Source organism: Hydractinia symbiolongicarpus, chromosome 15, assembly GCF_029227915.1.
Source record: "Hydractinia symbiolongicarpus strain clone_291-10 chromosome 15, HSymV2.1, whole genome shotgun sequence".
Classification (NCBI taxonomy): domain Eukaryota; kingdom Metazoa; phylum Cnidaria; class Hydrozoa; order Anthoathecata; family Hydractiniidae; genus Hydractinia; species Hydractinia symbiolongicarpus.
The window spans coordinates 2,153,745-2,297,923 of record NC_079889.1 but is presented as its reverse complement, the minus strand read 5'-3'; the positions used below and the strand labels follow the sequence as shown (position 1 = coordinate 2,297,923).

At 33.9% G+C, this 144,179-nt stretch overlaps 8 protein-coding genes and 1 long non-coding RNA gene across 18 annotated transcripts; 3 read left to right on the top strand and 6 right to left on the bottom strand.

Moving 5' to 3' along the window:
* The first annotated feature begins 2,827 nt into the window (after positions 1 to 2,827).
* LOC130628961 (nuclear factor NF-kappa-B p105 subunit-like) lies at positions 2,828 to 8,090 on the top strand. The gene is made up of 11 exons (XM_057442028.1): positions 2,828 to 3,110; positions 3,484 to 3,518; positions 4,110 to 4,214; positions 4,420 to 4,571; positions 4,721 to 4,947; positions 5,034 to 5,192; positions 5,672 to 5,773; positions 5,938 to 5,982; positions 6,322 to 6,383; positions 6,476 to 6,617; positions 7,012 to 8,090. The coding sequence occupies exons 1-11, from the start codon at positions 3,065 to 3,067 to the stop codon at positions 7,512 to 7,514; spliced, it is 1,578 nt and encodes a 525-aa protein (XP_057298011.1). The 5' UTR covers positions 2,828 to 3,064; the 3' UTR covers positions 7,515 to 8,090.
* Positions 8,091 to 8,509: 419 nt separating this feature from the next.
* LOC130628960 (nephrocystin-3-like) lies at positions 8,510 to 26,630 on the bottom strand. 3 transcript variants are annotated; one of them, XM_057442026.1, is made up of 17 exons: positions 26,029 to 26,629; positions 19,235 to 19,531; positions 19,026 to 19,156; positions 17,715 to 17,804; positions 17,368 to 17,438; positions 16,395 to 16,475; positions 16,074 to 16,122; positions 15,526 to 15,597; positions 13,854 to 14,954; positions 12,503 to 13,344; positions 11,770 to 11,889; positions 11,261 to 11,312; positions 10,895 to 10,963; positions 10,239 to 10,270; positions 10,003 to 10,096; positions 9,381 to 9,506; positions 8,510 to 8,683 (listed from the first exon to the last, which is right to left on the bottom strand). In XM_057442026.1, exons 1-17 carry the CDS (start codon positions 26,507 to 26,509, stop codon positions 8,600 to 8,602), a joined length of 3,792 nt encoding a protein of 1,263 aa, XP_057298009.1. In that variant the 5' UTR covers positions 26,510 to 26,629; the 3' UTR covers positions 8,510 to 8,599. The 3 variants fall into 3 exon arrangements, 2 of the variants coding, with proteins under 2 accessions (XP_057298009.1, XP_057298010.1); XM_057442027.1 differs by lacking the exon at positions 26,029 to 26,629 and adding an exon at positions 20,275 to 20,411 and having other exon boundaries at positions 8,512 to 8,683; XR_008981884.1 differs by lacking the exons at positions 8,510 to 8,683; positions 10,239 to 10,270 and having other exon boundaries at positions 26,029 to 26,630.
* Positions 26,631 to 33,037: 6,407 nt separating this feature from the next.
* On the top strand, positions 33,038 to 37,653 carry LOC130628988 (uncharacterized). Of its 2 annotated transcripts, none has more exons than XM_057442066.1 (2): positions 33,038 to 33,212; positions 35,737 to 37,653. In XM_057442066.1, exon 2 carries the CDS (start codon positions 35,809 to 35,811, stop codon positions 37,054 to 37,056), a length of 1,248 nt encoding a protein of 415 aa, XP_057298049.1. In that variant the 5' UTR covers positions 33,038 to 33,212; positions 35,737 to 35,808; the 3' UTR covers positions 37,057 to 37,653. The 2 variants fall into 2 exon arrangements, with proteins under 2 accessions (XP_057298049.1, XP_057298050.1); XM_057442067.1 differs by lacking the exon at positions 33,038 to 33,212 and adding an exon at positions 33,299 to 34,009.
* A 12,432-nt stretch (positions 37,654 to 50,085) lies between these two features.
* On the top strand, positions 50,086 to 86,694 carry LOC130629221 (transmembrane 9 superfamily member 2-like). Of its 6 annotated transcripts, XR_008981923.1 has the most exons (23): positions 50,086 to 50,314; positions 51,456 to 51,523; positions 51,625 to 51,682; positions 51,765 to 51,803; positions 65,112 to 65,239; positions 69,367 to 69,499; positions 75,043 to 75,170; positions 75,321 to 75,453; positions 76,293 to 76,372; positions 77,668 to 77,779; positions 78,937 to 79,057; positions 79,799 to 79,860; positions 80,217 to 80,274; positions 80,464 to 80,521; positions 80,605 to 80,706; positions 81,650 to 81,707; positions 81,785 to 81,832; positions 82,002 to 82,055; positions 83,421 to 83,493; positions 83,907 to 84,004; positions 85,325 to 85,436; positions 86,119 to 86,201; positions 86,410 to 86,444. XR_008981923.1 is itself a non-coding variant. In XM_057442360.1 (22 exons), exons 1-22 carry the CDS (start codon positions 50,180 to 50,182, stop codon positions 86,468 to 86,470), a joined length of 1,929 nt encoding a protein of 642 aa, XP_057298343.1. In that variant the 5' UTR covers positions 50,088 to 50,179; the 3' UTR covers positions 86,471 to 86,694. The 6 variants fall into 6 exon arrangements, 5 of the variants coding, with proteins under 5 accessions (XP_057298343.1, XP_057298345.1, XP_057298341.1 ...); XM_057442360.1 differs by lacking the exon at positions 83,421 to 83,493 and having other exon boundaries at positions 50,088 to 50,314; positions 86,410 to 86,694; XM_057442362.1 differs by lacking the exon at positions 86,410 to 86,444 and having other exon boundaries at positions 50,088 to 50,314; positions 86,030 to 86,174.
* A 4,305-nt stretch (positions 86,695 to 90,999) lies between these two features.
* On the bottom strand, positions 91,000 to 92,574 carry LOC130628620 (tigger transposable element-derived protein 4-like). The gene has a single exon (XM_057441602.1). It carries the CDS (start codon positions 92,572 to 92,574, stop codon positions 91,000 to 91,002), a length of 1,575 nt encoding a protein of 524 aa, XP_057297585.1.
* Positions 92,575 to 99,603: 7,029 nt separating this feature from the next.
* On the bottom strand, positions 99,604 to 110,277 carry LOC130628957 (zinc metalloproteinase nas-36-like). 2 transcript variants are annotated; one of them, XM_057442024.1, is made up of 10 exons: positions 110,195 to 110,277; positions 109,669 to 109,693; positions 109,157 to 109,342; positions 108,825 to 109,001; positions 108,433 to 108,553; positions 108,175 to 108,262; positions 101,065 to 101,152; positions 100,861 to 100,951; positions 100,061 to 100,520; positions 99,604 to 99,973 (listed from the first exon to the last, which is right to left on the bottom strand). In XM_057442024.1, exons 2-10 carry the CDS (start codon positions 109,679 to 109,681, stop codon positions 99,749 to 99,751), a joined length of 1,449 nt encoding a protein of 482 aa, XP_057298007.1. In that variant the 5' UTR covers positions 109,682 to 109,693; positions 110,195 to 110,277; the 3' UTR covers positions 99,604 to 99,748. The 2 variants fall into 2 exon arrangements, with proteins under 2 accessions (XP_057298007.1, XP_057298006.1); XM_057442023.1 differs by lacking the exons at positions 99,604 to 99,973; positions 100,061 to 100,520; positions 100,861 to 100,951; positions 101,065 to 101,152 and adding exons at positions 106,556 to 106,925; positions 107,013 to 107,472; positions 107,808 to 107,898; positions 108,014 to 108,101.
* Positions 103,105 to 104,656, bottom strand: LOC130628958 (uncharacterized). The gene is made up of 3 exons (XR_008981883.1): positions 104,405 to 104,656; positions 103,969 to 104,087; positions 103,105 to 103,751 (listed from the first exon to the last, which is right to left on the bottom strand). It is a non-coding gene; the product is annotated as an uncharacterized LOC130628958 (long non-coding RNA).
* Positions 110,278 to 116,600: 6,323 nt separating the features above from the next.
* Positions 116,601 to 118,217, bottom strand: LOC130629239 (uncharacterized). The gene is made up of 2 exons (XM_057442376.1): positions 117,870 to 118,217; positions 116,601 to 117,510 (listed from the first exon to the last, which is right to left on the bottom strand). The coding sequence occupies exons 1-2, from the start codon at positions 117,881 to 117,883 to the stop codon at positions 117,030 to 117,032; spliced, it is 495 nt and encodes a 164-aa protein (XP_057298359.1). The 5' UTR covers positions 117,884 to 118,217; the 3' UTR covers positions 116,601 to 117,029.
* Positions 118,218 to 118,483: 266 nt separating this feature from the next.
* Positions 118,484 to 119,096, bottom strand: LOC130629041 (meprin A subunit beta-like). The gene is made up of 2 exons (XM_057442135.1): positions 118,901 to 119,096; positions 118,484 to 118,630 (listed from the first exon to the last, which is right to left on the bottom strand). Exons 1-2 carry the CDS (start codon positions 119,043 to 119,045, stop codon positions 118,506 to 118,508), a joined length of 270 nt encoding a protein of 89 aa, XP_057298118.1. The 5' UTR covers positions 119,046 to 119,096; the 3' UTR covers positions 118,484 to 118,505.
* Between the last annotated feature and the right edge of the window lie 25,083 nt (positions 119,097 to 144,179).

Sequence of the window (144,179 nt, the reverse complement as noted above, 5' to 3'; positions counted from 1 at the left end):
AAAATGTAGCTAAATTTTCTAAGTGAATTTTAAAGTTTTATTTGAGCCATGTGGATAAACTTAAAAGATTTTTTCAATTTGTAAAGGAAGCGTATTTTTTTCTACTCGTGATGACTGTGGTAAGTGTGATCATGTTTACAAAACTTCCATGATGGCACATGGCATATAAAAAGAAAACAAAAGAGATGCGGAACAAAGATTGATTAAAAGAGACAGATTATATTTGAATTATCTCGTTATTTTGCATGTTTGGATTTTTAATTTTTGAAGTTATAATACGGGAGATGTAGCTACAGAAACATGATTATTTTGTTTTATATGTTTAAAGGCTTTCGCAGTCTCTAGTGTTTGGGGTTCACTGGTTAAATCATCCCTACCTTTTAAAAACACGTCAAAATACTCTCTAGGCGTGCTATCTTATGCATGTCAAAAACAATAGTGGCATGTACGGAAAGTACAACTTACTCCAGACCTAGTGAAAAGTTTGCTTGCGCAAAATTTTAAATTAGCAAAGAACAAATCAGCGAAACTGGACATGGAAAAGCCAATGTTGCCAAGAAAACGCTGTTGACGAAAGTACTCAATCCTACAGTACATACAAGGCCACAAAGAAACATCACAAAATACCAAGGCTTATCCAGATAAGCAGCAGATCACTACAGAATCGTATACTTTGATGCAATCGACACCATAGTCATGGCTATCAAAGATCGTTTTAAGCAACCAAGCTACTATTTCTTTTCAAATATCGAACAGTTTTTTTTGACATCCATCAATTCAGATGATCCCTATGAATAAGAAATGGAAGCTCTAGAAAAGTACTTGGATGACCTTGACATTCCTACATTAGCTGCTACAATTCAATTTCTACGCTTCTTCTTTGGGAATAAAAAAGTTGCTCATTTTGAGGAGATAAGAGGAAAAATCACGTCAAGTGCACCAAACGCAATCTTTTCGGTAACATTATCAAGTTAATGAAATTAGTCCTTGTTGGGGCAGCGACAAGTGCAACCCCTGAACAATCATTTTTTCTTGCACGCAGATTGAAAAAGTGGCTCCAAGCAACAATGACCAAAAGTGTTTTGATTCTTTGGCTGTGTTTTCTTTCCGTAAAGAACTTACGGATATAATATCCTTGGTAATCAAGCTAACGAATTCATTCCCTCAAAACCACGATGGAAAAACATTTTTGGTAAATTTTTAGTGAATTCGGTTTGTAAATTAAGTTATCTCTCTATATACTATTTGTTGTCTATAGTTTTTTTTGTAAAATTTATAAGACATTTGTAAAAAGTTAATAAGAAGATGGTTTTAAGGTCAACAAATGTTCCTTAAAAGTTTTTTAAAGTTGAAAAAATCAGAGTGTTTTTAGCGAATCTTGAGCTGTGAACTTCCCTAACATTTTCTGGCTCCTTAGTACCAATCATGGTGCCGCCCCAGGTTGACTCTAAAATAGCAGTTTCTCTATTTAACATGGCCCTTCCACTTTTTGTAGCGGACCCAGATTGAAAAAACTAGAAAGCAATTAAAGTGTGTCCGTACCTTTCTTGGGAACGAGATTTACTCATTAAAAAAGATGCTCTGTTAGTTTTCAAAGCCCGAATCACATTGCTCCTGATCACATGCTAAAAATTCCTTTTGTTAAAAAACTGTCACAATCACCAAACAAGGGGAGGAGCTTCTAAAACAGGTTCACACTTTTGTCACAAAGCAAAATGGGTAGGCTGTTGCAACAATTTTGTTTGCATGGAATTTTAATTAAAAGTTAGAAATTTACTTTTTCTATTCCATGTGCTAGATTTGTATTTTGTGCTGTTTTTTTAATTTTTTATTTTTTTACATATGTGGAGGCTTTGTTTCATCGAAAATCATACTAAAATCATTTATATATAGGAAAATCAACACGCTTGATCTCTCCCACCTTGTACTAAGTCACACTTTATTTCATAGACACTACTGTTCAATTGACAAGAAAATTTTTATTTACAGCCAATGTATCTGCTATTTTCTGTAATGTACAATTTAATGATGTCATAATTACAGGTTGACTTTCAGACATTGTTAACTGATACATTTTTCTTTTATATACAATTTAATGATGTCATAATCAATATCAGGTTAATAAAGATAGAATGTGATAAAAAATACTCTTGTGTGTGCAAAATACCAGAGTTGCTTTTTAAAAATTTATTTTTTAGTGCTTTTACAAATATATCTTTGAATCTTTCAAGCGCCTACTTTGTTGTTGCCAACAAGCTACATATAATACCACCGTTCCTTTTGAGTTTAATTTAAGTTGAATGTGCATATCTTTGAAGCATAGAATTTGTTTATTTAAGTAAAGTTAAAGTTTATTTAAGTAACTCAAAATATAAAGTTATAGTAGAATACTATTGTACCTTAAGTATCTGAAATGGATAGAATATGGTGATGTTAAAACACTTTCAATGAATACACCAGACTCTCATTTATAATGACTGTTTCGATAATATTTTAAAGTTATTGTATATTATATATACTTTTTTTTTATATTTTGAGGTGAGTACTTGAGATAAATGAATTAAACAAATTATTTTAAATTTTTTTTTCAATAGCAATTTCAGTTTTCGTGTATAGTATTACATGCATGTTGTTACATTCCATTACTTTGTTTTTAATTTGTAATAACATTATTTTTGTCCTGGATTTACTGACACTAGCATCACTGATATGAATGAAAGATTAACTGATATCAAACAACCACAGGCTTTAATGAGATTGTTCTCTTTCACTTTCCCTTTTCCCTTACTATTAAGAAAGTTAATTGTGTTATAGTATGTAGTACTACTACTGTGTTGAATCTCAGTATAAAAATATATCACATGGCTTTGTTGTGATGGGTTTTTTTTGTTTTCCCTTTGTATTTTTTAATGGTTTTTTGATAATATATAAATTGAGGTAGTCTGTTTCGATTGTACTTATGATTCTGTGTACATGGACATCGTGTTGATCTACTATAAAGAAGTAATTTTTGGATTTTCTAGACTATACGACAAAGTATTTTTAGATATAAAAAATATTAAAGATGGATAATGTTCCGTTTTTTTTGACGCAACCACTTCATCAAACTGGTGAGTTTGTTATGTATGGTAGCATCTAAAACGTCTGCCACCTTTCTATCAACGGTGATTGGTAGTGGTTCTGTGAAAAACATGTAATATTTTTTAACCGCATTGTTAGCTACTATTCAAAATTTCAACACCGAAGTATTCCGTGTAAATATTGGAATATAGTCGGTGGCTCGTGAATAAATCCATGGGTTCGCCCGTACCGCATTTCTTGCGTCTCGCTACCTGAGGTACCATTTTGCACAGAGACTATTTTTACAGTGGCACAGATTTTCTATTCACCTGAGATTTGATCCCTAATTATTAAAATACTAACACTTGTTATTATTTATCTTTTAACTTCCAATCTTATGTATGTATTTTTTTGTTTATTTAGAACCTTTCTTGGTTATTGAGCGGCAGCCGAAAAAGGTAATAAATCAATAAATTTGAAGCTTTCCAATTTTAAACATCAATTTTATCCCTTGTATGTACCAAATGTCAGTTCTGTTTTGCTTAGAGATGTTTCTAATAGAGATATCTATAGAGATATTTCTTATAGAGATTTTTCTTATAAAGATGTTTATGGAGATATTTCTTATAGAGATGTTTCTAATAGAGATATTTATAGAGATATTTCTTATAGAGATTTTTTTTATAAAGATGTTTATGGAGATATTTCTTATAGAGACTTTTCTTATACAGATGTACCGTATAGAGAAGTTTGTTTTTTATAGAAATGTTTCAATAGAGATGTTTCTTATGGAGAAGGTTTTTATGGAGATATTTCTTATGGAGAAGGTTTTTATAGGGGTGTTTCTTAAAGACATAAACAACATGGAAAGTTTGGCTAATTTTTTTTTTCGTGATTTTTTTTTGTGGTTTATAAAAGAAATCGAAAGTGATTTCGTTTAATTATCTAAACAAAGCAACGTGGATATTTAAGTGTCGTGTGATAAATTTGTGAATTAAAAAATATTAAGAAAGATTGAAAAGCTTTATAAGCCTTTCTTTCTGTTTCAGAGGGGCTATAGATTTCGTTACAGTTCTGAGGGACAAACACATGGTGGTATTCCAGGTGAACCAGACAAAAGTAACGATAACCGAAAAGTTTATCCTTCACTCAGGGTAAGTATATCATGACGAAATCACTTTAATCAGCTACCGGTTAAAATCTTGAATATGACTTGGTTGCTATGCCCGGAAATCATTTTATATTCTTTTTTTTGTCCAAAGTTTTCATGTACAAAATTGTATAATTTACCTGAATTTGCGATAGTAAAACCCAAAAAATTTTGGGAAATTTTTTACGCGAAATTTTATATTGTTCTAGTTACACGGTCATAATGGTCAAGCTAAAGTCGTTGTTACCCTGGTTACTGCTGAAGACAACCAGCCTCACTTGCATGCACATTCTTTAATTGTCAATAAGGTGATGACAAAAGGGTTTCATGTCTACGAAATGAATGGCGAGTCGTCTTTAGAGTAAGTATAACATTGTATAGCGCGGCTGTTTAAGTTTCTTTATGACACTCCTGGTGTACCTTTATTATTTTAGCAGCGCAAAAATTTGTTTATAAAAGCGTTTTGTTGCTACAAAAAAATAAATTATCCTTTTGTTTCATTATCTTTAGACTTAAAAGTATTGCTATCCAACACGTGGTAAAAGAAAATTTGCTGAGCACGTTAATGGACCGCATTTTGCAGACCAGATTTGTCGAGACATTCGGCTGGAACAGCGGACTTAATGTGAACGGTACTCGTGAAGAAATGTTTGATGTATCGCATTATGTGCAGTCTTTAATGGACCGACATGACGATACAGTCTTTTACGACAGAGCGACAGCGCAAGCCATAGCTGGTAAGAGTAAATTTTTTTCTTTGTTTTTTGTCTTTTTTAATTTTAGAAGTTCTATCTTGACTTACTGCTTTTTTGTATTTTTTCAGGTGTTGAGTTGGAAAATCTAAGAAAAAAAGCCAATGATTTGGCAAAGAAGATGCAGATGAATCAATGTCGATTATGCTTTCAAGCATTTCTACCGGATTCTCACGGCAAATTTACTCGTATCCTGAACCCGGTGTACAGCGATATTATCTATGATGGAAGTATGGATTTGAAAATTTCTTATACCCTTTTTACAGATTTTTAATAAACAAATCAAGTTGCTAAAAGTCTAGATGTCAAATTGGGTCAAAAATTATTCCACTTGCGTAGCAACAAAATGCACGCCTCATATCCATCCCTGAACACTTTTCCTCCGCTCAGCATGGCGTTGTGCTGGAAAGGTCTCGATGCCTCGTGAGGGTCGCGATGTATCGTGAGGTTCGCCATGTATCGTGAGGGTCGTGATGTATCGTGAGGGTCGCGGTATATCGTGAGAGTCGCGATGTATCGTGAGGTTAGCGATGCATCTTGAATTTCGCCATGTATCGTGAGGGTCGCGATGTATGGGGGCGTGGATACGAAAGAAAATCGCTACAAAATATTTAAAACTCTTCAACTCATGCTGTTGAAGATACCATTTTGTGTTTACTTTGCTTCTTTAACCAAACAAAAAATGTAGTTGCTGTGCTCTTGTTTTTAGAAACGAAACAGGGCGCCATGTTGAAAATAATTCGCCTGAGTAAGGTATCGTGCAGCGTAAAAGGTGATGAAGAAGTATGGCTGCTAGCTGATAAGCTGAACCGTAAGAACTGCTTTCACTTTCGTTTTCCAGGAGTCAGCTTATAAATGTCTGCACTAGAGTGAACGCAAGCACTTAAATGATGGCGCGTGTTTTTCTGTGTGTAAGGAACATAAACGTCTGTACGTGTTTTGTGTGTTTTGACTGTTTTGCTGTGTTTGTTATAGCTGACGATATCGAAGTTCGATTTTTTGAAAAAGAAACCAAGCTATGTAAGTGGACGAAAATTTATTTTCTCAAAGTGTTTTATAATACGATACAAGTTTTTTTTTTTGTAAATAAAGAGTATTTTAATCTATTTTAATCTTTTAATTATTGTAATCTGTTTAACAAGCGTGTTGTAAGCTTTGAGTTTAGTCTCGATCAATGCTTAACTATACACTTCAGTCTGAGCCTGAAATATTTCAGTTCACTTAATGCAACTGCTCGGGATTATTTTTTTTTTGTTTATCTTGGAAGACATTTACAAAAGCTATGCTTATTAAAAAACATTTGCGAAGTATTTTTTGCAATATAAGGTGTAAAATATTGACGTTTTTGTTTGTTTTTAGCAACGTCTATGGTACCTTGGGAAGACACAGGAAAGTTCAACAAGACAGATATTTACAAACAGGTAAGCTTGGTGAAAAGAAGGAGAGAGGAAAAAAACTAAAATAATTGTGGATTGCAGAAGTTTATTTATTTTAAATGTTTCGTTTATCTCAGGTGTGTTTAATCTTTAAAACACCTATGTACCACGATCAAAATATCCGGCAGCCGGCAAATGTATTTATCCAACTTCGACGGAAGACGGACACGAGCTGTTGTTCAGAACCGATGGAGTTCAAATACACGCCTATTCAATATGGTATGCGTATTACTATTGATCATCCTATGAAGTTACCGAGAGTAGAATCGGAAATCCTAATTTGCTCAGAGAGGACACAAGCGCTAAAGTTGAGTTTCGTCTTTAGAAAACCAGTTAGTTAATTCTTACTGTGCTAAATCAAAGGATTGAAAAGCGTTGTGAGCCAGCGCCTAAAAGAAATTAACGCTCGCCTTTATTGAGTGAAAAATGTTTTTACCATAAGGGACCGATTTTACGGCTCATTTCTCGTTCAACTAAGCTTACTAGTGTTTGTTAGCGCTTGCGCACTTACGCTATAGCGGAAATGCACTCCAATGTAAACAAACCTTTAGGGTGTTATTTGATATTATAGTGAATTTTAAGGGATTATGTACACGATGATTAAAATGTTTAGATCGGTATGGTATTGGTGAAAAAAGGAAGAAGGAGATTCCAATGCATGAATTTTCATCGTTGTCGTTACCTAAAAAAAGATTCAGTGAGATGAGCACTCCACCTATCAGCGAATTACCGCAAGATGAACTTCTCGCAAACGCGGAAAACTACAACGCCCCTTTTATGATGAGTAACGACCCGTACTCCACTTTGAATTTGGGCGCTTTCGTCAAGCAGGAGGAGAGTACGGAGAGCATGAATACAGAATCTGAATTACAACAGCAGCAATTACTCTCGGTGTTGCTCTCCGCCCAACAACTCCCACATAACGACCTGCAGCACCTTCTCAACAGCGAAATAAACATTCCAATTTCAAGCCAAGCGGCTGGAACATCTGCTGTGGCTAGCACCATGGAGCTACCGAGTTTAACCTCGTTCTCGAATGCGACCTTACCGCAGTTTACAAACTCTGATTTAAATAAATATTTCAGCATTCCGGATGATATGGGCGGAAAAAGTTAGACCTGTGTTGACATTTAATATAAAAGAGGGGGGGGTGTGGCAACCAGGTCGAGATTTTTTAAACTGATGTACATATTTTATTATTTACTTTGGTTGACTCAGCAACAATTTTTATATCTGTAATGGATTTACTGCTACAGAGTGATTTTTCTCTTACAAGACAATATACTTTTGTGACCTTAGACTGCCCAAACATTTACTTCATCTGGCAAATTTTCATTTTTATTTTTCTGGCTGTAATGAAAACTCTCCCTGATATCCAGATTTCGCCCAACTTAAAAGAAGTAAACAAAATCTTCAAAGCAAGCATTGTGACTTAAAATTCCCTCACTGTGTTGCCCTGTGACGTTTTCTCGCAATATTTAAATCCCCTTTAATTTTTCCTGACTTTTTGGTGCAATTTTATAAATTCCCCGATGTGTTTACATCTCGGCTGTCCCGACTAGTTTTAAGATTGTTTTGATTAGCGTATTTTAAAGAGAAGAACTATTTATTTGGTTACGTTTTATATGAAAACAAGTTTTTTATTTTCTTCGTGTTTTATGTCAGCTAATGTACGGGCGAATAAAAATGTTACCAAACATTAAAAGAATTCGCTGGCATTATTACTCACTCAACACTGAAATACTTTTTGGTTATGCGGTTACTACCTCGATCACCATTAAACACTACTCCAAGAGATTTTCTCTGAGGAGAATTACCGACATTTATCTCCCAATTTGTACTGTTATCAACTGAATTTAATTATTTTCATGCCAATTAACTTCCCACAATTGACTGGTTAAATTCGCGAAAATTGATTCTGTTTATTATTAAATGACCACGCTTAACATCTGCATATATAGAGATTCTATGTATCTGTTGCACTTGCCCAATGATAGGTGCAATTCAAACGCGGTTGTCCCTTACCCAGTGGGACATGACACGATGTGTGGTAACATTTGGACCATTAGCTTAGAGAAAAAGGTCAGAGCGGGAAAGGGAAAGTAGCTAGATCACACATACTAGTTTTAACATTATTAATTTTTTTCCAGCTCCGAATTCAATTTATAAAAATATGTACAATTTACAAAAGATAAAGAGAGTTACGAAAGACTATTTAAATGTTCTTCAGTTCTTGAAGAATCCAATGATAATTGATACAAGCGTGCAGCCATTCGTAAATCTTGCTAAAATAAAAGAAGATAAAATGTTGGTTTATTCAGAGTCGAAATTCGCACGGATCGCGAATTTCGTTAACATTATTATTATTATTGAAATTATTTAGCCAGGATAGCGTCTTCTCCTATTGGTACAGCTTTCCAAAAGGTTCCTGCGAAGGGGGTCCTAGTGCATTTAAAACTCCCATTTCAGCTACAAAAGTCGTGCAAGCACATCAATCGCTCAACTACACAACCGGCTAAGATATCAATCCTATTCTCATGCTGACCGATAATCAAAAAGGACAGATTCACACTTTTATACTCTCTGGCATGAATCGGACGAGGTTTGAGCCCAAGACCTCCCGCACTGGAAACGAACGCTCTACCACAAGGCTACCAGTCGGTGACTGATGACTGATTCGTTAAAATTAAAGGGGAACTCCTGTGAAAATCACTCTTTTCTGTTTCGTTTTGTACGTGTTGAGAAAAACATAAGAAAGAAGACGACTTTGAAAATTATTTGAAATTGAAGATGTTTCCACATGCGGTACAGGTATAAATAAAGATTTTTAACGATTGTAAAAGGTTTATTTTGATTTATTTATTGTCTTACCAAAAAAACAATTTTTTTAAATATATTTTTTCCCTGGAGTGCCCATAAACTCAAAGGATGTCAAAATATTAGCTGAAATGATTTTTTTTAACACAATTTCCACAAACATACCTGTTCGTAGTAAAGTTTAGCCATGTTGCTCAGTACTTCAGATATGTGATCATCCTGCGCACCAAATTCTTGCACATAAATGATCATCGAACGATGGTATAGCTCAACAGCTTCTTTATAACGTTGCTACGCATGATAATAAATAAAATTGCAAAGTTTGTTTTTATGTACAATACAACAAATTACTACAACACTGGTCGTTTTCCTTGACTTAAAAGGATCCCACGAAATTTAGTTTCGTGAAAATAAACATTAGAAACATTCCGGAATATCAAACGAACAAGAGAAAGTGTTCTACTTCATATATAGTTCGTTACTGCAATTTGTAGACTAAGGAAAGTTGTTGTTCCAGGATACGTCCCATTTATTGTAATCTTCCTTATGACCGTGCACTCTTTTTAACCCTAAATATATGGTGTGGCTTATTCTGCCCCCCTCCTGGTTTGTTGTTTCTTCAGGCAGACAAATTTCTTTTCGTTCCACACGTCGAAATCTTAGATACTGGCTATTACTTAAAACTATCCTTAAGAAAAATATATTGGACAAGTTTAATGATAAGAAAAGCAGTTACTATCGGTAAAATATAATGCCGTCAGGAACAACCACCAATGAATTCGCTTACCCGTTTACTAAGATGAACTGCTAAAACGTTGATGGCGTTGGCCACAGAAGGACTTCTTTCACCATGCACGTGTTCTTCAACTTGAATAATTTTCCTGAATTAAAGTTTTATTATCAATTTGCGCTCCCTTTTGATATTTAAAAGTTAATCCATTTTATTTACTTATTTAAAAATTGAATTTTTTAAAACGAATGGAACGGAAACAAATGAACGAACGAATAAAGGCAATCACTAACCTGTACAAGTTTTCAATATGATCAAATTTTTTCTGAAAATATATATATATATATATAAAAATGTGTAAGATGGGTATTGTAGAGGGAATGAATCGCCATCGATCGAGGCATGGTCGAATGTAAGTGGAAAGTAATTTTCATAAAAACGCCATCGATCGATTTGATCACATTCGTTTAAGTGGAATCTCCCTAAAGTGTCCGCTTGTTAGGATCTTACTTAAAAGCTGGTAAAGAGGTTTACCGTGAAGGAGATGCTGACAGAAAGTCCTATGTAATTAAAAAGATTTTAGAAAAGGCCGCTGTAAGTTTTTCCTTGTTTATTTGAAAATACTTTTATTTCTAAAAGTTATGTTCGGGTGCATACTAATTTTGTTTCCATATAATTAATGCTACTGAAATTACTGAATTTTAAACATATTTCGAAAAAATGTAGCTGTCGCAAAATAACCCATCTAAGAATAAGTAAATAAACCGAAAAATGTCAGCTAATTTCCACTTTATGGACGTAAATTTCAGCTAAATGATTACGTAGGAAATAAAACCCTACTTTTTGTCGTTTCGCTGTTTCTACTTTAGGGACGTTCCAAGTCAGTAAATTCAAGTGTAAAGGATATGGGGTAAACAGGAAATGCTTATATAACATTCTAATATCTTACCTTCTTTCGATATATACGCACCAGACCTTTTAACGCTGATTGCACCTGCGAACTGCCTGGATCATAATTCTATGACATTAAAAACAAATACATAAAACTATAAGACGGACGGACGGACGGACGGACGGACGGACGGACGGACGGACGGACGGACGGACGGACGGACGGACGGACGGACGGACGGACAGACAGACAGACAGACAGACAGACAGACAGACAGACAGACAGACAGACAGACAGACAGACAGACAGACAGACAGACAGACAGACAGACAGACAGACAGACAGACAGACAGACAGACAGACAGACAGACAGACAGACAGACAGACAGACAGACAGACAGACAGACAGACAGACAGACATACCTGCAACAGTATAGCAAGCGCTTGATCAAGAAGGTGTTCAGCCTTGTCATCTCTAAAAAATAAAATGCAGTTTTTAATCACTACAGAATCACCAATACAACATAAAACGAAAACATGCTTTACTATCATACAACATGGTAAAAAGACAAAAATCAGCATTAAATAGAAATAAATGTCTATTTGTAAGGCTCTGTTAATATTCTTGTTACGCAGTCCCAGAGTTTTGTACTTTTGTGGAGAACAGTTCCTAACACTGTTTTCAATGACCAAGGGATAAAGTGTCGCACGTAAAAGTTTAGCAGTACAATAACTGAGACACCCCTCCCCAAATTGGGACAGTTTTTATCTCGTCCCAATTTTAAAATATTTAGTAATGTTTTGGACCGACAATACCTGTGTTTAAATGTGACAATTTTAAGTTAACATTGAGAAAGAAATTTTGATTTCCATGATATAGACCACAAACATCTTGACGTTATTATTTAATTAGATCCACAAACAAATCTTACTCATTCATCGTTTGGTATACGAAGCTTAGTTTACACATCTGGTCAGCAACCACCGGGTGCTTGTCACCCAAAATGTTGACAAATAGTTGGAGAGCTTGCAACAGTGCGTCGGCCGCATCACTAGAAAGAAGAAACATTATTTTGAGTCAATTTTATATTGTGACTTCGAATGATTGGCGGTAATGTAGAGAATGGTTAAATGATCGAGAGTAAAAAGTTGGCAGAAAATTTAGTCACCTTCTACCGACTATCTTACTGACTTTTTGTTTATTATCGGCTTTTTGTTGATATCCGACTTTTTACCGGGTGCCACTCTTTCTTTAGAGTCAAATTGGAGGTGATTTGAGGACTTCTGATGAGAACTTTTAGCCTTTTTTGTGAGAAGACGACGGTATTTTTATAGAAAAAAAGAAAGTTGTTCAAAAAACCGAATTTTGGAGAGAGATTAAAATAGGCGTGGTAAACTAGTAAAATATCGAATAAATTCGGGAGTGCATTATTTAACACACTACGCGTTGCACATCATTTTGGCTAGAAGATTTTAACCAAGATTACTTCAAAGCGGCTGCAATTCTCCACACAGCCTTTTCCTTCTCTCTCTTTACATTGTCCTGATGACTTCTATGGCAACAAGAGCTTTTAGGTGTTTTATACCCCTTCCCAAATTAACCATAGACCGATGACATTTATACTGAACTCTACGAAAACAACGTAATAATTTACAGGAACTTACCTATATTGACGCAAGTTGAAATGAACCAATCCAATGTCAGTAAGAAAGCCCGCTAGTTCTTGATTGGACCATCTCTCACTTTTTAAATCAGCTATAATCCCTCGACATTCGTTGACTACATTTTCAAACGTAAGAATCACATTATTGTTCATGTAATTTTGCCGTGCCACATAGGCTTGTTTTTTGCACTTGTCAGCATCTTCATTTTTCTCCTGTAGTGCATACAACACAGCTAAAGATTCAAACACTTTGGCATAGGAAGCTTGATCATCTTCCCCGTTCTGCTCTTTTATTTCGAGCAGTTGCTTAAAATAATTCTCCGCAGTCTGAAACTTCTTCCATTGTGTGAATAAACGCCCAAGAAAAAAGAAAGAACGCCCGATATGTGCACTATCTGCTTCCAAGTGTGCTTCTTTCAGTTCTAGCGCCCTCTCAAAGCAGACGTGGGCCGATTTGTATTGAGAGGCTTCTTGCATAAAATCTCCTAAGATATCATAATATAATGGTAACGATTCATTAAAGTCTGATTCCATCTCAGACAGTTCCTCCTTGTATATCTCATACGCTATGTTAATGTCATGACCTAAGTGTTTCCAGTAACTCATAATCCGATTAGACTGGCCCTTTTCAACAAACCAAACCAACGCCCGAATTGAGCGAATGCATGCCATTAGTTTGTCCTTATTATCTGTTTTAGTGAGTTGCCATGGTAATTCGACAATTGTGCGATTTGAAAACGATCTGTCTTCTGCAAAAAATTTAATAATTCGATATTGCATCTCAGTTAAAAATTCATTCGATTTGTCAAACTCTTTTAAACATACGTCCACCGCATCTTTTACCTAAACAGGAAAATTAGTCGTAGCATTTAGTTGTAGAATTTGGTCTCACTATAAGTAAGGATGTTTGACACACAACCATTACTTTAAAAATTACAAAAAGTAAAAAAAAATTTTTTTTTGATATATATGCGTAAAAATTAAAGGTTACTACAGTTTGTTTCGAAATTATTGTTTCATACACCCGATCCGTATAAACTCTCATAGACCTTTTTTCTGACAGTATACTTTTGGCATTTTACTGGCCGTTTATTCGAGCATAGGAAAGTAGTCAGCATTTCCGTTAAGGGAAGCGAGATGCAAGGAGATTATAAAGTATAAAGAAGCATCTCAGGATGTTAGAAGGGCAAAACGTAACATTGTAAAAATTTAAAATTAAAATAGTCTAGGACCTAAAAATTATCTAAAATTAAGTTTCAAGCCAACCCGTCAAGACAACATGCACAATATCTCAAACAAACAAACTGATAGCAAGCAAAAGTAACAATACCTCACAAATTCTTCTTTCTTACCTGTGATCGGGAAATTTGCACTAATCCACACACAGTGACTAACAAGCGACAAAACGTCAGGTCATGCAGTAATAATGACAGATCGTAGCTCGTACTTGATGTAAGATACTTTAACTCCATCATGCTCAATCCGTTGTACGACGCAGATACCATCACAAGTACTTCCATGACTAACTCCTTATTATACTTTTTCTGCAATAACTTTATGCCGAAGACATACATGTCCACGATGGAATCACACATTAAACACTTTTGCATCACCTTCTTAAACTTCTCATTTGGGACCAGTCTTGTGGCAAATGTTAGCGCCAAATGCATATACAAATGATTTAAGAGGTTTGTAGCAGCCTTCTTTAAAAGTTCACTGTTTGTCGATAAAAATGAAATAACTTCCTCAATTTCATTTAAATGGTCAGTAGAAGAAAAATGAGACACAAAGAAACCGAGTATATCCTTGATATGAATAGTTAAGTGAAGTCTTGGCCATGACAGCCACTGTCGCGGATGATCCTCACTTGATACAGATATAACCACTCGGAGAGGTACAGGAAGTGGATCTAACAGCCACTTCAAGTGTTCTACACCATTATTCAATAGATCTGCACCATCAATGACCACAATAACACCATTAGCATGTTTACTGCAAGCTCTGTCCAACCATAGTTGAAAATTCTTCTCTAGCATCTGAGATTCTAATAGTGCCGGGACCTGATCGAGCAGAAGGTAGGAGAAGCGACGTATCAATTGGACAGTGTCTAAACTGTTAGAACATCCATACGATGCGATGTGATATAGTATGCAAGAATTCTGCAGTGATTCTTGCAGATGCACAACCCAATGTGCAAGCAGAGAGGACTTCCCGCTGCCAGCATCTCCAGCTAGAAGCAAAGGTTGCAGTGGACCATCCTGTGTAATGTAGTTGTTAAGGAAAGCAATTTCTTGTTGCATGTGCTCGTTCAAAGCACACATGTTTCGAACGCTTTCTTGCAGTACACTCTGTTCATCCACATGCAACATATCCAGCTTTGGTGTGAGTCTGAAAATTTCCTCTTCAGATTTTTCTTTCTCTACATTCTCCCTATGTTGTTGTTTCTCCAAAAACTTAAAAAAAAGAAAAAAAACATAAGAATAACTAGAGTCCTAAATTTATGACAAATTATTACAGTCTGGCAGAAAGGTAAGTATGTTAAGGCTACATTAAAGGAGTATAAAAGTATAAAAAACTTTCAAGAACCATCTTTATGTGCAAAATGCTATAAAAAATCTGAGATGAATATCCTCCTTTGGGTGGCGACAGGTTAGGACTTTTATTCTGAAAAAGTCTGTACATACTAAAATCTTTCTCATGCAATTGACTTTCATGGATTTAAGCAGCAATTTGCAGTTTTGTCAATCAAATGTGACAAAATGTCAGTCAATGTGACTAAACTTCAGCATTGCAAAGCAGTGCAGTATAACAAGAATCACATATTAAACATAACATCCGCACTATTTCTTATTACACAACCAGAAATATTTAAAGCAATCTTTTAAACAAACAACTATATTCTCTAGCTACAGAAAATATTTTTAAAGCTTTTCTGAAAGGCTTTCTGCAAGTCACATGAATCTAGGCATAACTTATTAAAAATCAAGCAATTGAGAGGTTTAACAGCTAGTCTTGTGTACTTACAGAATTGCAAATTTCAAGCACTTTTGCTAGTGCAGACACATGAAGCTCCTCAGAGTTGCTGACAAAGTGAATCTAAATTGCAGAAAGTTGAAAAATTACTTAAAAAATATTGATAAAAAAAAGTTATGACCTGAGCACATTATTGAGCCTGATTCCACAAGTTTCAAACTTTTATCAAAACTGAAAGCAATCCCATATTGGACAACAACATTTGAACGAACTCTGGAATTCTATCGTCCTTAACTTTTATAGAAATACTTTTGAAAAAGTGAATCTCCGATAAAAATTGACAAGCATATCATGTGTACATACAGAGCTTTTTTGCAGTTTTTGTATCAGTATATCCCAGCCTATTCCAAAATGTCATATGCTTATAACAAACATGTAGTCTTCTATGACAAAAAAGTCAATTTTCCTTAGTATTAGCATTGGCATTGCTTAAAAATTATTACTTATTTCCCTCTATTTCATTAACACAGGTTGGAAAGACAATAATTTGGCATTTAATCAAAACCTCTGCTATTAAAAGATAAAAATAATCAACCAACCCTTTTGTGATGACACTCTTCAAATGTTGAAAGTAAACCTCTGTTGCTTCTAAACAAAGAAAATAATTTATTAATTTCAGTTTTTGTGATAAAAAAATACATATTATGCAACTAAAGTTTATGAATGTTGTTGCATTCTACAAAATGAAAAGTGAACGGTTTCAGTACAATAACATGGGTTTTCCCTTTTAAGTATTAACAAAAACAGATTCACAAAAGCTGTGTTGGTTAAAAAAAGAACACGTGACCTTACAAAACAAATTTAATGATATCAATTTCCTGAGAAGTGAAGGTTAGAAAAAGCCAAAACAGAAGACTTACCGTGATATCTGTTCTGGTGTAACAACAATAACAATTTTACGAGAATGTACTGCTTCTGTTAAAACATCATTTAAATGCTGACTAAAATTAAAAAAATGGCCTGGATATATAAAAAACTACTACATACTGGACGGTTTAAATGACATCTAAATACTCCTTAACAACAGGTTTCACTTTGGACAATAAACTTTAAAACAACAAACATATAGAGTTGCTAACCTGGGCACTTTTTCTAAATATACAGCAAACTATTCAAAACATAAACCTTATTTAACCTGAAATTTTTAGATATGCTAAAAATTGATTTTTTTGAATTTTTTAAATACCTTATGCCAGGAAATTAACAAGACACAAAATTAAAAGCAAATTGTGAAATTTAATTAAACACCAATTATGCCATCCATTAAAGTTTAGTAAGATATTTTTCTAATATGCAATCTCAATACAAAGCACTACTTCTTTTTTTTCTTCTTGTCTAAAGATACACATGGAGCTTTTTCTTCTGTCTGATTAGCTGAAATTTAATTTTCTCACCCAATATGGTTTAACCTAATGTGAATTAAACTTAATGTATTTTCTCAACCAAAGTCTTTTGCATTATATACCTTTGTTTTCTCAAATAACTGCACTGTTTATTTCACTTGCCTTGTGTTTATATCTCAGAAGATGCCAAAAAAATTGAGTCGTAATATTTACATCACACTCAATCGCCAGGTGCAATAGTCTATTTCCAAAAGCATTGAGTGCTGATGGTATTGTAGATGTTTTGAAAAAAACAAGAAAACAGGGGTACATTAATGAATCTGTTCATATTTTAGTAGTGCTCTTATAAAAAAAAAAAGATAAACATGTCCATTTTGTGTTTTCAGAGTTCTTATGGGCATTCACGTTTATTTCTTTCACGTTTATTTCTTGATTGTTCATTTTGTAACTCTGTAATTTCCTGGAATAAGGTATGCTAAAATTCACTTACATATCTTCACCAGCGAATAAGACGCAAATATCCGACGATTTTAAATAATGCAATTTTCCTTCTTCTACCTCCTGAAATATAAAAGATGTTATTTTTTTGTGCTTTTATTTTTGGTTAGCTATAATCACCAAATATGCAGTTCCTATATCCCTGTCTTCGTTTTGGTCTGACACAAGTTGTTCTATATATTATTTATCTCACAGTCCTGCAACTGAGTCTATAACTAATGTTTATATATAGTTTAACGAATCCCTTGACTTCTTTTTCATCTTACAAAAATAAGTACAAAAACCGTCACTTATAGAAGGAAAAATATTTGAATTAAAAACACTAAAAAGCAAAATTACCTGTTTGTCACTGAATTGACATGGAAAGTTGTAAACAGACAAAAGTTTTCCCTTCAGTTCTAAGTGCAACATCAAATCCCTGCAACCAGCCTTAAAAAAAGATTAAAAATTGATCAACCAACTTCAAACCTCTATAGTTACCTCTTTCTAATGCATCACCCTTGCCCTTGAAACAATTCACTATTACACGTGATTGCCAGTCACTCGGAATAGCACCATCCTTTATAATCTGATTAGCAAGACTTGTAATAAGCTCAACTCCAATATATCCAGATGCTTTTACTATCTCTGCAACAATACCTGATACTCCTGCAGCCTTGCCAATCTTTAATTTCCTAATAGCCTCCACTACCCATTCCGTCTTGATCTGCAAAGCTGGTTCGTCTACAACATCATCATCAGACAAATTATCCTCATCCCAATCAAACTCAGTGTTAAGCAACCTCTGATAATAGTTCTTCCAAGCTACCCTTTTCTCCTCTTCTGTGCTAGCCAAAACACCTTCATCAATACATATACACTTCTCACCTACAACATCTTGATTAGTCTTCTTTATTTGCTTTGCTATCTTAAAATTGCGCTGGTCTTCCCTTCTTAACACATCCGCAAATCTGCTTCTCTCTGTTTCTGATTGGGTCTTATACACTGCTGTACGAGCACGACGCTTAGCTTCTAACAAAACACCACATTTACCTTTCCAAAACATGCATTCCATAATTATTGCATGTTGTTGGTTAAGATTTCAAGTTAGGAAAAAACAACTCAAAAAATTGTTTTGTGTTAAATGTGAGATTTACAGAACCATTTTTGAGTAACAGAGGACATTTTCTCCGAAAGCAACACAACATAAGAATGCAAATGTTTAGAAGGATGTCGGTAGAAACTTGCTTTAATGTTTTTTCTAAACAGGGAAGACTCATGCTTATAACCAGATAATATACAAATAATAAACTATTTTACCAAAATATTTTAAAAGAGGGACGCCCCTCCCCTTTTTTTTGTAATCCCCTTTTTTTGTATCTCAATCGTCCTCCATTGCGCTATATAAACATTTGTACAACAATTTGTGGCAATATAATCCTTTTCACAGCCCCTATAAAACTTGACCTGAACAAGGTTTAGAAATTTGTTTTATAGTATAGGGCATGGTATAGGTTTTCATATGGGAGTACAATTGTCTTTCAAGTGAAGACGTACTTTGCATTATTTTACACATTGTTCTATTGTTACATTTGCAATGTGATTTATGCAAATGCAAATTCATATGCAAATTGAAATTTATGGAGAAAATTATTCAGATTGTTTACCTACTTCAAAACGATGAGCATGATCTTCCATATCAGGAGAGGAAGTTACATAGACAGAATAGGTGTTGCCAGTCGGTATCCCTAATCCAACATGATGCAGTGACGAAAGTAGTTTTTGTAGAACTGAAGAGATATCTATAAAATAATCTTACAACACTTTTTAAAAGATACCTGATTGTATAACCCTGAAACCCTTAAAACATTATAACCTACCTCTGTTCATTCTAAAATCCAAAAACTGAGTATTATTATTCATCATTAAACCATCCTCCATTTTCTTTTCTAAGTAACTGTCAGCTAACGATTGACTATCTAGAAGCCAATCAGTGATAGAGTGAGTATGTTGACGCACATCTGCACCTTCCAACAAAAAATCTTGAACAGAGCCTTCTGAACTCACAAACTTTCTTAGGTGATTTATAACATGGTGTTTTTCCTTGAGTATAGTTTGAACTTCCTTTTCTTTTGCTTCACGGAAAACTTTAAACTGACGTTGAATTTTATCTTTCTCTATAAAAAAAAATTTGAGACAAATAATCATAAAATCATAGAAAAAGTATTTTTATTATTATAATATAATATTTTTGTGTACTGTCCACTAAATATATATTGAATTTCTTACAAAAGATTGAAGTAGAAATAAAGGACAAACATTAAAAAATCTAAAGAGCTCATAATGTTAGATTTTTATTTATATACATACTTAACCTGTTTATTTTAGTCAGGGTTATTCCAGCTTGTACAACCCTCCCTCTAATTTGAGTTGCCATTAAATTTGTGTGTTATATTATTCCCAACAAATCAGCTAAATAAATTCTCTATAGAATGATAATTATTTTTCATGAAAAAACCCAAAAGGAGTAAATTTAATCAAAACCACCTTGTTTTAAAAATATAGGGATAAAATTATATTCAGGATAGGTACATAATTTTTTTCTAATCTTGTAGAAATTTTTTTAGCTTTTACTGTGTTTAACAGTCATGAAAATTTTCTTATCTATAGTACCAGATTAATAAAATCTGGATGATATTATAAAATGTGCAAGGCTAGTCACAGACAAGCCAGTGATTATTTTGGTCCTTAATAATATAGGATAATATTTGGCCAGACCTTTGCCAATCAGATTTTGACACAAGGGTGGACAGACAGAGAAAACTGCACCAAGAAATTCAATGAGACACGTGCTATCCATCATGTGAACTATTGCATGTGCAAAAATTACACATCGCTCTTGAAAAATTAGGACGTTTACCTGCACATCTATACTTTAGAACATTTATCTTCTCCTTCACTGATCATCATCATCATCATCATCATTCTCGGCTTAACGTCCGTTTTCCATGCTAGCATGGGTTGGACGGGGTATATTAATGACCCTCTTCCAATCTGATCTAGACTGTGTTAGATTTAAACTCAACTTCCTCTCTATCAAGTCTGTCCTTATAACCTCCTGCCAAGTCTTTCTCGGTCTGCCTCTGGGCTTTGCCCCAGGAACTATCAAGTCTCTACACTTTCTTACCCAATTATCCTCCTCCATTCTTTCCAAGTGCCCCAGCCAATTCAATCTTCTTATCTGGATAACATCTTTAATTCTACGGAGACTTAGCCTGCTTCTTAACTCATCTGAACTCTTTCTGTCTCTCAGACTGGCATTACACATCCACCTAACCTTTCCCATATCATTCCTTTCTAAACGGTCAAGATCTTCCTGCTTCACTGCCCATGTCTCACTACCGTACAACATAACACTTCTTACACAGGCCTCATACAACCTACCTTTTACCTCAATTGACAGGACTCTGCTAGTCAATAAAGGAAGTAACTCTCTAAACTTTTTCCAAGCAGAACCTATCCTGCAAGTAACACTTCTTCCAACACCCCCTTCACTGCCCAACATATCACCTAAATAACAGAAGTTCTTAACTATCTCTAACGAGCCACTGTTGTACATCATTAAAGCTGGAAATACTTCATTCTCTATAATCTCACCTTTGCAAGGCTTGCATACAAACTGCATGTCAGCTCTTAACCATCCACTAATACTACTGCACTTCTTATGTACCCAATGCTTGCAAGTCCGACAAAAGATTGAGTTACTACCAACCCCTTTCCTGCAAACTCCACAAGGCCACTTTCCAACTACAAGGTCACACTTGGCTGCAATGCTACTTATCATGACTTAAGACTTTGCTGTGTTTACCTTCAGCCCTTTCTCTTCTAGTCCTTTCTTCCACTTCTCAAACTTTTCAACTAATTCTTCCATCGACTCTGCTATGAGAACCAAATCATCTGCATACAATAACTCCCATGGACAACCTGTTCTAAACTCCATCGACAGCGCTTCTAAGACTAGAATAAACAACAAAGGACTAAGTACAGAACCCTGATGTACACCAACATTTACACTAAATTCATCACTAAGTGAATCGTTAATCCTGACACGACTTCTAGCATTGCTGTACATAGACTGTACCATCGTAACTAGCCACTCATCCACACCCAATTTTCTCATAGCCCACCAAATAACTTTACGTGGCACTCTATCAAAAGCTTTCTCTAAATCTACAAAGGCAAAATAGAGATTCTTTCTCTTTCCTAAATACTTTTCCTGAAGCTGTCTGAGTAAAAATATTGTATCTGTAGTGCCACGCCCTGGAACAAAACCAAATTGCATCTTATCTATATCAATTCTTTCTTTAAGTAACTTATCAATCACTCTTTCAATAACTTTCATTACTTGATCAACCAACTTCAAACCTCTATAGTTACCCCTTTCTAATGCATCACCCTTTCCCTTGAAACAATTCACTATTACACTCGACTGCCACTCACTCGGAATAACACCATCCTTTATAATCTGGTTAGCAAGACTTGTAATAAGCTCAACTTTGATATATCCAGATGCTTTTACCATCTCTGCAACAATACCTGATACTCCTGCAGCCTTGCCAATCTTCAATTTCCTAATAGCCTCCACTACCCATTCTGTCTTGATCTGCATAGCTGGCCCTTCTACGACATCATCATAAGACAAATTATCCTCGTCCCAATCAAACTCAGTGTTAAGCAACCTCTGATAATGATTCTTCCAAGCTACCCTTTTCTCCTCCTCTGTGCTAGCCAAAACACCTTCATCATTACGTATACACTTCTCACCTACAATATCTTGATTAATCTTCTTCATTTGCTTTGCTATCTTGAATACCTCATTGCGCTGGTCTTCCCTTCTTAACACATCTGCAAATCTGTTTCTCTCTGCTTCTGATTTTGCCTTATACACTGCTGTACGAGCGCGACGCTTAGCCTCTAAGTAAATATTTTTACTACCACCTGACTTCCACTCTTTCCAAAGTTTCCTCTTTTCCTTTATACACTGGTCAACCTCATTATTCCACCACGAGGTCTGTCTTTGTCTAGCTGGTCCTTTCGTCCATCCACAGGTATCATCTGAAGCTTCTAGAAGACAATTCTTCAAAGTAGTCCAAGTACTTTCAACATTGTCACTATCACATTGACTATTGTAGGCTAACTGCTGAACTTTTGCACTAAATTGTCTTGCTACAATCTCTTCCTTCAGCTTCCAGACTTTTCGACGGGGCCTGTACTTTCCCTTGGCTTCTTTAACACTCTTCAAGATAATATCACAAACCAGCAACCTATGCTGGGAAACACACTCTTCCCCCGATATAACTTTCACGTCCTTCACCACTTTTTTGTCTGACTTTCTAACCAGGAAGTAATCTATCTGTGTCTTACAACCACCTGACTCATATGTTATCAGCCTACTCTGTCTCTTACTGAATGATGTGTTGCAAACCACCATGTCCGTTGCCATTCCAAACTCAAGCAATCTCTCCCCTTCCTTATTTCTGCTCCCAAATCCATAGCCTCCATGCACACCTCTATAACCTTCAGATGACTTCCCAACATGACCATTAAAGTCGCCGCCCACCATGACAAGTTCAGTGTCTCCAAACTTTGATGTGACTGCTATTAACTCATCATAAAACTTATCTTTATCTTCCTCATTGTGTCCACACTGTGGAGCATAAACTGACAGAAAAGTGACAATCCTATTACCTATCAAAAGCTTTATCACTATAATACGACTATTAACACGCATAACTGATCGATTTAAAAAGCTGAGCATTATTTATTAAAGCTTGGTTTGTGTCTTCTTGTGTTTTTACAACTTCCAATGTTATTCTTGAGCATAATTCTAATATCATTTTTGTTTACATTGTATTCATAGAAGTATATATATTTTTTTCAAATTTTTCACTGTATAAAAAAATGCTCACATAAAAAATTATTTCAGATCTTTTCTTTCTTTCTCAAAAAAGGAAAATGTTACGCAATAATTGTATACAAAAACATTTAATTTTTGCAATAATCTCTTGAGGGACCTGTTTTTTTAACATAATGCAAACACATGCTACTATAAAGAAAGCTTCTGCACATTCTCATTTTTCAGTAAAAAACATTTCAAACTTTTCTTTGTTAAAAACACATGCAAAAAATGGCTTCAAATATAAATTTGAACTTTGTATATTCAATCGAGGGGGGAAATCAAAAATTATTGACAGGGAAATTAAAGTTATTGATTGCTAACAGTATTTAGTTACTAAATTTCAAGTACATTGTCATATACACACTGAGGCACAGAAGCGATGAGGAAGACAGTGAAGGAAATTGATTTTAATTTAGGTGTTGTTTTATCCTAACTAGAATATGACCCCATACAAGCTTACACAGAAAATTTTTTTGCAAACCAAGTTGCAGATTCTAAGTTATTGGGTCATTGCAAAAAAATTAAGAGGTGTGGGACGGGCAAACAAGTGTCATTTTTTGTAAAAAAAAAATTATGTTAATCAATTCACCTTTGTAATATCTATGCATTAATAAAGTTTAAATGCGCATCCTAATATTACTGATGACACAAAATGCCAAAATTTGCATTTACTTAAATATGACATCATAATTTATGCAGCATAATTAAATCTAAAATTATTTAAATGTGAACGAAAAGAGCTATCAAAAAATTAGAAGGACTTGTTAACCAACTTTTTATGATATGGATGATATAAGTCCAACATTTTTTTATACCGCTGGTTTTCCTTTAAAGGTTACCTCCCGTGAAAAATAAAGTTAATTGCATATCAAAGAGCTTAAAAGGTTGCCTAGAAATTTAATATTTTTTTTTGATTCTTGATTGGTTCTTTAGAATTTGAACTAAGAAGATTTGCTAATTATGCATGATGTCATGAGTATGCTCTGCAAGGGGATTAATTTAACATTTTTGACAAGCCATATAGAGTTAAAAATGATTTGTGGCCGTTCACTTTGACACATTTTGAACATTTTACATAAATTTTAATATTTAGTTACCATAATTATGCATACTCATGACATCATAATTTTGCATAATTAGCGCAACTTTTAAGCTAAATATCTCTAGAACGGATAAAGATTTTTCAAAAAAATAAAAAGATTTCTAGAAAACTTTCAAAGATCTTTCATATGAGCTCAACTTGATTTTTCGCGGGAAGTAACCTTTAAATTAGGTACAAACCTGGCATTCACCTAAACTTTGGTCAACATGAACAAAAAACTGTGCACATAAAAATTCAGGCTGTAATTTTCATGTCATTGAAAGTTCTATGGTTAATCAGATTTCTTTTTACATGATCCTTTATATAATCTCCAATATCCATAAACCAAATTTAAAGTCATGCTGAAATGTGTATTTTAATAATAAAGGATGTTTGGGGAAGATTTTTAAATCTGAATTTATTTCAATATAACGTTGGTTTTATAACAAATAAAGTTAATACAATTGATATTGTGGTGCACGAATGGCATACATTTGTGTTTTCACAAGGTGTGTGCACCTAAACAACCTATTTGGTACAGAAAATATGTATATCACAATTCAGAATTTTCAAAGCCCTGGCATTGTTGCCTCTCCATAGCAGAGTCTCATCTAGAGGCGTGTTGCTTATATCTCCAGACCTCCCCAGTTTTGTTCAGTCCTATGGAGTCCACATAAAGTTGGAGGGATACAGATGATAGAGGCATTGCAATGGTCCTATATAACTGTATTCATTGGAGCGTAGAAGGGAAGGGTATCGAATAATTTATATTTGGAAAATCATGGAACAGTTGGTACCAAATGTCAATCTGAAAATCCAATCTTCGGCATGGGCAAAAGGAAAACTTATGTGTGGTCCATACAGTTGGGTGGCAGAGTTCAGTTTACTTATCCATGGAATAAAGCTCTTTAACATCCTCCTCAGATCCATGCGTAATATGTCTGGTTGCACACTAGACCTTTTTAAAAACAGCCTTGATAAATATCTATCCCAGATACCAAATGAACCACAACTGGTAGGATACACCATGTTAAGACGGGCTAATTCAAACTCTATTATACATATGCACATATTGGTGTAAGCTGGATGTTCAATCCAATAGAGGGCTAGAACACAACTGCTAATCCTGAAGACTTTCTTAGAAAGCCTACAACAAGGTACAACAACAACAAGGTAGGTCCTACGCAAATGTACAGGCAAAATTAATCAGGCGGTGCACTGTGGACCAGTCCATTTCAAACATTATTTTTAGGTAGAGGCATCTTTTGATAAAATATAGCTTGCATTTAATTTAGATTTAGAACATATATCAGTGAGAAAAAAAGATGCCAATAGCCACAGTACAAAAGTTTTTAATTATATATAATTTAAATTTCTTCACCCAAGGTCTACATTTTTTTGCCTATCGATTTTTCTGATTTTATCAGGGCATGTGCAAGAATCCTGTAAAAACGTTAACATTGAAACTCTTACATTAGCTGCGATTTACAAAATATTATAGTCGGAGGGTTATTATAGTATATAAAGAAATATATGGCAGCAAAAGTAAAATCACCCAATTTAGACTTTTACTTAATACGGGTGTTATACACCAGCTAGCTATATCAGTTTACAACAAAAGGTTAGCTAGCTACCTTGCTCGAATGCCTTAGCTCTTTCCAATGCATCACTCTCAGCTTTCCTAGCTTTTTCTTTATCAGCACGTAGTTTAGGCACTGCTGTATTTAAAACTTTGACTTCATTACGTAAACGATGAACTTCTTCTTGCATTCTTTTCTTTTCTGAAATCCATTCCTCCTTTTCGCGATCATGACTACTGTTTATACTCTCAATTTGTTTCTTAAGTTGAACAACTTCGTTTTCAATATTTTTTGGATTATTAACAGATACTGGCGATTGAAAGCTTGTAGTCTTCCGAAAATTTGTAAAACTTTTACCCTTCCCAAAAGGAAGGAGGGATCGTGACTTAAATTTATGGGATGTAGTCACATCAGGAACCTTGATTTCCTCTATTTCACTTAACTCTATGGACTCACTGTTAAGATCAAAAGAACTAGATATGCGATTTCCACGCGGTTGTGGGTTATTACTTTGTGAGGAAAAATATCCACCCATACCAAACGCCAAATAATCGTTCTGTCATAACCATGACATTCCTTTATGTGTCTGTCTTGCCTTTAAAATGTATGAAAACATTCCAAATCACGGTCCAGCTTAAGCGAGGCATCAACACTGATTGTCTCGTTGAGCCCAAACGTTACTTTGCTTATGTGCAAATAACGGCATTTGGTCATTCTCGCCCCCAGAACTATCTGCTGAGATAAACCTCGAAACCTCGAGGTTTTAATCTCAAAGAGCTAAAAAGCTGAGAACGGGTATTTGGTGTTATGTCTCGTCTCAATTTTGTTTCGAATTTCGTGGAAATTGTCATGTCAAATTTCGTGGAGATTGTCACTGTTGCGGACGTCAGCGTCCGCAACAGTTAGCAGATTTAAAGATCTAGGATATTCCTAAATACCTAAGATCCTAATTTCACTCTAAACACTCTGAGGAGTGAATTCTGAAAAGTTCAAAATGCGTGAATCTATAATCAATATAGAAGGTGTTGCGGAGCGGGGGACAGGGTCCCCTCTAGGTTCGCAAGCGAAAAATTTTAGATACCCCTTTAGGTTGAATTGTATAAAAACCACGTTCCCGTGTGTTTCATATTAATCGATCAGACGGTTTTATTTTCGCGAAAGCAGAAAAGACTTAATTTGATGAAATATTATCCCCGGGCTTTTGCATTAGCAATACTGCAGTGTTATCCCTTGGAGGAAAGAATACGGACGCAATATGCCATGGACCAGGATCTGACTAATGCCTTGATATTTGCTATTTACTGTGAGAGAAAAACTACGAATGAATTAAACGGTGTCGACTCAATAGCTGCTCTTAAGCTGCTCTTTTTTACATTTTTTGACGGAAATTTGTGCTTTGAACTGAAAATAAAAAAAGAAAGTTTTAGTGATTTGAAAGATCTAGTAGAATTTAAAAAATTTCAAAGTTAATCGGCGGGAAGTGACAAAACATGACTACAGAATATAAAGTACAGTAGAAAAAATTTCTCGAAATCCTAGCAAAGTTACAAATTAATAAAAATAGAAAAGAATAAAAACACTGTACACCCGTAAGGTAAAGATACGGTGTATTTTATTTATAAATCCTAAAAAACTTTAAAAATTGAAAGAAATAGTAATAACACGTAACAAAGTTAAAATAATCTGCAACAGAGGAAAGGCTTCAAAATCCAGTAACTATTTTGTTTCTACTACTCAAACGAATTTTTGCATTCAGTGTTTTAAACTCGGCATGAAAAAGGTGTTTCCCAGTTAATTTGCCACGACCGTATTCATAACTCATAATTCACCTTGTGGAAATTTGCCTTCCTTTAGCGAGAACTGGAATAAAAGTTTAACACACTCCACTTGCGTAAAATGACATAATGACAACCACAGATAGATAGATAAATAGATAGATGTGCATAGATCTCCCCATTGTTATAAGGGCCATGGCTTAGATTATTTAATACTCGTTTAGAGATACGAAGACCTAATTAGGGTCCTCGCTCTGCCAGACAACTCCTTGCAACATCCAGCAGCCCACACAGTGTGCCATCTGCTCATTTCCCCTACATGATTGGGTTAACGCGGGCTATGGTATCATTTACTCGTCCAAGCGCCGCCAATGGGGATTAAACCCCAGTCTCCTGCACAAAGTTATGGTGCCATGAATTGAAAAATGGAAATTTGTCTCCAAAACGCCCCAAGAACTGACCTCAGTAATGTTGCCTGTGAAATATTTCTTGTAGGAAATTTATTTCTATTTCATCCAGAACGATGATTTAAATTTTCGTCAATTTTTTTTTTAATTTTTTTGTTTAATTGCAGTGCTTGACAGTCTGTATTCTCTACGGTTTATATAGAAAAGCAACGTAAATTTAATTCATTGATTACACGTTTATTGGAAAGAAATATTTTGAAAATAAATTTTCCCCTTATTTCCAAAATTCTGTGGGTTGGGAAAAGAAAGCTAACAACATTTTTAATAAGAGTGTTATCGAGTTCTCTTCCATTCGTGTAGACGTCGGTATATTCTTTTGTGTGAAAAATTACACATCTCAAATTATTAAGGCGACAGTTCCTCGGGATTAATTTTAAAAAGTCGCATGAGTAGAACTAAATTCAACGGGATAAAACACAATGCAAACGTTCGTTTCCAATTTTGTAATCCACCATGTTCCGTATGTTTCGTATAATAAATTAGGAAATTGATAATGAACTCTTGCATTGTGTTTTATCCTGTTGAATTTAGTTAGGTAAGATTTGTTTTCTCGTGAAAGAAGAAATCACTAGTCTGTTGGGATTAAACAAAATAGACACAGTGATGCTTTGCTTGCAGATGCTTTTCAACCATTCTCGTCCCCAGAGCTCTTTAAAATTAAAACCTCAAACTTTAACTCAAAACTTCTGGGGTCGGGAATGGCTTCTTAACCTCAACACCAGATGTTGGTAGGTTTTTTATAAAAAGGGTTGCTTTGTTTTTTGTCCGGTGTTTAAATATCATTAATATCAAATAACAATTTAAGTACCTACTAAATTCAAAATAGCAAAAAAAAGTCGGCCAACATTTTTTTCTAATTTGCGGAATAAGTTTCAGTGAAAGTTTAAAAAATTTTTCATGACACAAGGTTGAGTGCTTAGTACAGGTAAATCGTGTCGCACACGTAATCCTTTTCCAAAAAATCTTTATCGCCAGCTTTGTTTTGAATAAAACCAAAGGAAAAAATCAGATAACACAATCACTCCGGATTTATTTTCTGGAATACGTTTTTGTGACATTTGCAAAATTCATTGTCAGTTTAACTAAAAACGCATCCTACCTCAACCTCAACCGTAATCAGTGAAAGCATTACAGTGTAGTTTTAACTTTAAGGCCCAATAACTAGTAGAAATAACTGACACCATCGCAAACGGCGCAAATGGCGTTTGGAACAATAAACGCATATCATGCTGGGATTTCCAGTTAAAGGCAATAGATCTATTGTTTAAAACAATAGAAAAATAAGAAAAATGACCAGCCTGGTTTATATTTTGATATCATACGGAAATACTTAATTAATGTGTTTAATTAATTTATCTGTAGTATGATAGCAGAAGTTTTCAAATAGATCTAATGAATCTATGTAATGAATTAAAAAATTCGTTAATTGAGGTAATTAATCTAATTTTTTTATTGAATTTGCACGTCGATTGGTATCATTTTGAACACAGATTTTTTTTAAGTAAGGAGTTTGTGAAGAGTGTAAGGAAGGGGAAAATAAACAACCGAAATTGGAGTTAAGAAGAAACAAGCTTTTTATCTCGACTTTCGTGGATTTAGCCACCAATTTTTATGGTCACTTTGGAGCTAGATGCTTTGAAAAAGTCACCAAAAAGAAGTTTTTGAAGCAATTCTGTTCGTAATTGAGAAATCACTGGAAAAAGAACCCTTTAGGTCATTCAAAATAAGAGAGACGAAAGAAAAATTGAAGTTTAATGAAACTTCAGGTGAAATACAATAACGTAGAACAGGAATAGTGCAAAATAAAGGATAAAAAAGAACTGATCTGGACTGGCAGCTTCGGACAATTAAAATTGATTTCCTTGTCCTAGCTGCCAAAACAATGTTTTGAGTTTTGGCGACACGAAATATTTTTATTTGATGTCATGTGAATCCAAAGTAGATATCTTAGCGGAATGTATTTAAGAGAAAGAATCAAGTTTGTGTTTTCTAAAATATTTACGTATATTCTCTGTATTTAAAAACTGTTCGCTATGCAACCTTACCCTATATATACATAAAATCAAAGAAATTTCTTAATAAATAAATTGCAAAAAACTATTGTTCGATTAGTCTGTTTGGTGTAATTCTTCAACAATCGCTCGCGACACCATGATTGAGCATACTTGTTTGTGAATTGTATTTCAAGAATATTCGCGGTAGTAGAACAGGACAATGGTTCTAAGAAGTCGAAAGTTGAAACTGAGGCAGAGCACGTAATTTCTAATAAAAAAAATGATGCTAAACCTCATAAAAAATGATCGGTTGCTCGGTTCCAGTTGCAAGCTATAAACCAACTGGTATTAGGAGTAAACAAGCTGGCGGAGAGCAACTCATAGCGAGTAAACAAGCTGGAGGAGAGCAACTCATAACGTCTAAAATTGGAAAAAAGAGATGGGAAACCAATCTTTCAATTGAAAAGATTAAAAAAAATATAAACAACATAAAAAAGAAATGGCACAACTTCATTACACATGTTACAATAACGACAACATAATAACTTAAATAACTACAAAATGAACAGTCCCATACATCCTATGTCAAGTCAAATGTTTCAACAAGGATTTCACAAGCAACAATACCTTTACCACCAATATCACCAATTTCGAACAACAATCAAATCATCCACAGCAGTGACATACTTGCTTTTTTCATCACGTGTATCTCTAGTATGTAGTAGTGCTGGTAACGATTTATTAATTACTAGTCGGTGGCCCGTAGATAAATCCACGGGCTCGCCCGTCTTTTATTTTCGGCATTTCATGTGTCTCGCTACTGCGGTTACCATTTTGTTGTATAACTTGCATTTGTTTGGACTGTTTATAAAGTAAGCAACAGCAACTTTTAACTTATAGTTTCTGTTACAACCAACACTTGATAATTTTTCGTTAAAATATCTTTTTTTTCATCTTTTTTGTCACTAACTGTTACCAGCGGTATATTATCAGCATCAGCAAGTTAATACATTTATCTGGAACTAGTCGTTGGCCTTTGGAGAAATCGTCCTTTTTATACCTCATTGCTACTAGCGGTACCATTTTGCGTAACAGAAAGACGTATACAGGTATTATAATAGAGACTAGTTGTTGACCCGTGTAAGAATCCACGGATTTGCTCATCTTTTAAATTGCAGGCTATGTGGGCCCGCTGCGCGACACTTTTCTTGGGGACAGACAGACAAGATACGGCTGTTATTAAAGAGACTAGTCGTTAACCCGTGAAAAATCCGCGGGTTCGCCCGTCCTTTATAATTACCTGTTGCAACAAAGTGGATAAAAAAATATCGCATTTGATATTTGCGTTTCCGTAGCACATTTTTTTAACTCAGCGGGAGGTCTGCGCAGATACAGACAAAACTTTACGGCTATTATTAAAGAGACTGATTCCTGCGCCACTAGTGATTTTTCTAAATAAGCTAATATGAGCTAATATGGGCTAACAAAGGCGTTCGTTGTAGCCTAGCATGCTTGTAACCGTGTTTTAAAAACTATAATAATTTTCAAATACAAAGCGATATAAACGTGAAATCACCCTACTCAAATGCTTGTAATTTCCAATGAATGATTTGCATTCAATCGCCCACTCATCATCAGATTTTAGAAGATATATAAAGTCATTGTTTATACAATAAATTGAAATGCAAATAAATTTGTTGAATGTTCTGTTGCTAACGATGCGATACACTAAATAGGATTTTCCAAACTGGAAATGCGCTATCCTGTAAAGTGTTAGTGCTAACTACCTACTGTCTTTTATAGGGTTTGGCACCATGTTAGTGTGTTGATTCGTGATCATTCGGCTTACACGACTTGAAACAAATCGAAAACTCTTTCTATTAATTCTTAGCCTTTTCTAAACTCTTCATTTGGACTAATTTATGTAATCAACAATTTTTGATCCTTTCTATTTATGTTGTGTACCTTTGAAAGCTTTTTCTCAACAAATTCCGACAGCTCATAGCATAGCTATCATGCTTGCTGTTTTCTCCTCTCTATGACTTGATTTTGCAAAAAATAGTAGTCAGTCTTTATCGTTTTCATGTTTGCGTTTTAAAGTATTGCAACATGGTCTTCATGAAATTTGCGTCCATATTCAAATCACTCCAAAAATATACTGATTATTGACTATTAAAGGAGAATTAAAAAAAATTATCGTTAGCCCGTGGAAAATCCACGGGTTCGCCCATCCTTATTATACCGCTCCTCGCTATTGCGCAGCTAAGCTACCATTTTGCGTGACAGACAGACAGACAGACGTATACGGGTATTTTAATATAGACTAGTCGTTAACCCGTGGAAAAATCCACGGGTCGCCCGTCCTTTATATATTGAATTTCGTGTTTCCGTAACAAAAAGTCAAACAGACGCACGAACAGACAGACGGAATACGGCTATTATTAAAGAGATAGTTTTTATTATACTGACGTCATCTAGATATATCAGACTTTGATTAATTAATTAAATCTCTCGTGTGAGAAAAAAAAACGTGCTACAATATTTATGGAGAAATTATTCAACTAGAATTTTATAATCCATGTAAACCAAGCTTTACAAAAATAAACAAAAAAAGTGTTAATACACATACCGTAAATGTTGAACTAAAGAAAAACTTAATGTTATTGTAAAGCTTAATTTTGTAAAAACGTCACAACACGCGACCGTGTGATGCAATGTCGGTGCTTAAAGTTATATAATTTAAAACACAAACTTACGTAATCGCTACGAATTACGTGTGAGACAGTGTAATTATGAAGTTTAAAATGTTTTTAAAAAAAACGTCGTAAAGGGTTTTTTATAATATAATATCTGTAAATAACTTTTTCTTATGCGTGGATGTATTTCACACTCAGTATGGTGTTCCATATCACCTACACCGTATAGAGAAATCAATAGATTTTTATAAAAGAATTTTTCAATTGACTGACGGTTATATAAGTTTGGAATAAATCCACGTGTAGGTGAGTTTATATTTGTTTACAGAGAACAAAAGCAATATAATATAAAAAAAGTTTAGGTTATTACAAGAAGCATTTATGTTTTGATAAGACATTTATTTTCCAACAAGCGTTGGAAAATAAATCAAATCAAGTTTGAGTTGAACTGGCTAAGGTTGGATCGGAATTGAATTAGGGTCAATAAGAAATTGTTGAAAGTTTTTTAAATGGTAGATTACTGAATAGCTATGTGGCTGTTTTTGAAATTGTTGTTGATGTTTTTTTATTCCTGCTTTTGTTGTTATTGCTGTTGTTATTGTTATTGCTGTTATTGTTGTTGTTGTTGTTGTTGTTATTATTGTCGTTATTTCTGTGTATATATAAGCTTACATAGGTTGCTCTCGTTTTTTTATAAAATTATTTTTATGTAATTATTTCATAACTTACAAATATTCAAGACGTAGAAAAACTCGATCAATGTATTTAAGAGCTTTAGTCTACCCCTAAAATGTTTTGACATCGTCTCAAATAACACCAAGCTAGCCACTCACAAAGTTAAGTCATTATGAATAAAAACTAACATAAAATTGTTTAAATGAAAACTTAACATAAATCTTTCCAGCCTTACTTTCCAACAATAATAATAACATTTGCCAACAACGTGATTCATCTCATGTATTCCAGATTTCTTAGTTTTCAGAACTACTGGATTTTATCAAGCTCGAACCCAGCACCTTTTACCGTGGCGTCGAAAAACCCTATTTCGCTAGAACTATCAGAAAGCGCAGCGCCGTTGAGAAGCAAATAGTCCTGGGGACGAGGTTGGGATTTTATCATATTTTTGTTAAAGAAGGTCTGGGACGTAACGGGACAAAAAATACAATGTCTATGAAACTCTGCATTTTGACTAACTCTAATGGATTTTCATATTTTATTAGCAGATCTCTATATTAAAAATTCCCTTTGCTCAAAATGGTACAACAGTAGTGATAGCTGTCTACGCTGTGCTACGGACTGATGAAATGCGATATAAAAAGCAAGGGCCACTAACTAGTCTTATAATAATAGCCATATCTTGTCTGTCTGTTTAAAACTATAGCTTATGCTCCCATAATATTTTCCATTCCGTATGATAATCACACGTACAACTATAGTAATGGCTCTCGTCTAAGTGAATTTCATTACTACATGCTAATAGACGGAGAAGGATGCATGGAATGGCGATGCGGGGAATGTATACCACGCAAGTTCCCCGTTGATTTTTTCACGGGCTAACGACTAGTCAATTTATGTTTAGATAATTGGGTATAATCAAATAAAATTCTTTAAAAATTCTGCGGTTCTATAAAAATCAATGTTAAAAGTCAAACTTATCTGAATGAGAAAAATGTGTTTTGTTTCCCTATTTTTTGATCAACCCGATACGGAATTTACGGAATAACAGTTGTTCTTGCCAAAAAAAATAGTACAATTTATCCTCACAAACGCTACTTATTAAATCTATATATATACAGAGGTTGCAGTTTCGAAGCATCTTTATAGCTGCGAGGGATTAGTGAAAAAAAAGAAACCCTTCTTCGCAGTGGACAATAAGAAAATATTAATATTTTATGTAAAATTGAAAAATTAAAAAATTAAAAATCCAAATCCAAAACGAAAAATTAAAAATGAAATATAAATTCAAATTTTAAATTTAGACAAGTGTTGGATAAAAACTGAGAATACCATTTTGTATGTCACAAACCAGTATTTGTTCTTATTCGAAGAATTCTTAACGATTTGATCATTTCCGTTTAGCACAAAAGGTTTGAAAATATCTTACCATTAAATGTAACAAATGTGAGAGGTTAAACAGCCTGGTACCATATTAAAATTTTATACGTTTACTTATTTTTTATTTGGAGCCTTTATATAAACATCTATATAGCTATACATGCGTTATGTTTATATTTTGAGCCTCCATATAGGCGTTAGGTATAAAGATGCGTATGTTTTGTTTGTATAAGAAAATAAACTATATAAAATGTAAGACTTGTTGGTCAATAAATTAGAACGAGTTAAGAACATTCTATGTTTTACATGGCTTTGTTTTTAAGAAAAACTTTTTCGCCAATACAACAATAATAGTGTTTGAGGCGAAATAACGCTTCAACGCAACCATATTGCGGCGAGATAAACAAATGGTATTAATATAGAGCCTAGTCGTTAGCCCGTGGAGAAATACACGGAAATTCACCCGTCCAAAAAACCGAATGAATTCAGTCGTTGCTACTCGCAGCTACCATTTTTAACTTAGGTAAATTTTGTACCATAACAAAGTAGTTAAGAGTATAGCAATTGTAATTTTGTGCTTTCGTGGCACGAATGTTGTTGCAGACAGACAGAAAACAGATATTAAATAAATGAGACTAGCTATTGACCTCTGGAAAAATCCACGGGGCATGCCCATTCTTTATATGTCGCATATTTCGTGTTTCTGTAACACGACTTTTTCTCACGCACAAACAGACAAAATACGATTGTTATAGAAGAGATGTTGTTTTTTCAGGTTGACATCTCACAAGAAAGTATAAGGAGAAGTGATCACGTAACTGAGAATTTAATATCGTTTCGCGACTACATGGCTGAGTTTATTCACAACAACAAAAACAAGGGAAATTCGCTCGAGTATGACATAGATGTAAAAGGTACTACATGGTACAGCAAGGAAAAGCACGCACACTGCAATGTAGCGCATACAGGTGATATATTCACAAAAATTGGACACTTTAGATCGCCTGATGATACATATAGAGAGGCTTGGGAAAGAAAAAATCGAGGCTTAAAAAAATATGAACTTGAGAAGCTCAGCAGATGGCAGTATACAAAACAGGAGTTAAATTATCCTAAGAAAATTGAAAACAGACCAGAAAACGCAAAAAGTCATGTTTCTACTTGGAGTCTACTGGACACGTCAGAAGGTTTAAGTACAAAAGACAAGTTTTGTCCACAAAACGGTCCACCCAAAAAACGATCTAATATTCCTCTCCTAACCAGTGCACAAACACCGTCTAGGAGCGCATTCCAACCTGTAATCAAGGACACATACAGTCTCCTTGGAAGAAGACGGATAAATTCGGATGATTTTATAGGTGACCAAAGAACACTCGGACAAACTTATGCCCAACATGAAGACATGTTGTCTCAGCACTACACGCATACATTCAGTCGCAGTTTATCACGAGATGCTTCGGATACAGAAAGTTTTTCCGACGAAAGTGAAATTGACGTTGTTGAGATATCATCCAATAGAAAGAAAGCTACTCGGCATAAAGTTACTTTGCACAATCCGCCGAAACTTATAAAATTTAACGAAAACGGTAACGATAATATGATAGAAAAACCAAAGAAAGTAAGCTCCAACGAGTGTCATCGACAAAAAGACGATAAAAAAACTAGTTTTACCGACACAGATCGTTCGTGTAAATTACCAGTTTGTGGGGCAACGAAACCGGCTAAACAATCATCATCATCCGACGAAAGCATGGAAAACAAAAGAAAACGAGGTGGCGGAAAAATTGGTCGCAAACGTAAAAGAGGTTATATATACGATCCGAAACCTTTAGTTGCTAAAACAAAAACTACAATTTTACCTGAAGAAGTAAAAGACAATGTGTATTGGGATCGAAGACGCCGAAACAATGAGGCGGCGAAACGATCCCGCGAAAATAGGCGTTTTAAGGAATTAGAAATAATGACTGAAGCTAAAAAATTATCGGCACAAAATGAGGCTTTAAAGTTAAAAATTGACAGACTGGAAATGAGAAATCAATATTTAGAAGAATTACTATCAAGCAAAACAATTATGGGTAGTACATCTAGTGGATAGAACTTATCATAGCGCTTTCTGACAACTGTATATTTTACAGTCACTAATATATATATATACTATCTTTTGGTACTTTCTTGCATACGATAAACGTAACGTCTAGTACTTTTGAATAGAAAGAAACTTTTGTATCCCGGTGAAGAATATGAAAGAAAATTAAATCAGCTATCTACAAATTCAGTCAAACATGCTCTGAATTATTCTAAGTACAAAACAAGTGAACTGATATCATAAAGTTGTTAACTGACAAATTCTCACAAACTGCCAATAGAAATTACCAGATTCGTTCCCAGAGCATTTTTCCTTCCTCTCCGTGATAACTGCTTAGGGGACAAGAGATCCTGGGCACAAGAATGAGAAATGGCAACCTTAACATTTGCATCCCTTTCTGTTTAGCTCTTACTTTTTACATTTCAGGAAGATTTCTATCAACATCATGCAGAAGACCATGTTCTTCTTCTTCTTCTTCTTCTTCTTCTTCTTCTTCTTCTTCTTCTTCTTCTTCTTCTTCTTCTTCTTCTTCTTCTTCTTCTTCTTCTTCTTCTTCTTCTTCTTCTTCTTCTTCTTCTTCTTCTTCTTCTTCTTCTTCTTCTTCTTCTTCTTCTTCTTCTTCTAACTACCTACAGTCAAAATAGTCCTTGTAAACAGCTTTGTGAAAAAAAATATTAATAACTAGGTTCTAATTAAAATTATGTTACTATGTTAGGAAACAAAAAGACCATAAAAGTCAAATTGGTTATTACGTTCAATTTATAGATTTTTAATGAATAGAGGTTCGAAAAGAAACTAGAGATGTGTTTTTGTAATTATCGACTCCTTCTTTAAGAGCATGTTTTAATTATTTCTACGTCAGTTGCCTTTTTTTAACTTGATTTATTCGATAGTTGTGGTCTGGTAATTTACCCCTACAGGGTTAATAGGAGATTATTGATTACAATACTGCGAGCCAAAAAACAGTGTTTGTAGTTAGGTACATGTGGTTCTGGATATAATGAGTTAACAGGCATAACAATTATACTATTTTTTTTATAACCTCAGGCAACTAAACTGGATTTGAAAAAATTACTAAGCAACTTCAATTCTGTACACACAAAAATTATTTCCTGCGAAAATAGACAAAGGCAGGCAAGAAAAAAGACTTCTAGAACAGAAACTAAAATAATTTCTTTGTTGCACAATTTCCTTTCCCATAAATGACAAATATTAGCAACCATTAAGCAACTTCAGAAATAGATATTGACTAATAATTGAGCAACTTAAGATCTGGTCAAAATCCTAAGTTGTTTTTTATAAAAACTCGCGCTCTGTAAGGCTTGATTTCTGGGCCAACGTGGGTTGGCGTGGATTAATTGTTACGAGTTAATTTTATAACCCATACAAACCCAAGTGTAAATGAGTAAAGAAAATTAACCCAGATATTAAATTCACTCACGTAAATCTATAGGTTAACATGACATTGGATTAAATTTGATTCCAAGTTTACGTTAAACAATGCGCTAGTAAGGCAACAACATATGCCCACAATCTGTGACATACAAATCGTGCTTCAGAAGCAAACTAGCATATAGAAAAGCGTTTTTTTGTACAAGAAGAGAGAATGCAAGTTTTAAAATGAATTCAAAAATTAAAATGTCGAATTTATCAATTCAAGAAAAAGAAAAAATTGAAGAGAAAGTTTTAGATTTTTTTGCGCCCTACGATAAACAATAAAAGGCCACAAAAAAAGGATGCAGTCTCCAACAACACTCACACTCAAACACACTTTAGTATTAGTTTAACGTGTTTTAGCCACTCTAGGTTGCGCGGCGATGTCTGGAGAATGCTTGTAAAAACGTTGTCAATGCTTATAAAAGTTGAGAATTTTATGAATTTGGATGGAAGATGGCAAATCTTTCTTTTTGGTTTACATTTGTTACGAGCGCTGTAGATGATAAATATATCCTGATAAAAATTTTTTTCATTATGTTCTCTTACAAGAGAAAAAAGAACTACGACTAATTAATTCTAACCCATGAAACAAAACATAAACGCTAAAAAATTAAGCCACGTTAACCCATAGTTGAAAACAAAAGCTTGAAGAAATTGAACAACAGGTAAATCTGGAAACCAAAAATGCTAGCGTGTTAGCTAATGAAAAATTGACATGTTAAAAATTTTTGTTAGCTTCAAAAAAGAGCTTTCAAGGAGTCAACTTTCCCAAATGAAAAAATATTAATAATTTCGGCAGGATTTAACTTTAACGTTTTTTTCAAAGTTTCGCAAAGAGACTTGAAATTCGTTGAGCTTGAGAAATTTTATGCTCTTCGTTCTTTGCGACAGGTTTCAAGTCATTTTCGGCCCCAGAGCTCTTTGGGATTAAAACAAGGTTTATCTCAAAGAGCTCTGGGGTCGAGAAAGGTTTCAGGTTGCAGCAGTAAGATGAATTAATGATTTATACATCATGTACAATTAAAATATACTTAAATTATCGTTAATAAAAAAAAAATAAATAAAAAAAATAAAAAAATAAAAAAATAAAAAAAATAAAAATTAAAAATAAAAAAAATAAATAAATAATTAAAAAATAATTAAAGTTTTAGTATGAAAGGGTTTTCCCATACTATATTATTCCTCCTAACATAGATAAAATACGAGCTTCTTATCGCTACTTCAGAAATTTTATTCATCATGCCTTTTACATCCAAGCAACCAAACTGTCTGCAGAAGTTGGAAAAGTCCCGGATTCTTCTAGGGATTAATCCAAGAAAAGAAACCTCTACAAACATCTTGTTTACCTGATATTTTTTTTGTTTAAAAGAGTGTTTTTCAAATTTTGATAGCGTCTAACTTTGTATTCATAAGCTTTTGTAAAGTTACTTTCATGACAACAAGACAGTTCAATGGTATTCAGTTCGTTGCCAATCTTTAATAAGATGTCAGGACGTGGGCCATTAAAGAATTCAGCTGGACTTCTGAAACCATCAAGTTCACCAAATAACTCAAAACCCAAATTTTCTAACGATTTTAGGTAGTGACAAATCGTGAATAAAATAGAATCGTGACGGCATGTTTATCTACCGCTATTTAACGCAAACGAACAATTGTTGAACATGTGTAATTGTGTTTGTTTGTTACTTTTACACAACCCACATATACTTGATGGAGCCTTTTTCCAACGAAAAAGGTTGGTATTATTAGCCAATTGTAGAATGACTGCTTTTCTAACAAAAACAATTACATTTTGTGGTAACTTTTCACAAACACGCTGCCATTGGCTGATAGCACTAACTGAACATTCCTGTGCAACATGATTCAATAATGAATTTTGCTCTTTTAACACATTCATATCAGACAAAACTTTCTTAACTCTTTTGTTAATAAGTCTATCCTTTGGGTTCTTGGGCTGATCAAGATTTAGCAGGGTATCAACGTATTTAACGTATTTCTCAGCGGTTAATCGATACAGGTTACGATTCTTAGGATTAACTGATTCTTCAAAATGTTTCGAGTTGTTAACTGGCTGGAATTGTAACAATCAGGTGGTAACATAAATTTCATACCCAGTTGTTTAACTGGTAGGTATAAATGCCTAGCATTTGCGCTTTGAGGTAATCTGAGCCAACGTTTCGTGTATTCTTTAACAATAGAAACAAGATTCTGTACAACCCAGGTTGTTGAAAGGTTGTAAATTGAGAAACGCCAACGCAATTTGCTGTAGATATACCTCGACATGATTAGCAACTTATTCTTTGGATGCAACGATAAACGGTTGAGAATATCAAAATATCTTTTCAATTCTGAAACAAGCTCTTCTTTCAACGAATTCGTACTCATGTCAAAAGAAAAGTCTTTTCCTAGATATGTAAACTTTCCACCAATGTTGACTGTTGGTACCATCTGGTTAGATATACGAAGATATGGCTTAAATTGGGTTGATAACGACCCATTCTTCCTAATACCTAAAGTTATACATTTATCTACTCTTACAATTAGGCTCGCCCACTTGCACCATTTCGTAAACACATTTAGTAACAGTTGAGTATCTTGCTTGGTCGATGTAACGAGAGCAGAATCATCTGCAAACTGGAACCCATTTTTTGGGGATAACGAGTTGCAGAAGTTGTAACCCATGCATTTAATCTTTCCATTATCGATAGTCTGACTTAAGGTGTTGATAATCATATTAAATAACAATGGGCTTAAGCAATCTCCTTGAAGGACACCTTTTCCAACGAGAAGAGGATCAGTGGTGAACGATTCTATTCCAACTGTGATACTATAGTGTTTGTAATAGTCATTGATCAACTGTTCGATCTCTACAGGGATATGATAACTCAAACTTTCAGTTGCAAAGCATCATCGACTTCACCACAAGCATTCTTGAGATCCAAAAGCGTGACCATTAATTGACGCTCATTGGTTTTGGCATGTTTGATCATATAGCTCAAAAGTTCAGTATGCTCGATGGTACCTGATATAGATTTTCAGAAACCCTTTTATATATTGGACGCGATATAATTGTTGTTTTATAGGAAATTGTATATTCTTTTTCGCATTAATGACGAATATATTTTTGCAAAGACTGGCTGAAGAGTGATTGGACGGAAATTTCCAGGATCTGCATTACTCCCTTTCTTGTAGATAAGGATCGTAAAGGCATGTTTCCAACAACTTGGAAATACTTTGTCTCTCCAACATTTCGAAATAACTCCTATGAATGACAGTTTTCAGAATTGGACAACGTGTCAATATGATAAGGCTCATTTGGTCATGTGGACATGGGGATCCGCTTGATTTCAGTTTATTAATGATTCTGGTTATCTCTCTATAGGTTGGTGGATCCAGGTTGAAAACTTTCGAAGGGGCATCTAGTCGTTTCATCCATTACGGAAACTCCAACTAAGGTTTTTCTCTGTTCGTGATAAAGTTCTACTGCAGTAAGATTGACAAGTTACCTTATCGAACGTTGGTTTAACAGTGTCATATTTTTCGAATTTATTTTTACAGTATCCCCAAACGTTTTTCGACAATTTTTCATCATCATTAATGTTCTCGATATTTATTTATTTCTTGGCATATATATTGGTAGCGAATTTCTTCTTTATGGTCACCATGTTGTTGTTTGAGACCGGCTAAGCTCTTCTTAAGTTTGGCGTTTAGAAGAGTTTGCGTATCTCTCTTGATAATCTCTTCAACAACATCTTGAACTTCTCCGTTGGTGTTGAAAATGTTTTTAAAATATTCATTGCAGGTTTTCCATTCCTCAGATGTTTTTGGTAATTTTATTCCACACTTGGGATGGTGATTTGTAGGAACATAATTATCAACAATATCTTCAGGGTCATTTTTTATATTGATGTTTTCTACTAACTCGTTGATAAACAAATCATGGAGCTCTGGTACGTCACTTATTTGATAAAAGCGTTGATGTGCTCTTAAGCCTCGCTCTCCTTTACACAATTTACCACAATCCATGTTATAATACCCGTATACGTCTGTCCGTCTGTCTGTCCCACAGAATGGTAGCTTAGCTGTGCAAGTAGCGAGACGCACGCAATGCGGCATAAAAAGGACGGGCGAACCCGTGGATTTTTCCACAGGCTAATGACTATGACAACTAAATTCTCTAGTTCTATTGTCCTCGTTACGTTACATTTGTTCATCGTATTCAGTTACTAATCCCTCGGGTTGAACAATTGTGTGCTGGCTTAATATTAACGATCGTTCGTAATTCATTTTCAACTTCTTGCAAGTTATAAACATTTTCAATACGGTTACCATGGTTACGATCAACTTGTAAGGGCTCTGTGTGAAGTTTTGCTCTACATCGCCATGAATGTCTTCCAATTGATTTAAAATTTTTGTGACAAAATTTACATCTTTCCTCAACAGCATTTGAACAAAATACAAACCACATTAGCCATATACATAAAAAGATACCTCTTGCTTTTCTCTTCATGATAATACAAATTTGAAACAAAATTATTGGCGAATTTGATAACTAAAATTATTTTTTTGTCGGAGCAACAGATACTTTAGCAAAAGAGGACTAAAAAGCAGTTCTTTACTTTGGTTGTTTGGTGCCTGAAAAATTTTACAATCTCATATTACAAAAGCCACGCAATGGTTAGAGATATAAGCACGGTAGCTTGAGAATGCCATTGCAACGCATTAAATACCTAACTAATATAAAATTATTGGTTTGAGAAAATGTAGGTAATCATCTTTTCCCAACTCTCAAGTAAGCTGCTTCCATATGTCTTTTCAATATATTTAATAAACTCCTTCTTCGAAAGAGTCATTTCACGTTTTGGTCATTTCACGTTCAACAAACTCGCTGACGATAAAAAGAGAAAATTATGAATAGTCGTTTCGCACTACAGCAATATATTGCGGGAAATATATTGTATATAATTTAGCTATATATTGCTACAATATATAGACATAGTTTAAAAACCACCAAAATAATGATACAATATTACCAGTTTGGTTAAAAAAATATTGTGTAATCAATTTCGTTTTGTTCCGAATGACACGCTTCAATATTTTTATTGAAACTAAAACAAAAGCATTTAAAAAAAGAAGAAAGCTACAGAATGTTTACGGCCAGAATTATATCTACTTGATTGGATTTTATTGAAGTAGTTTTCTTTAAGAGAATCTAAACGTAACGATGCTCTAGTGGACCTCGAGCATACACTAACTTATTCAGCTAAACCAATAACAATTATCATAATTATTGTTACCTTTATTTCACCTATCAGAACATCTGGAGATCAGTTTACTTCAGTTAACGACATGCAGACATCAAAACCTTTATTATCAATACATCAAAGTGACGATCAAATATCTGATAGACAAAATGGAAATACAGCTACAATGTGGAAAGAAATTAGTACCATCAGCAAGAAAAGAAGGGGTCGGAAAGGGTTAAGTCATGAAAAGCAATGGTCAAGTGACGAAACCAAACGACTAATAAATTTGTGGTCACAATATAAAGTTCTTTATAAAGCAGGATTCATAGACAAGAAGAAAAAGCAACTCGCATTGACGGAAATTGCGAAAGAAATGAATATGACAGAGATTGTAGTTCAAAAAAAGATGAATAGCCTAAAAACTTATTATGGTAATGTACGGCAAAAGAGTGGAAGAGAGGACTTAAAGAAACCAAACTGGCCATGGTATAAGTATCTTGACTTTTTAAATGACAATCTCGTGTCTAAGCGGACCGAATCAAACATGAATAGAAGAGAGGCGCCATTGGACCTTGAAGATTCTAAATCGAGTGACTTTCGATCAGAACAAATACAACCTAAATATAAACGGGTCAACAAACAGAGTTCATCTTTTCAAGACTTGTTTGCTGAACAACCTGCACTAAAGGAAAAGTTAAAGGTTCTATCTTTCCCTTCCACAGAGATTCAACGACAAGCAAAATCCGCGGATGATGTATTTGGAATTATGATTTCAAAATCAATATCTTCTATTCCTGAAAGTGAAGACAAAGAAGAACTAAAAATTGAGATACAAGGCCTTATTTTGCAAACCAAGAGGCGTATTCAACGTTTTTAACCGAATATTTGTTTTAGTTTCTAAAAAACGTGATAAACTTTACACTTTTCTCACCAAATGACGTCTCTCCTTACCTTTTATAAACGTGTGCTTCTATCACCTATAATCATAGTAATAATCCTCCCAGCCCTTCCAAGTAAATTTCATTACTTTATGTTAACAGGTGGAAAGGATGTATAAAATAGCGCGATCCCACCAATCGGTTTATTTTCTATAACTTTCGTTCTATATGTATTGCCAATATTAGTATCTTTTGCGGAAAAATTTTTTTAAGACTCTATCATTTTTTTATCTATATTCATGTAGTTTAGATTCATTTTGTCTTATAGTAGCCAAATTTTTATGGCACTTTTCTAATTTAGTATATTTCGAGGAAAAAAAGTTTTGCGGTTCACAGATGTCCTTACTTTTTGCGGGAATAAATTTTTGCGACTTTTCCAAAAACCAAAGTTTCTTTCCCAAACAGTTAATTTTTTTATTATTTATTAGTGAAAGGTAGACATTATTTTATTATTGAATTTCGGTTAAATCAACAAAAATATTATTTTAATTCTCTTCGGATGCCTTCTGCTAATACGTTCCACAGCGTTTCTTCCAACATCCTTTCACTGATAAAAATCTCGTTAAATTCTTTGTTATTCCTTTTTTGACAGACATAATATTTTGAAACGTCCTCTAGTAATGTTTATTTTCCATATAGAAATTCCGTTTCTCTGAACGCACATTTGCTGTACAGATTTTCAGCATTTTGATTGGTTAAAAACCTTTTCGATTAATCGAAAAAGTTAAAGCGGTCCGACTTCTTAAAAATCGAATTCGACAAGTTTGAACATGCGGAAAATATACGATTTTTACATGATACACGATCCAATTTGTCAAATTCGATAATTCGAATTCGATTAATCGAATCGTGTATCACCGCCTTGAGAATTAAAGAAGACACGACGGTGATAAAAACGATTTTGGAGTAGTTTTTACAGCTAGTTTTATTTGAAGAGAAAATAAGAAACCTGTTTACTCGTGGTTAACAATCTTACAACTACAGAACGAGAAAACAAATCTTACAACTACAGAACGATAAAACAGCGACCAAGGTAAGTGATTGCATTCCTTGTTTTAACGGAATGTAAAACCAAGCCGTCTGTGCGCGGTAAACAGACATGATACAGTGAAACCTCTCTTTAGCGAACACCATCGGTACCTCAAAAAACTGTCCGCTATAGAGAGGTGCCCGCTACATGGAGATTCTTCCCAAAATTAGCTCAAATTTCTTCAAACACTATCCCGGGGATATTAGGGCGTATTGGAAATCGACCGTAAGGTGTATCAAGAGACTGGTTTTGGGAGAAAAAAGACAGTGAAGACAATATATAGAAGTTATGCTACCTTTCTTTCAAAAGTACAACAAGCTCAAGACTTGACACAAAAACAATGGGATATTGCTTTGTCTTTGCGAAAGCAATTAATATCTTCCACTTTGTCAATGACTTCTGAAATTAGGCCAGTTAGACTTTCATCATTTTGATTCATTGAAAAATTTAGCAGTTCGTCCAAATGTTGCAACGCTTTTGATAGAGAAAGCTGCTGAGGAATCATTTCTTCTTCGTCGTCTTCTCAAGCAACTTCTTCTTCTTTTAGTATGACTGCTGTCAGATGGATCTGGTAAAACTTGTTAAAGAGCTTCCTTTCGAGCTTGTTGTCCCCAGTCTATCATGTCAGTATTTATTAACCGACCGATGTCGTCAGGTCATCATCAAAGCTAATAAAGTCTTCGACAGTGATGTCATCGTCTTCGTGCAACTGAGTGAGAAGACTCTCAAGTTCTTCATCAATTTCTCTATCTTCTGAAATGCAGCTAATTTCTGATTCTTTAAAATCACATTTTTGGAAGCAATATACTATGACCTCTGTAACCAATGAATTTATTTTTGCAATATTGACGTCTTGTATTATTTCTGTGGCGTTCTTACCTTCGTCAATTCGTGACACTAAATACTTCATTAGCATTTTCCGATATTTACATTTAAACGCTCTAATTATGCGGCATCAAGTGACTGTAAGTGAGATGTGGTACACTTTGGCAGAAAGATTAGCTTAATGTTCTTTAATTTCAATTGGAGTGTTTCAGAGTGGCAAGGTGCGTTATCAAGAAAGAGAATAATCTTGTCTACCTTCTACTGGACACTACAAGAAGTCTCAATACATTATTTCAGTTCTCATCCAAGCCTTGTCGTTTGAGAAGTAATGCAAAATACTTGGTCTTCTTTTATCCTGTATGTTTAAAACATCTTGGAGATTTACTCTTCCAAAATACAACGGGCTCAGATACTTTTGAACCATCAGCTGCCACAAAAATTGCTGCTGTAAGACGTTGCTTAGACTTTTTACCCCCTTTGCAGCTTCTCCATTGAACAAGGTCTTTTTCCGGTTAAGCTTTAAAAAACAAACCCAGTTCATCCTTATTCCAAATGATTGTTAACTTATATCCTTCAGTTAATTCTGGTAGGCGTTCAATTCATCACAGAATGGTCATTGTCGGTATGCCATCCGCTTCACCTGTAACTCCCGTCTCACGTATTCCATATGTTTGTTTAAACTTTTCAAGCCAACCGTTTGATGCAGTGAACGCAGCTAAATCATCTTTTCCCAATTTTTCTTTTATTACCATTGCTTCTTCCTTCAACATAGGACCATCAGGAAATAAATTTGCGCTCACACGTTTTTTATTCCGGGCAATTAGAATTTCATTAATCAAGTGGTATTGTCCGTGTCTTAATTTTTTGCAGTTTCCTTTGAAAAATTTATATTCTTTTTGAAGATTTTTTGCATTCCTTAAGGTATTTGAGACACAAGTCTTCCCAATCTTGAAGTGTTTCGCATTCACTCTACATCTCATTTTTGGATTGTTGTTTGCGTAAGCAATGACCTTCATCTTTTCGTCCAATGCCAAGTTTTTTTGTTTCATACGAGCAGAGAGCTGGCAACTTTGAGCACAACATCTTTGCTTTAACTGCTTACCTCAAAGATTCATTCATTCAAAGTACATGTACGTTCAAAGAACCTCATTTAAATCATTCGAACATTCAAAACATTCGAACATTCGAATATTTCAATGCAATGATTTTATTGACGAAATCTTTTCAAAATAGTATCTCTCAGACATGGAAGTGCTCATTAGTGAGGATAAATACGAGATCGATATACCTCTAAGGATCATGAAAGACAGTTCAAAGTTCGAGCGTCACAGTTTTGTCAGAGAATATCATGCTCACATGGATATTTGGAAACCACTGATTGGTGAGTGTTTGAAATGCGTGAAAGAGCCAACCAACAAAGTGGACACAAATGCAGTTGCTGTGGTTCGTACAAATTCTCATTGTACTAAAGAAGTAGTGGTTGGTCATGTGCCTAAAAATATATCTAAAGTCGTGTTTATGTTTCTATCCCTCCTTTATTACTCTATGGAAATTATATTGACTGGGAAACGCGTTAACCTCGGGGGTAGAAACGGCCTGGAAATCCCTGAAAATTTTCGCTTTTATGGCCCTAAAAAAACCCATAAACTGGCTGAAAGATAACATACAAAAGATTGAAGAATAATTAAATAATAATGTAAAACATGTTTTGTATGACCCATTCTTCAGCCTGTCCGCTGTAGAGAGGTCAGTTCCAGGGGATAATGTCAATCGGGACCTTGAAATGATGTCCGTTGTATAGAGGTGTTCGCTATATGGAGGCTTTGTTATGAGAGTTTGACCGTCGTTTCAACCGTTCCCAAGAAAACTGTCCGTTGTAGAAAGGTCTCCTCCATAAAGGTTGTCCGCTATAAAGAGGTTTCACTGTAGTTGCAAAAGAATAAATAGCAGCGTCAACCACATAAATTAACAATTAAAAACTGATTTAAAAAAAGGTGATAAAAGTCTCCTCAAAATTTTTTTTCAGGCTTTCAAAGTATTTTAAAGCTCCTCAACCCTTCCTCCACGTCACAACCATGAGTTATTATGGGCTACTTTTTCCTTCAATTTGTTTTATCTTTACATTTCAGGTATGCCAAATAGCATGACAGGGAGTCTAAAAATACCGTCATGTCAATTTTTAGCCATAAGTCTTAATCGGTCAAGTTTAAGATCAAAATAGATGTTATATAAAAGAGCTTTAAATTTCCTTTGCTTCTACGCTGCACTCTGTCAACACTGCGACAGCATGCACTCAGAGAAATCGAAATATTTAACGGCAAAAAAGCAATTTTTATAAAATTTACATCAAGAAATGTAAAAGGTAGTTAAGCTGCATTTTTAATTTTCCAATTAAATGTTGTAATAATGCTGGAAATAGGGAGAATATACCGCACGATCACAGATTTTTACACTAAGGGGCGTGCTTAGCAACCTCGTTCATGTCTACGCATATGATATTCTGGCAGAACGGCTAGGACGGCTCCGTTCTGAATATCATAGGCGCATCGTAGAATATCATAGAGAGCTTTGTGGACGAGGTTGTAGTTAGGGACTCTTTTCAATTTAAACGCGCGCTATAAAACATCTCTCTGTCCACAACATATCATCATTTGAATAACACAGATAATTTATTCCCTTTGCAGGTTTTTTGTTTCAAATAAATACTTTGCTGCTACCTCTCGCTTGTGGGAAAAATGTTAAAAAATATACAAGATGACCCCAGGGGTAAAAAGATACACGTTCTTGTTTTCTATTTTCATTTTTGTTATTTTAGCGCCTCGCTATACTCAATGAAGGTGAATGTGTTCTGCCCGGATAATGAACGCATTGGGTTGATTAAGTACGGCAGCTTGCCCCAGTTAAGAACAGGGCGGAGGATATATAATCAGGGCAACATAATCAGGACACTAAAAAAATATTATTTGGCACTTATAAAAGGAACATAATCAGGGCAGGCCAGTTTATATACGACAGTGTAATATTATTTCTTATTTAATATAGAACGAACATAATCGGGGTAGGCCGACTTATGTATGACAGTCAACTATTATTCGAGACTTATAGAACAAATATAATCGGAGCCCACCGCTTTTATATCATTTGTCATCACTTCTGACAAGTAAATAGCCCTGGTACCAAAGTTGTTGTTGTTCTCTAACGAAACGAAATTTTGTGGAAAATACGAAATTTTGAGAGTCGTAAGTTTAATAACTTTTCACCAAACTTAATTCCCGCAAAAAGAATAATTTAGGTTCCGTGAAATTTAGTTACTTTAAAGTATATTATGTTGAAATGTATTTACCATCGAGACTTTTTCTTTCGCCGTGTCTAGTTTTTAGGGGTGTTCTATTTTTCAAAGAATGTTTAATTTACAAAAGTTCAAAGAAAATGCCAATCACAGTCTGCCTGGCCAGCCATTATATCAGCGTTCATGGTCCGGTCACCATGACATAACCAGTGCAAAAAAAACATACTGGACAATGCGTACATAATCCGGCTGTCCCGGTTGTAAACAGGCCGTTTTCGCAATCTGGGCAGAAGAAATGCGGAAATGAAGCAGAAACGCAAACAGAGCAGTTTTTTATTTCTTATTTTTAGAGAACTTTGTTTTTAAAATGGGCATATTTGTACAAAAATTGTCTACATTTTTTATGCTTTTGTTTGTACATGTAGTGAAATCGTTTTATTTTCCTGTTGCTGCTCCTGTTTCTTTTTGTAAGCAGCAGCTTGATAAAAACAACGAATGCAAGGTAAGGTATTTAGCTAGCTAGGTAGACCATTTTCTGCGTGACGCAGTGTAGTTTTTTGATGTCATTTTGAGAACAATTCTTCTGGCAAAAATGTTTTAAAAGTAGGGATGTATTACTTTTGTGAGTATGTTATATTTTCTAATGCAGTTTGCCCAAGGTACTGCAACACAGAAACCGTTATTTTTTAAATGAGATGTATTTTTGTGAACATCCAGAGAAACTGGAGAAAAAGGAATGAATTCTGATGAATTTATTATTTTTTTGCCTATGTTCTGGATGTACACAGTATTAGTAGATTACTCTGGTCTGATATTTACAATTGTGAAATTATAGCTATATATATACCTGTAACGTATGGGACAAATTATTAGTTACCCATTGTTATGCAACAGACAATTTCGTGAGAGGCATGCGATTGCAGGAGCAAGCCCTAAATTTGTTTAGGCGTGCGATTAATCGCACATGCAAATTTTGTTCTCTTTATGTCTGTGATAGCTTTCTGAAATTATCGAAATTACTAAAAAAGCAAAATAGGAAGTCAGAGAATGATTTAGAAAGATTTACAACCCTTATCGTTAACTTAAATTTTCATGCTCTAGAAAACTGCGTAGTTAAAATGCATAAAAAGAAACAAAATAATGGATTATTACAGATGTACGGAAGATTCTTTTTCATCTTTTTATAATTTTATTATCCATTTTTATCTTACCAATCATAGTGTGCATAATAAAATGAGTGGCAGTAGGGAGGACAGGGTTCCATGTGTCTTATTAATTGTATTTTTATTTTTTTTGTAGCATTTTTTTGGCCAAATCCTAAAAATCTATAAATTAGCATAAAGAGTTTTAATAGTATGTGGTCCTTCTTTCCTTGCCTGTCAGGATGATGCCAAATACTGAACTTTGTAAAATTTGCGACTTACTCATAGCATAAAAATAATACAATTTCGTTACTGTTTATGAAAAATATTAGTATTAACCCAGTGCTTGGTGCTACACTGTCTTGTTGTGGCTAATTTTAGAAATTGAACATTGGCGGAAAATGACAATTAAAAATAAAATTAAATCCTACCTGTCTGCATATCATAACGGATGGCCAGGCGCAATGGGATCCAATGAACAAGCTCACTTCTTTTTTTTAGACTGATATATTGGTTTATGTCAACAAACTTAATTCTGTTGAGAACCTCATACCATATGAGTATTCTAGGTAATCGATTGCTATTTTGTTAATCAATGATAATATTAATTCATCGACAATTACTAGTCTTTGTTGTTTGTTTTTTTGCTTATAAACCTCATTTTTTTTAGCTTTGATTTTTGTGCAAACATAGGCTCAGATCCATCACCCGTTGAAAATCTTGGACAGGTGAAATATATTTACTTTTGAAATATTAAGTTAATTGCCAAACACAACATATGTTTGTTTTAAAATGTTTTTTTATATTTAGGTGGTGTTTGGTGACAGGATCCATCCATCACCTTATAAGGTATAAGAATATGAAAATAAAATCTAAGGCAATAGAGTTTTTTGTCATTTAATTTAATGAGATTCATACACAATTGTGTGGTGGAACTCTTGTAGTGTCTATCTAAATATACGGGATATATGTATCATATGTTAAATACAGTCAAGTAGGGTATTCAATACACATTTTGGGAAATCTAGTTGCTATTTTTTAAAAGTTCATCAATGTTAATAAAATTACAGTAAACAAGGCACCTAAACCTTGGTGGACTACTTCTAATTCTTCTCACTAAAATAGCATTTAACAAAATCTATTAAAACTATTTAAGCACGTATATTAGTAACTCGCAAACTAAAAAAAATGTAAACTGAAAAAGAACGTTAACCTAAAAAAACGCACCTTGTTAATAAAGATATGGTTAGTGTATTTTTTTAGTGTGCATAAAACAAAAGTATGTGAGTGATTTGAAAAGTATGCAGGAGGTTGTGAACGTTGTTATGCAGATCTGCAGCCTCTTTAAAAATATATCCATGGTCAAATGGCCCTAACTTGATCCCAGTGCTTTTTGTGGTAAAGTGTTGAGGGAAATATAAAAACAGAGGAAAGTTTATCATATCTTGAACATGATAGTTTAGTAGGCAATGTTTCAGGAGATCCTTCTCCCATCATTGGGCAAAGTTGAGCATAATTGCAGAGGATCAATCTTTCTGCTATCATTGGGCCTGATAATCCACAAAGTTCGGCTAAATTCGGCTCATTTTAAATCGTCTTATAAATTTGTTTTGTTCGTCTTAACTTTTTCATACAAGATGATTTTTTGTGAAAACATTGTAGTGTCTTAACTGTCTTAATTCGTCTCATATCGTCTCCTGATAGTTAAAAATTCGTCTATATATATCATATTTTAGTGATTTTGTTCCGTGAAAAAGAAATCATTCGGCTACTGATTAACTTCAGCTACGTTGTTTGTAATCGTTCGATTGTATTATAAAACAAATCGCGTATTGAATTGACGTAAGCGAAGGCTAAAGAAAAAAAGTTTATCCATTTGATTTTTTTGTGATAGTTCACAAAAAAATGAATCAAATCTTAATCCATGGGCAGTTTACAAAAAAATAAATCAAATCTTAATCCATGGGCACTAGGCTGCTCAACTGAGTGTCTAAAGAAGCAGCTATCTAATTTTTTCTCTTAATTTTTTTTGTTTGAAATCATTTTGTTTCGTTATGCAACGCCACGTCACACAGTTTTTTGCGTAACATTATTTGCTTCTGACAAGCCGTTTCTGTCACATAATATTGATAATAATTTTTTTTTGCAATGTGCAGCCCACCATAATCAATCGTATAAGTATAATTATACATTAAGTTAATATAACAGTGCAAGTTGACAGAAATAATAAGGCAAAAATAGTTTTTTTTCGTAATTTTCAGAAGCAATATCACAACAAACTTCAATTGCTATTATTTACTTCTTATGTTCATACCGGCATGTGCGGAGAGAAAAGTTAAAATAGAATAGAGCAAGGAGGTTTTTCGAATATTTGTTTCAGTGAGATTTGTGGAAGGTAGGAGGGCAAGGTATAAGCTTTTTTGGATTGGTAATAGTGATGGATATGGAGGAGTTGGCATATTCGTTGCAGAGAAGTGGGTAGAAAAAGTAATAGATGTTATGCGTGTTAATAGTCGTATTATAGTGATAAAGTTTTTATAGGTAACAGGATTGTCACTTTTCTGTCAGTTTATGCTCCACAGTGTGGACTCAGTGAGGAAGATAAAGATAAGTTTTATGATGAGTTAATAGCAGTCACATCAAAGTTTGGAGACACTGAACTTGTCATGGTGGGCGGCGACTTTAATGGTCATGTTGGGAAGTCATCTGAAGGTTATAGAGGTGTGCATGGAGGCTATGGGTTTGGGAGCAGAAATAAGGAAGGGGAGAGATTGCTTGAGTTTGGAATGGCAACGGACATGGTGGTTTGCAAGACATCATTCAGTAAGAGACAGAGTAGGCTGATAACATATGAGTCAGGTGGTTGTAAGACACAGATAGATTACTTTTTGGTTAGAAAGTCAGACAAGAAAGTGGTGAAGGACGTGAAAGTTATATCGGGGGAAGAGTGTGTTTCCCAGCATAGGTTGCTGGTTTGTGATATTATCTTGAAGAGTGTCAAAGAAGCCAAGGGAAAGTAGTACAGTCCAGATGTAAGCGTACGCGTACGCTCAACTTGCAAAAATAATTGCTTTCATTAAAAAAAACAATAGGATAGCGAGTTCTATTCAAATTGCGCGAAAATAATTGCTTCGTGTTAAGAACAAAAGCATAGCAAGAAACATTGTTTAAAAACAATACTCTGCGCGAGAAAAAATTAAACGCGAAGGCCATTGAATTTTAATTTTTTTTAACAACGAAACTAATTATAGTAACGCGATTTTAATCTGATATATTTAAAAAACACAAGCTCTTTTAAAAAACAAGAAATGCAATGATCTAAATATTTTTAAAAAAACTAATGCTACTTTTAAAACTTTTAGTAATATTTCTTTATCGTCGAAATATATTTTTTAACATGCGAAACTTTTAAAAGTTCTTTTTATAAAAAGCAACGTTTAGCAACGCAAACGGGAAAACCCTACGTTCGGGACTTTTCGAATTTTAATACCGAAGAAAGAAAAAATCTAAAAATATAACTTTTGACGTTTTATAGTATCACCTACATTTTATTGTTAAAAACATTGTCTTTGTTTTTTTTCAGCGCAACAGCTCTATCTCTTAAAAGATTTAAACAATGCATCTCGCTGTCTATTTAGTTTTCGCGCAAATCTTTTATTTTATAAACTATCAAACAATGGATCGCCATGTCACATTGATAGAGTTGATAACATTTTAAATACTTAAAACACTATCTAACGAAACTTTCCTATCGCCGTTCTTCGTTCTTTAATTTTCTAAAAAATCATTTCTATCGCCGCTCTTCGTTATTAAACTTTTAAAATGTGATATAACGAAGCTTTTCTATCGCCGTTTTTCGTTTTTAACTTTTAAAATGCGATCTAAAAAAAAACATTTCTATCGCCGTTTTCCGTTTTAAAACTTTGAAAATGCGATCTAAAAAAACATTTCTATCGCCGCTTTTCGTTTTTAAACTTTTAAAATGCGATCTAAAAAAAACATTTCTATCGCCGTTTTTCGTTTTAAACTTTTAAAATGCGATCTAAAAAAACATTTCTATCGCCGTTTTTCGTTTTTACACTTTTAAAATGCGATCTAAAAAAACATTTCTATCGCCGTTTTTAGTTTTTAAACTTTTAAAATGCGATCTAAAAAAACATTTCTATCGCCGTTTGTCGTTCTTATACTTTTAAAATGCGATCTAAAAAAACATTTCTATCGCCGTTTTTAGTTTTTAAACTTTAACAAGAAGCCCTGGGGGCTCTAAGAATTTCCGCGCGCTACCAAAATATTTGATGAAAACCTGCTAATTCGTTGTGTTATTGTGCCAAACATTCGAAGGGGTTTGGTGCATGAACCTCTGAAGATAAAGCACACCAGTGACATTATATCTTATAACAAACGTAAACAAAACGAAACGTGTCATTAAACTCACACTTTAAAAGAAATTGCTAACAAAAAATACAGCCTATCATTCATGGTTGAAAGTCTTGCAATTGAACGTTGATGGTCTTAAACGGCATTAGTTGACAAAAAATCAAAATTTTGATGTGACCATCATTTTCAGCATACTTTTTTTATTAACTGTATCAATTTTTGTCGAAAATAAAGCAGTTTTAATTTTTGGATAAATTTTGGTCTGAAATGACATTTAGGTGACAAAAAATCAAACTTTTGTACCATAATCATTTTCAGCATACTTTATTTGTTAACTGTGCCAAGATTTAGCCGAAAATGAAGTGGTTTTAATTTTTGGACCAATTTTGGCCTAAAATGGCATTTAGGTGACAAAAGTCAAAATTTTGATGTCACCATTATGTTCAGCATACTTTTTTTGTTAACTTTGCCAATTTTTGTTGAAAATGAAGTAGTTTTAATTTTTGGACCAATTTTGGCCTAAAATGACATTTAAGGTGACAAAAAACCAAAATTTTGATGTCACCATCATGTTCAGCATACTTTATTTGTTAACTGTGCCAAATTTTGTTGAAAATAAAGTAGTTCTAATTTTTGGACCAATTTTGGCCTAAAATGACATTTAGGTGACTAAAATCAAAATTATTATGTGACCATTATGTTCAGCATACTTTTTTTGTTAGATGTGCCAAATTTTGTCGAAAACAAATACCAATTTTAGCCTGAAACGTCAATACGAGACTTCCCAGTAGTTAAGGAGCTTGGGTACGAAGTTTACATCTGTGACGGAGCAACGTGAAATCCCAGGGTCGATTTTTTCTCAAAAAATGCTCCGAAAGAAAAAAACGACGGTTTTAAAGAATTTCCTATGCCTTCGGGCGCGGAAATTCAAAAATGCGATCTAAAAAAACATTTCTATCGCCGTTTTTCGTTTTTAAACTTTTAAAATGCGATCTAAAAAAACATTTCTATCGCCGTTTTTAGTTTTTAAACTTTTAAAATGCGATCTAAAAAAACATTTCTATCGCCGTTTTTAGTTTTTAAACTTTTAAAATGCGATCTAAAAAAACATTTCTATCGCCGTTTGTCGTTTTTATACTTTTAAAATGCGATCTAAAAAAACATTTCTATCGCCGTTTTTCGTTTTTAAACTTTTAAAATGCGATCTAAAAAAACATTTCTATCGCCGTTTGTCGTTTTTAAACTTTTAAAATGCGATCTAAAAAAACATTTCTATCGCCGTTTTTCGTTTTAAACTTTTAAAATGCGATCTAAAAAACATTTCTATTAAAATTAAAGTTTCATTCTTTGTTAAAATATAATAATTTCTATCTCTTAAAAGCTTTATTTAACCCGCGCAACCAACAATGCCTTCTCGCTAGTTTATTTAGTTTCCACGCAAAACATTTGTTTAATAAAAATATTAAACAATGGCTCTTCGTGTCACATTGATAGAGTTGATAACATTTGCAATTATGCTATTGGGAATAGTTATGTTAACACTATTTAACAATAGTTACGCGCAGTTATAATAAGCTATTTTTTCTTCGATAATCTTTTGTTTATTACGCGCAAGTTAATGACTTACAAGACTCGCAAGATAATTAATAAGAACAAAAGACAAACAACTACCGCCTCCGAGAAAAAGGTGTGAAACTTGAGCGTACGCGTACGCTTACATCTGGACTGTACTGTACAGGCCCCGTCGAAAAGTCTGGAAGCTGAAGGAAGAGATTATAGCAAGACAATTTAGTGCAAAAATTTAGCAGTTAGACTACAATAGTCAATGTGATAGTGACAATGTTGAAAGTACTTGGACTACTTTGAAGAATTGTCTTCTAGAAGCTTCTGATGATACCTGTGGGTGAACGAAAGGACCAGCTAGACATAGACAGACCTGGTGGTGGAATAATGAGGTTGACCAGTGTATAAAGGAAAAGAGGAAACTTTGGAAAGAGTGGAAGTCAGGTGGTAGTAAAAATATTTACTTAGAAGCTACGCATCGCGCTCGTACAGCAGTGTATAAGGCAAAATCAGAAGCAGAGAGAAACAGATTTGCAGATGTGTTAAGAAGGGAAGACCAGCGCAATGAGGTATTCAAGATAGCAAAGCAAATGAAGAAGACTAATCAAGATATTGTAGGTGAGAAGTGTATACGTAATGATGAGGGTGTTTTGGCTAGCACAGAGGAGGAGAAAAGGGTAGCTTGGAAGAATCATTATCAGAGGTTGCTTAACACTGAGTTTGATTGGGACGAGGATAATTTGTCTGATGATGATGTTGTAGAAGGGCCAGCTATGCAGATCAAGACAGAATGAGTAGTGGAGGCTATTAGGAAATTGAAGATTGGCAAGGCTGCAGAGTATGAGGTATTGTTGCAGAGATGGTAAAAGCATCTGGATATATTGGAGTTGAGCTTATTACAAGTCTTGCTAACCAGATTATAAAGCATGGTGCTATTCCGAGTGAGTGGCAGTCGAGTGTAATAGTGAATTGTTTCAAGGCCAAGGGTGATGCATTAGAAAGGGGTATTTATAGAGGTTTGAAGTTGGTTGATCAAGTAATGAAAGTTATTGAAAGAGTGATTGATAAGCTACTTAGAGAAAGAATTGATATAGATAAGATGCAATTTGGTTTTGTTCCAGGGCTTGGCACTACAGATGCAATATTTTTACTCAGACAGCTTCAGGAAAAGTATTTAGAAAAGAGAAAGAATCTCTATTTTGCCTTTGTAGATTTAGAGAAAGCTTTTGATAGAGTGCCACGTAAAGTTATTTGGTGGGCTATGAGAAAATTAGGTGTGGATGAGTGGCTAGTTACGATGGTACAGTCTATGTACAGCAATGCTAGAAGTCGTGTCAGGATTAACGATTCACTTAGTGATGAATTTAGTGTAAATGTTGGTGTACATCAGGGTTCTGTACTTAGTCCTTTGTTGTTTATTCTAGTCTTAGAAGCGCTGTCGATGGAATTCAGAACAGGTTGTCCATGGGAGTTATTGTATGCAGATGATTTGGTTCTCATAGCAGAGTCGATGGAAGAATTAGTTGAAAAGTTTAAGAAGTGGAAGAAAGGACTAGAAGAGAAAGGGCTAAAGGTAAACACAGCAAAGTCTAAAGTCATGATTAGTAGCATTGCAGCCAAGTGTGACCTTGTTGTTGGAAAGTGGCCTTGTGGAGTTTGCAGGTAAGGGGTTGGTAGTAACTCAATTTTTTGTCAGACTTGCAAGCATTGGATACATAAGAAGTGCAGTGGTATTAGTGGAAGGTTAAGAGCTGACATTCAGTTTGTATGCAAGCGTTGCAAAGGTGAGATTATAGAGAATGAAGTATTTCCAGCTTTAATGATGTACAACAGTGGCTCGTTAGAGATAGTTGAGAGCTTCTGTTACTTAGGTGATATGTTGGGCAGTGAAGGGGGTGTTGGAAGAAGTGTTACTTGCAGGATAGGTTCTGCTTGGAAAAGGTTCAGAGAGTTACTTCCTTTGTTGACTAGCAGAGCCCTGTCAATTGAGGTAAAAGGTAGGTTGTATGAAGTCTGTGTAAGAAGTGTTATGTTGTACGGTAGTGAGACATAGGCAGTGAAGCAGGAAGATCTTGACCGTTTAGAAAGGAATGATATGAGAATGGTTAGGTGGATGTGTAACGCCAGTCTGAGAGACATAAAGAGTTCAGATGATCTAAGAAGCAGGCTAAGTCTCTGTAGAATTAACGGTGTTATCCAGATAAGAAGATTGAATTGGTTGGGGCACTTGGAAAGAATGGAGGAGGATAATTGGGTAAGAAAGTGTAGAGACTTGATAGTTCCTGGGGCAAAGCCCAGAGGCAGACCGAGAAAGACTTGGCAGGAGGTTATAAGGACAGACTTGATACAGAGGAAGTGGAGTTTAAATCTAACACAGTCTAGATCAGATTGGAAGAGGGTCATTAATATACCCCGTCCAACCCATGCTAGCATGGAAAACGGACGTTAAGCCGAGAATGATGATGATGATGATGATGTGTGTTGTTGGTAAAATAAACTGATTAGGAAGTAAGTTGTATACGTGCTATTTACGAACTGAAGGTCAGGGTATCGTTAAGTTGAATATTGCAGAAGTTGCCAGTGACATGCTTCGAAAATGCTTGTCACAGGCACAGTTCAATGCAATTGATGTTTATAAGACGATTGAAATTAAGACGATTTTAAATCGTCTTAATTTCAATTAAGAACAAAGCGAGACAATTTTTTTTTCAACTTTTTCGTCTTATAGCGTCTCGTTAATGGGACGAAATATGTGGACGATACCTAAACTATATCATGTTCAAGAAATGATAAATTTCCACAGTAATATAAATACTGAACATAAAAACAGAAATAATATCTTCAATAATAAAAACGGAGGTTGTTTTAACATACTAAAATTAAAACATTAATACGAAATATTATATCATAGATTGGAATGCTTCACTTGTTTCCTGTCAACAAAATCATGCCTGTCAGTCCCCAAAATGATATCTTCTGCTTTAGCAGGAGAAATATCTTTTGCGTCCCTGCTGTAAGTTATATAAATAATCAAACATTAGTGAATGAGCTGTGTTGTCATCATAATAAAAGAACAGTTGTGCAGGCTGCACTTTTTTTTCTGAACAACTTGTTCTCTTGTAGGTACAAAAAGCCATTTCCACAAACATAGAAGCTTTTCCTCATCTTCTTCTTTATGTTCTTCCATGTCGTTTTTGCTATTCTCAATCAATTTCTCATCAGTTTTTTATTCAATGTTGTCATCCATATATACTTTCTTCATCCTACCCCCTACTGTTAACATTTGAGTTCGTTAATTTTCATTTTTTTGCAATTGCAGGTGCAGTTTAATTAACCTTCTGTTGTAATAACCCTTAATTTCCAGTTTACTTATCAATGTGTGACAAGGGGCTTATTCTCTTATCGTTTTACTTTGGCTAAAACCTTTTCTTTAAAGATACATTTTAGATCTTCCAAAACCCATTTTAATACCCACATCTTTCCAGGATACCGAATAGGTTTGGTGCTAGGAGGTTGCATTGGCATTTCTTGATATTTCCTGCAGGGGTGGAGCTAATTAAATAATGGAGGATGAATTGGCCAGCAAGGATCCTGGAAGTGAATTTATAGAAAAATCAGTAGTTGGTGTTGACAGTTGTACATCTGTTTTTTTTTTTTTGGTGTGGCAAAATCTGCCTTCAGCGATTGACTTTTGCTGTTGTATTTAAGATCACCATTATTAAGCATGTTTTTCCAGTCATATTTAAATGGCGTAAAGCATGCAATGTCTAGTAGTTACAGAAGATTGGTGACTTTTTTATTTTATTTATTTATCATTTAATTGGCTTCCATTGGATACAAATGGTTCTTCTGCCTAAACTAAAAATTTATATAAAAATAAAATTATATAAGCAATCTGTAAAATTTTTTTAATGAATAAGTTAAATAAAAAAGAAAAAGGAATTATAATTAAAACTGCTGCAGACACAAGTAATTAAGGGATAGAAGGAATTTGACAATGCACAGCATTACAGGAGACGGGAGAAACGAATGAGAGATTAAAGGCACGTAATCACCCTTGTTAAAAAAAAATTAACATATACATTTTTTATATTTATTTCGAAGTTCAGAAGGAGTTATGAGTTTCCAAAAAAATTTGAGGATATAAAACCTACTAGAACTGGAAATAATGGTACTTCAATATTTTGAATTTATTAGGTTTTTTTTCCAGCCGCCATATTTAACGTTCTTGTTGATCTCTTATTCTTGTCTAATAAGCGGGCCGTAGTAAAATGTTTGTGTGAAACCATAAGGTAAACAAACAGCCTCATCTTTAAATGAGCACTAAGTTGGAGTTCAATAAAATCCCCATTATGGTAGGCCCCATCCACACTATTCTTTTTGGCTTGTTTTTCTTTGTAAAACATGGCATCAAAAAGTGGAACGAAATTTTGGTTCTATTTAAAAAAGTAGCCGCGTGTATAAACATCCGTATCACTTTCTCCACTTAGGTTTAATTTTCTTCTATTCTATGCGCCATTGTTTTTGGAGAAAGAAGAAATCACAGCATTGCCTCGTGGTTATTAATTTTGATAACTAATGCTTATCTTTTTTCTTATTCTTTTTTTATTAGCATGACCAGGATTATTGCATATTATAAGCAAAAAAACCTAACGGGGGAGAATTGTGATAGTTAAAGATAGTTAAAGCACTATGGAGATAATTAAATTTAGAGCATGAAAGGGGAAATTCTGGAAATTTAGGTATTCTAATTGTCTAGATCTGATACTGTCTTTATAAGGAAATGACTAAGTGTTTGAAAAAAGGAAAATAATCAAAAAGTAAGACAGCTAGCGAGGCAAAGTTGTCTTTAGAAACAACAACAAGAAGTGGTCAGTCTTACAAAGAAGTTTGATTTCAGTAAGTTAAAACGTATAAATAATAAAGAATAACACAGAAACTTCGATTTAATTATTTGATTTATCATGTTCGGAACTTTGTTGATACATTTATAAAAGCATTACGATGGAAACACAGCTAGGGATACTCTCCCTCATTCATTATTTTTTCTGTAATGGCATGAATCCAGCAACCATGTGATAGATTTTGCTGTGCTTTTTTATCGCATGATTCGTGCAATGAAATGCAATGGCTGTTCTGTAGGCAAAGAGAAATTGGGGGTGAGTTTGTTATTTCTATGAAACATTTGAACATGTTCTGGTTGTCAGTTTTCAATAAAATTTTCAGGGTAATGTTTTCTCATGTATATCTTTCAATATTTACAATAAAATAGGCACCTCAAATAAATTTTAAATGATAAAAACTACTTGTCTTGAATAATTCCAGATAGTCCTTTATCAAGATAAAATGTCTTGCATCAATGCAAAATTTAATAAAATGTTCTTTCTTTCGAAGTTTCACTGTGAGTTCGTTATATGTAGGTTTTGGCTGCCAAAAACTGAAACGTGTCCTTCTCCGCTGTAGCTAGGTCATGTTGCTTTTGTTTAATTGTTCTTGTTTGTCTTCTTGACTGGTGTTGAGCGAGTTTTAGGCAACCAGGGACGTTGTTGTTGTTAATAAGTTTATAAACGAGTTTGGCATTTGATAGTTCAAATCTTTCTTTAATTGGGATCCATCTCAATCTCGTTACCACATCCTCTTCTCGACAGCAGCCACCAATAACAAAAGAAGCAGCATTTTGGAGTTTCTTTAATTGTTCTATTAAATATTGTGGAGCATTTTTAAAAACAATAAAACCATAATCAATTTTTAACGTAATCACACATTCTGCTAAGCTTTTTTTTACACGAAAAGGAGCAAATCTTTTCAGTTTTCTCAAGACTAATAACGTAGCGAAACCTTGACTTATAATTTCATTTATATGTGGTTTCCATGACAACGTTTCATTAAAGTTTATTCCAAGTAGTTTAATTGTTTCTTTTTTTTCGAGAGCTTGTGTTAATTGATTATTTGTGATGTGCCAAGAAGGATACTGTATGTTTTAGTTGGATTTAATGTAAGGTTTTTATTATATGAGCAGGTTCTCATGACATTAAAATCGTTTTCAAGTTTTTCTTTCAGACATTGATTTTACTTTACCGTGGACATAAATATTTGTATCGTCAGCATATTGCAAGGTATGATTCTGTAAAATGGTAACCATGTAAGATACATAGAGGTTAACTGCCTTGTCGTACTCCAAAGAAGATTGACATGGGCGTTGATTTAAAGCCCCCGCACTTTTTGCCAAGAAGTGATTTTTTTTATAAGGTTATCGTGTGTTTTAATCAATTATTAATTGATCAATATATGCACTGTATTTGTGCTACAATTATACAGCAAAAGTGTTGTTTCTAAATAGCTGATCAAATTGCCAACAAATTTGTTCAATCGCACGGCAACAGAAAGCGAGTATTCGGATAATTCACAAAGGAGGACTGGCAGTGGTCTTATACTATAGCCTTTCTATGCATTATCTTCATTTGCTTTGATGTTACTATTGCTTATTTTGAAAATATATTTTTAACAAAGTATGGCGTTTCTATATTTCTATATATAATCTGCTGCATTTTGTGAAGCCATAGTGCAATTATTCAGAATTTGAAGGACGTTTTAGCCAGTCTAGAGGGTCAAATGTTAAAAAGAAATTCTTAGCCCATTGACAAGTGCTGATGTATTTACTTTTCTACCTTCTTCTGTTATGCAATACGCAATTTTCCCTGATGCACTTACAATGTTTTGGGTCAGACTGAAATCCTGACTTTTCACAATTCCATTTCTGTTCAGAAAACCAATCTGCGACTTGCTTTCCCAAAATATAGTAAAAGTTGTATACAACAAATAGATTTGCTGTGACAGTTTTTCTTGCCCAACATATTATTTTGAAGTTTTTTAAAGATAAATTGCTCTTCTCCATGATAAGCCGCAGTCAGTCTTTTCCACTGTGGCCATTTTTGAGCAATGTGACTATAGGTTCTTTTCTTAAACGAACTCGGAAACCAAATCTTTCACTTAAGATAAGGTTCCCATAAAGCCAATATTGCACATAGCCCTAATGACTTAGAGTAATTTGTGTTCTTTTGTCTAATTTAAGATTTTTTTGTCTAATTTAAGATTTTCTACCTGGCCCAATAACATCCTTTCTTTGCAGATGCTTATAAGAATAATAGTGATTGTTCTCAAGCTATATTTTTACAGCAACAGTGCGACTTAATAAACTTTTGTTGTTTAGACTTCAGGGTTTTCCTCCAACCATTTACATTCACAATCAAATTACATTCACAAACAAATTAAAAAAAGACCTTTAATGTTATTTCTCTCCCACAACTATAAGTAAGATAGAGTAATATGATCACACATTTTTATATAAGAAATTTTTTTTATCTTGTTCACATGTGTAATTTGCTTTAAGTTTATAATTGCCCTGATTTCCTTAAGACAATTAGTACTTTTTTCTCTGCTGATATATGTTTATAATTTCATTGGTTCAATTAATACTAGCACATCATGTGTTCTGTTATTAAATAAATTTTCCTGCACATTTTGTGCATAAAGTGCTTATTATAAGATGTTATGAAATATGCATTATTTTCTCGGAAAGTACTTGCTGCTGATAGGGCAAATAAATTTAGGACAAAATAAGCACATTCACTCTGTACAAAGCTTGTTATTCGTAATGACCGTCCTTAAGCTCGGTTTGTAAACATGCCAACTTTATATCACCAATTTTAGGCCAGTTTCCCAAAGCTATGTCAAACCAACTATTTTGAAACTGACAGGTTGAGGTCATCAAAAACCTTTCAACCACAATATCTCTTCAACCGTTCCTAAAAAGCAGATATTTCCACAATTTTCTTGATAAGTGTTTCAAGCTCTATACAATAGGGGAAACAGTCTGAGGAATTTACAACAAAAAATTTGTTATACTTTAACAGGTCTTTGCTGACAAAATTTTTTATGCAAAATTTTCCATAATATTTTGTGAAAAAAAAAATGTGTATGAATCACTCACTGTTGAACATTATTAAAGTTCATATGACATTGTGGAATTTTTATTGGGCCTTCTGCTATACAAATATTATTGTTGAGCTGGAAGATCGATACAATAACGTTTAAAAAATGTGGTAGTTGTCGTAGTTGCTCTTTGAAAGCAGAAATAAAAAATTGCTGTTTGAAAAGAGTTTCTTCGCCAAACTTGTTTTAAGCAGTGTTGACATCATTATTTAATTATTTTTTTAGTTTGAATTTGGTCTGGACAAGGAATGCGTAGCTGTTTGTAAAAAGGTTTATAAGAAAGATGATGCTTACTCAATGAAACAGTTGGAGTTCTTGAAAAAAGGAATAAGTGCAAATTATCAACATCATTGGTATGCCTGTTACTACAATTTTTTTTTAAATAATATAAATATTTTTATGTCATGAACAAGCGAGTTTATTCTAGGCTATGTTTTGAGAGCTACAGCTGTCATTTCGACAGCTGCAGCTGTCATCGACGGAAATGATCAGAATCATCTTTGACTATTTATTATTTGAAGAGATAATTAGAGGATTTAAATCAACCAATCAGATCACATCAATTAAAGTAATTAACTTTCTCACGGACCCAGATGGAATCAACAGATTGATTAAAATCTTTCCTTTTTTTCTAGAAGTTGGCTTTATGTTACTTTTCTTTTTCTAAAAGTTCGCTTTTTTGTTACGTTTGTCCTGAACCATTTCGCACTTTTTCTAAATATTCGCTTTCCGAAGTGCAGGTAACCAAATTTCTGGAAGTTGATAGGAAATACTATTGATGTTAGTATTTCTGTCTATACTATTTATGGTTTCTTTCACTTTCTTGCTGTCCAACCAGACTCCCTGTCTATGATCTTTTTATTGTCCCAGTCAATAACATGATCATTCTTCCAGCTATTGTCTGCAATCTTATTTTTGTCTGTATCTGCGTTGCGTACAGCTTTTTTGTGCTCTTGGACACGTTGTTCAAACATTTGTTTCGTTTCACCGACATAAACAGCATCACAATCCTTACACAAGATTTCGTAGACAATATTACATTGACTCTCTAGACATATTTTGTCTTTCGGATGCGGCAGTATACTACGTACAGGGTGTTTTTAGATTGAAAAACTGGCTTTATTTTATGATCTTTCATTACCCAAAGAAGTATGTTACTTGTCTCTGGTATATACAGCATACACACTGTAGCTGCTTGTTTGTTTTCTGCATCCTCCCTGTCACTGTTCTCATCATTTCTGTTCCTGATTTTCCTCTGAACCTTTTTAATGGTTTGTCTCGAGTACTCATTTGCAAGGAAGGCGTTGTTTATATGAGATAACTCTTTCTTTCAGTCATTCTCGCCACTGACTACATTAACTGCTTTGTCCAGTAATGAGGACACTACATTGTCTTTTCAGGACATTTGGTGATTAGATGTGCATTTGAGTTATTGATCAGTATGAATTGGTTTGCGGTGTACTTATATTGATAGGTTACCACCGTTGTAAGACACTGAGTGGCTAAGAAAGGAAGCGTACGTTCTCTTGTTCAATTGTAAATTGAATGCTTGGTGCAAATTATTGATATGTTCAATTATTAAAAAGGCGTCATCCACAAATCTTTTTCAAACTCTTGGAGCGTGATATGCAGTTGTTAAGGCTGTAGTCTCAATAGCCTGAATATTTATTTCGGCTTCCACAAAGGAAGTTGGACCACCCATAGCCACACCGTCAGTTTGCGTAAAGAAGTTACCATCAAATAAATACAATGTTTTTGTAAGCAAAACTTCGACCAAGGACATTAGTTTGTCTATAGGGATGCATGTTTTGTTCTCATACTCATCATCATTTAGCAGTAATTCCCTGATGATATATAATGTGCCCTTAATCAGTACATTTGTGTAAAGTGAAGTAACGTCAAATGATACCATACATTCGTCGTTCTTAATCCATATGTTTCTGATAAATTCCGAAAACTCTTTCGAGCTTTTACAGTGATCACTCTTTGTGTAATTGCTAAGAATGGAAGCTAGATATTTCAATGAATTATACAAAGGCGATCCTGTACGCTACACGATTGGCTGTATAGGAATTCCAGGCTTATGAATTCAAGGAAGGTCATAGAAGACCATAGAAGACTATAAAAACTTTTAGACAAAAAAAGGATTTATTCAATTTATTGCTTCCTTCTGGGCCCGTGAAAAAGTTATATACTTATAATAGACCTATTTCAATATCCATATCCATTCCGCAAAATACATAGCCAAAATAGACATACTAACATGAAAACGAGGTTAATTTAAAGACAATTTTAATTTGTCAGCGAAGTGATGCACATATAGTTTGTTCACCTTTATTATTTCTCAAATTAACTTGTCAAATAGGCAAATTATGAACTTTTGGTAAAAAAAATAGAACATGGCACTTATTTTATATCTAGCTACACTAGCACTAGCATTGGCTACTACTAGCTAGCTAGTTGGAGCTTTAACCAATGTTGTTGACATATATACACATTTTATTCTTTGTTATTGGTTATCTTTTATTTTGTAAAACATCTGTAAATAACATTATGACTTGGCTATCCTAAGCATGTTGGGTTGCTGTTATTAGACTAAATGTTGTTCTTCATCATGTTATATATTCAACAAAATGTAATAAGAGCAATGCAATCACCTAAGGTAAGACTCATAAGTATCCTTTTAAAAATTATGGCCTGTAAGTAGTATTAAGTATTTCCAAAAATATTATATTTATAAATATTGCCAGACTGTGTGTATTATACTTGTTGAGTTTCCGAATTTAAGCTACTGTAAGAGGGCTAATAAATGGCTATTTTTTTTTAGGATAACCCAAACAACATAACCTTACAAGTTTAACACTGTCATTTTCAAAATAGTTGATAAAGGCCTAATCTTGCTGTCATGTTAATTCCAAAGAGAATAATAACAATTTTAAGAACCTTGAACCTATTTACACCTACTAAATATTTTTATTTATGTAAATGTGTGACCTGTGATAAAAACATTTTCGTAAAAACAGCAGCATTTTCAGTTGCTTCTTCACCTTCTGAAAAAAATTGTTTATGCCAGAACCGAAAAAATAAACAATTTGTGATTAGTATTGTAGGTTTATCATTTCTTGAACATAATATGAATCTGAACAGACAAACCAAAACAAAAAACAATTTGTGATTACTGAGTACACGGGGTTGAGCCAAAATATGTTTATTATAAATATACTAAATGGAAAGGTTAAAGCATATTAGCAGGGGAGTGTGACAATAATAACGATACATAGCTGGGCAGCACATCATCCCTGAGTACATGCTAGCTTTAACATCCAACCTATAATATCTGGCTATGAAAAGCTGGGTAACCTTTTTAGGAAAATAATTATAACCTATTATAATATATAGCTATAAATTATAATTATAATTTTATAAGTTATATGAAGTTTTAGTAAACTAGGTAAACATTTTATAACTTACAGTATAGAATATAAACTTATTGTAGAGGTAAGAAACAAGACGGTTGTTGGCTAGCTAGCTCTATAGCTCAGCTAGCTCTATAGCTTAGCTAGCTCTATAGCTCAGCTAGCTCTATAGCGTAGCTAGCTCTATAGCTTAGCTAGCTCTATAGCTTAGCTAGCTAGCCACCATTAAGTTGCCATAAATACACACTTAATATCAATAAATATTCATAATTTTAGTCTCACTACCACTACTAATACCCTCAATATACTTGTATCCACTACGATCCTTTCAATATGCTAGTTGAAAATTATAAAACCAACATTTGTTGATAACTAAGGTCAGAACAGCTAGTAAACAACATGGCGTCCTGAATTTTACCTAAACTAAATTTTTCGCCACCACGGCTGATCATGAAAAGGATATTGAAATAGGTCTATTGCTGTGATCTGATTGGTTGATTTCGCTCCTCTAATTATCTCTTCAAATAATGAATAGCCAAAGATGATTACGATCATTACGATCATTACCAGTTGATGACAGCTGTAGCTTAGCATAGAATAAACTCGCTTGTTCATGACATGATAATATCCCTATTATTCAATGACAATGACTGAACAGAAAGTGGTATAGTATTTTTGTCAAAATTACAATTTTTTTTAATAACTGCAATAACATTTTTCTGCTTACCATACTCTTATAGTATGTTATGCGGCGAACATTCAGCGTAATACTAAAATGATGGGTGTTGTACGTAATCTTAACCTTTTTTCTTTCTATAATAAATGTTGTATAGGAATATTTCTATTGTTTGTGTTTCAGTAGGAATGCTCTATTCACCTTTCCACAAAATATTTTTTACCAACACAGTAAATGAGGTTGAAAAGTTTCCCCCTGACAGTGATGTTATGATATACCAGGGTTATAAAGTCGTATGAACACCTAAATAAATCTGAATTCATGTGTTTCATTAGTTTTAAACAAATCCCTAGATTTTAAACTAAAAAAAATAACTTTTTTTTACAAGGATTATTGACAACATGCCTGTTACTTGGTGCTATGACGTTGCTGACTCTGAACACAAGTTTTGTGCGCCGGAATTTCCTATAGGCTGCTATGTAACCAAGCAAGGACAACCTGCAAATGCTTGTGTTTTAAGTGTAAGTTGAGAAATGTTAATATTTGTTGATTGTGTTTATACCTTAAAGGAATTAAATTCTTATCTCTATTAAATTCTTATCTCTATTAAATATCACCAAACCAAATGATTAGTTTGTTCACGTTAGTTTGTTGTACTTTTTTTTATAAATTATGTTGTCAAGGTGCAACAACATGACAAACCAAAAACGTTAACGTTTGAATCAAAAAAGTTACGCAACCTATTTCCATTGTATATTTACAAATTGAAGTCACATAGTTTAATGCATTGTAAGAAGTATTGGTTTAAATCAAATCGATTTTTTCGAGTGCCAAAATGTAATGATAGCTGTGACATAAGGATCCAATAAGTGTCTGAGTTATGCATAAGTAATAAAACTTGGTGCAATTGTAGAATAATTGGGCTAACAAATGCAAATCTTTTCGTCTGAAAGCTTAAAAAATAACTTTTCATACATGACAAATAAGTGAGTAATTTAGGAGATATCACTTGTTGAATCATGTGAAAATCTTAGGCTACTTTTTTTAAGGCTTACATATATAGTCAACATAAAATAGCTTCAAAACTATACTACCAAATATAACAATTTTTCTCAGGTGTTAACATTATTGGTTTGGTCTAAGTGAATATTTTAGGTTTACACCTAAAAATCCCAAAAAAACTAAATGTTATTATTTCAGGTGAAATTATTGTTCTTACAGTCCTTTCAAAAGACCATTACCTAGAAAACGACATTATAGAAAGTTATAACTGTATTTGTTCTAAAGACAAAAACCAAAGTTATACCGTGGGTTTCGTTTTTACAGGCATAAAGAAAAAAATCCATTAAATTCGGACATGCTATGGTTTCCAATTTGTTTTGTCAAATAAAGAAATTATCTACATTTAAATTCATGATAAAATGTCCATAAGTGCATATTTGCAAACTTGCTTCATTCGTGCTCTGTCGGCGTTCACCTCCGCATTAGTTAAGAACCGCATGGCTGGATTTAAAGACCTGGTTAACAACGACGAAGGGGCCAGGCAAAAGAGATTTATGTCTACGTAGTTCTTTTAGAATTAGCTATGATGGTCAGGTTGTCTATGAATAGGCTTGCTCGTGGATTAAAAGGACCAGGACTATTCAATAATTTCTGAGATCTAAAAGTGTCCGGCCAAGATGGAAATCTATCGGACGTTTTGTCTGACGAGTATCCAAAAATTATTTCGAGGGCTGCCATTGCACGCTACAACATGGATTTTATAGGTTGATTTTGAAAACTCAATATTTATTTTTCAAGCATGCAATTAATCACACACCTGAAACGATTCAGGCGTGTGCCAAGGCGTGCGCGTGCGATCGCACGCCTATCCTGAAAAAGACTGATAAAGATGTTTTGTTGCACGTTGTACTTACATGCGGGCAGTTCAGGCATTGATTTGTCTATTCGCGAAACAAAATGTTGAAATTGAATTCTATGATTACACATTATCCATTTTCTCTTTTACCAAAAGTTGTCCATGAGTTACAACATCTTACATAGGTTGGGAATGTACATCTAGTTTCATAATAGTGTGTGAATATATGAAATCAAACCAGTCTTTGTTGAAAAATTACTTAATATCAGCCAGCGGCGAGGATATGGCAGTAAAAATGATAATCTTTCAATTGATGGAAATAAAAACAAAGTCAGGAAAAGACATAAACCGATTGAAAGCCGTAGTTGAGGAATTTAATGTGACTAATCTGTTTTGTAATGTGTCATCGTCGTAATCAATTAAAACATTACAGAGCAGTAATCTCGTCTTTCAGAGAACACCTCGATGTGTTTCTTCTGGAAATTGATTTTTAAGAAAGCTTTACTGTGCCTGTGAAAAATGAGTCTACTAGAGTAATAAGCAAGACATTGTACACTCTGAAACATTAAGTTGAAAAGAAGTTACCACTCTTACTTTTTAATTACAAGAACTCGCGATCGAACATTTGTAAACAAGGCTTGCAAATGTTCGATTGCGGAAATAGGGAAATGTTTAGTACCTTGAAAATATGCATCCTTGCAAGTGATAATTGTTCATCTCAGTACAAGTCAGGTAAAAATAGCAAACAAAGTTGAATTAAAAGTTGTGCAAGTGTTTGGATTTGCTAGTCATGGTAAGGGTGAGGTCAAACACGTCGGTGGACTAGCAAAAGTGTCAATCGGAACAGGCATTGCAGCAGGGGAGATACTCATGGTTGCTAAAGACATTGTTGAGTTTTTTCCCAATAAGTTCAAAGCCACTAAAAAGTTAATTGGCAGTAAACAACTATAGAATTGGCGCTAGAAACTGTCTCAAAACTTACAACACTGTTGATGGGAGCGGCAAATTCCAGGTGATTTTGGTTGCACCAAGATCAAATGTAACCAAGGCAGTCCTGTGTCTGTCTCTCTGTGAGAAGTGAAGATTAGAATATGGTTCATGCTTATCTTTTCACAGTTGTTATCTTAATGTGAACGCAGTTTCAAAGGCCACATTAAGATCCAACGAGCCAATTTCAATTCATGCTGCTGGTTCAGAACTTTTAATTCCATGAACAGTTTTAGCTGTGGTTGCAGATTGTAAGTCTATCGATATGGTTTGGTTTATTCAAATCATTGAAGAAGATACAGCAGTTTCCAATGTGACAGATGATGGATGTGGCATCATCTTACCTGAAGTCCACAAATACATCAAAGGCTATTTCATGGGGCAAATAAAAGAGAATAAAAAAGGAAAAACTCTTAAGAAAGAGAAGAAAATCACGTTTTTTTTTTATAAGAAAACAGTCGTGTATCCGTTTGTTCAGTTTGAAGTGCAGGACAATGAAGATCATTTAATTTAAAATCAAAATATTGTTGGTTTTTTTGTTGCTCAAATATTTGCTCATGATAATTGTTTCATGTTTTTGTTTTGTTTTACTCCCTGTATTCACTTTCGGTTTGCATTAATATTTGTTTGTAAGCCTAATGTTTTCACAAAATCGGGCTAAATGAATCAGCAGTTATAAAACTCAACAGAGTAAAATTTTGTACAAGTATAGTTTCTTATTAGTTTACTTGTTGCGTATTGTAAGCCTATTTTGTTCACTTGTATGAGTTTATTAACCAAGTATATAATTTTAATTAGTATACTGCCCATTTGAGTTGAATTTTATACATCCTAAAATTTACACTTGCGAAGGATTACCAAAAATAATTTAGTAATGTAAGCATAATTTTTTCATTTTTTTACTGTGATCTTCTTTCACCTTTCGTATATGTTTTTATATAATCTCGAAATAGTTATTCACATGTTTCTTCTAAAAGTGATCAGCTAAATCATTTAGGCTTACATATCTTCTGCCTAAAAATCTCTGGAACCCTAAGAATTTCATTCCAAAATTTATAACTTACTACACCTGTTCGTTTCACCAAATTGGAAAACTCTGAAAATTTAAAGCAGATATATGAATCCAAGCCTAAGTTATTCACCTTTATCCAAAGTCAAAAAATGAAATGGCATACAATTTTTTAACACGAATCATGTTACTGCTGGTACAGCCTTTATTTTAGCTACACTGGCAAAATGTACTTTAATATTGAAAAAAAGAATTATAATGACAATATTGGGATCAAACATGGCATCGAACGAAGTTAGGCGACTCCAATTTAATTAGTTGTTCTACGGGCGATGTCGATAGTAGCTTACGGTCTGTCGGTCGGTCGGTCGGTCGGCAAAATAAAAATAATTTTATCGAGAATGTATGGTCGGAACAAAAAAAAAAAAAAAATAACAACGGAGGAGGGTGTAACGACAACCGTATTTTTCTATGTATTTTTGCATAACGCACGCAGTTTATATTTTTTAGTTGCGAAGAAAAAATAATAATTTGTCTCACTAAAGAATATGTAACGAGTCCTCAAGGTAAAAAGATAAAAACACTTGCATGCTCAAAAAGTTGTTTTTGAAAGTTATACAGCAAGAATTATTCTTGCGATGTTTCGAAACTTATCCAAGTTATTCTTCTCCTACTTAAAAAAATAAAACAAACAATTTTAGTGTTCTTTTAATGTTTTTTGCGCATAGAAAAATCAAAATTTAAGTGAAAATTCTTTTTAGACTATGGTTGTTTAGTTGAGAATATTTAAAGTCTTTCGCAGCGAAAAAGTCATTTTTTTTGAAAATCATAACGGAGGAGGGTGTTACGACAAGCGTATTCTATCTTGTTTTAATTATTTTTCCTAAATGGTATCGACTGTATTATAGTTTAGCTAGCGTAATTTTAAAATATATATTAATCATAACGAAGGAGAGTGTTACGACAATAAGCTGTCTTGTTTTTCGTTTGTATTATAACTATTTTAGCGAAAGTAGCTAATTTTCGTTACAAATCACATAAAAATTTAAAAACTTCTGTTTAACCACGTAACTATTTTTGTGATTACACAATTAGCGCATCGCGCATTTTAGTTTTATCGCAACAAATTACCATGAACAAAGAATCAACTTCCAGTGGCCTTAATAACAGTGGTTCTAAGTAAAGTAACGTTATTGATTCACCATGTTTAGTATAATTGTAGATTGACATTCAACCAACAAAAAATAACATCATTGATTATCTTCTATGCTCATTATATTTTCACGAGATGGGATGAGAATTTGTTTTCTTCAAAACATTTTAGCTTGATATTATTATTTTTTTGTTTTCGTGAAAACTAGGGTCGGTCGGGCCCGTAGAACAACTAATTAAATTGGAGTCGCCTATTTTAATAACATAAATAAAAAATACTTTTTTAAAGGAATTTGACACTTATGTCAAAAAAACTTAGTACATATGTGCAATTTTGCATTTTAGATGTTGGAAGTAAGTAAAAATTATATTTCTTCATTGGGATAAGAATCACGTCATTTTTCTAAACTCATATTTATTTCAAATCTGGTCCTTATTTTATCTGTAGCACCCTTACACGCCCTTAGCACCCTTATACGCCCTTAGCAACCCTTTTGTAATCACCTAGTGATTAACATACATGTAATAAATATTATATAGCAAATACAACATATCGTAACCCTTTTCTTAAAATTGACAAAAATATACGCCTGTCCCAAAAACGCATTACCCCCTCAACTTAATATTTTTTCTCATTGCAAGTCTCAATAAAAGCAAAGTAAAGTCACAAGTTTCAGGACTCTATCACGTCTGTAGCAACAGTTATACCCAGTCACACAGGTTGCAAGCGCTATAATTAACAGGAATAAATACAGTACTATTGTCGCGGGGTAATCTTACAAACAAACTAATTTCTTATTATATTTTATGAGTTTACTAGTTAGCACTAAGTGAATTGAAATTACTTGAAAGTAGGAAGGATTGAAACAATCGCTTTTTTTTAAGAAGAAACATTTTATTGGAAAAGAGGTTCATAGATGCGGTGTTTGCTACAAGTTATTCAAATCATACAGTTTAAACAACTCATTTTGAAGTCATAACCTTTTTTATTTCATTTGAAGCCAGACAAGTTTTTAAAAAAATTGGGCACATTGTGATATATTTAAATCTGTGTTTAGAATAAATACACTGAAGCAGACACTTATTATGTGTTCAACCATATTGACATTATAATTGAGTATACCAACGGTGAAGATGATAAATGGAATAATTCACGACTGCTGTCTGCGGAAGTTGTACCCAGAAGGTTTATATATTTTTAATAAGTAAAACTGAATACACCGTTATTTGCAGTTAATTAGTGTGTAGCGTACCAAAACATGCTATGTGGTTACATGTTTTCAACTACGTCAGAACTTGTTTTTTTAATATTATATGAAAATAATTTGTTTTTTAGACATTTTTCTTATAGCATAGATCACAAAGAGCATAATGGCTATGTGGACTGTACAACGTACGAAACCAAGAGTTTGAAAGGAGACGTAGATGCTAATGTTGATATACATTATACGTATTCTGTCAAATTTGTGGTTAGTAGGATATGTGTATTGTTTTGAAAGCAACCTACATCGTCCTTGTACTTGATATAAATTTACCGTATATTTAGTTTAACAAAAAAAAGTGGGGAAAAATCCAAAATTATATAAAATCCATCCAAAAATTACCATTTTTTACCTGTTTCATTCAATATCAAATTTCCTCGTAACACCCAGACCAAATAATACTCCAGTTCAAAATCGGAAAAAAGAAGGTGTTCCTCAAACAAGTATTAATGATTATCCGAAAGAAGTTACATAATGTCAATTTTCATTTATGGTCCAGGTGGTTTTTTCAGACTTCCACCAAAAAAAAAAAAATTATTTTGGTTGTTTGTATCCAATATTTGTAAGTCGCTTGCAGATTTTGGTACAGTTGGTTATAAGGTGTATTCTTCAAAAAGTTATGTGTATGATACTTTTTCGAGGACCAATTTCGCGACGACAATAAATAACTGCGAAGTATTCTTTATCATACGAAATTATTTCCCACAAAAAAAACCATAAAAATAAATATTTTGGATAAAGTCACTCAAGAAAATATATTAAAAGCTGTCTTTAAAAAAATTATGAATATCGTAACAAAATATTTTCATAAGTTTAAATGTTTCATGTGGAACGAAAGTTGGTTTTAGAAATACCTGATGTTCATGAACTATGTTAGAACAAACAATTTCATAATATTGATTTATTCTTCATTGCCGAGGGATTTATTAATTGCGACTTTGAAAATATTTACACATATACGTCGGCAGCTCGCTCGTCGACGCTTTTTAAAGTATAGCTTTATTGTATATTAATAATGATCATAAAATAACTGTGTTTTAATTTAGTTAAGTCAATACAAGAAATGGCACTCTCGTTGGGATTATATTCTAAAACCCCTTAATCACACAAGAGTCCACTGGTTTAGGTGAATATTTTATTTCTTGGATCCTATGCTGTGCTTGGATAGCTTTCAAATTCAGTGGGGTGGGTTCTTGCTGTTAGAACAAAAGCATTATTTTTCAGACCAAAATTAAATTTTTTTATTCTTAGCATAATTTTATATTTTTAGCATGACTATGGCCAAAAATATATAATGTCAATAAAATAAAGCTATAATTTCCTAGAGCTAATGGCAAATTCTGCTATGTAACTGCTCCATTGGTGCTATGGAGGGATTAAAGAGTTTAGTTTACTTGATATGCAGTAAGAAAGTAAAGTTCTAATCAAATTTTGTGCATCAAACAAATTTTCATATTTAGAATAAACATTCGAGGTCTGACCAAAGTGTGTAAAAAAACAGTGTAGGCTCAAGACACAACAAGAAACTAAATATTTGAGGGAGAATTGATCTATAAAATTTGAAACGATTAAAAAATTGTTACAAACCTAAATTTATCTCTCTACCACGTAATCTTAACAACAGTAGAGCATTTTCTTTATGTTACACCTGTTTTTCTTTAGCTTTTTCAGTATGTAGCTAGCTAACGTTCTCTGGATGGAAGTCCAATCAGTTGTTTTCTTCGATTTACTAAACTTTGCTTCATCCCAAAGGGTACGGATTGAAATGTACACAATTGCCTAATACATTTTCAATCAGTTCTCTTTTTACGTTTATATTCTTCATAAAGAATATTAATATTAACTTTTTACACTCGACAACAATACTTTTTTTACATTTTATATTCGAATTATATTCAAATGCGATAGATTTTTTATAAAAAAAGAAACCTCAGTCTTAGAACACAAAAATGGAAGATAAAGAAAAACAAACGAAATTTAAAATAACCTCTTGATGAGTAAACATTGGCATGCTTTGTGTGCATTATTTTTTTCGGAATTGATTTTGAGAAATTTAGTACAAAAAATATAAAAAAGAGACAACTTTTTTGATTAGGTTTTCTCTTCTTAGTTGATGAAAAACTTATCTCCGTGAGATGCGGTACAGGCATGCTAAACCGGGGGCAAAGGATATGATTTTTAATCGTTATGGCCCCATGCGCCTTAAGCATAATAAACCTCCATTTTACATTTTTTTATAATTTAGTAAATTTAGTAGGCGTAATGCCACGCCTTATGAGAGCAAATGCATAAGTTGTTAAAAAGTGGCTGGTGATTTTTGCGACATGGACAAACATGGTCACTTACGCAAGGGAATTAATTAAAGGAAAAGCACACATGTTTAGTTGGTAATTATGTTTGATAAAAATGTTTCTTTTTTAGCATCATGAATTATCTCATCCTGTTGTTGTTTTTGTCTGGAATGATTGCTATGATTATGCTTCGACCTTTAAATCGTGATATTTGCCGCTACCACCTTCTCCTTAACTCTAAGGTAGAGTATTTAGTAACTACCTGTCTTAAAACAATTATTATCATTACAGCTTGCTATTCTGTCACCTCATCATCAATTTTAATTAAGAGGCTGTACATTTAAGACATCTACAACATTATTATTGGATAGGCCAAGATAGGGCTTTGTAGTTATCACAGGCATGTTCCACCTTTATTTTCTTCCAAAAATGCAAGAAAAAACGCAGCGATTGCAGACAAAGGGAAGGTTCAGATTAAAAATGCTTAAAGCTTTAAAAGATTTAGTATATAAACAGCCCCGAAGTACTTATACATCTATATATCTGGGGAATATTTTAAGTGTTCAATTGCTGAATTGTGGCTCAAATAACAGTTTTTTGCATGGTTGCCACCTCCCCTTAAAATTGCTAATTTTTTTTCTCAAAGCTACCCTAAAAACAGATTTTTTAACAGCTTTTTCAAATTAATGAATTCTTTATAGGTTTGCCTTTTCATAGTTAATTAGCAAATATTTCTTGGGTTTAAGGCAATAAATAACAAATTAAGTTTGATAAATTTTCTCCCTGATCTTTGTCAGAGCATCTTCAGATCATAACTGAAAACGTCTTTCAACATGCATGTACAAAATGTTAAAAAATTCTCTTGATAAAATAAAATGTATAAAAATCGTTTATTAACAATAAAAGTCGTTAAAATTATAGTATGTTTTCCCAAATTTCAGATAATCGTCTTATTTCATCTTTTTTGTTCAATAAATCCGATTTGTGTTGTTTAATCGCTAATGCCTCTTTAAATTTTCTTTTATTAAAATTGTTTTCCCTATAGAGAATTTCTATTTTCTCAAAGTTCATTTCGTGTTTTGTTTCTTTTATGTGTTTGGACATTCCAGAGACGTTTTCTTTATCGTTTTTTGCGCCATTTTTGTGTTCTTTTATTCGTGTTGTCAACTTCCTTCCTGTTTCTCCTATGTAATATTTTCCACAATCTCCACACGTTATTTTATCAAGAGAATTTTTTAACATTTTGTACATGCATGTTGAAAGACGTTTTTAGTTATGATCTGAAGATGCTCTGACAAAGATCAGGGAGAAAATTTATCAAACTTAATTTGTTATTTCTTGCCTTAAACCCAAGAAATATTTGCTAATTTTTCAAATTATTAATTTTTCTGTTTCGTAGGAAGAAACTCAAGATGAATTTGGATGGAAATTGGTCTTTCGTCCCCCAAAAGCGGGCATGTTTCTTTCCGTTTGTGTTGGATTAGGAGCACAAATTGGAGTTGTGTTCTTTGTGACTGTTGGTAAGGATTTGTTAAATTATTTGGATATAAGTAAAACATAACACTTTTAACCTTTCAACAAGCTCCATGTTAGCAAAATGTATTTTAATATTTTTATTTAGAAAATCAGCCAAAAATCCATATGTATTTTCTCAAAACACTTTATTTTAAAACTGTAAAAATGCACAAAGCTTTTGTAACAGTGTTACATTATGAAGTCACTTGATCACTTGATAATGTAACTCTGTTACAAAAAGCTTTGTGCATTTTTATATTTTTTTTAATAAAGTGTTTTTTGAAAATGCTTATGTATTCTTTGCACAACAATTTTGATTAAGCCTAGCCAGCGATCTGAAAAACGTGATAGACCTCGAAATGTCAGGAGATTTGAAAACTGATCAGATGAAATACTGGAAATTAAGTAAATATCTTAAAACGCAGAAAAAGATAATGGAAAAAGAAGTTTTACGTGCAAGTTGAGTTTGAAAACGTTTTTCTTAGAATTAATGTTACCTTGGAAAGTCAGAGAGATTTTTGTTTTATTCATGAAAAACTAAGGGTAAATTAAAAATAAAAATTTGGTGGACATCCTGTAATACAACAGAGTTGAAATCCAATTTTTGTACACACCATAAATAAATGATGGATGTTGTCTGTACAATCCCAAAGGAAACGTTCCATGTTGTATTATTTTGATTATTATTTTTAAATCTTTACAGAGGACATGTGACGTTCTTATAAGATCAAATTGTTTTATTTTAGTAATTGCATGTTTTGGTTTGTTATCACCTGCTAACAGGGGTGCTTTGGCGACATGTGTATTGGTATACTCCTTCCCTATTCTATTTTTGGTGTTGTTGTTTTGAAAATATATACGTTTAATGTTAATTTATGTTTCTTTGTTGCGATGTCATTCGTTTTACAGTGTTTTTTTAACATTGTTGTGTGCACATTATTTGTATTGTCCAGAGGGTTGCTTTTTCAATTAACTTGGTTGTACAGACCATCCTTGTAAAAGGGAGACTTGCTTTGCCAAGAGATCTTTAGAGGGTTTAACCTCTACTATTTAAAATAAGAGTCATTAGACTAGTCAAATCACTTCAGCTTGCTGTTCTGTTATCTCATAATCAACAAAACCTGAAAGACTATGTCAATATATAACTTCTTTATATATTTTAAGGTGCTGTTTCCATGTTTGGCTTCTGTGGGTGGCTACGTTTCAGGAAGAATATACAAAGGTAAGTTGTGCTGAATACTTCTTTATGTGTCAGTGTCTAACAGTTTCTTTTGCTTAAAAGTTGTTCCTTGTAATGTTTGTATTTGCTTTTTCTACTTGACCAGTAAGCCCACTAATTGTTTTTAAAGTTCTTTTCTGACTAAACCTTTTTGCGTTTTAATTTATCTGCAAAGCAATTGTCATTTTTTAGTGGTTGGTGGGGAAAACTGGAAATCTAATGCTATCCTCACATCATTCTTGTTCCAAGGGTATGGCTATTACATCGACGGGTTTTCAGTTTTTCTTTTTCAGAGTATCATATATAAAGTGACAGTATATAATTTATTTGCAGGTTGATATTTGGTATATTCTTTATCTTGAATTTGATATTGTGGATAAAGCAATCATCAGCTGCCATACCATTTTCAACTTTACTTCTATTGCTAGCTTTGTGGTAAGTTGTGTCAAATTTGCAAAAGTATACACCCCGAAATATTCTTCATACCACAGATTTGCAGAAGTATACACCCCGAAATATTCTTCATACCACAGATTTGCAAAAGTATACACCCCGAAATATTCTTCATACCACAGATTTGCAGAAGTATACACCCCGAAATATTCTTCATACCACAAATTTGCAGAAGTATACACCCCGAAATATTCTTCATACCACAGATTTGCAGAAGTATACACCCCGAAATATTCTTCATACCACAGATTTGCAAAAGTATACACCCCGAAATATTCTTCATACCACAGATTTGCAGAAGTATACACCCCGAAATATTCTTCATACCACAAATTTGCAGAAGTATACACCCCGAAATATTCTTGATACTACCATTCGCGAAAATTTAATCTGTAAAATATTAAGAAATGTTGTTAATTTCTGAAATTTTTATCTCAGAGTGAAAAAGAGGATTTCATTAACACAAATGAGAAAATGGAACGCTATCGCCCACACCCTTTCAAAGGATCCTTAAACTGTCAATAAAAGAATGTTTTATTGAGTAAAAATGCCTTTTTTCAAATACATTTTATAACAGTCGGTCACCCGTGGAAAAATCCACGGGGTCGGCTGTCCATTTTATATCGTCGTATTTCGTGCATCTGCAGCACGACGTTTTTCTTGCTGACAGACAGACAGAATACGGTTATTAATAAAGAGATTTTTATTCCATACACGAAAATTAGTATATGCAATATTTTTGCACACAATCATTTAAAGCAAAAAGATATCACTGCAAAATGAAATTTCGATTCACAAAATTATGTGACCGCAAAATTAGTACTACTAAGGTGGCTACAATTTTATACGACGTTGCTGTATTCTGTCGTATGTTTTAATATTTTTTTTCTATCAGAAAAACTTTCTATTACCTTTTTCTCACTAGGCTTGGCGTATCAGTTCCATTAACCTTTATAGGATCATACTTTGGATGCAAAAAACCGGTATCACATTGTGTTTACACATCGTTTTATGCTTCCAGTGTTTAAAAAATATCACATTACGTATTTTTATTCGATAGGCAACTGAAGTACCAAAAATTGAACTATCAGAAAAACATTGCGAACAGGTCAGCTATACATCCTTTTTTGTCAGGGTAAAGACAATGCACCGTATTTATATATGTCCTTTCAAATAGTTCCTTCTGATTTCTACATCAGTCGTAAGTCCAATGTTTTCACAGATTATTGCTATAAAAAAAACATATCATCACATTATTCTTTTTCTTTATCCTACAGGAATTGGAAGTATCTGCCGCAACAAATCAAAAACCGAAAATAATTTCTTTACGGGTAGGTCACACGTTAGAAAAGACTTACTTCAACTGGCCTTCTTCTTTGGGCCGTACTTTATCATGTCGTAGAAAGGCAATAGCTTTTAAAGGAGAACTAACGAAAAAAAGTACATACGTTTATTTGTAATAAAAGAGTTGGTTATATATAAAAAAAACAAAAGCTGACGTAATGTTTTCACATGTCTGCCTTTTTCATGTCCATATTTTGCTCCCCAAAAACGTCACTTCCGCTAAAAATCGCCGTCATTAAAATCACCGTCATTATTGAACAAAAGTTAACCTTGCGTAAATACATTTTGCTGCTTCTTGATGTCACGCGACAAGCTGTACTAAGTTATATCTAAAAGCTCTCTCATATTGTCTTGTAGTTGTAAGCAATAATTGTAGTGATATTGGGTAGAAAATAAATTAAAACAACACGCTAAAACAAGCAAAAGCTATTTAGCAAAAATACCATCTTCAATGCATATAAAATAATATGTAAGATCGTTACAAAATGTTTGTTTTTATAACTTAAAATGTAATTAGCTATTATCAATTTTTATACAAAATAAAACTATATTTTTTGAAGTCGGCCTCGAAAAATTATTAACTAAAGAAGAATTTAAAAGCGTCATGGATTGCCTTGAAGAAACCACAACGAAACACTCAGTTGGAATTCAACACTGCCCATTTTTTTTGTAACGGATTGACTAAAATTGCGCTTTTAACGCATCTGTACATATTTTGTATGCAAATTGTTAATAGCTAATTACATTTTAACTTATAAAAACGAACATTTTTAAAGCGATCTTACATATTATTTTATATGCACTAAAGATGGTATTTTTACTAAATAGCCTTTGCTTATTTTAACGTGTTGTTTAAATTTATTTTCTACCCAATAATTCTTCCTTTTTAAAAAAAAATAGTTTAAAGAAAAACATTCGGACTACTTTTGTTTTGCTTGGATAGCATCAGTTTTTCTTTTTCTTTTAAATATAATTTTTCGTTATTTATATAAAAGACGTGTGCTTATTTGTTCTATTTTTCTTCGCTTATTCAAGTCTAACAACGGCCACAATAAATCACACATGTTAGTAATTTACCGAATAGAACATCTTTATTAACAATTTCATTTCGACTACTTTGTTATTCCTTAGACCTTAAAATATCTCGGGAATCAATATACATAAATAAATAAACAATTCATATTTAAACTCAAATCAAAGTTTCTGCACCACTCCATGATTAATTCTCCATTAACTACAATACCTACCTTTGTCTTTAAAATTTTTGCAAAAGATGCCAAAAGGAACATCACTGATTTTTAAACCTTTTTTAAAGGGCCTAAATTTTAATATTTCGGTCTTCTTTCGGTCAGGACACAGACGTCGCAAGATCGGTCTGTAATTTTGACCTCGGGCTTTGTATTTCACAGTACAACATCAAAGCCGGTCAGTACCATTTATTATTGATTAGTACAAATTTGTCCCTAACAAGTGCAAGTTATACTACTTTAAGTTGCAAAAGCTTTTGCAAAAAAAAAGAAAAATACTAAATTTTTGCATTATGTGGACGACTGAGGCGCATAAAATATTTTGTTAACATAATATTTTTTCGCGAATTTACGCGCCTGAAAAAATTTGCGAATAAAACAAAAAAAAATTGCGCTTATAAAATATCGCGAATAGGTGCTGTCGAAAAATTCTGCGACATAAACGTCAGCAAATTCGGCCAAAAAACTGTTAGGAAAAGTTTTTGCGCTTAATGTGGTGTCCATATCTAGAATGTATGTGCCCATATTCGAGTAAGTTAACCTTTACTGGTGTTGTAATATACTTTAGCGTCACTTATATTATTTATTTAGAGCATTTTTACGAAGCCAGTGTCATGTTTCATAATTGGTGGAGTATTACAATTTGGTTGTGTGTTTATAGAATTATATTTTATCATGAACAGCCTGTGGTAAGTTTTCTTAATGTAAAAACTTTGACAAATACATCTAGAACTTTTACGTAAGACATGTGTACGGTTAACCTAGAGTTTTATCATTTATCGGGATATTTAGAAATACACCTTTTTATGTAAGGCATCGAGAAAATATAAGGGGATTTTGGTAGGATGTTAGAGAAATACTTTAAAATCAAATTTTCACAGCGTAGTTTTTGCATCGGAAGGGTTCGGACTGGAACAGAACAGAATTCCCAATTTTAATTTCCCACTATTACCTCAATTAAGTCGGAATTGAACGAAAAGAAATATGTTTTCTTCGGAAAGCAACGGAAAAGTCGAATTCAATTCAACTTTCACTCAGGACAGAAAAAAAAATCGTGGATATTGGTTTCTGCGGTTGATCTGCGTTTGATCCGCGGTTAATCTGCGGTTGATCGTTAGAAAAAAGGTTTCGTAGGTATAATTGTTTGGGTGAGATATTTCAAAGAGGTGCATTTTTCGTTGATAAAACATTCAAAGAAATACGTTTTAATGATTTTTTTATTATGGCTGCTCACAGTGTCAGTTGAAATCATTAATTTATTTTGTTTATTAATTTGAGCGCTCTAATAGATGATGACGATTACAAAATGGTTGTGTAAACTTCCTTTTAATTCGAAATCATATTTGTTTTAATACAGTAGGAAGGAATTTTTTTGTTTTTTTTGTGGAAAAGTTAGGCTTTAATTTTTTCGCGAGAGCAAACCATGGTTTTACTCAAGGTGATAGTTTTTAAATTGCACCTGGAGGTCGGGAAGCTTATTGAAATCCAACATATTATTTTCAAATCATCTTTTTAATTTGTTATGTCAAAATTATTACAGTACGCCTAGTAAACAAACGGCTATAAATAAATAAAAAATACCAAAAAATTGACCTTTCATGTAAATTTGTTCTTCCTCACCTTCCTCTCCCCGCCGCATTGTGTAAGAAATCAAGATAAGCAAATGCTCTAATTAAAAAAGGACAGTGTTAGCAAATCAAGGAAACACAAAGAAAGCCTTGTAAATAAAGGTTAAAGCTAAATGGAATTATTTCCATATATGCAATAATAGTCCCAACACGTTTTACGTTCGCTGAATGTTACTGTATTTATGATTTTTACCTTTTTACAACTACTTTTAAAGCAGATTTTCAAACAAAATTGGTTAAACCGACACGTAAGATTTCTTGCTGTCGATCGATTCGAATATATTTGTTTACGTGGAAGCCCGTATTTGGATGCTTTACCAATTTTAAGCTTGATGAGATGAACCATTGTCTTGTAAATGTAGTAGGACTTGTTTTCTTTAGGAATCATCAAATCTACTACACGTTTGGATTTCTGTTATTGGTGTATATCATCTTGGTAATAATCTGCTCAGAGACTACCATTTTGCTATGCTACTTCCATTTATGTAACGACGTAAGTCTCCTTCAGCAGATGATACACGGTCTATTTTGTTGAATTTGAAAAATTTGATCTTGTATCACCATTTTTGGATGCAATGTAATGAATCCAATTTGTAAAGAATTAGACACGATGTTCAACCTTTTTGGATTTGTTGAAAGAAATGTCGATCAATTATTTTTTTGAAATTGTGTCGAAAAACTGCAAGCAATCACACTTCGACAAGGTGGATCAAAAATTGGTGATATGCGATCAAATTTGTCGAGTTCCGTAAATTGAGGCAAAATAAATCGTGTAAACCTCTCTTTGCTTTTACTATATTTTTGACAAATTTAATTTAACGAAATTGATCGTGTATCTGCACGCTTAACGTCTATTCAGTTATACAAGTAGTTTTTAATAAAATTCTCTGCAAAATTGTCTTCATGTGGAGTACACAACTCCTATCTATATCGTATAGACGCAAAAAACAATTTCTGTTGTATCTACTAACTACTATAATATTGCAAGTTTAATTTTCGTTTATAAAGATTAAATGAAGTGAAGGGTTTACATGCTATTGATGCGAAGTGATTTATTAACCAAGAGGTGTCATCCTTTATTTTCAGGACTATAAATGGTGGTGGAGGTCGTTTTTTAGCAGTGGTTTCACGGGAGTTTATGTTTTCATTTATTCAATTCATTATTTCGTCACTAGAATGACGATCACAGGCGTTGCAAGTACTGTTTTGTATTTTGGGTACTCTTTCATAATGGCGTTGCTCTTTTCTCTGTTCACAGGTTAGAGGGTTTTCTTGATTACCTCAGTTTTTGTCTCGTTCACTCGTATTTTACTTAATTAAAGCGTTTAATTTAGAAATAGATAGAGAAATTTAATTGAGATAAAATTCGAGTTCTATCTGATCTTTAACATTTTTAAATTACGTTTGAATCTCTTATACCAGTGTTTGATATAACATGTTGACAATATTGTGATTTCTCTTTTCAGGTTCGGTTGGCTTTTTAGCCTGCTTCTATTTTGTTCACAAATTATTAGTACAGTACCGTGAAAGCGGAATTACATCAACGTAATAAATATGTCAAGATCATCAAGTCTTGTTGGCTCATCGAGGCGAATTGTGGTGTTTTTTATTTAAGCTAGGTTTCCATTTAAATCTGATTGGTCGAATTGATTCGAGCATATAATTTGGATCCCGTCGTACGAGTTATTTAGTTGCTGTGAATTTTGTATTCGTCATTGCTTTCAAATATACACTAATTTTTTTAAGAAGCATTTAACACTTTTTTAATAGCATGTAGACACATTCTATCCTCTTAATCGTTGTTGTAATTCTATCACTTATAATGCGTCTAAGTTTTTCTTGTAAAGTCCAGTCGTTAAAGTAAAAAAAAAAAAAAAAAAAACACTGACCTGGAAAAAAATGACGTAGAGCTGAAACTTAGCACACTTACTCCTTTTTATATTTAGATTACCAGGAAAAAATCCCCATCGATAGCATACACTTCAGACCATGTTTTCTGCACGAATAAAATTTGTTGAACAGGTGATTACGAAGTAGTCTTGCAGTTGCATTTGATGATTTATAGGAGGCTATCAGGGGCAACTTGTTCATCTGCCTTTATTGGCATCATTTGAGAATTTTCAATTTTCCAGCTCCATTTGCTTGGATCAATTTGTTTAAGCTATAAGACAAAATATTGTTATAAAAATGGAGAAATTGCTACTTTAACTGGCATTGCTTGGACATTTGTGTTTAAAAATTTATACCTCTTCTTCCTCTAATATCTTCCAATTCATTACCTGTAGATGAACTCGAAAACCGTGTAGAATAGCAGCTCTTTCCGTAGGTGGCAACTTTTTAGGATAAATCTTTCCTTTCCAACACATATCGAGATATTTCCGGTATCTGCAAAATGATAAGAAAACATTGGTGGTAATGTCTGTATCCAAAGTCTTCTCCGATCAACACCCTATTCTCATGCACTTTGAGATTATACAAAATGAAGAGAACCTTTTTATATTGTGAGTAAATTTTATATGTAAAAAACTCACCTAAGTTAATAATTTAGTCAAGTCGTTACCACTATAAATGATTTGAAACGCTTTGATGGCAGCTTCTTCGATATCTCTGTTGTCTGCCCAAACATACCCATTGTGTGTGAGACAATCTACAATATTGTATCACAGCCGGAAAACGCATGTACGAAAAGAATATGCTCTCGGATAGGGTTCTATTTCTGACAGACAACTTTATGTTCCAGGCTTTATCCAACCCCTCTTGAAAGAAGTAAACATCTCCATGATGTTCTTACCAACGGTATAGAAGCATCATTGCGACATCGGTATCATCGGCAACGACTTTTTGGTTGTTTGTTTCGGTTTCCACATTGATAACAGTGTTTCCAACATTGAAGTGGCTATCCTGTATAAATATTCGGAAAAGTAACAATAATAATAATTCCAAAAGTCCTTTGGCGGAAAAAACAATTACAGATAAACTGTGATTGCATCACAAAAAAATGTTTGTTGGGCGTGAAGTTTTTAATAAAAAATCCATTTGATAACATTTTATCGATCATTATATAGTGGATAAAGTCACACCATTCTGCATTACTTCAACGGTTGCCTTTTTGTGGTCGAGTCAACGAAATTTAAAGCACTTTTTTTGCATTTCGGAAATTAATCAGGCGAGTTTGGGATTAATTTAAGCGAGTTCAGTTATTAGACGAAAAACGAGAATTTTATTTAAAGAGTGACCCGAGTTTGTCCATATATATACGGGCGTTTTCAACGTGTCAGCACTCTCATAAAATTCATAGAAACAATTTAAAATGTCAAAATCAGACGGTTTCCTTCACCTGAAAATACAGTTTGGAGGGGACTGATATAGGGTTACTGTTCAACTGCGTCTTTGCGCCTGTAGTTTTACGTAGTTAGAAGGCACACAGAATCTCGTCTATTTATGTATACTTCATTTTTGAAAAGTTGCCGACAACCTTCAACCAATTCCTATACTTTTCATTCCTTTCCAGTTAAGGGGCTGTCGACAGATGTTTTTTCATTTATGACCATGTGGCCGATAATTTTCAACTCCCCTCTATTATCAGCGAAAAAGGGATAAAAAAGACTAGTGAAACTTTAACAAAAATTTTTAAAATATATATAATAGTATAGTTTTGTTACATCAGTTTTTTCAAAAAATCTTATAGTACTCTTTTAGTCTAAATTTTTAAAACTTTGAACTTTAAACCAATTTAGCAATTTACAGAATCTTTACTTCATTTTCACAAAATGAATCAGATAAAAGACCAACAAGAGTGAATGTCAACTACGATTGGGTCAAAACAATTAGGATCCCCAAAATTCCATTTGGAAGACTTTAGCCAAAAAGCCATCTTTGTAACCGCTTATTAAGAGCACTCAGAATTTTCAAACAAGTATTTTTTATAAGAGCACGCATAGAATTGTCAAATTAGGCGTTTTTTAAAAAAAATTTGAGCATTGTTTGTGCAACTTTGTGCATCACCCAAAATGCTTAGAATAAATTATTTTTATGCTGAATGTATTCTTACTGTGCATGTAATAAACCAGTTACCAGCGACGCGGAACTCTCTAATCAAGTGGATATTCCAACAAGCCAATTTACTAGTAGAGGAGACGTTCACACTATTTTTAGGGAGAAAGTAATAATTTCAAACACAGAAACGACATTTTTAATGTGTCAGAAAAAACGTATGTATTGCATGCTTCCTACAAAAATACAATTAAAAGAATACCAAAAAAAAAGTGATGCGTAAATATGTTTAGTGCTTAACTGTTTATGGTACGTACCAAAAAAATTTGCAAATATACTGAAACACTCCTATCCAAACAATATGACCAAACTGAACTTGTAATTTTTACATTTCTTTAAAAGCCACCATCCTGAACATTCGCGACATTTGAAATTTTCAGAGTAAGTTAGACCGTCCCGGGTTGATGCCAAGCCATTACTAGATCTCACGATTACAACGCCAGCGATAGGATATCCAAATGAATCTGCTTTCTTCCATGCTGTATCGCTTGCTCATTTTGCGTTACATTTCTGAAGGTAAATGTGTGCAATTAAGAAGGTTTTATTTTCTAACAGACTATTTCAAAACAAATTTCAACAACAACGAACACTGGAACATACCTTTTTAGTAATGCTAGCCAAAGCAGCTGAAACAATTCGAGATTGTGTGGCCAACGATGGAACTCTAGATATTTTCTTTGCATAACAAACCACAAAATTTTTCTTATGCGAACGAAAGACGGCATCACAATCGCCATCATAAGAGTGTGTGGCGGAACCTTTTACAGCATTATAGACGTTGACCATGAAATTATATTTTGGGTAAATCTTTTTTTAAATATTTAGAACAGTATGCTTAAAGTGACTGTTTGATTGTCCTGCATAATTTGCCAATAAACGAACCATTTGTCTTTTTAATATTCTGTGATTAATAGGTATTGAACAGTACATGGCATTTAATTGATCAGCATCTGTCTCTGACATTCCACATGACTTGCATTGACCGAGTTTCTGATTTGGATTTTTTTTCTGTACAATTGTTTGCTGTTTCTTTCCAGATACATATTTTCCAAAGGCAGTTCTGTTATAACAAAAATCATATACGTTGTTAAATATGACAAAGAGAAGCTTTTTTTTCTTGTTAAAAATTGCTTGTACCCCTTCTCTGCCCCATCAGATACCTACTTTACTGCAATAATTTTTAAAATAAGCAACAAAGATTCAGATTTTTTGACAAACAGACCTGTTTTTCTTGTTAAAAAATTGGCAAGTATCCCTCCCGTACCTTGGACACAAAGATTTAGATTCAGATTGTGTTTTGCTACAATTGTTTGCTGTTCCTTTCCAAACACATAGTTTCCAAATACAGTTCCGTTAGAGGAGTTAAATATGCAGTTATGGCAAGCATGTGCATGTATGGCAACGACTTACTTTCCATAATGCATAACTGATTCGTAATCATAAGGAAATCCAAACGTCGTGACATCTCTTTTCAATTTCTTGTCGAAATTATGTTTATTCCCTATTCAGAATTAAAAGATTTAAGATATTGAATTGTTTCTTTGATTAACGACACGGTAAATGTGACTGATTTACTAAAATAATGCAGGCAAAAATAACAAGAAACATGTGCTTCAACTTAAGTTCAGTATGAAAAATGTTTAATATGTTTACCGTCTTTGATGTTCTGGTAAAGAATGCGAACGTAATATTCCCGATCTAAAGCGTGCATGATCTAAATGAGATACAGTAGACTCCCGGTTATTCAAAGCCTCAAGGGGGATAAGAATTTACTTCGAATAACCGGGAGTTCGAATAACTGAAAAATTCGTTTTCCCGCCAGATTTTCAACTTAACCTTAATGGGATGGACTTTTCTTAAGTAATTGAGGCATTGTGGTTCAGTTGAGCGTGTAAACACAAAGAATTTTTACTTTTTGAAGAAAGAAAAAATGTGAACAAATTGTTAACAGGTTTTAAAATATGAAAGTTATAAAGAAAATGTATCTAGTAAATACAAGGAGTTCAACTCTTAAAAAAATCTTTAATGCTACATCGTTTTTTACTATCGATGTAGTGTTTTTGACATGTACGTGTTATCATGTTTAACTGCTTTCTGATTTCAAGACCATTCTCGTCAAACAAAGACCATCTTTCCAACAATTCTAAGGCCTCTTCCAACTCTGACTGCTTTGGCTTCTTCGGGGGGATGTCATGTGCCTCAATTTCATCATCATCGTCATCTTCGAGATTCGGCGCGTTTTGATCTTTGTCCTCATTAAGTACGATTTCCACGATTTCCTCATCAGTCAATTCAATTGATTTACTCGTGCATACCTCAAAATCAATATCCACAAAATCATCTGCGTTAAAGATGTCGCCGTCAACTTCTCTTTTTTTCAACTCGCTTATGCTGTCAGAAAGAGATTTAAATGGGTCATCAGCATCATTGAGACTCGTGATCTGTGCTTCTTTTGAGATGCCTGCCTTCTTAAAGCAGTTTTTAACGGTGTCTTTTGAAACAGCGTCCCATGATTTGACCAAGATTTGCATCCCTTCAAGAATGTTAATTTTAGGGACCTCTTTACCGCCGTCAATGAACTTTATTTGACGTTTCACAAGATTTGACCGGTAATATGCCTTCAATGCTCGGATTACACCTTGATCCATGGGCTGGGTCTTAGACGTTGTATTTGGTGGTAGAAAAACTAATTCTACTGCTTTAAGACCAGTGACTTCTGGATGAGCTGGGCAATTGTCAATTATCAAGACAATCTTTCGACCCGCAGTTTCAAATTTAACATCGAGTTTTTTCACATAATCGGTAAAGTTTTCAGAATCCATCCAGGCCTTCTTTTGAGCTTTGTACTGACAGGGAAGACTTCTGACTCCTTTGAAACAGCGCGGTGTAACCGAATTTCTGATAACGAACATGGGCAACTTTTCACCTAGGGCATTTCCTGCTGCAAGTCCTGTTAAACGAACTTTGCTGAACTTTCCACCAGCACATCTTTCACCTTTGGCATGATAGGTATTTGTTGGAAGCATCTGGTAGAACAAGCCGAATTCATCAGCATTGAAAATGTCTTGTAAATCATAGCGTGACAAAATGGTTGGCAGGTGTGTTTCTTCCCAGCTTGCTGTCATCCCTGGTGTACAAGACTTTTCCTCTCCAGAAATAATTCTGTAAATGATGTTTTGTCTGTACTTCCATCTGTCTAGCCAGCCTTCTGAAGCTTTAAAATCAGGTTCGTTGAATTGCTTTGCAAAATCCAATGCTTTTTCTCGAATGATTTGACCACTAATCGGCACAGTTCTTTCACGAGCGTTAACGAACCACTTGTAAACTGCTTTATCAATGTTATCGTATTTTCCGGAAGAAAGCTTTTGTCTTTTAACTCCATACTGGCCTGATTCATACTTGGCAAAAATGTCACTTTTATTCTTCACCCAGTATGAAAGTGCGTTAGGTGGGACACCATACTTTTTAGCAATAGACTTTTTAGTTGTTCCTTCTTTTTCAAGCTCTTTCAAAGCAAGATATTTTTTTTTGATCGTCAGAACAGTTTTCTTCCTTGACGTTGTCTGAGCGGTTGCCATCTTTAATGTGGATTTGAAGAGCCTTTAAAAAGTTTGTTTGCATCCACCCACTTGTTTTTTAATCGAGTTAGTTTTCGAAACGTTCGAAAATTAGATGAAACGTTTGAAAATCAAAGGAAACGTTCGAATTTTGAATGATCCTTTTAAAACGTTCGAATGTTATAAAACGAAACGAAGCAACACAACAACAAAGCAGTCACACCACAATTACGACGAAGAAGTGAAAATTACAATGGATCTTGTTTCAATGATAATCAACGAAACACAGCCGATAGAAATCATTCTTATCAAGTATTATGAGAGTAACTCAACCGTTATGGGATATCATGAGTATCAAAAGAAATGGAACGCTGTTATTGGTGAAGTCCTAGAAGCTAAAATGGAACCAACAAACGACATAGACAAATATGCAGTGGCGGTCTGCAAAAAAGGAGATATTGTTGGTCATTTGCCTAAAGTAAAAACAGGAAAATTTGCCAAAACGATATTTTACTTTCTGAAGTCAGAGATGTTGTGTACTTGCAAAGTAAAAGTGACAGGGAAAAGAACTAACTTTGGAGATGATAAGGGATTGAGGATCCCCTGTTTGCTTCAATTCTCTGGACCGAAGGAGAATATTGAACTTTTGAAGAAATTGCTTGAAGAGTGTAAATAGCCATGAATATTGAAACCTGATTTTTTGAAGAAAAAAAGTGTTTTAATCGCAGAAAATCAATGTTCTCACTCGACGATCTCCCAATAAGAAAAATCGAATAACTGAGGGTGACTTAGCCTATAATTGGCCCCAAGGGTAATAAAAATCACTTCGAATAACCGAATTATTCGAATAACTGAAGTTCGAATAACCGAGAGTGTTTTTGCCTGAGTTGGGTAAGCAGATCCAAGGGGAACGCCATCTCACTTCGAATAACCGAATTATTCGAATAAGTGCAGGTTCGAATAACCGGGAGTCTACTGTAAATCTCTATAATAATACGCTAGGTGTGTCTGTCTGTGTGTCTGTGACAGGCAAAGTGGATGTCTTCATTTTCCTTTGATGTTGCCGAAAAAGACATGTCTAATATGTTAAACTTTCTGACGTTACGACGCGACGAGAATAACACTACTTTAACGGCAATATCCTATATTAAATTAATGAAGCCATTACGGTGCACCTAAAACTTTGAGGCCTAATAACTTGGAAACGAGGTGGTGACGTCAATGATTTTTCACCGCGTGGGTAACTAGGAACCAACTAGGACCAATTTGGGTAATTTTCCTAAACCTGGGCCCCCGAATCCGTTTCGGAATGGACGGGTTGATGACGTCATCACAAAACCTACAAACCCCAATATCTCTGCATCCGTACAATTTCTAGATATATACACTAAGGGTAATTTTCCCCTGTTGTATTATTTATTAGAATTATATTAAATTTCTACTGCTTTTGGTTAGAATAAAATAAAGAGTGGAAAGAATATAAAAAAATAATCTAAATTTTTATCTTATCTAATTTATTAGAGCTCCAGGAAGTCCTATTCTTTGACTGCCTTAATTTTCTCTTTTTACATTTTTCTTGTTCTAAATCTTTGCAAAAGACCTAAGTCAATCGTACTCGTATTGTTGCTGGGGATCTTGAATCGTTGTTTTTTCCCTTACGTCAGCAAAAAAATGAACTATTTTGATTGGTTATTTCTTATCAGCGTACACAGAGCGTGTTGTGCAAGTTTAAAATTTGTAACTTGGACGCCAAGCTTTTTATCCGCCGATGTTTATTCGATTTGTGTTACATTTGGAAGATTACGAAGTTACAGCACCTTTCGATTTGAGAGTGAGACTCAATACAGTATAATTAAATAAACTGTCATAGCAGGTTATACTTTTGCATTAGGATTTTGAAAATTTCACGCTTATTTTAATATTGGGTGATAATTTTAAAATTCTAACCTCTGTAAAGTACTTTTAAAAGCAGCTGCGACATAAACTTAGGAAGTGTCTATCAGTTCGCAGTAGAAATATGTTTATTCTGTGTTATTCTAAACTTACATTCAACTTAATTCATGAAGTAAGAAAATATGTTTAAAAATTAATTCACGTTATTTTACATTAGGCACCAGTAGAAACCAAGCTTAACGCAATTTTTAGTATATAAAAAGAAAAAAATAGAGATAAACTTCTGACAAATTACTTGTGATTGATTAAGTTACTTACCGACTGATAGCCTTGTGGTAGAGCGTTCGCTTTCAGTGCGGGAGGTCTTGGGTTCAAACCCTGGCCGAGTCATGCCAGAGACTATAAAAGTGTGAATCTATCCTTTCTGCTTAGCGTTCAGCATGAGAATAGGATTGATATCTTAGGCGGTTGTCTAGTTGAGCGATTACTGTGCTTCCACGACTTTCGTAGCTCAAATGGGAGCTTTAAATGCGCTAGGACCCCCTTCGCAGGACTCTCGTTGATAGCAGTACCAATAGGAACTGAAGAGGCTATCCTGGGTAAATAATAGTAATAATAATAACCCTGCCACTTCATTTTAACAGCTACCTAAAATCAGATTTAAATGTTTGTTATTTTCTCACATAAGTTATATTCTTTAATTTATTTATAATTTTAATTTTGTCACGTTTTGACTATTTTAGCAACAAAACCTTCAATCCACCTTTGAGAGCACTATTCAGCAAGTACAAGTTAAGAACTTTTTCGCTAGAAAAGTCAAAAAAAATCTGCGAGAAATTTTAACTTGTCACGTGGTTAAAAAAATTTCGCGTTATAACTTAGGAGAATATCTTTGACATATTTACAAGTCTTAATCTTATACGCATATCCATCGTAAGATCTACTAAAAAGAAGCATCCGCTAAGCGCAATGACGAAGTTCTCCTCACTTGTTCCTAACCTTTTGAATGTTGCAAGAGGGTAATACGAGCTTAAAAGCATTCTAATTGGCTTGGCGGTTAGGCGACGGGCCGATATGGAGCGGTATTGTCCGTTCTCAAGAAAGATGGGAGCAAAATGTAACGAAGCGCAAAAAACAAATTTCAAGCAGCACTAGAAATGATTATATATCTAACTCCTACGATATATTACTCATAAAGACATTTCATACAACAATGTTAAAGTACTTAGATTTAGTGTCACTTATCTTGCTAGAAGCTTCTTCAACATAGCTAATTACCTACTTATACAGTCTACAAAAACAATTATGAGATGTTTAGTGTTATCGAAAATATACAAAAAGTTAAATTAATAATATTTTTTTTATTAGATCTTTCGACATTAGCAGTAACCACAATATTTTATTAAAAACGAGAATTTATAACCAAATATGGTAACAAATATCAGTATATAACAATTTCTCGGACGAACGATTACAGTTGAAAAATCGGAAAGATATAAAAAAGATAACGAGTTGTTCTTGTTAAGTTCAGGTTTTCCTCATAGATCATCAAGCTCCTAATTATTTAAAGAAAACTGTTGCGAGGCAATGTGATACACTAAAATCGTTAAAGGAAGCTAAACCGCAGAGAAAAAGGTGTTCCTTAAGGCCTAAGAACTAAGCCCTTTTAACAGCCATACCGGTTACAGGAAAAATGCCCAGTTGTACAGAGACCTTTAATTTTCAATATTGGTTAGTTTCGCCAAAACTAGTAGCGTTGCAGCTGCTACACAAGCCTCCTTAAAGTTACAAATGTAGAAAAACGAACCATGGAGCAAAACGCCACCTTAAGATTACAGGCCGTAAGAGATTTATTAACAGAGTTGACTGGTCTAGTTGTAAAGTAACAAGCAAAACGGTATCAAATTTGCATGGTAAACGGAAATATAAAATTTGATTGAAAAAACGTAAAACAAATTTTGTATACGGTTATTTGAATGTTTTGTTCTAAAAAATTGAAACAATGAAATTCAAATCGAAGGTTATCCTTTTAAGAAAAACTGTTCTCGCAACTTCGTCACTAGTAAGTCTTTATATAGTATAATCCTGGTTTTTGCGAACCCTAGCAAAATAGCTATCAAATGGCTCGGTAAACGTATCGACCAAAAAAATAGCCTAAAATTTGGAATACTTTACCTTCCGAATTGAAAAGTTGTAACAGCCTTAAAAAACTTAAAACGAAACTAAAGGAATATGATTTCAGTCACTCGGTCTATTTAAATAATTTTTCATAATTTTTATACATTTAACATATATTTATACATCAAATGGCTCGGTAAACGTTTTTTCCGCGGGTAACATTTCCCAGTTGCATTATAAAGACTATTATATGTATATAAATAAAACTGTCAAATATTTATTTAAGACGAGAGTATTTAGTGGAGTTCTCGATAGTAATTTCACGAGGTGGTGTGTCATCTAGGGCTACAACAACGTCTCTTCCTTGAAGCTGTGTCAGCTTTTTCTCTTTTTTCAGAATGGAAAGCTCTAAAGTAAGACGACCTCAAGATTTGACGCGTAAATTTGTAGGAATTGTCCACCTTAACCCGAGCTGCAGTAAATGGCTTAGTGGCGTTCGAATTTCGTTTTATCGATGGATGGGATCTTGTCTGAGTCAAGCTTAATAGCATCACAAATTCCGGAACCTTTCCAACCAACATCGATGATATCTTTTTTTTTTTGTAGTAGTCATGTGGTTGTAGAATGAATGTACCCTAAATGAATGATTGAGTCCTGCGAGCTGCAACCTAACATGAATACCACTCGATAAATTGGCGTTTAGAGCAACCATTAACTGTAAGGTTAAAAAGCTGGTAATCCGTCACGTTGGCAGGGACATTGACTACGGATATGTCTGCTTCTTTGAAAGCATCAAGCACAGCTGTAGTCATTTAAGCAGTAAACACAAATCTAAACATTAAACTATGGACTACTACCGTAGATATTGGCAACCAAAGGAAAATGGAAAACTCGATTGCCTTCACGAACCTGGAAATGCATTTGACATCAAAACAGTAACCCAAAAAGAAGGAATTGGGGGAGATTGACATAGGAAGATTTCAAGGGTAATTAAGTATTCTTTTGGATCGTGATTTCACTCTAAATTGTAAATTATCTTTACGACATTTGCGTTTTAATGTTTTAGAATTTCCAAAAAATTCGCAAAAAAGGGCGAAAAACGCAAAAGTCTCCGCCCTCGAAGGTTTCTGCTCTTAAAGTAGTGTGATACGTACCTTTCTCCTTTAGCTGTCGAGTATCGCCCTTTTACGGCTGCTTTGTACGGGAATATTATGGAAACAGCCCCGAGAAGTAGTTTAGGAAATATTGTTTTCTCACCTAAAAGAATTTAAACGCAAATTAACGTCCGAAGAACGACAAATGTTTTAGGTGGGATTGTATTACAACTCAGATCTCAATGCTCCTTTTTGAGTAACTTAATCGTACGATATAATTGAATTGCACGTGAATACAGGTTAGTTCAATGTTGGCAGAACTTTTTTCTCCTTTTTTCGCTCATTTTTAAATTCCTACTGAAAGTCGAAAAACCAAACGCAAAATGGTCTTAACATAAACATATTATAAGGGAGATTCTCAACCCTAGTTTAAAAGTTTTATCCCTACGGGTTTTATTGCCTTTCGTTGGTAATTTTTGGAACAGCTCAAACAACCATGTTAAGAAAATGTTTATAACATGCAATAATACGTATTTCCAAAGAGAAAGGACGCAACAAGCTTTTTCATACAGCATTTTGCAGTTGCAGTGCAATGCGCAATATATCTTGACGGTTTCTTTATACCTTAGTACGTCAGAGCTGGATTAACTTAAAAAAGAAAGATTTGTCTTGTATCTCGAGTAAAAAGCAAATTTTTTAATAAACAACCATTAGATTGTTAAACGCAATAGCCACTAGCAATAGGAAAGTTAAACTTTAAATCCTCCATACATCGTGAAGGCCAATCTCAGGCGTCACTTACATTACTGAAGTATAAAATGCAGATCCAAATCCTGCTCTGCGACATGTAAATTCACTGAGCATTTCATAACAAACATTAAATATTACCGGAAAGCTTTTATCACGTCAATGTTGCCTGCAGCATCAAAAATATTAAGGAGCTTTCGGATTAATAAATTTGTAAAAACAGATTTTTTATTTTTACTAACAGTGCGTCTCTCCTCTGCCTCGTTCATTTCAACAAAGACATGTAGACTCCTAGTAAAGCACTGACGAAAGGAAACTAGCTGTAAGTTGACCGAAATGTCAGAAATGCGCTATCTATACTTTCCACAAAATCCGCATTAAGGTAGTTTTTTATTCGCTAATTTTAAAGCATATAATTTTTTCAAAGGCAGTTTTTTATTATATCTCGAAATTGTCTGACGGTATTACTAAATCCGTGCTCTGTGGCTTGTAGTTACACTCTGGCGAAGGTTGAGTTAACAACGTCGAAAATGCTTATATCTAAATTGCGGAACAATCAATAACTGTCCAAATTATGGTGAAACACCATAGAGGTGATATGAAATGGGGAACAATTAAAAAAGTTGTCAGAGCGTGTTAGATAAGTAGAATCAACTACTTGTGTTTGTGAACTTAGAAATACCATCCTTTTTACCAATAAATTATGCTCATTGCAGCAAAGTGTCGATAGCTAGTTAGCTGCCTACCTATAATATCATGTCCAGATCAGCATTCATAACTAAGTAAAAACGAAAAAATAAAATAACACTTGTTTTTCGTGTCTAACTCGCGCAGCTAATTTAATTAGTTAACAACATTCTCGATTATATAGAAGTTGAGAAGTTACCTTAGCATACGAATTTAACTAATCTGGGACCGTTGAATTTACGACTATAAAAAAAATTTCAGCCACATCTGTAATCGTTTATCAAGAATATATACAGAATTGTCGAGAAAAGAGGACTTTTTAAAGATTATTGAACATGGGGTTTATGTGCCACCATATGCTTAAAATCAATTATTTCTATGCAGAATGCATTCTTAACTGTGCGTGTAATAAACCAGTTACAATTATAGGGAAAAAATCAAACGGATATTCCCACAAGTCAATTTACTTGTACAGGAGACGTTCACATTATTTATAGGGAGAACGTAATAATTCCAAACACAGAAATGATAGCTTTTTTCATAAACGTGCGTGTTGTATGGTTTCTACAATAATACAATTAAAAGAGAACCTAGAAAAATGTGTGTAAATGTGTTTAATGCTTAACCAAAAAATGTGCAAATACTCCGAAACATGCCTATTCAAACAATATGACAAAACTTGAATAGTGATTGTTCGTACATCGCTTGCCCCACCACCATCCTGTACATTTGTGACATTTGAAATTTTTGAAGTAACCTGGACCGTTCCAGGTTGATCTCAAGGCATACCCAAATCTCACGACTTCAATGGCTGCAACAGGGTATCCAAACGATATTGCTTTCCTCCATGCTGTATCGCGTGCCCATTTCGCGTTACAATTCTGAAGATAAGTGTGTACAAATGAGGTTTTATTGTATAACAGATTATTTCAAACTAAATTTCAGCAACAGGGTAAAATGAAACATACCTTTTTAGTTATGCTTGCCAAAGCAGCTGAAGCAATTTGAATTTGTCTGGCCCGCGATGAGAATCTAAATGTCTTCTTTGAATAACATACCACCAAGTTTTTCCTATGCGAACGAAAGATGTGAACACAATAACCAATATAAGCGTGTTCGGCATAGCCAGCTACAGCGTTATAGGCGTTCACCAAGAAATTGTACTTGGGGTAAATCTTTTTTAAAAGATTTAGAACAGTATAACTGAAGTGTTTGTTTGATTGTCCTGCATGATTTGCCAATAAACGAGCCATTTGTCTTCTTAATATTCTGCGATTGATAGGTAATGAACAGTACATAGCATTTAATTGATCAGCGTCTGTCTCTGACATTCCACATGACGAGCATTGACCGAGTTTTTGATTTGGATTATTTCTTGCTACAATGGTTTGCTGCTTCTTTCCATGTATGTATTTTCCAAATTCAGTTCTGTTTTAACAAGAAATCAAATACGTTGTTAGATGTGACAAACGTTTTCCCTTCTTAAAATTGCCTGTACCCCTCCCCCCTCAGATACTTAATTTGAAACTGCAATTATTTTTAAAGTAAACAACAAAGATTCAGACAAAGAGACGTGTTTTCTTGTTCAAAAAATGTCAAATATACCCCCATGTCGTTTGGACACAAAGATTCATATTGTTTCTTGCTACAATTGATATCTTTCTTTTCCAAACACATTTTTGCAAATGCAGCTCAGTGAGAGGAGTTAAATATGCAGTTATATATGGCAAGAAGAATCTACTCTTTACTCCGTTTATAAACGACTTACTTTCTATAATGCATAACTGATCGGTAATCATAAGGTAGTCCAAATGTCGTGACATCTTTTTTCAATTTCTTGTTAAAATTATGTTTATACCCTATACAGAATTAACAAATTTTAGATCTTAAATTGTTTCTATGATTAATGCATGCATAACTAACAAAAAACAAGCGTGTCTTAACATGTTTGGCCTAAAAAATGTATTTTTACCGTATTTGACGTTGTGTGAAAGAATGCGAACGTAATTGTCCCGATCAGTTCTAGATTGTTCATGCCAGAAGCCTAAAGCGTGCATGATCTGAGAAGCAAAAAAATGAACTATTTTGATTGGTTATTTCTTATCAGCGTACAAAGAGCGTGTTGTGCAAGTTTAAAATTTGTAACTTGGACGCCAAGCTTTTTATCCGCCGATGTTTATTCGATTTGTGTTACATTTGGAAGATTACGAAGTTACAGCACCTTTCGATTTGAGAGTGAGACTCAATACAGTATAATTAAATAAACTGTCATAGCAGGTTATACTTTTGCATTAGGATTTTGAAAATTTCACGCTTTTTTAAATATTGTGTGATAATTTTAAAATTCTAACCTCTTTCTGTAAAGTATTTTTAAAAGCAGCTGCGACATAAACTTAGGAAGTGTCTATCAGTTCGCAGTGGAAACATGTTTATTCTGTGTTAATTTAAACTTACATTCAACTTAATTCATGAAGTAAGAAATATGTTTAAAAATTAATTCACGTTTTTTTACATTAGGCACCAGTAGAAACCAAGCTTAACGCAATTTATAGTATATAAAAAGAAAAAGATAGATAAGAAAAGAGATAAACTTCGAACAAATTACTTGTGACTTTGAGATTGATTAAGATACTTACCCTGCCACTTCATTTTAACCGCAATCTGAAATCAGATTTAAATGTTTGTTATTTTCTCACATAAATTTATTTTTTTTAATTTATTTATAACTTCAACTTTGTCACCTTTTGACTATTTTAGCAACAGAACCTTCAATCCACCTTTGAGAGTACTATTCAGCAAGTACAAGTTAAGAACTTTTTCGCTAGAAAAGTCAAAAAAATCTGCGAGAAATATTAACTTGTCACGTGGTTAAAAAAATTTCGCGTTATAACTTAGGAGAATATCTTTGACATATTTACAAGTCTTAATCTTATACGCATATCCATCGTAAGATCTACTAAAAAGAAGCATCCGCTAAGCGCAATGACGAAGTTCTCCTCACTTGTTCCTAAACTTTTGAATGTTGCAAGAGGGTAATACGGGCTTAAAAGCATTCTAATTGGCTTGGCGGTTAGGCGACGGGCCGATATGGAGCGGTATTGTCCGTTCTCAAGAAAGATGGGAGCAAAATGTAACGAAGCACAAAAAACAAATTTCAAGCAGCTCTAGAAATGATTATATATCTAACTCCAACGATATATTACTCATAAAGACATTTCATAATCATACAACAATGTTAAAGTACTTAGATTTAGTGTCACTTATCTTGCTAGAAGCTTCTTCAACATAGCTAATTAACTACTTATATCGTCTATAAAAACAATTATGAGATGTTTAGTGTTATCGAAAATATACAAAAAGTTAAATTAATAATATTTTTTTTATTAGATCTTTCGACATTAGCAGTAACCACAATATTTTATTAAAAATGAGAATTTATAACCAAATATGGTAACAAATATCAGTATATAACAATTTCTCGGACGAACGATTACAGTCGAAAAATCGGAAAGATATAAAAAGATAACGAGTTGTTCTTGTTAAGTTCAGGTTTTCCTCATAGATCATCAAGCTCCTAATTATTTAAAGAAAAACTGTTTAACAGCCATACCGGTTACAGGAAAAATGCCCAGTTGTATAGAGACCTTTAATTTTCAATGATGGTTAGTTTTACCAAAACTAGTAGCGTTGCAGCTGCTACACAAGCCTCCTTAAAGTTAAAAATGTAGAAAAACGAACCATGGAGCAAAACGCCACTTTAAGTTTACAGGCCGTAAGAGATTTATTAACAGAGTTGACTGGTCTAGTTGTAAAGTAACAAGCAAAACAGTATCAAATTTGCATGGTAAACGGAAATATAAAATTTGATTCAAAAAACTTAAAACAAATTTTGTATACGGTTATTTGAATGTTTTGTTTTAAAAAATTGAAACAATGAAATTCAAATCGAAGGTTATCCTTTTAAGAAAAACTGTTTTCACAACTTCGTCACTAGTAAGTCTTTGGAGTATAATCCTGGTTTTTGCGAACCCTAGCAAAATAGCTATCAAATGGCTCGGTAAACATATCGACCAAAAAGAAATTTGGAATATTTAACCTTCCGAATTGAAAAGTTGTAACAGCCTTAAAAAACTTAAAACGAAACTAAAGGAGTATGATTTCAGTCACTCGGTCTATTTAAATAATTTTTCATAATTTTTATACATTTATACATATATTTATACATCAAATGGCTCGGTAAACGTTTTTTCCTCGGGTAACATTTCCCAGTTGCATTATAAAGACTATTATATGTATATAAATAAAACTGTAAAAAATATTTATTTATGACGAGAGTATTTAGTGGAGTTCTCGATAGTAGTTTCACGAGGTGGTGTGTCATCTAGGACTACAACAACGTCTCTTCCTTCAAGCTGTGTGAGAATCAAAAGCTCTAAAGTAAGACGACCTCAAGATTTGACGCGTAAATTTGTAGAAATTGTCCACCTTAACCCGAACTGCAGTCAATGGCTTAGTGGCGTTCAAATTTCGTATTATCGATGGATAGGATCTTGTCTGAGCCAAGCTTAATAGCATCAAAGATTCCGGAACCTTTCCAACCAACATCGATGATATCTTTTTCTTTCTGTAGTAGTCATGTAATTGTAGAATGAATGAACTCTAAATGAATGATTTGAGTCCTGCAAGCTGCAACCTAACATGAATACCACTCGACAAATTTGCGTTTGGAGCAACCATTAACTGTAAGGTTAATGGTTGCTCCAAACGTAATACTTTGCTGGTAATACTTTGTCACGTTGGTAATACTTTGGTAATACTTTATACCAGTATTGTGGTAATACTGGTAATACTTTGTCACGTTTAGAGCAACCATTACCTGTAAGGTTAAAAAGCTGGCAATACTTCGTCACGTTGGCAGGGACATTGACTATGGATATGCCTGCTTCTTTGAAAGCATCAAGCACAGTTGTAGTCATTTCAGCAGTAAACACAAATCTAAACATTAAACTATGGACTACTACCGTAGATATTGGCAAACAAAGGAAAATGGAAAACTCGATTGCCTTCAGGAACCTGGAAATGCATTTGACATCAAAACAGTAACTCAAAAAGAAGGAATTGTGGGACATTGACATAGGAAGATTTCAAGGGTAATCAAGTATCCTTTTGGATCGTGATTTCACTCTAAATTGTAAATTATCTTTACCACATTTGCACTTTGATGTTTTAAAATTTCCAAAAAATTCGCAAAAAAGGGCGAAAAACGTCTCTGCCCTCGAAGGTTTCTGCTCTTAAAGTAGTGTGATACGTACCTTTTACCTTTAGCTGTCGAATATCGCCCTTTTACGGCTGCTTTAGACGGAAATATTAAGAAAACAGCCCCGAGAAGTAGTTTAGGAAATATTGTTTTCTCACCTAAAAGAATTTAAACGCAAATTGACGTCCGAAGAACGACAAATATTTTAGGTGGGATTCTAATACAACTCAGATCTCAATGCTCCTTTTTGAGTAACTTAATCGTACGTGAATTGCACGTGAATACAGGTTAGTTCAATGTTGGCAGAACTTTTTTCTCCTTTTTTCGCTCATTTTTGAATTACTACATATTTTAAGGGAGATACTCAACCCTAGTTTAAAAGTTTTATCCCTACAGGTTTTATTGCCTTTCGTTGGTAATTTTTGGAACAGCTCAAACAACCATGTTAAGAAAATGTTTATAAAATGCAATAATACGTATTTCCAAAGAGAAAGGACGCAACAAGCTTTTTCATACAGAATTTTGCAGTAGCAGCGCAATGCGCAATATATCTTAACGGTTTCTTTATACCTTAGTACGTCAGACCAGGATTAACTTAAAATAGGTAAGATTTGTCTTATATCTCAAGTAAAAAGCAAATTTTTTAATAAACAACCATTAGATTGTTAAACGCAATAGCCTTAACAATACCAAAGTTAAACTTTAAATCCCTCCATACATCGTGAAGGCCAATCTCAGGCGTCACTTACATTACTGAAGTATAAAATGCAGATCCAAATCCTGCTCTGCGACATGTAAATTCACTGAGCATTTCATAACAAACATTAACTATAACATTAACCGGAAAGCTTTCATCACGTAGATGTTGCCTGCAGCATCAAAAATATTAAGGAGTTTTCGGATTAATAAATTTGTAAAAACAGATTTTTAATTTTTACTAACAGTGCGTCTCTGCTCTGCCTCGTTCATTTCAACAAAAACATGTAGACTCCTAGTAAAGCACTGACGAAAGGAAACCAGCTGTGAGTTGACCGAAATGTTAAAGAATGTTCAGTTTTGGAGTCCAACTGTTTCAAAAGCAACGAATTTACAACCGTCTTTACTTTCTCATGTTGAGAGAGTATGAAAGTAGCAACTTATGTTCTCAGTTATTTCGATTTACTTTTTGATTTCAACAGCTTGTTTGATCACATTGTGTATCGTCGCATTTACCAATTTTACAATTGTCCGTTTGTCAGCTCTGGGCAGCGGTAGTCTGCAAAGTTTCTATTTTGGCAGAGGGAAAGGCCGAGTAACCAACGTCAAAAATGTGCTATCTATACTTTCCACAAAATCCGCATTAAGGTAGTTTTTTATTCGCTAATTTTAAAGCTTATAATTTTTTCAGAGGCAGTTTTTTATTATATCTCGAAATTGTCTGACGGTATTACTAAATCCATGTTCTGTGGCTTGTAGTTACACTCTGGCGAAGGTTGAGTTAACAACGTCGAAAATGCTTATATCTAAATTGCGGAACAATCAATAACTGTCCAAATTATGGTGAAACACCATAGAGGTGTTATATAATGGGGAACAATTTAAAAAGTTGTCAGTGCGTGTTAATAAGTAGAATCAACTACTTGTGTTTGGGAACTTAGAAATACCATCCTTTTTACCAATAAATTATGCTCATTGCAGCAAAATGTTGGAGCTAACTAACAATTTATGCATTTGCAATGATAGCTAGTTAGCTGCCTACCTATAATATCATGTCCAGATCAGCATTCATAACTAAGTAAAAACGAAAAAATAAAATAACAACTTGTTTTTCGTGTCTAACTCGCGCAGCTAATTTAATTAGTTAACAACATTCTCGATTATATAGAAGTTAAGAGAAATAGTTACCTTAGCATACGAATTTAACTAATCTGGGACCGTTGAATTTACGACTATAAAAAAAATTTCAGCCACATCTGTAATCGTTTATCAAGAATATATACAGAATTCTCGAGAAAAAAGGATTTTTTTAAAGATTATTGAACATGTGTGGGGTTTGTGTTTCACCATATGCTTAAAATCAATTATTTCTATGCAGAATGCATTCTTAACTGTGCGTGTATATAATAAACCAGTTACAATTATAGGGAAAAAATCAAACGGATATTCCCACAAGTCAAATTTACTTGTACAGGAGACGTTCACATTATTTATAGGGAGAACGTAATAATTCCAAACACAGAAATGATAGCTTTTTTCATAAACGTGCGTGTTGTATGGTTTCTACAATAATACAATTAAAAGAGAACCTAGAAAAATGTGTGTAAATGTGTTTAATGCTTAACCAAAAAATGTGCAAATACTCCGAAACATGCCTATCCAAACAATATGACAAAACTTGAATAGTGATTGTTCGTACATCGCTTGCCCCACCACCATCCTGTACATTTGTGACATTTGAAATTTTTGAAGTAACCTGGACCGTTCCAGGTTGATCTCAAGGCATACCCAAATCTCACGACTTCAATGGCTGCAATAGGGTATCCAAACGATATTGCTTTCCTCCATGCTGTATCGCGTGCCCATTTCGCGTTACAATTCTGAAGGTAAGTGTGTACAAATGAGGTTTTATTGTATAACAGATTATTTCAAACTAAATTTCAGCAACAGGGTAAAATGAAACATACCTTTTTAGTTATGCTTGCCAAAGCAGCTGAAGCAATTTGAATTTGTCTGGCCCGCGATGAGAATCTAAATGTCTTCTTTGAATAACATACCACCAAGTTTTTCCTATGCGAACGAAAGATGTGAACACAATAACCAATATAAGCGTGTTCGGCATAGCCAGCTACAGCGTTATAGGCGTTCACCAAGAAATTGTACTTGGGGTAAATCTTTTTTAAAAGATTTAGAACAGTATAACTGAAGTGTTTGTTTGATTGTCCTGCATGATTTGCCAATAAACGAGCCATTTGTCTTCTTAATATTCTGCGATTGATAGGTAATGAACAGTACATAGCATTTAATTGATCAGCGTCCGTCTCTGACATTCCACATGACGAGCATTGACCGAGTTTTTGATTTGGATTATTTCTTGCTACAATGGTTTGCTGCTTCTTTCCATGTACGTATTTTCCAAATTCAGTTCTGTTTTAACAAGAAATCAAATACGTTGTTAGATGTGACAAACGTTTTCCCTTCTTAAAATTGCCTGTACCCCTTCCTTGCCCCCTCAGATACTTAATTTGAAACTGCAATTATTTTTAAAGTAAACAACAAAGATTCAGACAAAGAGACGTGTTTTCTTGTTTAAAAAATGTGAAGTATATACCCCCATGTTGTTTGGACATGTTTCTTGCTACAATTGATATCTTTCTTTTCCAAACACATTTTTACCAAATGCAGCTCAGTTAGAGGAGTTAAATATGCAGTTATATATGGCAAGAAGAATGGACTCTTTACTCCGTTTATAAACGACTTACTTTCTATAATGCATAACTGATCGGTAATCATAAGGTAGTCCAAATGTCGTGACATCTTTTTTCAATTTCTTGTTAAAATTATGTTTATACTCTATACAGAATTAACAAATTTTAGATCTTAAATTGTTTCTATGATTAATGCATGCATAACTAACAAAAAACATGCGTGTCTTAACTTAAGTTTGGCCTAAAAAATGTATTTTTACCGTATTTGACGTTGTGTGAAAGAATGCGAACGTAATTGTCCCGATCTGTTCTAGATTGTTCATGCCAGAAGCCTAAAGCGTGCATGATCTGAAGGAGATAAATATTGTTTATAATTTCGTTTTTTTTAAACTCAATAACTGACAATAATAACAATACTTACCTCGTGAATGGCAACCATTTTGTGCTCACATCCTGATCCTAAGGATACTCGTTGTTCTCCACCTGATCGACCAACATAACTCCAACATCTGATAAAAGAAACAAACAAATTAACCCACATACTAAGTTCTAAGTTAATGAAGACATTCTATCATACTTCATCAAATTTCAGAATTTCGCTACAACTATAAAATTGCATTAATATAGCGTAGAAAACATTTAGAAAAAATAAGATTGTGTCAGTGAAACTGAAACTTACCCTTCTCCCTTAAACAATGATAAGTAGCTAGTATCTCCAAATCGTTTTTCACGGAAGGTAATACACGTCTTTAAACTGTACTCGGCTATGGCCTTTGAAATTGCAGATCTAGCCGTTGAACCTATATTAAAGGGAAGTATACTGCAATAATTAAGCAGAGAAGATCGTGTGTGTAATATATTTGGACAAGTTCAGGTTAAAATTGTGTCTAAAAACGTCTTTCGCATATTCTAAATTTTGAAGACCTAGGGCACCATGTAACGATATTTCAACATTGAAATAGGGGGAAGGGGGTCTGTAAAATGTCAAGGGGGCAACATGTTTCATAAAAATTTCTGTTACAATAATTTTGCACACAATCGTAAATGTAAATGATCACAAGTTCTTCCTACCTAAGCTTCTTTCGATTTGATAGGGAACAGGTAACGTCCACCTCTTATGAGCATAAATCGTTGCGTCTTCTGATCCTTTAGATAGTTCTTCATCACTGGAAGATTTCTTTCCAAATTCAGCTTCTTCTTCTCCTTTTCGGAACATTATGTCATCATGATCAAGGTGATCTCCCTTATCTAATATACATAAAGTATAGTAAGAATTTACTTCTGCATTAACTGGACATTGAAGAAAAAACAAATAAACGAAAACAAGAGATGTCGTACCGAGAGCAAGTACTTATCCACGTTAACGTAAAGATGTAGAAAAAACTATGTGTCGTTTTACTTACGTTGTCCAACAGGCTTCTTTAAGAGGTTTTCATTGATAGCTCTTGAGTCATCATCTTTTTCGCTTTTGAATTCATAATTTTTATCAATTTCATCATTCCGTTTGTAATCATTATCGATGTCACCATCAGCGTCAACGTAATGACATAATGTATTACCAAAACCAATGAGAATGACGGCCAGAAGGACTGATTAAAAACAGATTAGTAAAACAGTGCATCTATACACAAAGAGTATTTTTTGATGTATAATTTATTAGAATTATATTGACTATCTAGTGTGGTGAGAATTTTAGGATTCTACTCTTTTTCTGTAAAATACCTTAAGAATCTGCGAACAGAAAGTGTTTATAATTTGACAGTGGAAATTATGTTTGAAAATTAATTCAAGTTGTTTTACATTAGCATTAGCCACCAGTGGAAACCAAGCTTAACGCAATTTATAGTATGTGAAAGAAAAACAGAGATATACTTAATTTAAATTACTTGCCAAGTGAGATTATTAAGTTACTCACCCTGCCACTTCATTTTAACAGCAACCTAAAATAATATTTAAATGTTTGTTATTTTCTCAAATCAAGTTTAATTTTTTTATTTATTGACTGTTACCCTTAGACTAATTTAACAACAAAAGTGTCAGCATTTTCAAGAAACATAAGGAAGTTCTATTAAAAATAGCCCCAAAATTTAGCTACAAAACTTTTTAGTTTGTGACGCCATATATCAAGTAGGTAGCATAACTGTTGGCGCAGCAATGAAAAGCGAGGGACATAACGAGGTTATGTCTTGTGCTTCAGAAAAAATAAAGAAAATATGTCTTCTATAATGTTAGAAAAAATCCTTTTGTCCAGTTTTTTGGAAATTGCATTTTATATTATTTCTGTTGATGATAAAAATTCCGAACTCTGAGGTAGTACGGTAGTGGTAGTCCAACATAGCAGCGCAAAAAGTTAAGGACCGTAACCGCGAGCGCCCCAGTATCCACGACTTTGCGAAAAATATAAATCTGCAGAAGAACAAATACACACATATTGAACTTACACAGAGATTCCCACTGCCACCTTTCTCATACAAGTGTCTCAAGAGTTACCGGATAGAAGTGACAATTTGCAGATTTAATACGTTCTGAAAGTCATTAAATTAGATAGCTAAAATAATAGACAATAAAGATTAACTGCCTTTGTTCCTGCATCTAAATAGTTATCCGGGGAATAAATTATTATGACAAAATAATAAAATTATAAAGCAAAATATTATTGGGTGATTTTTTAATTCGCTGCACTCAACCGAAAATAACCTTATTTATTTTCTTATTTTTGCGACAGGAATGACTCGAAGAACTTCGACTAGTAGTAGTAGTTATGTACGAAAAAGTTAGGGTTAGGTGTTTCAAAGGCATAGATTTCTTGTAACATATAGTAAATGCCTTTTTGTTTTCGTCATTAGCAAACCTATCTACGGTGAATAGACCCCAGAGCCTGTTTAGATATTCGAAAAAGCTTTTTGTGGTTTCCCAATTGTCCGTGTCCGTATAACGACTTGATTTATCAGCATATTGAATTTGGTTTCTTGGGACCCATTCGACATTTAAATCTATTTCTTGTTTCTCACAAATCTGTAAGTTTTCCTTTGAGCTGCCTCTTTTTATTATACAATGGCTCGCGTAATTATCTGTCTTCCAAAGTAGTGCTTTGTTGCTTAAAACTGATTTTAATGATTGTAACGAATATTGTATAGCGTATAGCTCTCTCCACGTGGAGTGCATTATGCTTTCCGTTGGTGGGAAATTCTTAATAGAAATATGCATTCTATTCTTGTGCCACGTGTGTGAACCCAGCCCTGTATCGCTCGCATCAGAACAAACGATTAACCAGGGAGTATTTCCCCGTGTCATTGGTCTCTCAGTGTGTTTTAGCAGATTTTTCATCTAAAAGAACAGTTCTTTCACAGCTTCTGAAGTATGTGACATGTTCATTCGGAAGTCCCATGATATTTGCGATTCAATAAGATAATAAACTCGTCTAATTTTCAATTGGGCCAAATTGCCTATAACAAATTTCATGGATATGATTTTTCCGCAAAATTTTGCTAATTTTTGTGCTGACGTGTACGGTAGGGAATTAAGAATGAATTGTAAACTCGAAAGAGTAGCCATGTCATGTTTTGAGTGGGACTCTACAGAGATTTTTCGTTGTTTGCGACAAACCCGGATTTCTTAAGCGAGCCTCGGACGAAGTTTGACACCCTCAGAGTCGATTCATAGGTACTTCTTGTGCTAGCGCCGTCATCAATAAAAAAAGTAAATTTTATAACATGTTCTCGCCAGTGTTTTACGAGGACTCGCATTGTTTTTGTGAATATAAAGGGGGCAGAAGAGAGACCTTTTTTCTCCATTTGTTACCCAAGAGATTCCTAAATATTTTTGATGCTCTGGAGCAATTTCTATGTGATGATAGCCTTGTTTATGTCAAATTTAAACATGAAACCATTTTCCTCAACAAATTCTCCGAAAATCTTCCAATCATCGAATGTGGTTTTTTGTTTGTACACGTGTTTGTGTACATGTCGCAGGTCAAAAATAAGTCTCTTCTTATTGAACGAACTATCGCTCAGTGGATTAACCATGTGTGGCCCAGTAGACATCTTTTATTGTTCCGGTTTTAAGTAACTCGTGTAATTCCTTACTTACAAAATCTTCATTGTCAAGAGCCGAACAGTTGTTTTTGAAAGAAGCCTTTTTAGGGGTGGTGAAAAAGGGAATTTTGTATCCGTATTTTTAAGTTCTAAAATAGTTTTATTAGTGCCTATGTTCTCCCAGTAAGTTAGATGCCGCCTGAGATTGCCCTTCACGGTATGTGGAGGATTAGCTTGGCGCGAATAAGACCTATTGCATTCAGAAAAATTATATACAGTAGAAAAAGTATCACACTTAACTTTTGCCTTTTCTTTAGGGTTGTTTGAGGTCAGGGCAGTCCTTTCGCCAATGTCCTTGTTTTTCGTATCTGAAACACAGAGATCGCTGTTGTAGCTGTTTGTAACTTCGCTGGTATTGATTCGCGAATCTTGGTTGCTGTTGAGATAGCCCAAAGATAGGCCTCCCCTGAGGTGCAGATTGTGAGCCAAAGGGGATAAAATTTTAATGCTGCGAAGGGTGTGTGAATAAGGAAAACTGGTATGGGGGCCGACGTGTAAAATGCTCAAAGGTTGACTTTCTCTTGGTCGCCTTTTTCTTGTTCAGAGCTCGGTTTTCCGCAGCCTTCATCTTTTAGTCATTCCTTGAATCGCTGGCAAGATTGTCGGATAAGTATTCGTCGACAGCAGCCCATCCAGCCGGAGATTTATCTGCGAACGGATACATTTGTTTCGCTTGTGGAGATCATCTATGACATTATCAATCTTTTTGGAAGATCTTGTTATCAAACCATCTTTTACTAGTTGTTTTATTATTTCTAGACTTTGAATTAAATCGCTATTGAATTGATGTTGTATTTTATTACCTCTGAATTTAAATTCGGTTTTACTGATTTTGTGCTGCTCCAGAAGACGTTTTTCCAAGTTTTTCGATCCAGTGGTAAGCCTCTGTTCTAGATTTTCGTTCTGTTCTTGGAATTTACGGTCAAAGTAGTTTGATAGATGTTGTGGTATGTCGGGTTTAGCGTTATTGTGTCCATTGACGCTTCTTGTTGCTCAGTCATTTTGAGTGAATTGTGGACAAACAGTTTTAACGTGTACGGTTCAAGAACTAATTGACATGCGACCGCTTCCATGCCTTGTACGCCCTTTAAACACTTAAAAAACCACGTGACCGGCCTTGGCAATACATACGAAATTAAATTCAAATATGGGCCACCGAAAAATATGATAAGAAAAATAAAAACAAAGATAGTCGAAAATAGGGATGGAATGAATCGTTTTGCTGATGAATTTAAAAAAGAAAAGAAGACGGCTTAAAAAGTCACGATGTTTGCTTCTGTGCAAAAGACATGTCACAAGAACCGATATGACAAAACAGGTTCCACTTTGAAGTACTGGGAACGAATTTAGCATTTGCATTTAGATATAAATACCTTCAGAAACTAAAATTTCTTCGCGTGTCAAAAACTACGCCAAATTTATGGAATCAACTTTTGCGTTTCACGATTTTCAGAAGAAATTTCGCGGAAAAATCTTTCGCAAATCAAAAAAAAGGTTATTTTCGCGTGAAGAAACATCCGTGAATGAGCAAAAAATAAGATTTTTTTTTAATTTATATAATTTTTTATACTTTGTTTAAAGTTCAAAAAAAATTAAACTAATTTTCTTCAACTTTATGTTTCGTGATTGGTTTCTTCATCTTCGAAGATGTACCGCCTAATTTTGCTACCACATAACAATTCAAATTCTTCTTATGTGACATCAAAAAACGGCTAGTAGATTATCATCCACTTGCCTGTCATCACTACCCAACATTAGGCCAATACCACGGAAAGGATCGATGGATTACATCTTCTCTAAACCGAGCTTTATAGCATCAAAGATTCCGGAAACATTTTAACCGCCAACGTTAATGTATTTTTATTTCCGTAGTAGTCATGTGATTGTAAAATTCGACCAATCAATGGGAATGAATGGGTTAAGTCTTGGGAGCTGCAACCCAACTTGAATATCTTCAATACTTATAGTTTACTAAGTTGAGATTTAACTCGTTCTGAATACCACTCGATAAATTTGCGTTTGCGGAATTGTTAAGCGTAAGCAGTGACAGTCAGGTGAAGGTGCTGGTGAAACTTTGTCATGTTGGCAGGGACATTGACTATGCAGATATGTGAGCTTCTTTGAATGCATCAAGCGAAGCTGTAGTCAAGCATTAAACACAAATCTAAACATTAAATACAATACAGAAAAACAAACATCTTTTTTTGTGATATAAGATAGAAAGATGTTGTAAGAGGATTTGATTACTACCGAAGATATTGGCAACCAATGGAAAATGAAAAACTTGACTGCTTTCACGAAACTGGGAATGCATTTAACCGTTTTAATTGTTGTACATTTACATCCTTTTGGGTTCTATTATTACTATTCCGATTATTTATACAGGATATAGCCACACTGTTATTAAAGTGGGTCCTGTTTTCGGAATGTATGCATCACCGGTAATACCTACCCAATTTACTTCACATGGCATGAGTTGACCCGTAGCTGTGGTAAAGGCACTTGCTAGACATGCTCGCGCTGTGGACCGAACCACGGACCTTGTGATTGCGAAGCGAACTCTATAACCACAAGGCCACGCGCCATAAAACTTTATCGGTAACTCTATCGTACAATATAATGGCATTGCACGTGAATGAATGTTCTCTTCTTCGCTCTTTTTTAAATTCCCACTGAAAGTAAAATGAATAAGATGCAAAATAATCTTCACATATAAACACATTTTTAGGAAGATCCCCGTAGTTTTAAAGTGTTATTGAGATCGCTGTTTTTCTTTCCTTTTTTTCTGTCCTTCGTTGGTAATTAAAAAATTATTTTCATTTTCATCTTTCCTTTTAAAATGCTTTGGAACAGCAGAAACAACCATTTTCAGAAATAGTAGGCAAAGCTTCCAAAATAATAGCGTGTTTCCAAAAAAGTACACAACTAGCTTTTTTATAGAGAACTTTGCAGTTGCGTCGCAATATCCCTTGACAGTATTTATACACCACTATGCCACAGCTTGATTAATTGGTTAAATTTGTCAGGTATATATTTTTAAAAAACGCAAAAGCCCACTTTTAATTGCGAGGGGCAATCTCAGGCGTCGGTTACATTACTGAAAAAAAAAGCGGATCATATTTTTTTCTTTATCTACCCGGAAGGAGTCGTTAACAAAGGATCGTACGGATCTAATAGATGAGGCGGCGTATGTGCGATATGTTTGCTCGATTTACTGAGCATTTGTTTTAAAATGGACCGTTAAATTAACTGTCATTACGTGACAAAAGTCGCCTTGAGCGTAAAAATATTAAGAATATTTCTGAATAGTAAATTGGTGAAAAAAGATTATTTTCAATACCATGTCGTCTCTCCTCTGCCTCGTTCGTTTCAACAGAAACAGTGGCTGTGAATCGACCGGAATGTTAAAGAATGCACTTTGTTATAATCTGGACCGGTTCAAGAGCCGCAAAAGCAGCGAGTTTACACCCGTCTCTACTCCCTGACTAATTTTTGTTGAAAAAAGGATCGACATATGTTTTGTGTGTCATCCGTCAAGTTTTGATTATTTTTTATGATTTTAACAACTTGATCTTGATTAATGGAATTGTGTATCATCGTTTTTACCTAGCTACAACCCCGGAAATAATATTTTAGAAATTTTCCCTTATTCGGCTCTTTCAATTCTATCTCGTAATGAAAAATGACTTGGCTAGTGCTCTGCAGCGGTAGGCTGCAAAGGTTCTATTTTGACAAAGGTGTAGGCCGAGTAACCAACGGCGAAAAAACGCTAGTTGCAATTTTCACATTGTCTGTATTGTGGAACAATCGAGAAAAAGTACAATATATGGTGAAATTAAGGCATGTTGACGTCAGCGAAAACAACGCTGTAGATAGTGACAATAAACTTGTGAGCATTGAAAAGTTGACAGCGCATGTTACCTCAATAAAATCGACGTTCTCAACTGCTTGTGGTGGCGAACCACATTTCCCCTTGTTCCCAATAAATTATGTCCACTATAGCTAACTTAACAATTTATTGATTTCTTATATTATTTCAAAATTGTTTTCTTCGCCATAGGTATTATTATATAAAAAAGAACATATAAAATATACAATAAAATAAAAGAAGCTTTTCGTAAATAAAACTTCAGGTGAAGATGTAAAGTTTTATTTACGAAAAGCTTCTTTTATTTTATTGTATATTTTATATGTTCTTTTTTATATTATATTATTTCCTTATGTAAACTGTAAGGGGAAAATCAAAAGAGGTAGTTAGCTGTCTACCATACCTTATACATGCCCAGATCAGCATTCAAAACTGAGCAAAAACCAAGAAATAAAATGGCAGCTTGCTTTCGTGTAAAGTCCAACTTACACAGCTGATTTAACTGATTAACAACATTCTCGATTATAAAGTCATTGAAAGAAATACGAAGTTAACCAATCTGGGACCGTTGAATTTACTAACACAAAATACATTAAAACGCCAATATCGCCTTAACCATTTTTTAAGAGCACGCACTGAAATGGCTGAGTTCGTGCGTCACCAAACTGCTCAAATTCAGTTATTTCTGTGCTGAATGCATATTTACTGTGCGTGTAATAAACCAGCTAACAGCGACGCGAAAAAGTCATTAGAAAAAGAATAACATCTTCAACTTTAGACAAGTGGATATATCCACAAGTCAATTTACTAGTAGAAAAACATTCACACTCAATATAGGGAGAAAGTATTAATTTCAATCACAGCAAGGACAATTTTAATATGTCAGAAAAAAATGTATGTGTTGCGTGCTTCCTACAAAAATACAATTAAAAGAATACCAAGAAAATGTAATGTACAAATGTGTTTACTGCCTAATTGTGCATGGAACGTATCAAAAAATGTGCAAATTTTCCGAAACATGCCTTTTCCAAACAATATGACCAAACTGGAATCGTGGTTATTTGTACATCGCTTGCCGGTCCACCATCCTGAACATTTGTGACATTTGAAATTTTTGAAGTAAGCTGGACCGTTCCAGGTTGATCTCAAGCCAGAGCCAAACCGTACGACTTGAACACCAGCAATAGGATATCCAAACGATTTTGCTTTCTTCCATGCTGTATCGCGTGCCCATTTTGCGTTACAATTCTGAAAGTAAATGTGTGTTATTAAAAAGGTTTTATTGTCTCACAGACTATTTCAAAACAAATTTCATCAACAATGAATAATGACACATACCTGACACAAAGCTGCTGAAAAAATCTTAGTTTTTTTGGCTGTGGATGGGAATCTAGATGTTTTGCTGGAATAACAAACCACCAAATTTTTCTTATGCGAACGAAAGATGTGAACGCAATTACCTATGTAGGCATGCGTGGCGTAGCCAAATACGGCATTATAGACGTTCACCATGAAATTGTATTTTGGGTAAATCTTTTTTAAAAGATTTAGAACAGTATGCTTGAAGCGATTGTTTGATTGTCCTGCATGATTTGCCAATAACCGAGCCATTTGTCTTTTTAATATCTTGGGTGTAATCGACAATTGAACACCTGAACAATACATAGCATTTAATTGATCAGCGTCTGTCTCTGACATTCCACATGACCAGCATTGACCGAGTTTCTGATTTGGATGTTTTTTTGGTACAATTGTTTGCTTTTCCTTTCCAGATACATATTTTCCAAAGGCAGTTCTGTTATAACAGGAAATAAAACACATTGTTAGATATGACAAAGGGATGTTTTTTTTGGTTCAAAATTGCCTGTATCCCTGCCCTGCCCCCTCAGATACCTACTTTGAAACTGCAATTCTTTTTAAAATAAACAACAAAGATTCAGATTGTTTGACAAAGAGACGTGTTTTCTTGTTCCAAAAATGTTAAATATACCCTTATGTCGTTTGGACACAAAGATTCATATTGTTTCTTGCTACAATTGATATCTTTCTTTACCAAACACATTTTTACCAAATGCAGCTCAGTTAGAGGAGTTAAATATGCAGTTATATATGGCAAGAAGAATGGACTCTTTACTCCGTTTATAAACGACTTACTTTCCATAATGCATAACTGATCGGTAATCATAAGGAAATCCAAAGGTCGTGACATCTTTTTTCAATTTCTTGTCGAAATTATGTTTATTTCCTATTCAGAATTAAAAGATCTTAGATTTTAAATTGTTTCTATGATTAACGACGCACTAAAATAACACTGATTAAATAAATATTGCAAGCGTAAGTAACATAAAAACATGTGTGTGTTTCAACTATAAGTTTAGTATCAAGAACGTTTAGTATATTCACCTTCTCTGACGTTCTGTAAAAGAATAGAAACGTAATTGTCCCGATCTGTTCTAGATTGTTCATGCCAGAAACCTAAAGCATGCATGATCTAAATGAGATAAGTATTGTTTGTAATTCATTTCCTTTTGTAAACTCAATAACTATTCATAATAGCAGTACTAACCTCATGAATGGCAGTCTTTTTGTGCTCACATCCCAAACCCAAGGACACTTGTTGCTTTCCTCCTGATCGGCCAACATAACTCCAACATCTGATAGAGTAAACATGAAATCATTAATCCATATACTTAGTTCTAATTTAATTAAAAAGCAATTTTATTATTTCGCTACAACTAAAAAATTGCATTCATATAGTGTAAATCTTTGGAAAAACAGTGTCGGCGTAACTTACCCTTTTCCTTTATAAAATGATAAATAGCTAGTATCTCCAGATTTTTTCTTACGGAAGGTAATACACGTCTTTAAACTGTACTCGCTCATGGCCTTTGAAATTGCAGATCTAGCCGTTGAACCTATATTAAAGGGAAATATACTGCAATAGTTAAACAGAGAAGATCTTGTAATATATTGGGACAAATTCCACTTAATATTGTAACAAAACACCTCTCCCTCATTTCCCAATGTTGGAAACCCAGGGTACCCTGTAATGATATTTCAACATTGAAATAGGGGGAAGGGGGTCTGTAAAATGTGGAGGGCATAAATTTTGTCTTAAAAAGATTATTTATTCCAATATTTATGTTCAAAATTGTAAATGTTAAATAATCATCAGTTATTCCTACCTAAGCTTCTTTCGATTTGATAGGGAACAGGTAACGTCCACCTCTTATGAGCATAAATCGTTGCGTCTTCTGATCCCTTAGATAGTTCTTCATCACTGGAAGATTTCTTTCCAAATTCAGCTTCTTCTTCTCCTTTTCGGAACATTATGTCATCATGATCCAGGTGATCTCCCTTATCAAAAAAAAAATTAATATATAAAGGGTTGCGGAACGGGAAGAGGTCCCTATGTTCGCAAGCGAAATTTTTTATAGCAATTTACAAGTCCTTATGCAACCTCGCGCCAAGGCTCTTTTTTCACTTTTTTGTGATGGTTATTATCTAGGGTTTCTTTGTACAATGAGAGTGTAGCTGCAGTACCGTAAATCTATTACAAACGCATTCGTTTTTAACAGATCAAGAAATTATTTATAGAAAACATTTCATAGAGGTTTTATCTACACAATTGCTTCTTTCCGTCTTCTGTGTTTTTGGTTTAGGACTTCAAGCATTTGAACTATTTAATCTGGGCGCTCATTTGGGCTGAACTTGGACTGAAATTATTTGGCCACAAAGCACTTATTAAAATGTTTGCAGAATAAGCATTTTTGTACCCAGAGCGATTTGAGATAAACATCGAAAAACATTTTTTCATGATATTAACAACAACAACAACAACAACAGCAGCAACATCAAGAACAATGTGCACATTAACGGCAATGCAGCATCTTTGAACAACATAACGGATAAGCATCGTTTGAGTTTGATTACTTGTTATGTTTTCATTAGATAACGCCAATAACATTAAACTACCCTGCGTGCGTTGACTTTTGACAGTTATTAATCAATACAATAAAATTGGCATTCTATTCTTTTGTTCGCTAAACTAAGTTAAATTACAAAACAAAGAAAAAAAGAAAGGTGAGTTTTAAACATTTTTTTTACAGGCAAGCATACTTAAAATTCATTACAATATTTGTTAAAGAATATCTATCATTTACTATCGCCATCGTTTTGTAGGTACTGGATAAGTATTCTATAATATAAAAGACATGATTTTATTGTAGCGCAAAGAGAAATAAAAGCAGGTTCAGAAGTTTGTTGGAAAATCTCGTTAGCTAGCTTTATGAAAGTTAAATTAAAAGAGAATCAGTTCTTCATCTAAGGAAGTTGGAATAATATCGTTACAAGTCTGAGTATATTTCTTTTTTTTCCCTTCTTTAAAGCACAGACCTAATTCAAGGACACATCATTCCATCATAAACACGCAAAAATGATTAACTTTATTAATATTCCTTTATTTCGCTCTGCTATACTAACATGACAAAACATTATAACTTTTCTCAGCAGTTTTTACTGCTTCCGTTTTTTGCACATTTCGCGCCTAAATGTCACATCGAACGCAGTACGCAAAGATATCCTCTTTGAAATACGCCAGTAGGTAAAATACTTTTTAATCGGGAGGTCATAAGGGAAACTGGACTAAAGGTCATAAGTGGAAACCTGACTAACTTTTAAAAAAAGTTTCTTGGTAAGGAATATTTTCGCTCGTTTAAAGTAGCAAGAAGTTACTTTTGGATTAACTGGACATTAAAGAAAAACAAATATTAAGCTAAACAAAAATAAAAAAACCGTTTTAACATCAAGTACCTTTCCACATTAAAGTAAAGGTGTAGTTACTAGTAAAAACCCCCAAAATGTGTTCTCATCACTTACGTTGTCCAGCCGGATTTTTGGAGAGGTTTTCATTGATAGCTCCAGAATTATTCTAACCAATACCATCATTGTCAACGTAATGACATGATATGTTACCAACACCAATGAAAATGATGGCTAGAAGAACTGATTAAAAACATATTAGTAAAACAGTGCATCTATACACAAAGACCATCATCAAGTTTCAAATCTCGATTGTTGAAACTTGGTTTTCAGGGACTTCAGGCACTTGTACTTGTACTCCCCCCTCCCCTCTATTTCTATTGACCACCATCCCAATCAATGGTAATCTACCCCCTTACTATTCGACCCCTTCCCTGCAATTAGGTAAGGAAAAGTACATCACCTTATTGCTGGCCATCTTAAATTGTTGTTTTCCCTTTGTGCCAGCAAACAAATGAAGCAACGATCTTTTTATCCGCCAATGTTCATTCGATTCGTGCTGAGATAATGGAACTACAGCGTATTTTTCCCGCTTGCTCAATTTGTGTTGAAAGAAAATCAACCTTTTTAGTGAGGATTTTAACATTCTACCCTTTTTCTGTGAAATATTTTTCAAACAATCTGCGACACTTTAAAGTCAAGAAGTGTTTATAATTTGACAATGGGAAAACTCACATTTATCTAAGTAAGAAATTATGTTTAAAAATTAATTGACGTTATCTCACATTAGTCACCAGTGGTAACCAAGGTTAGCGCAATTTATAGTATTTTAATAGAAAAAATAGAGATAAACTTCTGTCAAATTGCTTCTGATTTTCAGATTGATTAAGATACTTACCCTGCCACTTCATTTTAATAGCAATCTAAAATTAGATTTAAGTGTTTGTTATTTTCTTACATCACAAGTAAAATTCTTCAATTTATTTATTTTTTCAAGTTTGTGACTGTTACCTTTTGACTATTTTAACAACACAAGTGTCAGCACTTTCAAAAATGTAAGGAAATTGTGCTAAAAATAGCTGCAAAATTTATTGGTTTCTGGTGCAAGCCATATGCCATATATAAGATACGCACCACGGCTGTTGACGCAGTAATAAAAGGGAGGGACCTAACCAGGTTATGTCTTATGCTTGAGAAAAAATATCAGAAAATTTTTCTTCTATAATGCTAGAAGAAACCCTTTTTGCCAAGGTTTTTGGGAATTCCAGTTTTCATTAGCTTTATTGGTGATGAAAATTTGATATTGTACTATGATATTGTACGGTAGTAATGTTCAACATTAAAGCGCAAAATAAGCAGGGCCCGTCACCGCTGGCGGCCGCAGTATCCACTAGTTTGAAAAAAATATCGCTCACGATAAATCTGCAAAAGAACAAATGCACACGAATTGAAGAGATTCTTACTGCAAACTTTCTCATACAACTGTCTTGAGAGTTACCGGATAGAAGTAATAGTTCACGGAATAACTACACTCATTAAGTTATGAAGTATATTATAACTCATTGAATTGAATAGCTAAAGAAATGGACAAAAAATATCGCTCACGATAAATCTGCAAAAGAGCAAATGCACACGAATTGAAGAGATTCTTACTGCAAACTTTCTCATACAACTGTCTTGAGAGTTACCGGATAGAAGTAATAGTTCACGGATTAACTACATTCATTAAATTATGAAGTATATTATAACTCATTGAATTGAAAAGAAATGGGCAAAAGAGAATTCCAGCCTTTGTTCCTAAATCTGAGTAGTAATTATGGGAATAAATTTATATTATAGCATATTATATTAGTTCATTATATTATATTATATTATATTTTATTAATTTTCAGCAGGTTATTGAGAACAAAATATTAATGGCGGTTGAACCAACGACAAAGATGACTTTTAATTACATTGAGATATCTTAGGGAGTTTTACAAGTGATCGTTTTGCTGACGAATTAAAAAACACCAACAATGAGAAAGAAAGTAAGAAGCCACGGCGGTTTTAACAATTATGAACATGGTAGTTTGTATCGAGAACAAAAGACGACATTTAATTACGTTAAAATATTCCAGGAAATTGAATGTATGGATGCAATGAATCGTTTTGCTGATGAATTTAAAAAAGAAAGAAGGTGGCTTAAAAAGTCATGATGTTTGCTTATTTGCGAAAACATGGCACATGGAACTGATATGAGAAAATCAAGTTTAACTTTGAAGTATTGGGAAGGAAAAATAGCATTTGCATTTAGATATAAATACTTTAAGGGTAGAAACTGAAACTTTCGCGTGTCAAAAATGCGAAAAATTAATGGAATAAACTTTTGCGTTTGGAATAAATTTCGCGGAAAAAAACTTTCGCGAATCAAAGAGAAAGGTTATTTCTGCGTAAAAAATTTTTCACGAATCCATATTTAACAGTGTGCTGCGTATTCTTTCTACCACATAACAATTTAAGGTTTCTACTGTGACATCACAAACGGCTTGTAGATTACCATGGGTTGGGTTAAGTCTTGCGAGCTGCTACAAACTTGAATATCTTCAATACTTATAGTTTTGATAAGTTGAGATTTAACTTGTCCTGAATACCACTCGATAAATTTGCGTTTGGAGCAACCATTAACTGTAAGGTTAAAAAGCTGGTAATACTTCGTCACGTTGGTAGGGAAATTGACTACGGATATGTCTGCTTCTTTGAAAGCATCAAGCACAGCTGTAGTCATTTAAGCAGTAAACACAAATCTAAACATTTAATACAATACTAAAAGTCTTTTTCTCTGAAAAAAGATAGAAAATGATGGATACCCACTCGTTTACAGCAGTTGTTAGAGGATTTGATTACTACCAAAGATATTGGCAACCAAATGAAAAGGAAAAACTCGACTGCCTTCACCAACCTGGGAATGCATTTGACCGTTTTGCCATCAATATAGTAATCGAAAAAGTAGAAATTGAAATTGAAATTGTAGCACATTTTAAGGGTAATCAAATACCTTTTTGGATCGTAGTTTGTAAATTATCTTCACCACAATGGTGTATGTTCTTTTGCTAAAATTGCTAGAGGCAACATATAGTTAAGTGAGATAACTCGATTTTGTCCCAACACACCCGAAATATAAAAACTCTGCCAAAAACCACACTAATTCAGCAATTTAATATGGTCATTTTTTAGTATAGTTTTTAGTAAGCAAGACATCGTGTTTTTTTTAGCACTGCGATGGAGTGCATTTGTTTTTTTAAAAGATGGCTTAGCGGGAAATCGTAAAGAAAACGGAGTATGTATATGTAATTTATATATCACTGCTTTTTTACATGTAATAAGCCCCTTTTTAGCCTCACTCATATCTAAAGATAGTTAGCATAAATCTGCCGACTTAGCTGGAATAATAGAGAGCTCAAGAAAAGATGACGGCATTATCTATTACGGCGTTCCCAATTAAATTCCACACGTCAAAGTCCACGTTCACGTACTATTTTTTTTAAGTTAAGATTTTTCATGACGGCGCCAATTATAAAAACGTAAACAAATATGGTTGCTCTAAGAGAAGTAAGTGAAATGCTTTTGTTATCTTCATGCGAAGGACTTATCGATGAAAGAGAATTTCAATTATTGTATGATTTTAATATATCTACAAATCCCGACTTTCCATATTGGAACTACGAACCATTCCTTTTAAGTTCAATGAGTGATGTAGAGTATCTGGCCGAATTCAGGTTTTACAAAAAATTTTTACTTAGATTAGCTCAAGTGTTGAATATTCCAATTGATGCTGTGTGCTACAATGGAACAAAAGTAAGCAATCTCATAGCACTATGCATATTTTAGAAAAGATTAGCCTATCCTTGTAGATGTGGAGACATAATCTACGTTTTGGTCGCTCAGTTCCTGAATTAAGCTTAATCAGTAATCATATTTTAGACTGGATTAATAATAACTTTGCCCAAAAACTTCGTGATATCAAATAAAATTGGTTAGCTCCCAATACACTAGCTAAATATGCTGATGCTGATGAAATTTATCAAAAAGGGGCTGCTATTGACTTTTGTTGGGGTTTTGTAGATGGCACAGTGCAACTGATATGTCGTCCTTCAGAAAACCAGAGAATGGTATATAATGGACACAAACGAGTGCATGCAATAAAATTTCAAAGTGTGGTAGCGCCAAACGGGCTTATTGCAAATCTTTATGGCCTATGGAGGGAAGAAGACGCGACTGTGCTCTTTTAAATGAATCAGGTCTATTACAGAATTTAGTAAATCATTCTCATACTCCTAATGGTCAAAATCTTTGTATATATGGCGATCCAGCATATCCTATCAGACCTCAACTATTGGGTCCATTTAAAGGGGATAGTATAACTAACGATAAAAAGGAATTTAACAAATCTATGAGTAAAGTTCGAATTTCAGTGGAGTGGGTTTTTGGAGACATAATAAACTACTTTGCTTTTGTTAACTTCAAGAATAATTTGTAGCTAGGTCTTAGTGCTGTTGGCAAGATGTATGTAGTTTGTGGTTTATTACATAATGATCGTGTATGTCTGTATTGAAATAACACTTTGTTTTTCAATGTAGATCCTCCCAGCCTTGAAGTGCATTTTTCTTAGAAACAATTTTTCCCTTCCTTGATCTAGTATAAGCGATAAATTACAACTAAAAATGAATTATTATACAGAAGAGTGCAATTCTTTGTGAAAAATACTGTTGTCTTGGGGGACAAAAGGAGAAAAAGTAACGTGAAAGTTTAAAACAAAATAATAATATATAGTACTCAAAAATCAAAATTATTTTTCAACAGCCAATGTTGACAGATTTAGAAACAAAATACATTTTAAAACAAAATAAATCTCTCTTTTTTAATAAAACTTTTCAGTAGCCAAGTGTTGATATATTTACAAACAAAATACAAAATAATTAAATTAAAAACCAAAATAAACATCTCTTTCTCTTAATAAAAGTTGATATTTTTCACTTAGAATTTTTTTCTAAAAGGGAATACAAGGCTTATGTTTGTACAGATTGGGCTTGCATAGATCTAGCTGTAATTTGTTGCAATTATTGCATAGAGTTGTACATCATTGCCATCATGTTATTTTAGTTTTGATTTACACCTTCTTGTAACTTTTTCTGATTTTCTAGCTCCATTTTCTTTAACTTCATTTCTCTTTTTTAGAAAAGAAACTTTTTCACTACCTCAAGTACTTTGTCTGTTTTTACAAGGTTTTGTGTCATCTTCTGGTTTTCTCGACCGTGTTTCGGCAAATGTTTCCAATGCCTGTAGCTTCTAACAATGTATCTAGCTCAGATATTACAGGACTTATTTCTATGGCTTTCACTATTCTTTTTTTATATCGAGTTTCTAGCAACTTGAAGCGTTCTGTTATAGCTCTCATGTTAATACTGAATCCAGGTAAAAGGTTAATGTTATCAGTAATTTCAGTCCATGCTTGTCCTCGTTCTCTTGTTTTTTCCATGTACTGGTATGGCTCTACAACCAGCATCTCCCTTCATAGCAACACATCTTTCTCATCATTTCATACCATTGGGCTATTAAATATATAAAAAGGTTCCATTAAGCTACTGTATAAAGAAAGACAAATTTTCAAAAATACCTAGCTTTTTTACTTGCTGCTTGTAGTATATAAATTATTCTTAAAAATTCTAATTCAAAAAGAAAATATACAGAACCAACCAACTGCATTGGTTATTCATTCTTTTTGCTATGTTTATCTGTATTTTCCTACCCCATAATGCACAAAAGGACAAATTTACGACTTCTTGGAGCACGATGCAGCAGCCATTTTGGAGTTTTTGCATGGACGGCAAATGAGAAAAATGGAGTCTTCAATTTCTAATGGACCGTGATTATGAGGGACTTCCCCTGATTGCGCATGTGTAGAAGAGCAAACTGATTCGGAATGCCGTCTTAAAATACCGCCGTCGTTATTTCTTAAGCTCGCTAATTATAAAAGTTAGATAGACTAGCAAGCTGGCTAGCTACTTTAGGGGTTAGCATGCTCTAGCTAGCTAGCATACAAAAGAGCACACAGTGCCATATAGCTGGTATAAAACTAGCTACAAAGCTAACACAAATCTAACTAGTTAGCTGGGATTAAACCACCAATTTAGCTAGCATAAAATTATCTATTTTAGCTAGCATAAAATCTGCTATACATAACTAGCATCAAAAATTATTTCGGACAATTTCTTTATCTATCTAGCTGCATATTCACAGTTAAGTGAGATAATTCTACTCTGATTGGGAATGCCCTATCACATGGCTTGTTCTAGATACAATCGTCCACAAAATAATTTCTTATATTTTAAATCGGCTATAAGAAAAAAGGCCTAAACCGCAAAAAGTTTCTACCCGCGAGAGTTTCTGCCCTTAAAGTTGTTAGGTAATTGTTTGAAATATGTATGACTATCGTTCATAACGTGAATATATGTTCAAACTAAATAAAATTTTGGAAAACTTACAAAGATTATACAAAATTCAGATACATTAATAACTAAAAAAAATGTACCGGATGGCAACATGCTTAATTTGAGAGTGTGCATGAACCAAACTTAAATGGTATTTAAAGTGAAAATTTTAATTAAAACCTTGAAAATTTTTCGAGAGAAACTATGAATTTTGTCATATGTCTTACGTGACTTGAACAACAACTGAATGCAAAAAAAAGAAAAACCGTGAATAAATACGCTTTTGAAAGTCAAATAACAGGCCCGGTGGTGACTGGGAGCTAAGGCCTCCCCCCCCCCCGTTTTTGCCAAGAAGAGATTTTTTTTGTCATGTGTTTTAATCAATTATTAACTGATAAATATATACATATGGTCCGTATGAGATCAACAACGGTTCCAGTTCGTTTCAATTTCAACAAAGATAGGACTGACAAACTAGACCTGATCAATATTGCAAACGGATTTGTTCCATCGGACGACAACAGAAAGCAAGTATTTGCGAAACTTACAAAGGAGGACTAAGCTTTTTCTCCATTACCTTTTTTGCTTTCATGTTACTATTGCTTATTTTGAAAATATATCTTACATAAAATAGGCGTTTCTATATTTCTATACATAATCTCCTGCATTTTGTGAAGGCTTTCAGCGCAATATTTCGGAATTTGGAGTATATGTTTTAGCCAATCTAGGGGACCGAAAGTTAAAAAATTTTCTCAGCTCGTCGGCCCCAACCATGGTCGGGCCTCCTTTAACAATGAATAATTTAATTTAAAAATGCTCCGCCGGGCCTGAATAATTACACTTTTAAAACTTGAATAATTACACTAGAGAGTTATTAAGTATTGCGTGTAAAATTTTTCTTCTGTTTTTATATATACAATCAACAATAAATAAATTATTAGAATTAAGAAGTGGGTTTTACCCCACAAAAGTAGTGTTTTACAAATTGTTGTCAGATTGAAAAAACTAGATCAAAGCGGTCCTTTTGGGTAACTTTATCGTACAATATAATGGAATTGCACGAGAATGCAGGTTAGTTGGATGTTTCTACAACTTTTTTCTCTCTTTTTCTCTCTTTTTTCTCTCTTTTTCGCTCTTTTTTAAACTTCTACTGAAACTCGAAGGTATCACATGTAAAATGATCTTCACATATAACTACATTTTTACGGAAATCATCAACCCTAGTTTTTGAGTTTTATTCATGCAGATCGTTGTTTTTTCTGTTTCGTTGGTAATTTAGAAAAAATTATTTTTAGTTTTATCTTTCCTGTTTCTTTTTAACAGAACAAACAACCATTTCCAGAAAATGTTTGCAAAGTCTACAAAAAATAGCGTGTTTTCAAAGAAAAAGTACACAACAATCCTATTCATACAGAACTTTACAGTTGCACCACCTGACAGTTTTCATACTCCACTATTTCACAGCTGGATTAATTCCAAAAGTTCCAAAGAAGAAAGGTAAATTTTGTCTTATATCGCGAGTAAAAACGAATTTATTTAAAAAACAATTTTTTTGTCACGGGAGTTAAGCTTTAAGTCTGATCCCTTTTTTAATTTCGAGTTCAATCATCTCAGGTGTTATTTACATTACTGAGACAAATAGGTGCTGGCAAAACTAACTTAGAAAGTATAAGATGCAGATCATTTTTTTGTCTTTAACCTACTCTGAAATAATCGTTAACAAAGAATCGTACCGATCATGTTAATTCATTGAGCAGTTGTTTAAAAACAAACATGGATAAATTAACCGGGTGATTAATCTCAGACAAAGCTGTCATTACGTAGAAGTCGCGTTGAGCATAAAAAATATTAAGAGTTTTTGTAAATAGTAAATTGGTGAAAAAAGTTTTTTTATTTTCAATACCATGTTGTTTTTCCTCTGTCCCGTTCGTCCCAACAAAAACATGTACAGTCCTAGTAACGGACTGACAAGAAAAAGCTGGCTGTAAATCGCCCGGAATGTTAAAGAATGTTCTTTTTTGGAGTCTGGACCGGTTGAAGAGCCGTAAAAGCATTGAGTACACAACCATCCTTACTCTCTGATGACATTTTGTTGAAAGAAAATTAGCAACGTATGTTCTCATGTGTCATCCGTCAAGTTTCGGTCTTACTTTTTGATTCCAACAACTTGATTTCAATTAATCGCATTGTGTATCATTGTTTTTACCTAGCTACAATCCTGGAAATAATTTTTTCTTATTCAGCTCTTTTAATTCTATATAATAATGAAAAATCACTTAGCCAGTGCTCTCAGGCTGCAAAATTTCTACTTTGGCAGAGGTGTAGGCCGAGTAACCAACGGCGAAAAAACGCTAGTTGCAATTTTCACATAGTCTGCATTGCGGAACAATCGAGAAAAAGTCCAAAAATATGGTGAAATTGAGGCATGCTAACGTCAGCGAAATTTATCCAAAACTGCTGTGAACAATAAACTGGGGAACATTAAAAAGTTCGCAGCGCGTGTTACCTCAATAGAATCAACGTTCTTAACTGCTTGAGGTTGTGAGCCTGAAAATGATTTCCATTTTCCCAATAAATTATGTCCACTGTAGCTAATTTTACAATTTATGCATTTCTTATGTAATTAGGATTTCGGATTGTATCCGAATTCTTATTGAAACCAGCCGTTTTTCCTTCTTTTTCTTTTTCTTTTCGTCCGGCAATTTGACCAAAACGCCATCTATGCCGTTTCCGTTGCGGGGGCAATTTCTTGTAATGACGTATAATGCAACCAATCAGGTTCGAGTATTTTTTGTGACGGAAAGGACCAGCAATCAGGTTCAGGCCGGCTTGCTTTTTGGTTAAAAAAAAATTCCAGGAGCTGTACCCAAAATTTATCTCAATTTTTGACACATTATAGTTCACGCAAAATTATTTAAAAGTAATAAAAGTATTAAATAACGTTACATTTACGGTAAAAAGGCTATTTCATTCATACGGGACGCTAGTAGTTTGTATTGCTACTTCCTTCATTCTCCTTATATGTTACCCCCTTGTCATAAACGCAGAATATGCTGTCGTAAAGATAAAGTTTGTTTTCACGATGGCGTTTTCAGCGAGAGGAACTAGACGGGCATTTCTGTCATGGTAATGATCTGATCTGATAAGCTTTTCTGAGTAAATTCGTCACATGAGTGATAGCCAGCTAGCTTCTTTATGTCCACTCACTTAAAATGTTGAGTATCATTTGACGTTGTTAAAATGTTGTAAAATATGTGGATGTACTTTGAAAGTGGCAAAATTAAGGACTTAAATAGTGAAGCTGATATGATACTGAAAATAGAATAGTATACAACCACTTGCATGTTAGATAAGAAGAACTTTATTGAACCCTGAACAATGAAGAAGCATCTTCTGTATTCCGCTTGTTGCAAGGTGGAACATTAATTAATAACCATCTTTGAAAGTTTAATAAAGCGTTTTTCTGAGATATGGCGTACATGTCGAATACAGCAATGTGTAGTTAATTTTCAAATTACATCTCGTGAACGTTTTATCGAATATAAAGTGCTTTTTGGAATAAGGTACAACACACTTCCTTGTTCTTCAATCATAATTTAATACCATTGTTGAAATCATCTAATAGTTTAACATGCATACTCAATACCATGGCAATGCAATAGCGATGGAAATGGCTTCATTAAAACGGAACAAGCAGACAAAGTTGTCCTGTTGAATACGTTACATAGTTCAACATGTGTATTTGAGCACTTTGCCAATAAAATTCCGCTAGTCACAAACATCGATTACCAGACAAGCTTTAGATTCATAAACCAGTATGTACACAAAATGGTGTCGACAACTGTCAGTTCTCGTATGTTGGAATTCGGTTTGTCATGTTGCAGGAAAGAGGTGCGTTTTCACATCATACTTAAGAACACTGATTTACCTGTACGCTGTCGTATCGTCGATGTTACTTGGAAAAAATGAACTAAAAATGAACAGCCACCATAAACTCTCAGTAAATGTTTAATTGATACTAAATAGATTAACAATTAACTAGTGAATGTTTTGCTTGTTTCAAATGTGTCAGCTAAAGCCTACATTGTGACCCCGATGGCAAATTTTATCCTCTTAGTATCTTTCCCTCTATTTGCGGGATAGTTGAAAAAAAATGTTTATCAAATCTATTTTATACCCTCAGCATGACATAATGTTCTGAAGTTCTTATTACATGTATATATGTCTAAATACATAGTGAAAATGTAATTTAGGACAAGAAATGTACAGAAGGTTTGATGGAAGTGGACGAACGCAAGCTACGAATCCGAAATCTTTAAGTCTGCAAGGGCTTTCTATTTCCTCATTTAAACTGTTTCTTTCCATGAAAGCGAAAAATCTAAATAGCTACCTGTCTACCATACTTTATACATGCACAGATTAGCATTCATAACTGCGTAAAATCAAGAAATAAAATGGCAGTTTGTTTTTGTGTAAAGTCTAACTTACACAGCTGATTTAACTGATTAACAACCTTTTCGACTAGTCGATAAAGCCCGTGGAAAGATTCACTTAGGAAGATGGACAATGGAAAAATAGGTTGTTTTAGATGTTTTGCTGACGTCAGCAATGAAGATCCCAAAAAAATTAGAGAAATTTATTCTTCGATTGTAATGTGTAGAGGTTAAAACGCTGATCAAAATAATGTATAGGATGATGTGCTGATCAGCAAAGGCCCGTGAAAAAACAATTTTTTTTAGAAATTTATATACCTGTTGCCTTCCTCGTAAAGGTCTTGAAACGCTGATCAAGAAAATGTATAGGATCATGTACTGTTTACAAACGGTTGCAGAGATATTAGAGTTTGAAGGTTTTTTTGATGAGGTCATCAACCCGTCTATTTTGAAACGGATTTGAGGACCCAAGTTTGGGAAACTTACCCAAATTGATCCTGGGTGGTCCCTAGTTACCCACGCGGTGAAAAATCATTGACGTCACCAAATCGTTTCCAAGTTATTTGGCCTCAAAGTTTTAAGTGCACTGTAACGGCTTCATTAATTTAATCTAGGATATTGACGTTAAAGTAGTGTTATTGACGTCGCGCCGTAACGTCAGAAAATTTAACATATTAGACATGCATTTTTCGGTTACTTCAAAGAAAATTTCGGTAAGATCAAAGGAAATGAACATATCCACTTTGCCTGTTACAGACACACGAAACTGGCGTATTATTAAATAGACTAGTCGATAAGGCCCGTGGAAAAATCCACTGAGGCAAGATAAAAATAAAGAGGAAGCATCATTTGAATTCTGATAACGTCAGCAAGCCATCTGCAAAAAAAATTAGAACCTGGTTTTTACGTTGACTCTATTGTGTAGAGCTTAAAACGCTGATCAAGAAAATGTATGTAATCACGTGCTTTTGATGAATAGTTACTGAGATATAAAGGTTTGAAAATTTTGCTGACGTCAGCAAAGTTCCTAATAAAACAACAACAAAAATTTTCTTTCGAAATTTGTATACCCGTTGTCTTTATCTTATAAATCTTGAAATGCTGATCAAGAGCGAAGCGACGCGAAAAAGTCATTACGGAAGAAAAAAAAATTCATCTCTAAACAAGTGGTATTTCCACAAGCCACTTTGCTAGTAGAGACAACATTCACACTATATATAGAGAAAAAGTAATAATTCCAAACACAGAAACGACATTTTTAATGTGTCAGAAAAAAAAGAAAATACAATTAAAAGAATACCAAAAAAATGTTATGTGTATATGTGTTTACTGCTTAACTGTTTATGGAACGCATCAAAGAATGTGCAAATACTCCGAAACATGCCTATCCAAACAATATGACCAAACTTGAATCGAAGGTATTTGTGCATCGCTTGCCGTTTCACCATCCTGAACATGTGTGAAATTTTTGAAGTAAATGGACCGTTCCAGGCCAGAGCCAAACCTTACGACTTGAACACCAGCGATAGGATATCCAAACAATTTTGCTTTCTTCCATGCTGTGTCGCGTGCCAATTTGCGTTACAATTCTGAAAGTAAATGTTTGTTATTAAAAGTTTTTATTGTCCAACAAACTATTTCAAAACAAATTTAAACAACAACGAATATTGAAACATACCATTTTTAGTAATGCTTGCCAAAGCTGCTGAAACAATCTGAGTTTTTTTGGCCCTGGATGGGAATCTAGATGTTTTCTTTGAGTAACAAACCACCAAATTTTTCTTATGAGAACAAAAGATGTGAACACAATTGCCAATATAAGCATGCGTAGCGTAGCCAGATACGGCATTATAGGCGTTCACCATGAAATTATATTTTGGGTAAATCTTCTATAAAGGATTTAGAACAGTATGCCTAACGTGATTGTTTGATTGTCCTGCATGATTTCCCAATAAACGAGCCATTTGTCTTTTTAATATTCTGCGATTGATAGGTATTGAACAGTACATAGCATTTAATTGATCAGCGTCTGTCTCTGACATTCCACATGATGAGCATTGACCGAGTTTCTGATTTGGATTGTTTTTTGGTACAATTGTTTGCTGTTTCTTTCCAGATACACATTTTCCGAATGCCGATCTGTTAAAAGTTAAATATGCAGTTAGATATGGCAGACTTTTTACTCCGTTTACAAACGACTTACTTGCTATAATGCATAACTGAGTGGTAATCATAAGGAAATCCAAACGCCGTGACATCTTTTTTCAATTTCTTGTCGAAATTATGTTTATTCCCTATAGAGAATTATTTCTATGATGGACGGTACACTATAATAGAACTGATTAAAAAAATAATGCAAGCATAACTAACATAAAAAGTTTAGTATAAAAAAAATTGATATGTTTACCGTACTTCACGTTGTGTAAAAGAATGCGTACGTAATTGTCCCGATCTGTTCTAGATTGCTCATGCCAGAAACCTAAAGCGTGCATAATCTAAATGAGAAAAATATTGTTTATAATTCATTTCTTTTTGCATACTTAATAACTAATAATAGCAATATTCGCCTCATGAATGGCAGTCTTTTTGTGTTCACATCCTGAACCCAAAGACACTTTTTGTTTTCTTCCGATCGACTAACATAACTCCAACATCTGATACAGTAAACATGAAAAAAAATCCACATACTAGTTAACTAAAAATCTTATATCAGAAATAGTCGGAATTTCGCTACAACTATAAAATTGCGTTAATATAGCGTAGAAAAACATTTAGAAAAAATAGTATTGTGCCAGTGAAACTGAAACTTACCCTTGCATGTTCGACTTTAACGTTCAAAGCTTAATAAAATTTTGCTACAAAAAAAAAGTTGTAAATGTGGATTGTAAAAATGGATTTCGAGATGAAAATATAACAGAAAACAGAATCACATTTTTATTTTGTATAAATTTCAGCCAAAATTAAAATTTTGTCACCATTTTACAAATTTCGTGATTTTCATCGTCATGTTGGGTAGAATTCTTTCGTTCAGGGGCTAATGAAAACAGCAGAATTTTCATTGAGTTTTTAAATTTTTGCATTCTGAAACGGTTTCAGATGTCACAGAATCAAAAATTTGAAATCACAACAGCTACCATCATGGTATGTTGTTTTTGTTCACTGCGCCAATTTTAACTGAAGAAGAAATCACATTTATGTCGTTAACTCGCTATTTGTGAAATTCTCAAAAAAAATTTATGAAGTTTCCTACATAACAGAATCGAGGGAATGAGATATCATCAGGTTTCTCTTTTGCGAAAATTACAAAATTTAACTTTTGCAATATATTAGTTAACTTCGTGGAAATTAGTTCTGATGAGAATTATTTTTTTTGTAATAAAATCCCTTAAGGTATGTAATTTGCTTTTACCTTTCCAGGATAATTGCAGCAGCTGGTATAAATTATTCTGTTTTGTGAGTTATATGCTTACTTTTATAAAATCTGTTAATAATCAAAAAACAATCAAAATTGTAGCTTAAAGAATGTAAAAATAAAAAGCTCTTGTCCCCAAAAAGAAGCATAACTTTATCGCAGGAGTATTGTATGTTTTAAAGAAAAATGTATCAGCAAATATTATGTAGAAGTAAAAGAAACACTTTTCCATTTCGTTATACATAACTATAGTTATATACGAGTAGCGATTTTAACTATTTGTTAAAAACATTTCTACATCAATGATTAATGTATATATAAAAAGATTTTATTGCTAATATGAAGTAACTAGTCTCGTATATTGTTTACAAAATTATATATTGGTACACGAATCATTTTTATTGATTTTTGCCAACCGCTATGCGAGGCGGAATCTTTAAATTTGCCTTGAGGGAGATAGAGAGATTCAACGCAGCTATACTATACGCACGGAGCTGTAATGTTTAGGATAAAACATTTGCGCGCCTCTGCCATTGTTATTATTTAATTCTTTTTGATTTTTTTGTGATTTTCTGACTAGCCAATAGGAAAGCTTTGTTTCGTTTACAACTAATAAGAATACAGATTGTAAATAATCTGATCTTCACGAACTTCAAGCATTCTACGTTCATTAACCAACTCATAGTCGTTTTGGACTACGACCAAAAGCACTATGAATTCTGGTTGAACTAAATTATCATTTGGCTGTGCCTGAGGGGAATTTCTTTCACAGTTGGCTTGTTGGTGGTAATTCCAGAGTAGTATACTTGATATGATGTTTATCTGTTTAAAATCGTGTAGTTTTACTGAGACTTTTCACGTAGGAATTATTGTATTTTGATTAGCTAACAGTGGTTTTTAACCTGTTCTTGTCTAGTCACAAAACTACAATCCGGTCAAAAATAATGGCAGTAAACCCTTTTTACACGTGTAGCAAGAGCAAGATAAGTACAAAGCCCCGTTTCCCTCAGTATCAATGTTCAAAAGTTGTGCTAACACGTGTTAGTTGTGCTAACACGTCCTTTGTCAAACCGGGTTGGTAAATTCCCTAACCTATTAGAAGCATTCACAAGGTATTTTTTCAGGCTTCGATTGGATAAAATTAAATTTGATTTTTGTATAAATCACGTGTTCCTGGTTACACTTAACCCAATCATATAGCTAGACATATTCACCATGACACTGTGGTGTTTATATTTCCAGACCCCTAGAAAATGTAGCCCACCATTGTCGGGTGACCACTGAAAACACAGTTTCCGGCAGCGCAGCGCTTTGACGCACGATATTCGTTTTTTCAGTAATCATGACGCGGTCAAGCTTAAACTTTCTCTAACATAGATGTTTAAAAAACCTTTTAGAAGGGCTACTTCAAATCAATTTTCTCCTTAGAACGAAAGATATTTCCGCTGGGCTTACTTTATGGTTTTATGTTTTTTTTTAAACTTGTTAAACTTTAGTTGCAGGTAACATGCATCGCGTTTTTGTTCTCTGCGGATAGTCTCACACTATGAGACATATTTTACTTCCATACTTATTATCTACACCGATGATGGAAATTTTCAAGCCATCGGGCTTCTTGTTATTATTTATCTATCTGGTACGACGCACCATGTGTTTGCAGCCATCGTTAAAAAAATAATGAAATACTTAATCAATGGAGCTGCGTGTAAACCAACTAGATTTATTAAAAATTGTTTTCTTAAAATCAATCACCATCTGGGTATTCGGAATCAATCTCCAACATATACCCCTCCTCCCTGCTGTTAAATTTATTTTCTGTAGTTAGTTCGTGTTCCTTCATCCATTTCCCCCCCCCCCCCTTAAGTAGTGGTCATGACATAGCCCATTCATATAGATTGCTTGCGTCCAGATACATTAAATTTTTTGATGGTATTTCTTTATCGTAGTCCATCGTAGCTTGCCTTTGATGGATATCATGAACACCCCGCCACATATTGAGTTTTAAAAAAACATTAACATAACAACATTGGATAGTAGCATTACTTCTACAGATGTGTATGTGAGTGGAGGGTTCCAGGTGCTGCGTAATACCAAGGTGAATCTAATTCGCAGTTTTCCATACACATCTTTCGGAAGTTCGCGAATACGTCAGCTAGTAGCAGGTCGTGATATTCAAGCATTTTCGCGATGTTGAACAACTCTTCAATGGGTGGTAATGACATCTCGTTGAATCTATTGAAGCCAACCATGTAATCGCATGGATAAACACCTTTCCTTTTTATTAATTCCAGTCGCTTACTTTCATAGTGACATAAAGTCATCAGTTGTCTGTCAGTTTGTTAGATAGTTCATTTTTAGGGTTTATTACAGGAACTTATAACTGTTTATGAATCTTAATTCGATTCATTACTTGTCGGTATCTTTTTTTAGAATGAGATGTACTATTCCTCATTTATTGGGATGCAGTTTACGTCTTCTTCTATTCCTCCCAATTGGTTTATTAATAGGTGAGAGTCAAATTCTTGCACGTTGGGGAATACTACTGTTATGAATAATGATATGTTAATTGGACTTTATATTTCCCTTAACAATAACGCTTTGTGGTTTGGGGTCAGAGTAGTTCAGAGTCCAACCATAGGAACCTTTTGGCGCACAAAATTACATGCAATTCAATCCAATCGACTCAAATCACGTTCTTTCAAAAAAACAAAAAAAAACGATACGTCGCAGAAAACTTAATGACATCCGCAGTTTCTTATCTCAGTCAATAATTTTCTGTTATGCTATAATAACGTGTTTTATCTTCGTAGCTAGAGTCATGAAAAACTTATTTGAGGTGGTTAAGTGAATCCTAAAAATATGCCAGCCGGTATAGAGAATGAAATTATGCACTTTGGTCGTTACAAACAGAAACAGCGTATTACTATAATAGTCTAGTCTGTCGATCGTTAAGAAATTCACGGGGCCGCGGTCCTTTATATACCACATTCTGTGTGACTCGCTACTGTGGTATCATGTTGTGCAGAGACAGAATAATTGACATACAATGGCTAATATTATAGAGACTAGCCGGGAGACCCGGTGGCGAATTGCCGGGCAAAGCCACAAGTAACTTTTGTTGAACGCCCTTAGGAGCGCCTAATAAGAACCGCAAAGTGTGCGACACGGTCGTACAGGTTTGTAGTTGTTGTAAGTCAAGTGAAGCGTTATACACCATTGTAGTATTGCGAGAGTTTACAAACCGTTGGTACTCCGTCATAGCCAAAACAATCAGGCAAATATTTATTTTGCGGAATATGTTTTAGTAACCGTTAACAAATTAATTGTGACACTGGAATGGGCGCTTTGTACAGCTAAACCGTCTCACACATGAGTAACAGCCGTAATGGGCTTTTTCTAAAAACCTTACCACAACTTCAATTGAAACAAAAAATCACACAAAACAGCCCGCTCTTAACAGCTGGTTAAATGTTTATTACATGTAAAGCGTTTCACAAATGAATTAATAGCCGTATAATACCATTTCCCAAAAAAACTTTATCACAACGGCTTTAATAAAAACACAGGAAACAGCCTGTCGTTAGCACCAGCTGAGCTCTTAACAGGTAAACCGTGTCATGCATGAGCATAAGGGTAATACCATTTTCCAAAAATCTTCATTGCTTCAGTTTTAAAAGGAATCAGGAAACCGCTAGTGTTACCCGGTCCAGTTAAAAAAATTACTCGACAACTTTATTTTGCAAAATAATTTTTTATGACAGTAACAAAAGCTGTAGCCACCTGACTGTATTTAAGTATTAGGAATTTTGTTGGTAGCCAAACTGTTGGCTACTTTCACATTTTAGTTAGAGGTAGCTAGGTAAATAACCAAAACACCGAATACAAATGAATAAGAGTGTAGAAAACTGAATAAAAACTTTAAAAGAATAGAAATAAATAAAGCCAAATTTAGCTAGCTAGCCAAGCTGGTTCAAAACCAACCCTCCTTGCCAAAATTCTACAATTTTAGATTTGTACGTGGTTAATAAGACGTAAATATATATGTGCCTTAATGTGTGAAAATAAATATATACTAAAAAATTATAAAGCTTATAGAAGACAAAAAGGCCAAACAGATCTGCGAACCTGACACCATCACTTCCGAACTAAAAATGGCCTCCGTAGCATGTTTCCGTCGAAAACAACGTCGGTAAAAATATATCCCATTTGGTATTGGTGCTCATTTTAAATATTTCGTGTTTCCGTAATGGGAGGCAGGTTTTGCGGACAGAAATACAGGCGACGGCTATTATTAAAGAGATATTGGAGAATAATATTAGAAAGACAAGTAAGAACGACCCGATACAGAATAGGCCAGAAATCATAAAAAAAGATGCAATACTATGCTACCACCAAAAGAAGGAGGGATAACTACAGGATCGAAATTAATAAAAAAAAACCAATGAGATCACGCCAATTAAGGTAATTAACTTTTCAGACCTAGATGAAAGCAATAGATTGATTAAAATCTTTCTCTAAATGTTCACTTTCTAAAGTGCGGGTAATTATATTTCTGAAAGTTGATAAGAAATAAAATTGATATGAGAATTAATGTCAATTATATTTCCTATTACTTTTTATGTTTCCCTCCACCTTTCTCGCTGTCCAACCAGACTCTTAGTCTATGATCTTTTTATTATTCTAGTATAACTGAAATGCTGTATCACGTTAAGCTTCTATGGTTTTCCACATACTGAATACTTGTACTAAAGTGCTTCAGATGGATGTGTGGCATCGGGTAACAACATATTTAACTATATATGTATAGCCCCTATTTTAAATTTTAACGGAAATTGCAGGAAAGTTTTTTTTTGGAAAAATACATTACGCTGAACACGTTGCGATCCGGGAAACGCTCCACTGAGCTCCGCTAGATTTATGACATGCTGTATACCCTGTACTAAAGCGCTCCACTAGATTTGCGACATGCTGTATACCCTGTACTAAAGTGCTCCACTAGATTTGTGACATGCTGTATACCCTGTACTAAAGCGCTCCACTAGATTTGTGACATGCTGTATACCCTGTACTAATACGCTCCACTGGATTTGCAACATGCTGTATACCCCTGTACTAAAGCGCTCCACTAGATTTGCGACATGCTGCGCACTTGTACTAAACCGTTGAAGTTGAATTTCAACCTGGAATTCAAGTCGCTGTAATAATAAATGCATCTTGTTGAAAATAGTAGCATTATCATTTCTTTGAGTGACTGTGACTGAAGTTGCGTTATTGTATTTCGTTTTAGACAAAAAGGACAACAAAGTACTTTGGTGAGAAGTTTTAGCAGGTAGTACGCCACGCTCATTTTCAAACGCACTATTTTTTAATATAGTGCTTTCTGTGCTAACGATTTTAAATGTATTTTTTTTCAATAGTTTAAATGAAGTACGCCATATATACACAATGACACCAAAAAGCGCCAATATTTTCTTAAAACTACGCCAGTTTTATGCCTCTTCTGGTTTTTTAAGCTTTTTCGTATTTTATTTTGTGAATTTGGTTATTTGTTAAAGTATTCATTTTGATCTTAAGCGCTAAAGGTATTTCTCTCCATCAACATATATATCCCTTAAATATGTCCCTTAAATAAGGTTATGGATAGAGGGTAGCTAGTATAAATATCATTCGAAAAATCAAATGCAAAATAATAAAAATGGGATTTTATTAAGGAATGCTAAGTCGGCAAGAGGTATCGAATGCAGTCATGATTTGAGGCACAATATTCAACTGATGAAAATCACCGCTTTCCTTCCACACAATACAAAGAAAGTCATGGTAGCGGGGCAAGGTTAACAAAAAGAAATTGCATATATTTCCCAAAAAATTTATTCAGTTTTAATGAAAATTCAACATACAACTTGTTTAAAAAGTACAGGTTCATTATATTTGATTGCGTCAGCGTATGAACAGTGTTCTTTATTGATTTTTTGTAGGCAAAGTTCTTGCTATGTGGAAAAGGAGTACAAACTACAGATTACAGATTACAAAGGACGCTGAGAATAGTCACATTATTTCTACAGATAGCCATAGCTCGTAATAAACCAACGAATTATAGATTTTAAAAATATGTAGCGGTGCATCTGTCTTACTGTAAAACTATCATTGAATTTAAACCCTCCTTCCAAAATGTCTTTCCAAATATCGTCACAAATCTTATTGCAACACTATAATTATTGATGTAACCTGGTACATGCCAAGATGTTTTTAAGCTAGCACCAAAGCTAACATGCTATCTACTATAAAAATAATATATGCAATAGAAGAAATTATATAAAAACAAACATTAGTGCGAGTGCTTCATTGTTTATTAAAAGAACAGAGTGGAAACACTCATTACAATATATCTATCCAAACATCATCACAAAAGTGGAATCGTTGTTATTAAAACATTTATAATTTCTGAAGTAAACTGTACCGCGCCAGGCCGATCTCAAGTTAGCACCAAACCTCACAACTTGAACGGCAGCGATTGGATATCCATATGATGATGCTTTCTGCCGAGCTTCATTTGCCGCCCATTTAGGATCACAGTTCTAAAATGAGTGAAGCAAAGTACAAAAAAAAAACATGAAAAGAGTGTTAACTACAAAATCGGTTTCAATTTGAAAATAATACCTTGTTAGTAATGCTAGCCAAAGCAGCTGAAACAATTCGAGATTGCGTGGCCAATGATGGAACTCTAGATGTTTTCTTTGTATAACAAACCACCAAATTTTTATTATGTGAATTGAAGATGTGAGCACAGTTACCATAATAATAATGTGTGGATCCGGCATTATAGGCGTTCACCAAAAAATTATAATCCTTGTAAGTACTTGTCATGAAATTCAAGACAGTTTTCCTGAGATTATCATTTGATTGACCTGCATTTCTGGCAAGTAAGTTACTCATCTGAGATGTTACCGTATTGCGATTTATACCAGTTTGAGGAGTGCCGCGACAGTACATAGCATTTAATTGATTAACATCTGTCTGGGACATCCCACATGTAAAGCATTGGCCCAGTTGCTGACTTGGATTGTTCCTTGCTACAATGGTTTGCTGTTGCCGTCCATTAAAAAATTTCCCAAATGTATATCTGTACAAGATAATTGCATGTCAGAGTAAATAGAAGCAAGTAAATGGGTTTTTTATACAAGGATAATAAAATGAAAACAAAGGACTTACTTTGTGTAATGCATAACTGATCGGTAATCGTAAGGAAATCCAAATGTTGTGATATCCCTTGTTAACTTCTTATCAAAATTATGTGCTTGGCCTAACCAAAATTTATAAATCTCTTTTAAATTTGGGACGAATTTAAAGAACACACAACAGGATATGAATGATCAACTATTAATTATAATTTTGTCTAAAGAGAAAATGTTCAAAATAACTAACCCTGCTGGACGTTGTGGAGAAAAATTTGGACGTAGTTGTCCCGGTCGGGTCTCGATTGTTCATGCCAGAAACCTAAAGCATGCATGATCTAAAGGAGACAAATATGTTCATAATTTGTTTCTTTTTTAGAAAAAACAACATCTAATGATAATAGCAATACTCGCCTCGTGAATAGCAGTCATCCTGTATTCACACCCCGGACCCAAAGACACTAGTTGTTTTCCTCCTGATCTGCCAACATAACTCCAACATCTAGTGCCAAAAAGACAGTCATATCACTATCAATATCACTATCTTTGAGTGTAATAACTCTGTGCCGTTAAACGAGTGAAGAAGAATGGTCAAATATTTCTTTTTATCTAGCAACGCAACTTTAGAATTGCAACCAATTTGACCATTACTTTTTGCTACGGTATGCCTTGATTTAATATTCTTTGATAAACCTAATATTTAAGTTCCAAGGTATGCTTGGGAAAATTTAGGAATGTTTAAATATGTCCAATTGAAATCACATGTTTTTATTTCCAAAATCATCTCCTGGGAAAGAAATTGTTCAACAAATCTTCCCAGATATGGCTTTTAAATCGTGGAAACATACATATCTGTTGACCTAATATATTTATCAATTGGCTTAGCATATGTTTATTCTCCAGTAAATTTAAACCTGAATTTCGCTTAGAAACTTTTGCGGTTATGAAAACAAAACTTGTAGATCAATAAAAAATAATCCAGTTAACCCAGTTCTTGACGTATATGATCCAAGTTACTTTATTACAAAACATTTTGTTTTTGCACTTACCTTGTCTAACTTTTTTTTCAGTTTTCCACTAATAGTACCAATATCCTGGGTTTTTTCCTTACTTTTAATATCATTGTTTTTATAAAAGTCAATCTCCTATAAAGAATTTGCAGGAAAGCTTACCCATTTCCCCTAAAAAATGACAAGTAACTAGTATCTCCAGATCTTTTCGGACGGAAGGTAATACATGTCTTTAATTTGTACTCAGCAATGGCGCTTGAAATCGCAGATCTAGCCGCCGAGCCTACAAAAAATAAGAATTGTTGCCAAAATTAACTGTATTAAGTAAGAAAGATGACTTCTAGATGTTAAATGGTCACAAATCAGTCCTACCTAAACTTCCTTCAATTTGATATGGAACAGGCAATGTCCATCTCTGATTAGTGTATATTGTTGCATCTTCTAATCTCTCAGATAGTCCTTCATCGCTGGAAGTTTTTGTTCCAAATAAAGCTTCTTCTTCTCCCTTACGGAACATAATGTCTTCATGATCCATATGATCTCCTTTACCTAAATCGCAAACAGTTGTGACTTTTTGATAAGTGTATTTAGACATTTAAAGACCGGCTATATTTTTTTGGATAAACGTTGATTTTTTTGTTTAAGTATGGTTTTTAGGTTTTGATTTAAAAATATGCCAAGTTAAAAACATGTGTTTTATTTCAACAATCATCTACTGGGAAAGAAATTTTTTCCTTTTTCAATAAATCATCCCAGATATGACTTTTAAATTTCGGTAACATTCATACACTCTTGATTTAGCTTACTATATGCTTATTTTTCAGTTAATCTAAGCTTGTGTTCTGCTTTAAAGACTAGAGACTTTGGAGACGATTTTAAAACAAAAATTGTAGGCCAATAAACAATATTCCAGTTAACACAGTTCGTCACGTATATGATCCAAGTTACCTTTTTACAAAACATTGTTTTTTTTGCACTTACGTTGTCCAACTGGCTTTTTTTTTAGTTTTCCATTTACGGTAGCAATATCATGCGAGTTTTTGGGGTCACTTTTAATATCATTGTCTTCGTCACTTTCAGTTTCACTGTTTTCGTCGTTATTTCCAATTTCATTTTGTTCGTCACTTTCGTCATATCTCTTCCTTTCAAACTCATCCATTATGTCATTAAGGTAATGACAAGATACACTCCCAACAGCAATGAAGA

Bases quoted from the DNA above. Each gene is read 5' to 3' on its own strand.
- LOC130628961 (XM_057442028.1), top strand. From the start codon at position 3,065: ATGGATAATGTTCCGTTTTTTTTGACGCAACCACTTCATCAAACTG. The intron at 4,215-4,419 runs GTAAGTATATCA...ATATTGTTCTAG, and splicing joins AAGTTTATCCTTCACTCAGG to TTACACGGTCATAATGGTCA. The intron at 5,193-5,671 runs GTATGGATTTGA...TCTTGTTTTTAG, and splicing joins CGATATTATCTATGATGGAA to AAACGAAACAGGGCGCCATG.
- LOC130628960 (XM_057442026.1), bottom strand. From the start codon at position 26,509: ATGGGTGGATATTTTTCCTCACAAAGTAATAACCCACAACCGCGTGGA. The intron at 19,157-19,234 runs GTAGGTTATAAT...ATTATTTTATAG, and splicing joins GGATTTTAGAATGAACAGAG to ATATCTCTTCAGTTCTACAA. The intron at 10,271-10,894 runs GTAAGATATTAG...ATATATTTTCAG, and splicing joins TGCGTATATATCGAAAGAAG to AAAAAATTTGATCATATTGA.
- LOC130628988 (XM_057442066.1), top strand. From the start codon at position 35,809: ATGGCTGAGTTTATTCACAACAACAAAAACAAGGGAAATTCGCTCGAG.
- LOC130629221 (XM_057442358.1), top strand. From the start codon at position 50,180: ATGGGCATATTTGTACAAAAATTGTCTACATTTTTTATGCTTTTGTTT. The intron at 75,454-76,292 runs GTTAGTAGGATA...GTTTTAATTTAG, and splicing joins CGTATTCTGTCAAATTTGTG to TTAAGTCAATACAAGAAATG. The intron at 80,707-81,649 runs GTAAGTTGTGTC...TTTTCTCACTAG, and splicing joins CTTCTATTGCTAGCTTTGTG to GCTTGGCGTATCAGTTCCAT.
- LOC130628620 (XM_057441602.1), bottom strand. From the start codon at position 92,574: ATGGCAACCGCTCAGACAACGTCAAGGAAGAAAACTGTTCTGACGATC.
- LOC130628957 (XM_057442024.1), bottom strand. The intron at 101,153-108,174 runs GTAAGTATTGTT...TTTGCTTCTCAG, and splicing joins AAATGGTTGCCATTCACGAG to ATCATGCACGCTTTAGGCTT. The intron at 100,521-100,860 runs GTAAGTCGTTTA...TTGTTAAAACAG, and splicing joins TCAGTTATGCATTATAGAAA to AACTGAATTTGGAAAATACA.
- LOC130629041 (XM_057442135.1), bottom strand. From the start codon at position 119,045: ATGTTCCGAAAAGGAGAAGAAGAAGCTGAATTTGGAAAGAAATCTTCC. The intron at 118,631-118,900 runs GTAGGAATAACT...CCTTTAATATAG, and splicing joins TCAAATCGAAAGAAGCTTAG to GTTCAACGGCTAGATCTGCA.